Source organism: Phaenicophaeus curvirostris, chromosome 17 (assembly GCF_032191515.1).
Source record: "Phaenicophaeus curvirostris isolate KB17595 chromosome 17, BPBGC_Pcur_1.0, whole genome shotgun sequence".
NCBI classification, from domain to species: domain Eukaryota; kingdom Metazoa; phylum Chordata; class Aves; order Cuculiformes; family Cuculidae; genus Phaenicophaeus; species Phaenicophaeus curvirostris.
Window position 1 is genome coordinate 2,847,497 of NC_091408.1, and position 114,280 is coordinate 2,961,776.

At 50.3% G+C, this 114,280-nt stretch overlaps 6 protein-coding genes and 1 long non-coding RNA gene across 10 annotated transcripts; 5 read left to right on the plus strand and 2 right to left on the minus strand.

Moving 5' to 3' along the window:
- Nucleotides 1-3,672: 3,672 nt before the first annotated feature.
- Nucleotides 3,673-60,367, plus strand: CORO1C (coronin 1C). Of its 2 annotated transcripts, none has more exons than XM_069870994.1 (11): nt 3,673-5,564; nt 32,084-32,283; nt 43,572-43,694; nt 51,180-51,309; nt 52,703-52,884; nt 53,459-53,578; nt 54,207-54,311; nt 55,469-55,614; nt 56,733-56,790; nt 56,882-57,127; nt 57,615-60,367. In XM_069870994.1, exons 1-11 carry the CDS (start codon nt 4,175-4,177, stop codon nt 57,732-57,734), a joined length of 2,820 nt encoding a protein of 939 aa, XP_069727095.1. In that variant the 5' UTR covers nt 3,673-4,174; the 3' UTR covers nt 57,735-60,367. The 2 variants fall into 2 exon arrangements, with proteins under 2 accessions (XP_069727095.1, XP_069727096.1); XM_069870995.1 differs by lacking the exon at nt 3,673-5,564 and adding an exon at nt 13,078-13,166.
- Nucleotides 60,368-61,522: 1,155 nt separating this feature from the next.
- On the plus strand, nt 61,523-64,226 carry SELPLG (selectin P ligand). The gene is made up of 2 exons (XM_069870998.1): nt 61,523-61,966; nt 62,845-64,226. The coding sequence occupies exons 1-2, from the start codon at nt 61,909-61,911 to the stop codon at nt 64,083-64,085; spliced, it is 1,299 nt and encodes a 432-aa protein (XP_069727099.1). The 5' UTR covers nt 61,523-61,908; the 3' UTR covers nt 64,086-64,226.
- An 803-nt stretch (nt 64,227-65,029) lies between these two features.
- LOC138728030 (uncharacterized) lies at nt 65,030-66,484 on the plus strand. Its single transcript, XR_011338655.1, has 3 exons — nt 65,030-65,127; nt 65,274-66,188; nt 66,316-66,484. It is a non-coding gene; the product is annotated as an uncharacterized lncRNA (long non-coding RNA).
- Nucleotides 66,485-69,140: 2,656 nt separating this feature from the next.
- Nucleotides 69,141-73,077, plus strand: TMEM119 (transmembrane protein 119). The gene is made up of 2 exons (XM_069870999.1): nt 69,141-69,255; nt 71,619-73,077. The coding sequence occupies exon 2, from the start codon at nt 71,645-71,647 to the stop codon at nt 72,395-72,397; it is 753 nt and encodes a 250-aa protein (XP_069727100.1). The 5' UTR covers nt 69,141-69,255; nt 71,619-71,644; the 3' UTR covers nt 72,398-73,077.
- Nucleotides 73,078-74,461: 1,384 nt separating this feature from the next.
- On the minus strand, nt 74,462-77,233 carry ISCU (iron-sulfur cluster assembly enzyme). Of its 2 annotated transcripts, none has more exons than XM_069870970.1 (5): nt 77,134-77,233; nt 76,943-77,056; nt 76,252-76,362; nt 75,407-75,485; nt 74,462-75,018 (listed from the first exon to the last, which is right to left on the minus strand). In XM_069870970.1, exons 1-5 carry the CDS (start codon nt 77,215-77,217, stop codon nt 74,921-74,923), a joined length of 486 nt encoding a protein of 161 aa, XP_069727071.1. In that variant the 5' UTR covers nt 77,218-77,233; the 3' UTR covers nt 74,462-74,920. The 2 variants fall into 2 exon arrangements, with proteins under 2 accessions (XP_069727071.1, XP_069727070.1); XM_069870969.1 differs by having other exon boundaries at nt 76,943-77,086; nt 77,161-77,232.
- Nucleotides 77,234-77,777: 544 nt separating this feature from the next.
- SART3 (spliceosome associated factor 3, U4/U6 recycling protein) lies at nt 77,778-92,965 on the plus strand. 2 transcript variants are annotated; one of them, XM_069870992.1, is made up of 19 exons: nt 77,778-77,991; nt 78,979-79,105; nt 79,957-80,061; nt 81,196-81,380; nt 82,026-82,131; nt 82,872-82,996; nt 83,439-83,594; nt 83,775-83,913; nt 84,283-84,390; nt 84,793-84,870; nt 85,068-85,126; nt 86,268-86,377; nt 86,647-86,759; nt 87,169-87,245; nt 87,620-87,788; nt 88,551-89,011; nt 89,713-89,865; nt 91,240-91,427; nt 91,923-92,965. In XM_069870992.1, the coding sequence occupies exons 1-19, from the start codon at nt 77,809-77,811 to the stop codon at nt 92,101-92,103; spliced, it is 2,823 nt and encodes a 940-aa protein (XP_069727093.1). In that variant the 5' UTR covers nt 77,778-77,808; the 3' UTR covers nt 92,104-92,965. The 2 variants fall into 2 exon arrangements, with proteins under 2 accessions (XP_069727093.1, XP_069727094.1); XM_069870993.1 differs by having other exon boundaries at nt 88,554-89,011.
- A 1,134-nt stretch (nt 92,966-94,099) lies between these two features.
- FICD (FIC domain protein adenylyltransferase) lies at nt 94,100-99,270 on the minus strand. Its single transcript, XM_069870997.1, has 4 exons — nt 99,249-99,270; nt 98,384-98,528; nt 97,904-98,245; nt 94,100-96,648 (listed from the first exon to the last, which is right to left on the minus strand). Exons 2-4 carry the CDS (start codon nt 98,421-98,423, stop codon nt 95,573-95,575), a joined length of 1,458 nt encoding a protein of 485 aa, XP_069727098.1. The 5' UTR covers nt 98,424-98,528; nt 99,249-99,270; the 3' UTR covers nt 94,100-95,572.
- Nucleotides 99,271-114,280: the final 15,010 nt, after the last annotated feature.

Consider the following 114,280-nt stretch of genomic DNA (forward strand, 5'->3'; position numbering starts at 1 on the left):
GGAATAAATATTTTCCTGTGAGTGTGAGGAGGCCCTGGCCCAGGTTGCCCAGAGCTGTGGTGGCTGCCCCATCCCTGGAGGGGTTCAAGGGCAGGTTGGATGGGGCTTGGAGCCCCTGATCCAGTGGGAGGGACTCAGGCACAGGCAGCAGTTCATCAGGTGAGAGAATTAGCTTCAAATTATGCGGGACAGAGCCCTGGGCCCCCTGAGGTGGGCTTGGGAGGGGTTTGATCATCTTACACCTGAGAAGATCTCCGGTGGACATGTGGCTCTTCCTCCAGACACAGGACCTGGGTGCTGAACTGGTTGGCCGCTGCGTGGGCGGGTACCCACAGTGGCACCTGCAGCGATGGGAGCTGAACTGGGCATCTAACACAGAGCAGGGCTCATGTCCCATCCCCTGATGAGGGGACAGAGATCCTAGCCGAGTCATCCCAGCACGAAGCGCTTGGCTTTGCTTCAAGACCTTCTGTGAGTTGCCCAGACAATCATACAGGATGACAGGTGAAGGAAAACAGTGAGAGCAAGTGCGTGCGTGCAGCTTTTACACCCTGGGGGTTAATCTCTCCAGCACTGAGCCACAGCGGAGCTGGGAGCTCTTTGCTTAGCTGGGAACCCCAGAGGCTCCTGCATACAAGAGCTCTGATGTGAGGGGACAACAGCATCCTCGCTGTAGCACATGATGAGGTCCTGCCTGTCCCTTAGCCCACCCCACTCTTGGGGTCAGATATTTGCTGTTAGCTCACTTCATTCATGCTTCCCTTGGCTGATTCGCAAGAGACCACTCCCTGCTCATCTTGGCTTCTCAAGGATGGAGATCTCCTCACCGTGGCCGAGGTTTGCACCTCAAGAGTTGACGTAAGAACTTATACATAAGAGGCACCAAAGACTGTGTGATGGCCTGAGGGTGCCCTGCGACAGCCGGTGAGTTTGTGTCTTGTTTTGTTCTTGTTATGATTAGAAATTTGGTTCTTTACAGCGCGGTTCTTGTTGTGGCCGAATGTTACATCCTGTTGTGATGTTGCTATGGCAAAGCCAGGCAACATCTGGAGCAACACAAGTTCTCTCCAGCCACCGTCAGAGGGATTATTTATAGCCTTGCTGGTGAAAATAGATGCTGAAGCTTGAAGCCTTCATGGGAGGCTGGTGGCAGGTGCCCTCCTGGTTGGTCCCCAGGGTGGTGGGGAGCTCCCAGGGTCCAGCCAGACCCCTTGGCTCAGTGGAGGAGCCAGCGAGTGGTACTGAGCAGCGATCAGAAAGGGGCAGATCTCCTTGAGGATCCTCTGACTCAGTTCTTTGCCTGTGATGGAAGAGGATGGTTTCCTGCAAGCACTTCCCAGTTTCGTGTTGGGGATGGGCTGATGAGATCTTTCAACAATGTTGTTGGAGGGCAAGGTTTAGGTAGGTGAATGAGGTGATTTTAGTGAGCAAAGTGATGCAAATGGAGAAGCCACGAGAAGGGCGTAAAGGGCTGCTGCTGCTCTTCACCACCAGCAGCCCAGCGCAGCAATGAGGAGAAGCTGCTGCTCCAGCTGCTCACAGCCCTGGGATGATGTCTCTGTGCCTTTTTACACTGTGTGAAGGCTGGAGAGCCACAGTGACCTCTGAAGAGGTAGAAAAATAAATGTTTTCCTAAGCAGAAGCTGAAAGTCAGCATTGCTGATGTGAGATCAGCTGGTTCCTGCAGTGGATGGAGGGGTCGTGGGGCCCCCTGTCTATCCAGCCATTGCAAATGTGCTGCTGTTTGGGGCTCCCGCCGTGGCAGGTCCTCTGTGTGTGCACACACCTGCATTTTGCATCAACAGAAACATCTCTGCCGCTTCGTCCGGGGGAGATGCTCTGCTGGGGAGCAGCTCATGAGCCAGTTGGGTTTGCTCCAGCCTTAGCCCTTGCCCTGGCCGTTGCATATTCCCTAAAAGTCTCTTCCTCTCTGCTTTGAAGGATGGGGCAGCAGCGGCGATGTTGCAGCAGCTGCCATTTCCTTTTATGCAGACGGTTCAGGAGCAGAAACTGCGTTGCTCCCGCTGTGTCAGACTTTCCTGGGTCAGACGGAGCAGCTCACAGGAAAGCAGTGCAAACCAAGGTCCACAGACCCAGCTGCGCATCATCCTCACCAGCCCTGGGCTCTGCAGTCTGCATGAAGGACAAGACAAAAAGGCTGAGCTGGGATCTCCAAATCAATTTTGTGAGAAGCCTACAACGTGTTTGACTTCGGCATTGGCTCAGGTGGAAAAAACCCCAAATTATTGATCAGGTCATTGTGCCAACGTTAAGTGTGTCTGAGCCTGGTGAGTTTAACCCATGGAGAAGTGACTGGGCTTTAAAATCCATCCCTTGTGTGACTGCCAGCAATATTTTGCTGCAGTGTTTCACTACCTGGGAGGATTTGTGCTGCGAGGTCCCCTGCCATGGCTGGAGTCAGCAGGGATGCTCAGGAGCCCGGCCACCAGCCCTGAGCCTGCTGGAAAGCGGTTGTGTTTGGTTTGGGCAGCCTCAGTAGGGATTATAAACCTTCCAGTGGTAACAAATGGTGTTTTGTCTCACTGCAGAGCTGCTCTGCAATGTGCATTGATAAAAAACTGTCCCTGCGAGTGGGCCTGGCTGCCTCCCGGGCTGATAAGGGCTGGGATAAACGTCATCCTTTGCTTCTTCCCCTCGGAGGTGGCTCGTGGAGCAGGGGACGAGGTGGTGGCGTGAGAGACTGTGGTCCAGACATCACTCACACAGCCCATGGGAGCATTTGCCATGCTCAGAGGGCTGACGGAGTCCCTGGGGACTCCAGATGAGGCCCCAGCAGCATTTTCCAGCCCCACGGAGTGTCAGCAGGATGGCTTTAACCTGGGGCTGGTGGGCAGGTAGCTGGGGGCTCTTTGCAAACTCTTCAGGCTGACTTTGGGGTAAATAAGCCTCCGCTGGGATGCATCTCCGGGCACTGCAGAGGTGCCCGTGCAGGCTGTGCTGCTGCCTGCGACTCTTTAGGGACTGTCTAGGTGTTTTCCCGCATCATGCCTCGGGATGCTTCGATCTTGGACGGCAGGCACCTCATGCACCATAAAAGGCAAAGCGCTGGGGAAGAGCTGCTGAGTGGGAGCTGTGGCGGGCGCCGCGGCTCGCTGCAATGCCAAGCATCCCGGCTGTGTATAAATGGATTAGAGCCCTCCAGCTCTCCTGCTCCCCCTCCTTCCAAAAAGTTTACAGGAGCCCGTTTGGCAGAATAATAATCCAAAGGGAGGAACTTTCTGCTCAGAGGGTTGTTTAGAGAAATGCCCAGAGTGTTAATAGGGATTTTTGATGTTATGTTTTGGAGCCTCCTAAGGGAAAGTCGTTTCTGAGGCTGCTGTCAGGCTTCTTGTTTATCTCGGGTATATTTTTTAATGTTACGGCAATTCCCTTAGCAACAACATATTCCCGTAGATCGTTCCAGCCGATCCATCTCTGTGCAGGCGGAATCTCTCCCCGAAACGCTGGGACGCAGACCAAGGCTGCCCTCCGCTTCCAAGGAAGGAGCGCTGGGGAGACGCTCGGTGTCCGCTGGGCGCAGGGGAGGCAGGGAGGGGGGCCAGGGGCACGGATGCGGGTTTCCAAGCTCCCCGTGGAACCCACGGAGGAGCTGACGGAGGCGATCCTGCCCAGGCGAGCTGCAGCAGATGACCTGGCAGTAAATCAGTCTGGAAGCAGCGAGATCGGAGGGAAGCCAGGGAGAGGTGCTGCACGGGACTGTAGGGAGTTGCTTGTGCAGCAGGTTGGGGAAAAGAGGAGAGTCCCTGAAGAACGATGCAGATGCGTAGCGAGTCCTGCCTCTAAAGTGCCATGGACCAGTGAATTAGAGGCTGGGAAGTGCTTTTACAGTTACTCAGGTGGGATATATTTGGGTAGGGACCAGCGTAGCATCAAGTCTGACAGCTGTTGTGTCGGGAGAGAGCCTCCTGCCCTGCCGCAGAGGATGGGCTCCATCGCGCCAACGTGCATTTTCATCTCTGCTGGCCATGAGGCTAAAAAACGCCGATTCACATGACCCAGGCACGGAGGCTTCCAAACTGCCTCCGTCTCTCCCAGTAGTGGAGGAAGGAGAAGGCGGTGCTGAAAGTCTGCCGAGACCCAAGGTGGGAAGAAACCTTACTGGCCACTTTGGAAGCATTTTGGACCAGGAATTACGGTGACCGAGCTCCCGGCCATGGAAGCCTCCACCTGGCAGTACTGTGGATATTTACAGGATGAGACAAGTAAGGCGAGGGGGAGAGACTGCGCTGCTTCCCGGGGAACCTCCGCAGGGACGTACGAGGATTGTACTCTGCGCCAGGAGGGCCTGGGGCACAGGCGGGAGAGGAGGGACCTTCCTGACCCTGGGAGTGACACGCAAGCCCCTGCCAAGAAATCCGAGATGCGGAGCAGTGGGCAGAGAGGGCAGCGGGGGCTGGCAGGGGACCTGGGCTTGGAAGACCATCCCATGTGGAAAGGGAGCAGGAGCAGGGAGGAGGGAGAAGCCCCTCCGAAGGTGTACGAAATGGAGGTGGGGCACGGGCGAGCGGGCACGGGCAGGACGGTGAAGCCGGTGGTGTACAGGCTGGAGGAGAGCGAGTACAGGCGCTTGATTGAAGAAGCAGAAGCAGAACCTGAAGAGGAATGGGAGGCGGCAGAGTACAAGGTGCCTGCGATGCAGGAGAGCTGCCCAGGTGATGGGAAGGCGGCAAGTCCGAGCCTAAGCAGGCTCAATGCTTTCCAAGGAGTCCTGAGGAGGCAGTTAAGCCGTTCGGACTCTGAAAGCAGTGCAGAGAACAGGCAAGTGAATAAACTGACCCTGAACTCTCCCTCGGAGGGAAACAAGCCGAGTGTCCCCATCAGGTCAGATAGCTTTGAGCGAAATGCCATGCTCATGGATTACATTTTGCAAAGCAAACAGGAGGCAACAACATCTGTTTCCTACGTCCCCAGAGAGAGCAGCAAGGCAGCTGAAAGCTTCAGGCAGACAGCAAGCTTTGTCCCCCAGCCCGACGGCGCTCCGGACCTTTGCCAGAATGGCCAGACTGGCGAGGAGGATCCGGCCAGGAAGCCCGAGCCAGACAAGCAGGTAGTGAAGAGCCTCGAGAGAACGGTCTCTGCGGTTGCAAATTATGCTTCGGTGGCTAGAGACACTGGAAAGCTTTCGAGACAGAGCAGCATCCAGCTCCTTGAGAGCATGGAATGGCTCGGAGGTGAAGCAGATGCAGGGATACTCGACTCCTACAACCCAAAAAAGACCCCCCCGGTCCCTCCTGTCAGGTCCCACAGCAAAGAGAGCCTGGCTTTGAGTATGAGCAAGACGGTGGCAATGACGGAGGCGCTGCTGGAGCCCCGCGGCGACGCGGCGAAGCCTGCCAAGGAGCAGTGGGCAGCTGCAGGAGCAGAGCAGCTAACTGGAGGCAGGACTGCGGGAGGAGGGGGCCCAGAGGAGCCCGAGCGGAAGGGGAGGAAGAGTCAGGAGGATGAGAAAGTGCTTAAAGTTGCCGACGCCAAGAAAACCTTCGAAAAGCCCAAGCCGGCGGAGGGGAAGGCAGCAACGCCACCGCCCAGCGTTGCCAGAAAAGGTGAGGTGTGAGGGCTGGCTGGCTCTGCCGCGCGCTGCGGGGGCCAGGGAGGATCAGAGCTGCAGCTGAGGGTTGGGTGGGGAAGGGAGGTGGAAACACGGCAGTCGTGAGGCTTTTCGGAAAATACCTGCCTTGTCATAGCCAAGCAACAGACGGGATGCGCTCAGGGCACGTCGAGGTCATAACGAGGCAGGACCTAAACCAGGGGTTGACTCACATCCACCAGCAGCCCAGTGAAAGTACTTCTTGCAGTGGCACTGTTTTGTGAGAAAGGGGCTTGCTTTCTAAGGCTCTCCTGAATTTAAATAAGTATAATATCCAGTGCTCTTATGCTGTTTTTCATGACTAGATCAGCACAGAAGTGCCCATCTGATGCTTCTTCCCACTGTCGCGTGTGTGTATTTGCCTCTCCTGGCACTGGGTGAGCCAGGATCATTTTATTTTAGGTATGGCTAAGAGGCAAGATTTCCCTTAGGTTCCTTTTCTCCCGCACTGTGACTTGACTGAATAAGGCTTTGGGGAGAATGACATCAGCTTGGAAACCCTTCCACTGAAAAACTGTGGATAAACGAACTTTGTTGGAATGTTATTGGTAAAAGAGCAGTTATGCAGAAATAGGGAGAGATTAGAAATGAGTGTTTGTTTGGAAGTTTGGGTCCTGCGAGGACATATAAGACCCACGCTGGTTAACTTGCATCTTCTGTTCAGTGACAATCTGTGACTGTGGATTTCCTTATAAGGGAAAATAAATGTGTTAAGGCACAGGAAATCTCTGCCAGCTTTGAACCGAATAGCAGGTTTAATTAAAAAATAGGTGTGATTCTCCCGCTGTGCTTGGTACATTGTGCTGTCAATCGCTCTCATTCACAGAAGTCGTGAAACCAGGTCAGAATCTGAACATTGCCACGGAGTTTGTGTGTGTGTCAGTGATAACAAAAAGCCTGCAGCGATGATAAATAGATCCTGTCCTCTCAGGAAGCAGCCGGGGACACATTCTCACGATGTAAAGAAATAGGGTTGTGAAATATTTGTCACCGCAAACTGTCTGAAAAACTCAGGCTCCGCAGATGAAGCAGTGTTAGTGCTGGCATTATCAGGGTGTCTGCATCGATGTAGCCTCTCTACTCCTCCTCTAGTGGGAGATTTGTCTGATTAAACGGTACAGCTGATATGGTGTGTGTTCATCAGGCAGATCAGAGGGAGGGATGCTTTCAGCAGCAGCGAGGCAGGCATCCTTCGGGGGGAACCGAAGGAGCAGGTGGATGCCATAGGTGATCTGACAGCAGAAGCAGGGCTAGAAGGGGCTACAAGAAATCCCGTTCGATCCCTAAGGCAATACTGGCTACGGCTAAATCACTCGCCAGATGTTTACCTACTTGTTCTTCAGAAGAAGTAGGGAGGGGAGGGTCAAGACAGTCTATTTCAGTGCAGAACTGTGAAAATATTGCAATAAAGAAGAGCAGGAAGAGCTCGTTTTGCCATATCCGTGACATAGTCTGTTTTCTCTTTTTAAATCTATTTCTGAGCACGTATCCTCCCAAATCTCACACCGTCTAACTGAACACAAACGCCTCACGTATCTTTAGCATCACACAATTCCTTTCTTATACCTCTGATTTTTGCAGCACCTTCAGTCCAACTTAATCCTAGACAGCAGGGAAAGAAACAGAACAAGATGTGAAAAGGATTCAGAACGTGTTGAATAATGAGAATGAGACTAGGAGATGTGATAATTGTAACGCGGAGTGCTCCAGGATAGCCAAACCTCACGTTACTGCTCGCTGCTCCAAGCCCCTGCTCATTATGTGGTGCCTGGCTGGGTTTTTTCTGCTATCCAGAATGATAGGAAGTGTCGATCCCGGGATATTCACCTTGTAAATAAAATACAGCTTGCTTTTTTCATTTCTTTTTGTGTTCTGCTTTCTTGTCTCTCTCTTCCTAGTTAATCATCTGGTGTAGCGGAGATAGCAACAAAGAAAATCCCATCTGTTGCAACTAATTGCTTCCTTTTTATTTGGTGTCCAGACATTTTAATTAGGTAGTGGGACCACCTCCCCTTTGTCACAAATGTGGGAAAACAGAAGGAAAAAGGTATTTCACGATCCTGTACAATGATGGAGAAGAAAAATAGAGGAGGAAATAGACTAGTTTGAAATTAATTTAGAGATTTCCTTGTGCCATAAAAGCTGTGGAAGAACATATTCCTATAGACGAGTTGGTAGGGGTGTGCATGGAGTGATAGATGTGCTTTATGAAATGTATTTTAAATCATTAATAACAATAGCATGAATTATTAACAGCCATCCTGACCTAATGTGCACTTATTATCCCTTGTCAGTCTCCAGCAGCTTCCATCCACACCAAGTGATGTCAGTGCGAGTGCTCACTTGCCGCAGTGGATTTTCATTCTCCTTTGGGGAGGGGGCTTGGGATTGAATCCATTTTACTGGATCTGGAAGTAGCGCAGGGACTCGTTCGCTGTCATGCAGAGAGGCAGGGCAGACCCGGGAATAAAACTAAAGGATGCTGACTCCTAACCCTCTGCTTTGATCCACATGTTCCTCTTTCCTCCTTGGCCACATGCTCGGATACACTCTCAGACACTTCTCCCTTCCTGGCTGTTCTATTAACAATCTGATTGAACATATTGCTCTCCTTATCTTCATTCCGTAATTCTACAGCTCCCCTTTCTGGCCAAGGATTGAATAAGGCCAAACCGAATGGATTTTGCTCTTCCTCTCTCTCCATTTTTGCTGGATCTGGGGAACAGATCAGCATAGGGTGACACTTCCCTGGGCAGCACACGGAATCCCATCCAAGAAAAGAATTGATCGGCTGTAATCCAGAGCTGTTAGGTAGTGGCTCTTGGTGCAATTCTGTCTTGGCAGCTGCTCAACATTTGATGAACATTGAAATGTCCCTTAAAGACCAGGCTTGTAAGAATTTAAAAGAGCTCTCCTCACCATTCCATATGTGCCAACAGACATCGAGAAAACAAGGCACAAAGACTAAATCTAATCTTACTCCATGCACAGAAAAGGGATTGGTTTGGGTTTTGTTTTTTTTTCTCTGCAATCAGTTCAGACTTCCCTGCATTAAAAAAGCACTGCATTCCAGAAACGTTAAATGAAATGTAAGATCACGTCATGGATTTCAGTGGGAGCAGCGATGCTCAGTCTCGTCCTTGTGTATCTAAACCAGGAGAGAGATAGAGGAAGACATAAAAACATGCAACTTGTAGGGAGGAGAACCTAGTGCTTCCAATATAATACTAAAATACCCAAAGGCTTCTAGAAATAGAGGTAAATATTGGACACAACTGTCTTTCAAAAGTTGTATAATTTGGATATATGCAAAACCGAGGTCTCAAACACAAAATGTCATGTCCAGCATATTTTGCATGACTTAGAAGTTAAGCTGCAAAATAACAGGACTTTAAATTGCTGAGCTCTCTAAACCCTCCATAAGCTGTTTTTCCTTCATTCAGAATATATTTAGCAATGAGGATTTAAGCAAATTGAAATGTTCGAGACAAAGTCATCCCTCAAATGACTTTACTGGTTCTGAATGACTGGGTTTGCTCTCCATCTAAGATTGCTCAGAGACTCCAAGCCAAGTGGTATAAAATCAGCTGGTGGCCAAAGAAGCCATCAACATTTATCATAGAAAGAAGAGCCTCAGGTGTTTGCAGCTGTCCCTGGCCTGAGCACTGCTCAGATCCTAGCAAAGTCCTCCAGCAAACAGCGTGATTTCCTTGAAGGTTACCTCTTAATGTCTTATATGTCTTAGAATCAAGGAACGGTTTGGGTTGTAAGGGACCTTAAATCCCATCCAGTTCCATCCCTGCCATGGGCAGGGACACCTCCCACTGGATCAGGGGCTCCAAGCAGATGGCAAGAAACTGTGCTCTAGACTTTACAAACAACCCTTTTCCCTTTTGCTGCTTCCTTCTTTACCTTTTCTAACTTATAACACCTCCCTGGCAAGGAAGGCTGTGGGGCACACCAAGCACATTGCTTCTAAGGCAGGTCGAGATCATCACAGGAGCAAACCAGCGTGATTTATTGCAGTGATGGAATTGATGCATATTTGCAAGCAAGCTAAATTTAGCTGCTGACATAAGTTTCAGAGGTGGAGTCTGCAGACACGGTGCTGTTTCCGTATAAAGGCTGTGAGATAGACTGCAGCAATCGTGCATCGATGTAGCAGAGGGTAAAGTATGTGGGATGGATAAAGCTGGTGAAATGTGGTTTTTGAATATGCTCTGAGTCTTTTCAGCAAAATTTAATAATCAGGAGTGTTGTTGCTGATAAAATGGAGGGACAAACTTTGTTGTGTGGTTCCCTGTAGCTCCAAGAATTTGGTAATAGGATATTTTCCTTCACAAAAATTACAATTTGTGACATATTGTGACAAGCTGTTGGGTTTACATCACTCTGGCTATAACTGAAGTACTGTTTGTTAGGATGATTTTCTTTGGCTGAAGTGATGAAGATTATTGTTTACAGGGGAACCAAAGAGCACGTGTAAAACCTCAGCCATTCCTTCTGTCATTGCCTTACTGTCGTGGGCAGGTATAGTTGGACTTGAAGATCTCAAAGGTCTTTTCCCACAGAATGATTCTATGATTCTATGACTTCAGCCTGAAATTCTTGTCATTTCTTCATCACCTTGCACAGTGAGCTGTTGTGGTCTAAATGATTCATTAATCCAGGTCAGGATGTGAGAGATCTTTGGAGCATTTCCATCCAAATGCTTAAGGCAACGCTAGCAAAAATTCAACAGGTATTTTTCTGAGTCCAACTTAGTGACTCTTCCAATGCTGTGCCAGGCAAGCTGTGCTGCAGAAGTATCCACCCCTGCAACAACCTTGTGAACCAGGTGGTGGTTTTGGAGAGGATTAGGTTTTGATCAGGTTCCTCAGGGCATATTTCACTTTCAGTCTTCTGTGCATCACTCTCTTCTTAGATGGATGCCAAAAATATTCCTTGGTTTCTCTTCCAAGCTGTTGGGTAGCGCTGGGTGCCTGGTTTTTTTCAGGCCATGGTAAAGCATTGCCTGGTGCATGATTAAAATATCATCTCCAGCTTGGCCACTGTTTTGAGCTAGAAGGAGCTATACATACACATATTTTTAAGTACCCTTTTAGATGCTTGCATTAATAATTCTCTATAAAGCTTTGAGGCACAGGTTTGAGACTCCTAATTAATTAATGGCTCTGGACTGGCAGTCAAGACACTCAGCTCTATCACTGACTCATTGTGTGACCTTCAGCGAGTCACGTACCTACCTGGAAAATATGAATCACAACCTAAACCCACTAAACTACAGATTACCTGCAGGTCTGCTCCCAGGCTGCCAAACTGCTTTTGTTTTCTTCTTTTTTAGCTTTAATGAGATTGTTTGAAGGAGGAGGGTGGAGAGTAAGCGTGCTGGGCTGGCTTTCAGAAGGAAGGTATTAATTTCACAGTAATTGGTGCCGCGGGCAGTGCATGGCAGGGATGCGGGCGTGCAACCCTGATTTTTGGGTGTATAATGTTTTTATCAAGGTGCTGCTCAGTGCATAAGAGAGACTTCTCTGCCTACTGAATCAGTGCTTAAAGGAGTGTCAAAGTTTAACAAATGTTGGATACCATTTGTTTGTTTAATTTGTAGCTACTGTGGCATCTGATGTTGCCATCAGCTGTAATCAGTCAGACCAGCCAGACCATGACAAATTCATCTCTGCCAGGCTCCCTGCATGTTTTCACACCCAGCTATCACTCAGCAGGAGGTAGTTCACAGCCCCATCACAGTTTCGTGGGGGAAGAGGAGGGTTCTCAGCTCAGCTCACCACCGACACATGCACTTCTCCAAATTCAAAAGGACTATAAAGGGAGTTACGGGTGTGTCACTCCCCTGAAAACTGAGGCCCCTTAAGCACCTAACCACGTGTGAATGAATTTGCAGATATCAGCCAAAACGTATAAGGAAGCTACAGTGGCTTTTGGTTTTGGCCATGTATGGTAAACCCTGAGCGATGTGCTCCAGCATCTTGCATCCGCTCTTCAAGTTCCCCGGAGGAACAGAAACATGCGGTCTTTGAGAGTGTCGTTACCTTGTGTGCCTGGAGGTATTTGCTGCACAGGTTCTCACCGTCTTACTGCGCACTGTATTAATGACTGTTACTGTGTTAATAACTTTTCTTTGAACAGTGGTGATGATGACACAACCATAGAATGGTTTGGGATGGATGGGACCTCAAAGCCCATCCAGTTCCACCCCTGCCATGGGCAGGGACACCCCCCACTGGATCAGGGGCTTCAAGCCCCATCCAGCCTGGCCTTGAACCCCTCCAGGGATGGGGCAGCCACCCCTGCTCTGGGCAACCTGGGCCAGGGCCTCCCCACCCTCACAGCAAAACATTTCTGCCTAAAATCTCATCTCAATCTCCCCTCTTTCAGCTTCAACCCGTTCCCTCTCCTCCTATCCCTGCCCTCCCTGATCCAGAGCCCCTCCCAAGCTTTCCTGGAGACCCTTTCAGCACTGGAAGCTGCTCTGAGGTCTCCTCGCAGCCTTCTCTTCTCCAGGCTGAACAACCCCAACTCTCTCAGCCTGGCCTCATATAGGAGATGCTCCAGCCCTCAGATCATCTCTGTAGCCTCCTCTGGCCTCGCTCCAACAGCTCCATCTCCCTCCTGTGCCAAGAGCTCCAGAACTGAATGCCAAAACCCTCTTCACACCGCCAAAAGCCAGCAGCCCCCAGAGCAGCTGTACTTCTAGTGCAACGGGGAGAAAGGCTGGTTTCAGGCTACCGTCCTGCTCTTCTCATTTAGCTGTGATTTTTCACCAGGGGCTTCAGGTCTCCTTTTCACAGGGAGCTGGGCTCTTCTCCCGAGGGACAGGGGACAGGACGAGAGGGAATGGCCTCAAGCTCCACCAGGGGAGGTTCAGGCTGGACATTAGGAAAAAATCTTCATGGAAAGGGTCGTTGGACACTGGAACAGGGAGGGGGTTGAGTCACCTTCCCTGGAGGGGTTTAAGGGACGGGTGGATGAGGCGCTGAGGGACATGGGTTAGTGTTTGATGGGAATGGTTGGACTCAATGATCTTTTCCAACCTACATCCACCAGGTTGTACCCTCCCAAGGGCTTGCAATCTTCATTTTTTGCTCAATTCCCCTCGCTCTCAGCGAGGGGAGAGACAGACCCTCCCCACCACCCTTGAGGGCAACGGGGACCATGATGAGGAGCAGCTCAGCCCCCTCACGGCGGGCGGGGCGAGGGGGCGCGCGCCCATTGGCTGAGAGAGCTGTCAATCATAACGAGGGGGCGTGGCTTCAACGTCCCGCTCCGTGCGCGGCGCCCGCAGGGCAGGGGGCGTGGCTAAGGGGGAATTCTGCGCTGCCATTGGCTGAGCGCGCTGTCACTCAACGCTGCGGGGCGGGCGATAGGCTCCGCCCTCCTTGGCCACGCCCACCGCGTGGGCGTGGCCAAGGAGGGCGGAGCCTATCGCCCGCCCCTCAGCGCTTCAGTCGGGCGGCGGCGGCGGAGGAGGAGGAGGCGGCGGCGGCGGCTCCGCCGGGCAGGGGAGCGAACGCGGGGGAGGCTGCTCGGGATCGCGGTGCGCGGGGCTTCGGGGGACCCGGGAGGCGGGAGGAGGAAGGGAACCGACCGACCCACCCTGCTGGATCCTTGCGAGGAGGCTGGAGGCTTCACCCCCGCTTCCCTCCTTATTAGGCAGCGCCCGCATCCGGATCGCGGGGTGCGGGGTGGAGCGGGGGGGGGGGTAGCCTTTCCAGCCACCTCAGGCTGCCTTTAAACCCCATCCACCTGGTTTATCCGAGCGATGCAGCGAGAAAAAAGGATGTTCTTTTGTTCAGCATCGTTTTTTTGGTGTTTTTTTCACCCCCTCACCCGTTTTTTATCCCCCCCCCCTTATTTCTTTCGCTCGCCGATGCCGCCCCCGGAGCTCTGCCAGCCGGTGCCGCTGCAGAGGACAAAAGATAACCGGTTTTAGGGGTTTATTTTCGTCCCTTTCCGCTGGTGGTGGCTGGGTTGGTGTCACGCTGTAATTAATGATGCTAATGAGGCCGGTCGGAGATGTGCAAGGCTGGGTGACGGGTCCCTGGGCTTTGCTTTCCTCCCCAGAAAGCCAAATTGATTTAAAAAACGGGTGGATGAAGCGCTTAGGCAGATGGTTTCATAAAAATTTGGTGGATGAAGAGCTTAGGGAGTTGGTTTCATATAAAATGGGTGGATGAAGAGCTTAGGGAGATGGTTTTGTAGCGGACAGGTGCGGTTGGGCTTGATAGAATCATAGAATCACAGAATCACCAGGTTGGAAAAGACCCATCGGATCGTTGAGTCCAACCATTTCCATCAAACGCTAAACCATGTCCCTCAGCACCTCATCCACCCGTCCCTTAAACACGTCCAGGGAAGGTGACTTGATCTCAAAGGTTCTTTTCCAACCTAGAGATTGTGTGATTCTATGAATAGTTTGGGTTGGAAGGGACCTCTGCAACCCCTGATGTCAGAATTCCGAATGGGAAGGTTTCCGCTTCTCCGTGCTCTGTGACAGCAGGTGACAGTGCACGGAAAGGCAGGGACACAAACGCTGGAGCGTGGTCGCCAGGCTGGACAATGCGATGCTGGAAGTGGACAATGCGATGCTGGAAGTGGACAATGCGATGCTGGGGCTGGACAATGTGGTGGTGGGACTGGACAATACGATGCTGGGGCTGCACAGGAGACAGGTTTTAACAACGGAATAAAGGGAGCGAGAGCCGACTGGAAACAAAAGTAAAACTGATTGATGCAGTTTTATTGTTAAGGATAAGTGATATGCATTGGTGTTTTAATAGCTAGAGTTTCAGTGCTGTAAAGGTTGGTTTGAGCACATCTGAGTGAGTTGGGGTTGTTCAGCCTGGAGAAGAGAAGGCTGCAGGGAGACCTCAGAGCAGCTTCCAGTGCTGAAAGGGGCTGCAGGAAAGCTGGGGAGGGGCTCTGGATCAGGGAGGGCAGGGATGGGACGAGAGGGAACGGGTTGCAGCTGAAAGAGGGGAGATTGAGATGAGATTTTAGGCAGAAGTGTTTTGCTGTGAGGGCGGGGAGGCCCTGGCCCAGGTTGCCCAGAGCAGGGGTGGCTGCCCCATCCCTGGAGGGGTTCAAGGGCAGGTTGGATGAGGCTTGGAGCCCCTGATCCAGCGGGTGGTGTCCCTGCCCATGGCAGGGGTGGGACTGGATGGGCTGTGAGGTCCCTTCCAACCCAAACCATTCAGTCTGTTCATGCAGATGTGTGTGTGGATTAGTATAATCAGACTGAAGATGTTAGAAAAATGAAAGAGGGACATCTTGAACATACTAGGCTGTTTTTTCAGTTCACTGAGAGTGATTCTGGTTTAATTCTGGGCCGGGCTATATCCACATTACCTGGCATTATGCTCTTTCTCTGTGGTACCACATGCAGGAGAGAAGCTCTGTGCCTGCTGGAAGTGTGGGAAAATGGTGTGAACTGGCACAGTCCATCCTGCAAGAAGCGTGTTCGTGTGTGCTGAGTGTGCGAAGGGCAGAGGAAACAGCAGGGATCTTGTGCGTGTGAGGCAGGAGAGGATATATTCGTTTTTCGTTTGAATAACAAGCATTGAATCATCTTTTCTGCTCAAAGGGAAAAACAGATGGCTGGGGACTCACCAAGATGTTTTATTCCAGTTAATTTCGTGTTTGCAAAGACTGTGTACACAAAGGTAGAAGATCAAATACTGTTGTGATAAAAGTCAGTGCATGTTTATTTTGTGTATACATTTCTTTCAGTGTTTTCAGTAGCCTTAGAGAGACCTGACGCACTCAGGTACCTGTCAGAGAGCATCGGCTTTGTGTTTGGTTTAATATAGCACCTCATAATAGTAATTTTTCAATGGTCACTTGTAGCCTTTTATACAGATTGCCTTAATCAGCGTTTGTGTGTCTCTGTGTTCTCTGTTGGCATTGCTCTGTCTTCTAGCGAGCTGCCTTTTCAAACATCATTGGATTTTTTCAAGTTAAATCTTCATGCTTATTGCATCTGTCACTTCTGGGATGCACTCCAAGCGAAAGGCAGAGATTCAGTTTAATGGCAATGAGAAGGAATGCACAGAAGGGTAAAATATCAGTTTTCCTGAGTGATGCAGCAAATGACGCTGAGAGATCTGCCCTCAGTAACTGTTCCATGCATCATGTTCAGGATTGATATTAGACTTTAACGACTGCTTCATAAAACGGCTCATTAAAGCACAACATTGCCTTGTGATGGGAAAAGAATTTGTTATTGGTTTTAATTTGGCTATCGATTCCGAGGAATACGACTTGGATGCCAGCTTCCTATTTTGAAGACATGAGCAAAACACTTCCTGGCCTGAGCGTGCAGCTGGGTGAGGTCATGGCGCGCCACTCCCAGGGCTAGGAATGTCCTTTCAGGCAAACTCACAGCCGCATTTTCACTTCACTTTTAAAGTACCGGTTTGTTTGTTTTGATTTTGCTTTACTAAAGCTTTTGTGATAATCTCAGCCCTTCTCTGAGGATGCGTTGGAACAGAAACTCACTGAGGATTTGAAGCGCCCCAGTTTAAGCGTTTACAGGGCACGTGAACAGGAATGAAATGTCTGTATTCTCTTCAAGTTCTGTCCTTGTAGTCTCCTGCACCGAATATTTTTGGTCTGCTTGTATTCTGGTTGTTAACTCTGAAAGCAGTCTGATTAGAAACTGCTTACAGCTTTGGCTACAGCCACCCTGGATATGTAGCCACCTGTGAAAACCCAGATTGTTGGTGGCTTCAGGCTGGCAGGATGCGAACTGGTCTTTCTTTCTCTCAATATGCAGGTGTTGCTGGTGTTGCTGGGATGAATGTCACGGCAAAACTAAGGAGAAAATGTTTAGACGAGCTGAAGTGGCACGGGAAACCTGGCAGTGATTATTCTGGATGTGCTGAGTTGCCAGTATAGTGGGGAATCAAGTTACGGAGCCCGTTCCTTCTCTTTGCTGTTTGGATTGCTTTGTTCTAGTTGTCCCGTTGTGAGTGATTATACTAAAAATGGATTATCTGTTTCTTTTTGAGGTTATAATCATTCCATCATAATTATATGTGTTTTTAGATGACGGCATTAGGTACGTAAAATACCAGGGAGCTACTCAGCTTCTTGGAAGTGCAGCAAGGAGCCCGCGAGGTCCCACCAGCAGGGCTGGTGTTGCGCTGGAGGATTCTCTGATGGTTCTCAGAGGAGCAAATCATCCTGAGAGGTTCCTCATTGAATAGAGGAAATGTGTTGTGTCACCAGCCCCGAGCTGTATGTGCGCCTGTAGGGGTTTGTGCAGTGAATACAAATCTGAGCAGAATTAGTGGCTGGATGTGGAGGTAACAACGTAGCTATAAAGTAGAAGGTCACTGTTGGGCAAATGGATAATTTCACTTTACAGCTCTCCCATGCCAATAAGATGCATGTAATCTCTTTTCAGTGGGCATCTTCATCAAAAGTCACAAAGTCCTCTTGCAATGGAAGAGGCTTTTTGGGACGGAATACCATAAAAGCTGTAAAATCCTGCTCTGTAGGGCAGGAACTTGACAGAGAAATGATGAAAATGGTACCTGCTGCTGCCTCTTAAGGGAAAAAAATATCAGTTGTTCTTTCGGAGGCCGCCAACCTGCTGATGTTCTCACGGTGCCTTCTGATCTATGAGGTCTTTGTGGTTTGGAGGTTCTGAAGTAAAGCATGGACTAACTGACCATTTTTCCTCTTTGCTTTTCTTCTGAGTTAGATACCGAGGTGGAATTTTTTCCGAGTTAGATACCACCTGCATTAGAGAAAGGACAATAGCATTTCTTCAACACTATCAGTCTCTTTCTTTAACATTATTTGCTTGGTCTTAATCCAGATTTTGTGGATGATAACAATAAATGATATATAATGTGCTTTTTGCAGTGAGCATGCAATGACTCTTGAGGTCTGGCTCTCGGTGGGAGAAGCTGGATGTGGTTGGATCAGTTATAGCGACTCTGACATTGAGCAGGGCCTCTCGATCTATCATAATTAGGTTTTCCTTGTTTTCCCTTTTAATAATTGAATTTGAAAAAGCAGTGGAAATAAAACAGTGGTGGGATCTGACTTAAAATGATTAAGGATCAGCCTGATGTGGTCACAGCTTTCATCTGGAGTATTGCTGAGCCACGCTTATGGCCAAGTCCTCCCTTTAGGAAGGGTGATGGTTTCTTTGTGGATCTCCAAGTCTTGGCCAGCCACAGCATCTCTGTGTAGTCTGTGGATGGGCAAGCACATCTATAATCTAGGTATAGTCTTTGCAGCTGAATATTAAGGTAACCGTTTCTGCAGTCTTATCAAATATTCCTGAGCAGGTTTCTGCAAAAGTAAATGGGGATAGTGTGCCTCAAACTGCACCATATTTGCATCCATCTGTGCATATTGGGCACTGGCAGAGGCTGCCCAGGACAGTGGTGGAGTCACCATCTCTGGAGGCATTTAAAAGACAGGTAGATGAGGTGCTCAGGGATCTAGTTTGGTAGTGGACAGATACGGTTGGACTCAATCTCAAAGCTCTTTTCTAACGTAGTGATTCTGTGATTCTAGGGAATACATTTCACCTGCAATTCCTGGTGGAAGGAGTCCCTGGAAAATGGGCTTCAACCCACTCTGGTTGGAGTATTTAGAAATGTGGGAATTTCCCCTCCCTCTCCCTCCACTCCCCGAGTTCTGCATAGAGTTGCCATAGAGACTGGGTTCTGGAGTCCTTGAAAATCCATTGTTTCTCTGGCAGAAATGTCTAAACCTGCTGGACTGAAACACCACACTTGGAAGCATCCCCTTCCAGTGCCACTCTGGCCGGGACTTGACATCCTGCCCTACTGCACATTTCGGTATCAGACATGCATCAAGCACAGTCAGACGAACCGATAATGGGTATAATTAGCACCACCAGGGATTAGCAGGCAATAACAAATTTAAGCCAGAGTAAGCACCGTGTCCCCTGGGAGCTGGGCAAACTGGCAGCGCTGGGCAGATGATCACTCGATATGGAAGAAAGTCATCAGCAAAGGCTGGAGGGCAAGGCTCTAGTATTACCTCTTGAAATTGCCTTTTTTTTCCCCTCACTCCTTTCAATTTAAATACATAAAAACCTCGCAATTTGTTAGTTCATGCTGGAATTGTGAGCACCCAACTGACTTAGAGTATATGGTTGGCATTTACTTGGCATTTTTTATCACACCCTGGCTAGTCAGCGTTACAGTTGCTGCTTGCAGTTACCCCAGCGAAACAGGCTGATACCCTTGCTTCCAAATTGGAAATGCAAGGTTAACTGTTCTGCTGGGGTACAAGGCTGGAGCCCCTTTCAGTGCTGGAAGCTACTCTAAGGTCTTCCCGCAGAACCAGAACTTCTCCAGGCTGAACAACCCCAACTCTCAACCTGTCCTCGAATGGGAGGTGCTCCAGCCCTTGGATCATCTGCTTTTCAATGGATAATTTCTTACTGCAGTACTGCTATTAATTATACTGCATGTTGGAGTTTGGAGTAAATAGGCACAAAACTGTGTTGTTCAGAACAGGAGGTGGATTATATGTTTTTCTTTTTTGGTTTTCAGTGAATATATATTTTTTTAGGTTTATTTTAATTTTTGGATCTGCTGAGATCGGTTTGCAAGGCAGAAAAAAAATCCCAAGCCAGCTTCGACATGAGCTGCCAGACATACTTCAGCAATACACCAGTCTGCTTTAGCACAGCGTGAAGTGTAGGCATGAAACACTTGTAGCTGAGTGTCCTTGTGCCTTCCAGTATCGTTTTTCCATCCACTGTCGTTTTCTGGAGCAATTTGTTTGAAGTTGTGTGTGATGTTTGATGATGCTGTGGTTTGAAGGTGGGCTACCCCGCTCTGTCCTGTTTCACCGTGCTTTGGGTGCCCGTGTGTTATCTCCGTACCCGTCACTTTGCCCCCTGATGTTTCTTTAGGGGGGTAAAGGTTATCTTTTTGTGCTCTATATGCATTGATCTTCTGCTCTACTAGGAGGAATTCTTAAGCACTATGAAAGATCACATAAAAACCAGCTGGTGCTTATCTCGGTGTAATGCAGCCTGTTGTTTTGGCTGGTCTCCTCCTGAAGTGCTTTAAATGCCAGAGGGACTCTCTGAGGGCTGAAAGTGTGGGCTGCACGTGCAGTAACATGACTGTCAAGCTGACAGGTAAGTAAAGCTTAAAGGTCATCCAGCACAGGCTGTAATTCTTCATGCCTGTTACAAAAAACAAGTTCCCCAGCTGAGAGCAGCCAGCTAGCGGGCTCCTTCCCAAACCATCAGTGTATGTTGGGGTACGATTCTCCTTGGTTTTCCTTCTTGCATCTGAAGTATTTCTTCATAGCGCAGCAGGGATGTTTATTAAAGCTGCTTACTAAGCTAAATACACTTCCCTAGGTCAACTTGCTTCTTAGTGCCTGCCTAGAGAGGTGAGAAAGGTGCTCGGTGCTGCATTCGGGGTCTGACACCACCTCGCTGCCCTCTCGGCTACGGCATGCGGTGGCCCAAAACGGAGCAGCGACAAGGAACATCTGTAGGACAGAGGAAATGTGTTTGAACTTGGAACCCTCAGCTAAAACAGATGTTTGAGGGGCTGTAATTGGTACCACAAAATAGGGATTTAAAATCAGGTTAACAGATTGAACTGTCTGGATTTGAGTTTTAGCCTCCCCGTGTCCCTTCCTCCCTCCCCGTCCTGATTTCAAATTGCACGGTACGGAAACGGGACAGAATGACAATGGTACTCTTGGAATTATAGGCTGCTTGGCCAGAAGAGCTGGCAGGATAGCGAATGGAAATCTGGAGAAATACACACCAGTTCCAACTGTGAGCTTTGAGATTCATTTTGCAGCTTATTTATACAGCATTAAAATCTGAAACGCATTTGTGTTGTCCAGCCTGAGCCTTCTGGATGAGGCTTTGAGCAACCTGATCCAGTGGGAGGTGTCCCTGCCCATGGCAGGGGGATTGGAACTGGATGGGCTTTGAGGTCCCTTCCAACCCAAACCTTTTCATGTTTCCATGCCAAATATGTTGTCTTGTCTTTGACAATTGACTGTGGTTGGTTTTATTTTGAGGACATCAAAAGCAGTGCCTCATCTGTTGGATGGGTGTTAATGAGCAGCTAGAGAAGTTGGAGTTGATAAGCTGGGCTATGATTTAGCTAGTTTGGGTGTAAGTGTTTCTGAGGGAATGCTAGATAAGCCCATTGTTACTTTTCGGAGTAGAGCATCTCCTTTCAAAGTTGCAGTGTGATGGACCACGCTGGTCTGTGCTGTAACTCCAGCCTAAACATGATGACTCTATGATTTTATGATATTGTCCATGTCTCTGGTCCATCATGTTTGTCATTACAGGGCTGGAAACACCGCTAGAGCGGTGCACGGCTGCAGTGCTGCTCCAGTTTAGTGCTTTTGTGGTATCTTGCCAGCTGTGGCTCTGAACTTGCCACAGGGCATGTGCTCACCTTGGTCTTCCAAGGTGTTAGCTTGTTCCTTTGGGGCTTGTCAGTCTGTGCCATTACTCCTGGCTGTCTCACTCCTCTCTGATTGCATCCCCCAAGGCAGTGGTGTCTCTCGGCAGTTCTGGATGTTGTGCTCCGTCCGGCAGCCCAGTGGAGCCTTTGTGGTCAGGCAGGGCCATCTGGAGAATGCTGCATCCTCGCTTGGTCAGTCTGACTCACACTTGGCTGGTTTGTTCCTGAGCCTCGGTTGTGCTGATCTGTTCTTTCTGCTTTATTTTGAAGCTGTGAGGAATTTGTGTCCCAGCTAACTTGGTGTTTTTAGCAGAGGGCTCTCTCTGAGGGTCTTGGTTCCCTGGTGGTGGCTCTCAAGCTGTAGTGCTCTTGAAGAACTGGGACCTGCGACTTTTTAGCTACAAGACCGTTTATCTCCTTAAAACATCTTTAACATTTATAGTGTCTTCCTGTGGGTACCATGGCATGTTGTAGTTGAGAAATAGAAAAGAGTTTATCAAGTCCTTCAGAGATTTCTCCCTTTGATAAATTTTGTCTTTTTTTTTTTTTAAGGTATGAGCCAGTTAAGTGTAAGTTTCCAATAATGTCTTAGAGCCACTGGATTTTAACAGGAAATGTGCTTACCTTAGAAAATACCATGTTAATCAAATTCCCTTCACATCTGCACCTCTTCTTGACTTTTGTAGAATGGGAAATCATAGAATCATGGAATGGTTTGGGTTGGAAAGGACCTTAAAGCCCATCCAGTTGCACCCCCTGCCGTGGGCAGGGACACCTCCCACTGGATCAGGGGCTCCAAGCCCCATCCAACCTGGCCTTGAACCCCTCCAGGGATGGGGCAGCCACCTGGGCCAGAAATCCTGCACGTGTTGCACTTTCTGTGCTTTAGGCTCCCTGGGTACTGCTGTCTCTTTGGCTTCTAGCATAAGTTCATCACCTAAGAGGTCAGGCTACATCCTGTATCAGGAGAAGAGTTTCAGGTCTAGTGGCTACCAGTGAGCTCCTTTACCACACACACAAAGACTTACGTCTGCCATTTATTTCATTTGGACACGTTTGATTGCTTCAAGTTGTAGAGAAAATACCTTTTTTTTTTTTTCCTGCTGTTAGCAATGTGTCATATTAGAAAAAAGCACTTTTGCCACAGCTAGTTAGCTGGGAAAGGTGAGAAATTAATGAAGCTGTGGTGGGGAAAGAGCTCTTTCTCTGTTTGTAACCACCTTCCCTGGCTGATACTAAGCTTTTGCTCAAAACGAGGTTAAAAAATAAAAAAGCTTGTGCTGTGTGTCAGGAATATGGTCAGGAAGAGGCTTGCGTGTAACCTTCAAGAGAGCAGAAGAATTCAGCAAATTGGGGTAGCAGCTCTGAACAGATTGATACTTTCTCGTTAGCTCGGTCACACTGATAAGAGAACTAGGTCAGCTCTGTGGAGAAAGCATTTTATCTGCATACTTCTCTTGACTGGAATCCTGGCGCTGGGCTGTTATAACAAGCTTGCTGACTTGCAGCTCTGCCCAGAGGGTTGTGCTCTCAGTCTCCTATTTTCCTGGGGGTCACAGTGTGGTCTGAAGCCCTGGTGCTTTCCTCTCTGCAGCATATGCTGCTTTTACTGGGGGATGATGCTGTCAGTCCCTAGGGGTGTAAGTAGCATCTTCCATCAGCTGGTGTAATGTCTCTGACTGGAGTTCACAGGGCTGTTGATCAGCTCTGGAAGTGCATTGCTCAGCCTCTTGGCAGTGGATGAGGGTGCGGTGTGCAAAGAAGCATCTCTGGTGTTTATTCCAGTGGAGAAAGTGGAGGAGAATGAAGGCTCTTGGAGGGGAGCATATGAAAGGCTGTGACCTTCTGTGGTGAGCTCCTGGAGCAGCGGTGTCTACAGGAGGGAGTCTGGCTCCTCCAGTGCGAGGTTTCCCTTTCCTTACCCAGAAAAGCTCATCTGGTGCCCACCAACTGTGTAACTCACTCTTTAGTGGCAGCAAAAGCAGGAGCTGAAGTGCAGATGCACTTGGGTGTCAGGGATGCTTAAAATACAGGTACCCTAGTCCTCTCCTCCCTGTATATTCTCTAAGTTATTTGCCTCTATGAGGTTTTGTCCTGGGTTGCAATGCTCTTTCTGTGAGCATGGTGATGCCCTGGCCCGAGTTGCCCAGAGCAGTGGCGGCTGCCCCATCCCTGGAGGTGTTCGAGGCTGGGTTGATGGGGTTTAGAGCAATCTGATCCAGGGGGAGGTGTCCCTGCCCATGGCAGAGGGTGGAACTGGATGGGCTTTAGGGTTGCTTCCAACCCAAACCATTCCATGATTCTGTATTATAACGGTTTAAGTGTGATTGTTTCAGGGCACAGCTCTGAAAAGCAGGATCATATCAAGTATTCCACAGATTAGAACCAACACCTTGCACTTTGTCCAGAACAGAAATTTCAGCTTATTTCAAGTTTGGGTTGTGTTACGTTTTTGAATTCGCTGGGCTCCCCAGTTGAGATATAATCAAATTCCCTAGTAGTCTGTGGTTTAGGTTCCCATCCCAAAATAGAATCCCGCCAGCGGTAGAACAGCTGGAAATTTCAGTATTAAGTTCATATTCCAGCTTTTTGTCTTTAAAATGAAGTGAAATCAGATGGCAGGGTCTTGCTCAACCTAGACTAAAGTAACCAGAGACTGAAAATAATCTGTGCAAAAATATGATGTATTTTGGAATTGTGACCATCTGTAGTAGTGTTCGCCCTGGGTTTAAATAACTCTGAACAGCTGAAAACAAAAATTCTGTCAGCAATGGACTGAATATGGATTGATTTGAAATGGTAAACCTGAGAGGGAAGAGCATTATGGTTAAAAGTAGAGGATGGCATCAAGGTATTTGTGGTTGTTCCCTTTTTTCTGCCATGTGAAGTCGCAGGGTGAGTTGAAATTTTTGTGGCCATGTGATTTTCTTTTTTTTCTCCCCCCTTTCCTTGCCCAAGTATTGCAAGACTTAATCTCATGAGACTGAGTTCATTGATTCCCTTCGTACTTCAGAGAGGGGGATGAAGGCTTCGCTGGTGGCATACTGGTTCACCACTGGCAGTGGTGGTAATTTACTGCTCCTGTGCTCTAATGCCCCTGGAATCACCACAGGACGTGTGCTGAGCTTGGTCTTCTGTTGGTTGGGTTGTTCCTTTGGGGATTGTCAGTCTGCGCTCATCTGGTTTCAAAGGATGAGTGGTCTTCACCATCCTTGCTATCTGCATGGCTCAACTGGTGGAGCCGGCAGCAAACGCTTGCCTGCTTGCTTCCCCCACGGATGTGTCTCACTTTCCTTCCTCTGCCCAAGGTGTGCTCAAAAACGCTGTCCTTAAAATGATCCGGCAGATGTTTCTTCTAGATGAGTGAGTCTTCTTGGACGTTCCTAAGCTGCTGTCCTGTGCAGTATGGTAAAGCTGTAAATTATTTATGTGCAAAACGTGTGCAAGTAGACAAGGCAGTGTCTGCCCATGGGCACACTCGTGTGTGTTTGTGCTGGTGTGCAACACGCTGTGTACATGCATGGGTTACAGAGAACCCGCGGAGGTTGCACAACCAAGTGCTCTGAAGTTAAGAAATGCCAGAAGTGAGCGATTAGGAAATAACCTGGGTAATATCTGTTCCCCTTTTCACATGCAGTGGTTAGCCCACTCCCCGCTCCACCAGCCCCTTGCTCTGTTGGGGATGCAGTGGTGGCCACAGCGGTGGGATGGAGTCCTCCTTGCCATGTGGAGGAGGAGGTGTGATGCGATGGTGGTCTCTTCAGGGCCTTGAAACCTCTGAATGCTTATATCCTCTGTTCCATATGCAGCTTTTTACCTTATCTACCATATGATGTTCAAAGTGCTCTGAAAAGTGAATTACTGGATTCCTGTTGGGCTTTTTTCTGGTGCTTATCTCCATGATGGCCAACTGTTCCACAGATGTGGCTCAGCCCTGCTGTGAGGGTGTTTTTTCCATGCTGGGGACACTTAAGCCTTAGATTGAAACATCCATGGCCTGACTGTTGGCTTCGGATTATAACATACTTTCTATTTTTTATAGGAAGTTTTCAGCTCTGAGCACTCCTCCCTTTCGCAGATGAGGCTTAAGCATCTCAGGTGTTCAGGAAGGCCTTGGGCTGCACAGTCAGTGCATCCATATTTGAGGAACCTCTGGGCTTCCCCTGCATCCGGCACTTGGGCTATGGGCTGTCCCATGTTGTGGTTTCACCGGTGGGACTGTCATAGAATCATAGAGCCATTAAGGTTGGGAAAGACCTCTAAGCTCATGCAGTCCAACCATCAGCCCAGCCGCACCGTGCCTGCCAAACCATGTCCCAAAGTACCATGACTACGCTGTTTCTGAACCTCTCCAGGGATGGAGACTCCACCACTGCCCAGGGCAGCCTCTGTCAGTGCCCAAGAACCCTTTTTGTAAATAATTTTTTCCTAACATCCAATCTAAACCTCCCCTGGCTCAACTTGAAGCCATTTCCTCTCATCCTATCCCTTGTCACTTGATTGAAGAGACCAACACCCACCTTGCTCCAACCTCCTTTCAGGGAGCTGCAGAGAGCGATGAGGTTGTCCCGCAGCCTCCTCTTCTCCAGGCCTAAAAAACCCAGGTCCCTCAGCTGCTCTTCGTCCCCTCCTCCCCTCTCCCTGCCAGACCCTGCACCATGACAAATGGGGCAGTGCCCCCGACGTTAATCATCATTCATAACTGATGCTGGTGGCATTGCCTGTATGCTATCTTGATCTTTTTTACCTCCTTACCAGCTTCTCATTTGTTAATAGTTATGAGACTGTACATTTCTTCCAAAGCTGCCGTTGAAGTGGATGCACCTCTTCAGTAAGGCTTTAATTCTGAGTTTAGGGACTCACCATCAACAGCTTCAACTTCTCCTGATGCTTTTGACTTAGAGCAGAGCCTTTCCAGTCCCAAGTATCGCTCGTTTATAAGCGTTGTTCTCCCTATCCAGTGGATTTGTATCTCCTCACCCCTCTTTTACAGTACCCTGGCGGCTGCCTGTGAATTGAGCTAGCCTTTTATTTCCAATGTCTGTCTTTCCAGAAGGGATCACAATCACATGAGCTGAGCAGGATTTTGCCATAAGTGGGGGGTTTTCCTGTAAGTGTTCCCTAGCAGGATGCGTTTCCTCTTGCATAAGCAGGCTGAAAACCCTCCGAAGCCACAGAAATACAGCTGTTGGATTCCTGAGACAGATAAACCCTTTATAAACAGGAAAATGGGCAAACTCATGGTAACTCTTGTGACACATCATGATGGGAGATCAGAAAGACATGGAATGAAAAGTATCCCTGTGCAAGCATGCTGACGGCATCCTGCATTTCTAAGGTCCATTTAGATGCTGACAGAAAGGCCAGCGGCTGAGCTGTACGGTGGGCACAGACAGCGGGTAATGAAGTTCAGTGTTTGGTGAAATTCAGCTGGAAGTCACTTGACATTTGAGGGGTAAAAAGAAGAGTTGTGAGGGCTCTTTCCTGCGTCCCCACCAGGATGTGTAAGATGCTGTGTGTCATGGAGCGGGATCCAGGAGATCAGCGCAGTCGTAGATCTGTCAGCACTTCTATTGTAGTGGCCTTTGCAGGGTGTCGAATGCTTCTGTTATAATTTTGCTGAGGGCTGTAACTCTGGCACCATTTAAACTCCTTTCAGCTCCCAGTCGTGAGGTTTTAAATCCTCCAAATTTGTACTTTATAAAAACAGAAAGAAAATATTTCCTGTCTAGCAAGTGTATGGAGATTGTTCCGGCTCCTTAGCTAAGATTTAACAGTGCAGACAATGATCTAATTAGGCTTCCTTTTTTTAAAACTCAGACTCCAAGTCTGCTTCCAAAGAGTAAATCCCTAGCACTACCCCGCTGACCATGGATGTGCTTTCGTGCCCGCTCGGGTATTTCCAAAGGCGCTTTGCAAAGGTCCCAGGTCATTTTTGCATGGATGACGGAAGCGGAGTCAGCCTTTCCTTATGGTGAGTCACCTTCAACGTTGGTGTCTTGCTGGATAATGCCAGAGGCCGCCCAGAGCAGGGGTGGCTGCCCCATCCCCAGAGGTGTTCAAGGCCAGGATGGATGGGGCTTGGAGCTCCTGATCCAGTGGGAGGTGTCCCTGGGTGGGACTGGATGGGTTTTGAGGTCCCTTCCAATGCAAACCATTCTGTGATTATAAGTACCCAACATGGGAGCTCCTGCCTGCACTGCCTGCTCCTCATGGCCCTGCACAGAGAACCTTTGGCAACCAAATTCTGCTGTGGTTTTCTTGCAGATGGTGGAGGAGGGGAGACCCTTTGCGCTGCGAAACAAATGCGGATGCTGAATGCTCTTCACGTTTTAACTAGAGGTTGGGGTAGGGTGAAGATGACTTTTTTTTGGTGCTCAGATCAAGCTCACCCCGTTTTGGTTTTCACCTGCTGGTTTTCATTGGTGTGCTCAAAGATCCCCACTGGCTGCTCTTTATAACCAGAGCCTGCAGTTTCCTTCCCCCCGCTTCTCTCTGGAGAGCAGCCAGATCAAAATGGCTGTGATCCAACGCCAAGAATCACTCCCTTTGCTATGGAAATGAGGGCTTGGAGGCTGCTCACCATGTGTTCATCAGAGAGTTCCTGCTGAGCATTGGGAGCTGTAGGTGGGGAAGAGGGCAGTGAAGGTGTGCTTGAGCGGATCCGCTTGGAACAAATCAGGATATTTTTCGATATATCTGATTCTTTGCATTTTTTAAATAATCCTTTATAGAAAACCAAAGAGTTACCCTTTACATTAAATGGTGAGGATGAAGGAAATAAAGGAGTAACATTTCACCATACGATAGTGTGTTTCCCTTCCATTAGAGCAAAATGGGTAGGAGACCTCCCAGTATCTGATATTTGAGATAAGCACATTTTTTTGTGGTGATTTGGTATCGATCAAGCGAGGGAAAGATACAATTATCCAAGCTATACATATAATCCTTCTTCTTAGCTATCATATCCACGTCCCCGGCACTAAAGCAGATGTAATTGCCAAACCCCTGGGTAAATGATATGTTGACACCAGGCAATTTGCTGCGCGTTAACTCAGCAAGGGAAGTTAAAAACCTTCGCTTTACCTTCTTCTAAACCATCAGATTTTAATCTTGATGCACAGCGGGATGGGAACATTGCCAGTGGGTGAACCAGCATGAAAACTGACTGCACAAAGCAGAGGACTTTTCCCTCTTCCTGGATGAGTTACACACCCGTGTAGGGGTTTGCTGCAAAAAGCCCTGCGAGGTGTGGTTGCAGAAGGAAAAGGGCTGAGTGGTTTGCACGCTTCCTGTGGTGTTGCAGCACGTTGGGCTTTGCAAGAACATCCCTGCTTCTTCAGGGTGGCCTGGTGTCACCTCACGTGCTGGAGGTGGCTGGGAGGGTGGAGGAGATGCTGCTCTTGCACGGTGCTGGCTGCAGGACTTGGTAGAACCAAAGCTGTGGCTGCAGAAGTCTGGGCAGCAGCGCCCAGGCAGCGTATGGCTGGGAGGAGCTCTCTCGCGATGGAAATGTCTGACAGGTTGCTGAATGAGTCTGCAAAATAAATTAGTAACTGGGTGTGGAACTGCATTTTTTTAGGATGTATCTTAATTGGGCCTCAGGCAGCTTGATAATACTGCATTTCTTGTCTGTCGGAGACCTTTGAGTTGAAACTCACCTTTTCTTTGTGCGTGATTCAGTGGGGCTTGGCTGGGATCGTGCTCTGAGTGTGCCTAGGGAACGGGGTAGCCTTGAATGGAGCTGTGCTCCTGCCTCTTCCACTCTTCCTGTTGAGGAAGGCCACGCGTGCATCCCTGGGGAGCCTGCCCGGCTGCCTGCGCTAGCAGGACTCCACCTCTGGGCACCACGGGCCATCTGCTTCGGCACAGCTTCTCCCATCCATTTTGGATAACTTCATCTCTTCCTCTGCCTGAAAACAAATCAAAACCCCTGCATCACACTGCGGGCAGAGCAGTTGTATTTCCCCCCTCAAAATGGGTGATCACCTGCTAGATGATTCATTATCCATCCTGCGTGTGTAATGGTTTGCTCCCAATATTTCATGGTCCCACTCTGTGAAAGGCACCGTCTGCCCTGTGGCTTCAGCTCCTCCATCCGGTTATAGAGCCGAGCATGAGCTCTCAGGGTGTTGCTGTGCATTAGGGGCATAAGAACTGGATTTTGCACTCGTACCTGCTGGGTCCAGCTGGGGAGCAGTTCCTGGTTTATGACTTCCCATTGCACTGGGTGTGTTCAGCGTGGAGCAGGCCTTTTGTTTGTGTTGTAGGTGAAAGAGTTGGCAGAAAATGCATTATGCAATTCTATTAACTGATGTTAAGTACAGGGGAAGCCTAAGTTCATCTATAATAGGACAGTAATCGGCAATAATTTATATATAGCTTTTTTCACGTGGACACATTTAACACCCTAAGCATTCATCAAATTTTGCATTTTAAACCTACGCCTGTTTTTTCCTTGAACAGTGCGAGTTCTTAATAAAATTGTGTTTGTGGCACTCTCTAGCTTTGAAATGACAGTGTGGATACGGGAGATTGAAGAGCCCATCAGTATAGAAATGGTACCGTGAGAAACTGCAGGGATCAGCCACCCAGTCGCTGGGGCTGGAAATCAGTGCAGAGCATTTCATGCCTGTGGCAGCCGCTCTGGGGAGTTGAGGTGGCCAAAAGCTGTTGCCAGCTGGTTGGGTCAGTTGAAGGGAGTCAGGGACCTCCACCCCACACTGGGGGACATACGTCCCCATCACAAAAATGACCCTGTAATGGGTGCATTTGTTATCGGTGTCTGCAGAGCAGCTGATGAGGCTTCTCCCTCAGCAGGTGACCCTCCAGCTCTGCTCTTACCCTGTGACACCGATGGCACTGCCACCTCGGCAGCAACTGCCCAGCCTGGAGACAGAGCCACCGTGGCGATGGCCAGTGCCAGCTCCCAAATGCTTCAGCTGGGTGCGCTCAGGGGGAGCTGGTAGAAAACAAACACTTCGATTCTTTTTCCTTATCTACCCCGAAACTGGAGCATTTCACTCTAGAGCTGTCTGTTACGTTAATGTAACATTTTTCTCGTCTCTGAACATATTCCATGACTGCTTCCTTCCTAGCTCTGATGAGCGCTTTCCTCTTGTTATTCAGCTTTTTGCTGCTGTTAATTTTCTGTTTAACCTCCAAGAGTACAAAACGGTGATCATGCTGAAGTCTCTTTTCTGCTGTGCCTTCATGCAAAGCCTTTGCAGTTCGACAGCTACACACCCTTTTATCACTTTTCCTGCAGACAGCCTGTGCGGAGGGAGCTGTGCTTGGAGGCTTTCACTCAAGAGCATCAGCCTAGCGGGTCTGGAGCAAGAAGCTCCATGAAGCTGAGCCATTTTTCCCAGCCTCTGCATGTGCTTGGGGACTTACTGGGATGCAGGACAGGAGGCGGACCCTGCTTATTTTCATTTTTTATATATATATTTTTTTGCTTTCCCTAGAGAGCAGAGCAGAAATATTTTTCTCATATGCAAAAGCAAGATGCTATATGGAGGCTCCTCATTCTCCTGCAAGACCTGACTGAGGGAGAAACGTCTTGCATCATAGAATCATAGAACAATTTGTGTTGGAAGGAACCGTGAAGATCATCTAGTCCAGCCTCTGTGCAGTGAGCAGGGACACCTTCCACTGGATCAGGTTGCTCAGAGCCCCATCCAACCTGGCCTTGAATGTTTCCAGGGATGGGGCAGCCACCAGTTCCCTGGGCAACTTGTGCCAATGTTTTACCACCCTCAGTGAAAAGATTTTCTTCCTAGTATCTAGTCTAAACTTCTTCTCTTTTAGTTTAAAACCACCATCCCTTGTCCTATTAGTACAGGCTCTCCTAAGAAATTTTTCTCCATCTTTCTTATCAGCCTCCTTTAAGTACTGAAAGGCTGCAATAAGATCTCTTCAGAGAGCCTTCTCTTCTCCAAGCTGAAAAACCCAACTCTCAGCCTCTCTTCACAGGGGAGATGTTCCAGGCCTTTGATCACTTTTGTGGTCCCCTCTGGACTCGCTCCAACAGATCCATGTCCTTCCTGTGCTGAGGACTCCAGAGCTGGATGCAAGGTTCTAGGCGAGGTCTCACCTGAGCAGAGTAGAGGGGCAGAATCTGCTCCCTTGCCCTGCTGTCCATGCTTCTTGTGATGCGGCCCAGGATACGGTTGGCATCTTGTACATGGGAAAAGTCCTTTCCAGATGCGAGGGCTCCACAGGTTGGATACACAGAGGGCAGTACCATCACTTGCTTCCAGGGTTGGCATTCACATGTGGTGTTGCGTCCTTGTCTTCTTCCAGGGCTTCAGGGATGCTGTGTTCTGCCCATGTCTTCTTCCAGGGCTTGGATGTTGGAATTTTCCACCCCAGTCCCTTTCCCTCTCTTTTAACACGAGCCTTCTTGAACATGATTTTTTTCCAAGAGAAGGAAAAGTACTACAGACACTAAGTTAATTGGAGTCATTAGGTTGTTTCCATTACTTCTTTCTGCCTAGGAAGCCAATTTTATTATTTTTTTAGTGAGATTTTGGAGTTAGAAGAAAGAAATGGAAGCCAGAGAACATGTGGAACCACTTCACAGGAACACCGGATTTTGAGAGCTTGCATTTTTATTTACATCTTTTGGACCCCGTCTGACTTGAAAGTAAACAAGTTCTATCCAACACCAGATTTATCCCTGAAAGTATGTGGAGACTTGTCTAAAAACTGCCTTTAGGATTAGGAACTTCCTTTACTTCACATTTACAATGGGAAAACTTATGCTTAACTGGTGAATTCCTTCTGTACAACACCCTTGGAAGTGCAGTTCAGTTGTGTTTGGTACAAAACAGCATGAAACTTTATTTAGAATTAAAAAAAAAAGCAAAACTGGCTGAGAACTTGGGTCTAAAGCAGGATGGAGGAATAGTAGGTGAAACTCTATTTCTGTGGGGTGATGGTACAGATGAGAAGGTCCTTGCACCTGTAACTGATCTCCTTCTCTCAATGTTCCTCTTCTCTGCAGACACAATGAGGCGAGTGGTACGACAGAGCAAATTTCGGCACGTCTTTGGCCAAGCGGTGAAAAACGACCAGTGTTACGACGACATCCGCGTCTCCCGCGTGACTTGGGATAGCTCCTTTTGCGCAGTAAACCCCCGATTCGTTGCTATCATTGTAGATGCCAGCGGCGGCGGAGCGTTCCTGGTGCTGCCTCTGCACAAGGTAAGTGTTTTTTGGAAGATTCTCGCTGTTATGTGCTTGGCTCTCTTGCCATTTTGGTACTCGGTTATGGGTAACGCGCAGGCTGTGGAGCCCGGGCTGTGTTGTGACAAAGGCTGCTCGGCAGCGCTGTGTAAGAATCCATTTAATGCCTCTGTAATCAGCGTGATGCTTCCCGTACATTAAACACAGTAAATAAGTGGTTTGCTGGACTAATCTGAGCCAGTTCCTTACGGCAGAAGTTTCCACATAGAATCATGCCCCTAATGAAGCCTCTTTGTTGATGATAGCAGCGGTCAGGTTTTTGCAGTGGTCAGGTTTTTCCACTGTCAGGGTGCAGCTTTTAGAGCTCTGTGAGCATCGCTTCCTTCAGGAATGCTCCCAAGCCAAACCCCCCTGGCAGCCTGGGATCAGATGGATGCAAAGGAGTGAGCTGGCTCCGAGAAGGGCATTTCCATAGACTTGGTGGCCCTGGCATCCCAGCTGGGCCAGGCTGCTGCCGGCCCCTTTAATCTTTAATCTTCCAGTGAGCCCGTATATACACTCTACCTCTTTTCCTTATACTTTGAATTTACTTTAGAATCCCAGGGGTGTGCTTTGCAAAACACACACAAGAGGTAGGTTCCTCTCCATCAGCCATGAAAACTGCTGGATCAAAGGTTTGGAGAGGGGGTGAAAAGATGGATACAGGAGCCTTCCTGGGCATCTCTTACAGTGCTATGATATAAAAGTACACAAATCGTAGAATCATAGAAGGGTTGGGGTTGGAGGGGACCATGAAGGTCATCCAGTCCAACCCCCGTGCAGAAGCAGGGGCATCTTCAGCTCCATCAGGTTGCTCAGAGCCCCATCCAAGCTGGCCTTGAACTTTTCCAGAGATGGGCTATCCACCACCTCTCTGGACAACCCATGCCCATGCCTCACCACCCTCAGCGTGAAAAATGTCCTCTTAGTATCTAGTATAAAACTCTTCTCTTTTAGTCTAAAACCATTACCCCTTGTCTTGTTGCTACAGACCCTGCTAAAAAGTTTTTCTCCATCTTCCTTATCAGCCTCCTTTAAATACTGAAAGGCTGAAATAAGGTCTCCTCAGAGCCTTCTCTTCTCCAAGCTGAACAACCTCAACTCTTCCAGCCTCTCTTCACAGGGGAGATGTTCCAACCCTCTGCTCATTTTTGTGGCCCCCTCTGGACTTGCTCCAACAGATCCATGTCCTTCCTGTGCTGAGGACTCCAGAGCTGGATGCAGGGCTCTCCGTATGGTCTCACCAGAACAGAGTAGATGGGCAGAATCTCTAGGAGCAGTGCCTCAGACTGATATAAATTCCTGTCACCCCCTGGTACTGCATGGAAAAAATGACAGAGCATCTTTCGTCCACCCTTTATGGAGAGCGGTGCTCTCATCTCCATTTCTGATGCTCCACCAGCAACTTCCCTTTCCCTTAACTACACACTTAAAATGTCCTCAGGCTGTCATCAGCCGTGTCCTTTTTTTTCTCACTCAGCTGTTTATCTCTAGAAATAGTGACCAGAATTGAACACAGCATCCCACATGGCGATGTGCTACAGGAGCAGAGCAGCGAGTTCTCACTGGTGCTAAGCACAGCAAGCCAAGCCCCTACCCTGCTTAAGTAGGTCTCCATCTCCATTTTGCTCATCTTCTGAACAGCCCTTCTTTGCAAGCATTCTGGTTTGTGCTCATCCCTGGGCCACATGTCCTGCTCTTGCCCAAGCCATGCACAATGGCACAGATCTTGATTAGAAATCCCTTGCTCAACACAGTGCACGGTTGCGCTTGGGGTTGCATCACAGCACAATCAAATGCTGGTGGCAGGAGATATGCACCCTTCTTTCTCCTCCTAATATTTTCTCTGACCCCGGCAGGAATTCCCACTAATTCCGAGTGCATTCCTTTGCATTTTTAAGTGATATCTTACATTTGCAGGGGTTTTTTATGTGTGTCTATTTATTCCTCCTGCCTTCCTCTGTACTTGCCATTGCCTTTGTGCCCTCAGCGATGTTCCTGACTTGTCTAACACAGCTACTTAATTAATATTCAGATATAATGAGGTTTCCTGCGAGGCCGGAGCAGCTCCATTCCTGAACCCCCCAGCCTGACCCGTTCTTTTGCAATACACCGCGTTGTTGGCGTTGCTCTACCCAGTTCCTGTGTTCCTCATTTACTTTTATAGCCCTGGCTGATGAAATTGTTCCTTCAGTTCCTTCAGCACCCGAATATTTTGAGTCCCTGGAGCAGAGGAATTCAGAGTCCCTACTGCAGGATCCTCCCTGTTGTATTCAGGGGGTGGAAAAAGGGTCAATTTTAAACTAAGGGTTTGGCACGATGTTAAAATTGAGCCCTAACCACACACTTGCTGCTGCCGGAATCCACAGGAAAAATGTCCATCCGATAACTTAAAGGCATTGTGACCGCTGGAGCCCAGCGTGGTGCGGGTCACTCTGAATTCCTGCTCATGTGGCTTGGCCATCTGCAACCCTATGCTTCAAAGAGCCCAAATCAGCCCCAAAAGGGATTTTTCCCCTGATTTTAAGTGCCTTTACCTTCCTTTTAAATGCCTTTTCCTACTTTTAAGTACCCTTTTCCTCTTTTAAGTGCCATTTTCCTCCTTTTACATGCCCATTTTCCTCCTTTTAAGTGTCTTATATTCCTTTTAAATGTCCTTTTCCTCCTTTTACATGCCCTTTTCCTCCTTTTAAGTGTCTTTTCCACCTTTTAAATGCCCTTTCCCTCCTTTTACATGCCCTTTTCCTCCTTTTAAGTGTCTTTTATTCCTTTTAAACGTCCTTTCCCTCCTTCTACATGCCTTTTCCATCTTTCAAATGCCCTTTTCCTCCTTTTAAGTGCCTTTTATTCCTTTTAAATGCCCTTTTCCTCCTTTTACATGCCTTTTCCTCCTTTCAAATGCCCTTTCCCTCCTTTTACACGCCCTTTTCCTCGTTTTAAGTGTCTTTTATTCCTTTTACACGCCCTTTCCCTCCTTCTACATGCCTTTTCCTCCTTTCAAATGCCTTTTCCCTCCTCTTACATGCCCTTTTCCTCCTTTTAAGTGCCTTTTCCCCCCTTTCACATGCCTTTTCCTCCTTTTAAATGCCTTTTCCCTCCCTTTAAGTGCCTTTTACATGCCCTTTTCCCTCCTTTTAAATCCCTTTTCGCTTCCCCGGTCTGGGATCGCTGCCCTCGCCCGTGTGGGGGTCTGTCTGGGTGCTTTGAGGTGGGGGGGGGGGGGGGGGAGGAGGGAGCGGCCCCGCCCTCCCCGCTCCCTCAGCGCGCGCGCGCCCGCTCCCTCCGCAGCGGCACTGCGGCGGCCGCGGCTTTTTACCATATATGGTCATGGCAGCGCTCGCGGCCGCCGGCCGCCGGCGCGCTGATTGGCGGGGGCGGGGACGCGGCGCGGCAAGTGCGCGGCGCTTAACCCCTGCGCTGCCGCGGCCCCGCGCTGCGCCCCCTCAGGGAGCCCCTGGGGATGGCGTGGGGGTGCGAGGAGCCTGGGGGCTGCATCCTCCATCCCCGAGGGCTCCCTGCATCCTCCCTCCCCACTGAGTCCTTGCATCCTCCATCCCCAAGGGCTCCTCGCGGTCTCCATCCACCTTGGTTTCCTCCATCCCTCTTGGCTCCCCGCGTCCTCCATCCCTCTTGGCTCCCCGCATCCTCCATCCACAGGGGCTCCCCGCATCCTCCATCCCCGCATCCTCCATCCCCGCATCCTCCATCCCCGCATCCTCCATCCCCGCATCCTCCATCCCCGCATCCTCCATCCCCGCATCCTCCATCCCCGCATCCTCCATCCCCGCATCCTCCATCCCCGCATCCTCCATCCCCGCATCCTCCATCCCCCTCGATTCCTCGCATCCTCCATCCCCCTCGATTCCTCGCATCCTCCATCCCCCTCGATTCCTCGCATCCTCCATCCCCCTCGATTCCTCGCATCCTCCATCCCCCTCGATTCCTCGCATCCTCCATCCCCCTCGATTCCTCGCATCCTCCATCCCCCTCGATTCCTCGCATCCTCCATCCCCCTCGATTCCTCGCATCCTCCATCCCCCTCGATTCCTCGCATCCTCCATCCCCCTCGATTCCTCGCATCCTCCATCCCCCTCGATTCCTCGCATCCTCCATCCCCCTCGATTCCTCGCATCCTCCATCCCCCTCGATTCCTCGCATCCTCCATCCCCCTCGATTCCTCGCATCCTCCATCCCCCTCGATTCCTCGCATCCTCCATCCCCCTCGATTCCTCGCATCCTCCATCCCCCTCGATTCCTCGCATCCTCCATCCCCCTCGATTCCTCGCATCCTCCATCCCCCTCGATTCCTCGCATCCTCCATCCCCCTCGATTCCTCGCATCCTCCATCCCTCTTGGCTCCCTGCGTCCTCCATCCCTCTTGGCTCCCTGCGTCCTCCATCCCTCTTGGCTCCCTGTATCCTCCATCCCTCTTGGCTCCCTGTATACTCCATCCCTCTTTGCTCCGTGCATCCTCCCTTCCCCTTGATTCCTCACATCCTCCATCCCTCTTGGCTCCCTGCATCCTCCATCCCTCTTGGCTCCCAGCACCCTCCAGCCCCCGAGGCTTCACGCAGAGCCCAGTCTGAAGCAGCAGCAGGGGCTGGTGCAGCCGAGCTGCTTTTTCTGGCTGTGGAAATGCTTTGTCTGAGCTTCCTGTTTTCTTGCATGCACATGTGCAGGGGCTTTGCCAGGAACTCGCCATTCCCATGCTCCAGCGAGAGCCACAGCCACCGTCTGACTTGCTGAAAATTGCAATTCCCACAGGTTGCTTGGTCTGCAGAGAGGTGGCCTCCGTTAGAACGAACCATGTATTTTTAAAAAGCTGGATTTTACAGCGTGTGGATGATAAGAGGCAAGCTAATCCGTACACACCAGGGAAAACCACTGGAAACCTGCCTGTTTATTCTGGACTGGATGACTGGAACAGAGCAGAGCGTCAGTGCAAAATATTGCTGTTAAACTGGAAGCTTGCAGGCTTTTAGAGCTGGTTATCTTTGAGCCTTATTCCAGGCAAAATAGTGGGTGCACAGGGAGGGAACCCCAAGGTAAAGCTCTTCCATCCTGTGATGCATCCTTGCTGGTGGGCAAGTGCTGCTGGATGTGATGGAGATCATCCCCAGCGTGGTGGGGAGTTAAGGGAGAGTCAGGCAGGTAAGGGACAAGCAATTCTCCTGATTACATTCATGATCCGAGGACTGGAGCAGCTCCCACCCAAGGACAGGCTGAGAGAGTTGGGGTTCTTCAGCCTGGAGAAGAGGAGGCTCCAAGGAGACCTTAGAGCAGCTTCCAGTGCTGAAAGGGGCTCTAGGAAAGCTGGGGAGGGGCTCTTGATCAGAGAGTGCAGGGATAGGATGAGAGAGAATGGTTTGAAGCTGAAAGAGGGGAGATTGAGGTGAGATCTTAGGGAGAAATGGTTTCCTGTGAGGTTATCCTTAGCACATGGATCAGGTGTTAGGTCTACATTACAGCAGAGCTGGATACAAGTTTCTTTTTCTCTAGGAAAATCTTTGCAGTTTGTATCGGCAAAGAATAACACTGCTGCAAATGGTTTGTTTTGTTTGAGTTGCTCTAGAAAGATGTCTTCAGCTGAAAGTTGTGTTACATAAAACCTTTAGAAGAGGCTTATTCAGTCCTCTTTGGATCTGCCTGTTATTATAGTTTCCATCTGTGTGCCTGACTCCTTTCACATCGGCAGCGTTCCTATAGGAGCTGTGATCAGCCCTGAGAGGCAATTAGCACGTGGGTGAGTGAGCGCACACCTCAGGAATTATCTCCTTGAAAGAATATGTTGTTCTGCAGGTGACATGCCTTCGTGCTCAACCACAGCGTATGTAAATTGTTAATTAGCTGTGCCAGGGTATGCAGGGAAGTGATGGCTGCCCCATCCCTGGAAGTGTTCAAGGCCAGGTTGGATGGGGCTTGGAGCGATGTGATCCAGTGGGAGATGTCCCTGCTTTAAGATTCCTTCCAATCCAACCCATTCTATGATTTTTTCCAGTGTAAAACATCCTGCAGTTGCACCCAGCTCTGATCTCCCTGTTCTCCGATGAGCTGCAAGTGCTTGGTGCAACCCATGAGATCCCTCGGCTCTTCAGCTCCTCTTCCAGCAGTGTGAGACGATCCTCACCGCTGCTGCCTGCTCCACCCAGCTACCCACACGCCTGAAACACTCCAAACTGTGCCTCGAGCTGCCATCCCAAATCTGCTGGGGCCGTGTGGTGCCGTGGTTTTTAAAGCCCTGCTCTGTTGGCTTTGTGCAGGATTCCTGTCTGTCACCACGGTTTTCTTCCCTCGTCTTTGTGCATCCATTTAGGTCTGGGCTCTCCGGAACAAGGACCTTTGTCTCCGTTCTGTAGCAGCCTGTAATGCCTACTGTAATGTCACAGCCCCGCAGCTGTCGAGGTGATAAAACAGGAGCTGAGGAAGATTTGGAGGGCACAAGCTGTGTTCGCAGCGGTCTGGTTTGAAAGCAGAATGTAGTTATCAATGCCTGAAAGTCTCGTCTTGCATGGCGTTACAGTAGAGCTTTGGGGAGTGACACTTTTCATAATCTCCTGAATTAGTTATGGATGCCTCGACTGGTTTGCGGGGTGACTAATGGCTGTTTGTCACGGTCACGAGAGCAGAGCAAAGCACTTTCCTTACATCCTACTGCTATGGTTTCTCCCAGCTGCCTCCTGCTGCTGCAACCAGAGGTGGAGTCGTGGTGGCCAGAGCACAATGAGCTTCACTCGATTGGGTTTAGTGAAACTGGAGTTTGTTGTAAGGACAGTTTAGCTAAGAAAGATGCAGTTTAGCTAAGGAGAAAGGAATATTTTCTCAAACATAGAAAAGGTGCTTGTTGGGTTGCGTTTCAGACTTTGCGGTTGTGACCTGATTTCCTTCCTCAAACTTCTGTGAAGTGAGGGTGGGGGAACTGCTGTTGCTTGTGCAACTCGATGCCACTTCCCTATTTTCAGTGGTGATTTTAATGAGTGCAGCCATGGGTTGGGGGAAGCAGCTGTTCTCTGGGATATTTTTACCATAATCCATGAGCTGTTTCCTCCAACCAATTGCCCTTTTCTGGCAGAGAAGCCATTGTAAGACAGTCAGTTCATAAAGCTCCCACTTTTAAAACAGTTTACCTGTGATGCTTCTCTGACCCTTCTGGATTTAATAACAATTTTTCTTCTCATCTGTCATTTTTCTTCCTTTCACTTCAGTTTTGCAGTCTTCAACTCGAGGAAGACTTAGATCTGTTGGAGCGAGTCTGGGGGAGGCCACGGAGATGATCCAAGGGCTGGAGCACCTCTCGTATGAGGACAGGCTGAAGAGAAGGCTGCGAGGAGACCTTAGAGCAGCTTCCAGCACTGAAAGGGGCTCCAGGAAAGCTGGGGAGGGGTTTTTGATCAGGAAGGGCAGGGATAGGACGATGGGGAATGGTTTTAAGCTGAAAGAGGGAGATTGAGATGAGATTTTAGGAATAAATATTTTCCTGTGAGTGTGAGGAGGCCCTGGCCCAGGTTGCCCAGAGCAGGGGTGGCTGCCCCATCCCTGGAGGGGTTCAAGGCCAGGTTGGATGGGGCTTGGAGCTCCTGATCCAGTGGGAGGTGTCCTAGCTCATGGCAATGGGGTTGGAACTGGATGGCCTTTAAGGTCCCTTCCACCCAACCATTCCATAATTCTCTGATTTTTCCTCATCTGAGATGCACGAAAGCCCAATGTGAATTAATTTGGTAAGGTCAGCTTCCAGCCTATTAATGGACCTGAATATTGAGTGAGCTTCTAGTAAACACTATCCAGCATATTAGTAGTAAACTTCAAATTCACCTTTTTGGCTAACTTTTTATGAAATGCAACTCTGCGTTTCAACAGTTGTTACTGTGATGTGTTGCTCAACCGGACTCCTAATGGATTATGAGAAGGATTTAATTTCTTGAAGTCGTACCGAGTTAATTTTAAGCTGTGTGTCAGCACTTGAGATTTATTTTAAATCCTTAACTAATTAAAGTATTACATTTTAAAAATGAATAAAGAAATGCCCAAACCTGGGAGTGTCACACGAGTGTGAAAATGCACCCATTTGGCAGCAAAGTCACAAACTTCGCGGTGTTCTCGAGGCAGAAGTGGTTTTTTTACAAGGAATTGTGTTTAGAGAGGTTGAGTTTGGTGATTTTACAGGCTGGCTGGTGTTTTAATACTATACTGCAGGTTTTCTGGTCTTTCCCTTTTGGCAAAGCCCCCTAAATATTGGTTTTAAAGCTCTCGTGTGCACAGCTAATCCTGCACGATGCCGGGAATACACGTCCCCTGCTCTGGAGAGGGAAATGCTGCTGGGAGGAGGAAGCTTGCGGTGTAGCCTGTGCAGATGGTATTTACAAAAGTGGCTTAGAGAGGTGGTAAAGCAACACATTTGAGTTAAACCCAGCTCGTTTCGTACCCAGCTGGGTGGTTGAGGGGATGATGTGCTGGGTCAGGCCGTAGGGTGGTGACGTGTCCTCTGACAGCACCCCTCTCATCCCCTTTGAAGAGTTGCACCTTCTAACAGAAGTGATTTTACAGTGGAGCAGATGAAGTGCATTTAGAAGCTTGCCGAGGAGAGGTCTTGCTCTTTGTTGTGTGTTCAGGAAAGCACCGTTATTTCCTTTGCCCTGCAAGGACAGGTTTGTGTCTCTGACCACAGATCAACAGCTTCTCTGAGACTGGCTGGACTGCTGGCTGAACTGCAGCTTCAAACGGCACTGCAGCCTTTTACAGTCACCCCTTCTTTCCCCCTACACCCTTGTTTATTCTCATTTTGCTGTTTTGACACTACTCTTTGAGCAGCTGGGTTGGCCCTTCCGTGCAGCAGTGCCATGCCCAGTCGTGGATGTTGATACTGCTGGGCTGTGCGTCTCTCCTCACGTTGTCTTCTGCCAGGACCCAGGGAGTGATGTGTTTGTAAGCAATGTGACATCTCCTCCTTTGTGCTCCGATTGCTTGAGTTTATAATTTTTTGTAAGTAAATGTGATCGAAGTTGCTGCATCTCCCACTCTGCTTCCAAATAACATCTCATTGTCCCTATCCTTACTCTGTTCTCTTGTTAGAAATGGCTTTTGTACGTCACTGTCTCCATCCAGGCAGGGAAAGGGTACACTTTACAGATGATGCTAACCTTTAACATGGGGCAAAGATATTTCTGTTCAGTTTGGTTTAACTTCCCCTTTGTACATCTGCAATTTCCTCTTGATTCAGATGACTCTGCTCTGAGAGATGTGTGATGATGTCCTTGTCCAAAACAGCTCTGGTGCATCCATCTCAAGTTCCTCAACTTGGTGACAAGACTGAGCTTTATTCTTGCTTGGTAACTAGACTGAGCTTTATTCTTGCTTGGTAACAAGACTGAGCTTTACTCCAGCTTGTTGTTTCTGCTGAGGATGGGGACTCTTCTCCCTGGAAGCCCATCTCTGCGCTGGTCCCTTCTTTTTGGCATTGAGAGCTTCCTCTTACCACAGGCTCACATGGAGCTGCTGTTGCCTCGTTTTCCTCAGAGCTCTCCAAATGCTGCCGTTTATGAGCTAATGGAGATACAAGATAGCTGGTTTAAAAAATGAGCTCTGTTTTAGGTGATCAAAAGCAGGCGGCGGGGCTGCTGGTCCCTGCGGTCAGCCGGCTGCCACAGGCAGTTGGCTGCTGCTGCTCCTGCTGCTCAGGTTCATCCTGATCAAAACAGAAAGGTGAAGTTTGGGGTTTAATTTGTTCAAATGGATTTTTTTTTTTCCTCCTTGCAGTAATAAATTACTATAAAAACCCTAAACTGAACTGACAAGCGCCTGTGCGGCCTGCAAATCATTATCATGGGCTCCTCGTAGAGGATTGCTCGGAGCAGGAAGAGGGACTCACTGACATCACACAGTATTAATCTTATTTTTCTTTTGGTTTAGGTCTATATTTGTATTTAGCCTGTAATGTGACTGCTGAAATACCTTCATGTGCATACGCTCTGCATGGTTCTTTTTTAATTAGGTAAATTAAAATGGATGAACTATACATGTCAGTTGAGTGTATTAATTTTTTAAATCCTATTTCACATTATGGCATCCAAGAGGGATTACACAAGCTTTAATTTTTGAATGTCTGGTTTATGGCTTTTCATCTACAACATTTTCACTTTTAATAATTCCAGAAGCATTTGAATCACTGTGATAGTCTTTTTTTTGAAGGCTAAATTAGACCGTTTAGGAAATAGTGGTTGTTTTTGTAACCTATTCTGTTTGAATCTATATCCTGTTTTGTTGCTAGTAGAGATCTTCAGGTCAGTAGCCTTCAACAGCCAGTATCCAGCATTATTCTGGTCCTTTGTACATAAGACAGCGTTGAATAGGAAAAGCTTTCCGCATGGAGCTGGGTCGGAGGCGTATATTAAGGGATGTAACCTCCGAGGTCGAGGAATGTTATCACCGAATGGCAGGAGTGAAATGCCAGCCATTTCTTCTGCGTGTTTAACCACGAAAGAAGACGACCCCGTCCCAGACCTTTCCCTGCTGCCTCTCTTCTCCTATCACTTGTGAAATTCCCTGGAAGAAAAAGCCCTTGGAGCGGACCTGAGTTCTGGTCCTGAAAGCGCAGGAGTCTTCTGCTCCCCCTGCCACAACTGTTATGTGTCTTTATTATGTTAAATGTTGCTTTCTGTGTGTGCAAGGCTTGACCAAGAGAGATAACGATGATTAACTGGATTGATTTTAATTCCCTTTCACATCGAGGAAGTTGGGGAATTAGGTGCATCAGCAGGTTTTGAGGGGTCAGATGCATAAGGTTGCTATGAGGCTCCATCTGCAAAATGTAGACCCAGTTGGCAAAGTTGGTGTCTTTGCAACGACTGCATTGGCATCACTGGATTTGTCACAGTTCAAGTGGAGCATCTCATTAGCTTCTTTTCTTAGAAAGTTTATCTGTGTAGGAAGCTTGGCAGGAAGCTCGTGGCCTTGGTCCTCCAGGCGTGGAGAGGCAGGTATGGATCAGGGAGGGTTGCTGTGGCAGTCTGTCTCGACAGTATTTGTTCCTGAAAACAGTATTTTACTCTGCACAACCGTGTCCTACAAACTTGCCATGTAAGCAAAATGCTTCAGTACTGAAGAAGAGTCTCTCATTCATTTCCTCTGCTGATACAGGAGATGATTCAAATTTCATTGAATTGTGGATACTGAAAGAGTTAATGTAGAATTAGGAAGCCTCATCCTCTGCTCTGTGAGGTGTGCTCTGTGCTGTCTGTGTATTACAGCTTTTTTTTCTTGTTTTCCCTCTTCAGACAGGCAGAATTGACAAGTCCTACCCAACGGTGTGTGGCCACACGGGACCAGTGCTGGACATAGATTGGTGTCCTCATAATGACCAGGTCATCGCCAGTGGCTCTGAGGACTGCACCGTCATGGTAAGTGGATTTAATTTCTCTTACGTTTGCTTTACACTCAGAATGCTGCTGCACGAGACACTTGTATTTCTAAAGACACCTCCTGTACTGATGCCGAGGGCAGAGTCCTTGCTGATATGAGGGTGGTCGTGGGTGTTCTGCAGATCACGTTTGGTCTCGGCTTAGGAAATAATGATGCCTTGGCTGCAGGACCTAGTGAAAAATTGGAGCGGGAGCGAGCTTTATTACTTGCATAACAGCAGAATGTGGACTCATAACTAGTGCTTTCTTCTTAACCTTCTGTTGGAAGAGGTGCAACCTTGAGCTTCTGAGAAGAATCTCTTCAATATTTTGAGTAACGGGCTTGGCGTATGTCTTCCTGCCTTTGTATTCGGTTGCTCTTCCATTTCTTCTTCCCCTGGGGATTTGGCTGATGTTTGAGAAGAGCAAAGTGAAGAAGGAGTGCCAGTCAGTGGTGAGGTTTTTTGATTTGTAGTGCTTTGCAGAAGGCTGAGATGGTTCCTTACCTCAGATGTCCTAATGGAGGTAGTGGGGTTTGTTGTGAAGAGGTGGCAATTGGAGGGGAACCAGCCTGTGAGATTTCAGAATTGCTTCAGGCTTTGATTTAAAGGTGACACTTCATTTTTTTCCAATATATACAGCTTGTGAGTGGGTGTCAAGAGGGCCTTTTTTGATAAATAAATAAAAAATAATCCAAATTCTGCACCTGCCAACCTTGATCCTGAGGCCTATGTTACCTCAGTCAGAGCCCATTGAACAATAGCCGACCTTGCTCCATGATGGATGTGGAATCCCATGTATGCAAACACAGCAGAAGAAGTGAAAGAAAATCCTTGTAAGATGAAATAATGCCAAATAACTTCAGTGATCTTTGGCCATATTTAGAAATGCTGTAGGCTGAATGTTATATTGAAATCTTATTATAGATCATGTCAGATAAATTCCTTTGCTTCTGTTCATCGTTAAAATGTTTGGGAGGGGATTCATCCCAAGAGGCTTATCTTGGGACAGCTCTTGCCTGTGATCTCTCAGTCTTGGAAGCCGAAGCATGTTAACAAATGTACTATATTTAATATTAAACAAAACAACGAGCTTCTGTGTTTGTAACGTTCACTACTGGGCCAGAACTAAGCTTTGAAGGATGCAGGAATTTTCCTCCAGAAACCAGGGTCCAGAAGGGCTGCGAGTCAGAAGAAACGGTTTCTGAAACGTGAGCATCAACAAAAGCAGGCGACGTGAAGGTCCATGAAGCAACATAAGTCTCTAATCCAAGTGCAATGAGAAGTATGTTGTGAGGCTCCAGAGGGATTGAATTATGTAGAAAAACCAACAGTGTTCAATTACAAGTTGTCCAAATGCTCCTAATGAAGCCACAAACTGACTGTGAGAGTCTGAGCCTCCAACTGCACAAACAAGCTTTGTGGGGTGGGAGTTTGTGGTGTGTTGTCTGCTTGGCAGTTGCTGCTCATCCGCCCCAACTCTCTCAGCCTGTCCTCATCTGGGAGGTGCTGCAGCCCTCGGATCATCTCCATGGCCTCCTGTGGACTCCCTCTAACAAATCCATGTCTTTCCTGTGTTGAAATGATGTGTCCCAGATGACTTGGGACACTTGTTAACTGGGCTGGACAGAGCTGGAGTATGTAAAGAACAACCCTGGCCTGGCCTGTTTGGAAACAAACTGGATGAGCTAATGAGCCTTCCCATTTTTAATTGTTTTTCTGTTCTGGCACCAATAGTTTAGCATCCTGTTTTCTTTGATTTTCTTCAGTAAAGGTTTTGGTATCCTGCTTCCTGAGCAGCCTGTCGCTGCATAAGCTCATCTTACTTTAAAGGATGTGCGGTTGCCCATCAGCACTGAACTCTTTATTAGCCTACATGAAATGAGAAAAAAATGATGCAGTAGAGGATATCACGTGGCTTTCTGCAGAAGTGCCAGCTGCTTTTAAAAAACTACCTTCTGCTTTTAAAGACTGTCTGTGCCTTGGCAGTCAAGGGTTTAGGATCTTACCCTCTGCCACAACAGATCTCATCAGCGTCAACTGGACAAGTATTGAGGGAGGGAGCGTAGCCATGAGATGCTATCTAACCATCATCTCTGAGATGAATAGATCTGATTCCCTGCAGCCTTATCTCTGAACTGTCTGCAACCTTTGTGGTGGTGCACAAGGAAGGCTCGCTTGGCCCTTTCAGAAGCTAAAAGCATTGTAAAATGTCAGATTTATAGAAGGTGGAAACACCCTGTGAGCTGCATATAAACCATGAGCAGGTGTTGTATTTGAGATATTAGAGTAGGGGTTGAACTAAGGGATAGGGAAGGATCTTTGTCAATACTGCTGGGCTTTGTAGCTGGGACAGCTTGAGAGGTTTAACTCTGTGCGGCTGTATTGAGATGTTCTGATGAAATGCACTTGCTAGGTGTGATCTGACTGCTTCAGGTGATACACCTATTCATTTTCAATTCCTGAAGGGCCTACAAGAAAGCTGAGGAGGGACTGTTTACAAAGGCTAGTAGTGATGGGACAAAGAGCAGTGGGTATAAACTGGAGAGGGGCAGAGTTAGCCTAGACATAAGGACGAATTTCTTCACGATCAGAGTGGTGAGACACTGGAACAGGTTGCCCAGGTGGGTTGTGGCTGCCCCATCCCTGGAGGTGTTCAAGGCCAGGTTGGATGGGGCTTGGGCAGCCTGATCCAGAGGGAGGTGATGCATTCATAAATGATGTGGACATAGGAAAGAAAAAGATGGTTGGGGACAATATATAAGTCAGCTCTCCCTTATCAGACCTTAGTGTGGGTCAGTGGATAAAAGCATCTCACTGAAACCAGCAGAGGAAAAAGTAGAATGGACTCCTCCAAAACACCTCCTGCTTTCTTCTCTGGTGGAGCGTAGGCTTGTGGAGGAGCGGATGCTCTTCCTTCATCCCACGCTGGGTATTCCTTGGACACGCGTTGGCCCCTGTCCCCTCCTGCCCTTGCCAGTTGGAGTGCAAAGCCAACAGATTCCTTTTGAGTTGGCAAATGCGACTCGCTTGAAGTGGTTTGAGACATAAAGAAACACTTGTAGTCTGCAAGGGTTTCAGTATTTCCTCTTTATGCCTTGTTCTCCAGAATGTGGCCCATTTCATGTGTCCAGTGTAGCACGAGAGCCCTAAGCAGAGCAGCCCCATTTCCTTGCTGAATTTCTTTCCTCTTGCAGAAGAGTGGGATGGGGAGTCCCCATCTCCTCCACTCCAAATTGCTTTCAGAAGGACCTCCTTTAAAACACGCAGATACCTTCTGTAGTGTTCTCTACGAAGAATGATTTTCTTGTGCCAACAAATGAGGAATTACTTAAATATTCGTGCTTGATGTTCTGCTGAATGACTGTAATGCACTGCAGGGCTTTTAATTCAGCTGGAAAGCGTTTGATTCTAGAAAGGCTTTAGATGGTATCAGATGGCCTTTCTCAGGTATGGAAAAATTGCTTCATCAGAAGGTGAATACTAATGAGTTTGCGTGTAATGGCCAGACTTGAGTTCTTTTGATGGAGAAAATTGCTTCAGTAATTAAACCAGAGCCTTTGCAGTGACTGGGATACCAATCCAATCACAGACAGTTAAGACGTGGTACCAGGACAGGATGAACGAGGACTGGTTTGCTGTGGGGAGGGTCTTGCATCTAAGAAAAACGGATGCATAAAGCGCCTTTTCCTACAGTGATATGAGAGTAGGGGTGTGAGAAAACCCAGGGCTCAAAATCGTTTGTTTCCTCACATAATGTGGATGTAGGAATTGGTGTTGTTTCTAGAATTTGACTTACTCTCCTCTGCAGGTCGGTGCAGAGCCAGAATTTTGATTTTCTGTAAAGGGTATTTAAAAAGTGCAAGAAAAGTTTGCTTGATTGTCTTCCTCACACACTGTTTGTACATAAGGTCGCCCTCCTGCTCTTCCTCTGAGACCCAAACCTCTCCACCCCGCTGTGACTTCACTTCCTCCATCACAAACAAACCAGCCACGGTAACTTAAAAGAAACCCACAAAACTGAAATAAACCCCAACAACCCGAAACAACTGGGGGAGCTCAGAAGCTGTTACTGATACCCAGGTAATCTTGCACTATTCCAAGGTTTCCTTTTTGTCCCCCTGTGGAGTCCTGCAGGCTGGGTCCTGCATCCAAAGTGAAAGTTCCTTTCTTTGCCCCGCACATCCGATCCCATCCCACGCAGAGGGCAGGCACCCCTCCCCATGCAGGAATGAGTGGGCCAGGGCGCTGGGGAGCACACCCCGACCTTTCACACTCCTAGCTGCTTTTTGCAATCCCAGGCAGGATTATTAGGTCAATAGTTTCTGTAACCTGCAGGGGATTACACTGGTCTGCAGCTGCTGTAAACTATAGGGGCTTTCCCTGGGAGAAAAAAAAGTCTGCCTGTCCTCCAGAGAATTTTAAAAACTCCTTTTCATTGTTTTTTCTGCCTCTTATTCCTCCCTTTCCTCTCCCACCCTCTGTGCTCGCTGGCTTATGTTTAAACTTGGAGGTTTTTGGCATGCAAGACACTTTATTATGAAGTTGTGCTTGCAGAGGAGATCCCTGCACCATTCCCAGCTGGAGAACAGGAACGGGAATCGCTGGGACCCCATCCCTTTGCTCTGGCTGCCCCTCGGCAGGGAGCAAGGTTGGCTGCAGCTGCAGGTAGAGAAGCTGCTCCGCCCCGGCTGCTGTCCCTGTGTGGCTTTTCTACAGGTCGCGCTTGGCTGAGAAGTTCATGCTGCTGTTTTTGTGAATAAATTCCATTTTCAAAGCCTCCTTCACAAAGCGGGAGGCTGAGTGAGTTGAGGCAAGCCAATTTATCACACCACTTCTCTCAGGGGCAGAAATGGCTGTGTTCATCAAGGCTTGTGTTTTTAAGGGCTCTTCAAGACTCTGGAATAACCAGATGTCTGGCTTCCTGCTTAATCCTCAGTGTAACACCAGCTTACATAGGCCAGTCTTGACTGTCACGACCTTTTCATCTAGTGGAGAAGTGGGTTTGGTGTTTTATCTGTTTCTCATCCCCACATCAACTGTCCCCCAGCATCTGCCTGCCAGGTGGAGCTGTCAAACCCAAGCTGCTCGTGTGGAGCACCCTCTACTCCTGCTCTGCTGGGCGTCTCCTGGCTCTCCTGCATGGCCTCTTCTGCTGGCGACTCCCAGCTCTCATGTTCTCTTTCCAACTTTCTCACTGGTTTGGGTAATACTGGTTTCCTGCAGGGTTGGATCAGTCCTTACAGCTCTGAGGAGCCGGAGGTGATCCAGCGGAGAGACCCACGTGCAGTCGTGATGTGAAGTGGAGGTACCAGTTTTAGCAGACTAGCATTAAAGTTCCCCTGGCAGCAGATGCGTTCGCTTCTGTCAGGTTATTGTTCCCTGGCTGGTAAGAAGAAAGCTGCTTCTATAAAACTGCTGTGTGGCCAGCAGGGTGAGGAAGGGGATTCTGCCCCACTGCTCTGCTCTGGTGAGGCTCCACCTGGGGTCCTGCATCCAGTTCTGGAGCTCTCAGCACAGGAAGGAGATGGAGCTGTTGGAGCGGGACCAGTGGAGACCGTGGAGATGATTCGAGGGCTCTGGAGCATCTCCTGTATGAGGCCAGGCTGAGAGAGTCAGGGTTGTTCAGCCTGGAGAAGGCTGCGGGGAGACCTTAGAGCAGCTTCCAGTGCTGAAAGGGGCTCAAGGCAAGCTGGGGAGGGGCTCTGGATCAGGGAGGGCAGGGTTAAATATTTTGCTGTGAGGGAGGGGAGGCCCTGGCCCAGGTTGCCCAGCGCAGGGGCGGCTGCCCCATCCCTGGAAGGCCAGGTTGGATGGGGCTTGGAGCCCCTGATCCAGTGAGAGGTGTCCCTGCCCATGGCTTGAGGTGGGACTGGATGCGCTTTAAGATCCCTTCCAACCCAACCCATCTATGATTCTGTGATTCTATAAAAATTGATGGCTTTCTAACCCTGTTTTATCGTGTAATGAGCAGGTGAAGTGACTCCTTGCAGTTGGTGAAGCGTGTGGTGTTTCAGCACAGCCCTCCAAGAACTCGCTGTGGCTGCAGCCACTCGCAAAGCTGGTGTCGAGTTGGCAGTGAGCAGGACGACATCCTGCTTCTCCCAGCTGAACAGCTCCAGTTTGCAACCCAGCTTTTAAAACTTGATTGCTGGTTAAAGTCTTGGTTGGTTGTTGCTAGCGCTGTTCCATCAGGCAGGAAGATTTTCAGCCCTTGGAGAGAAATTGCCTATGAGATTGTGCGCCGATTGCAGGTCATTCCTCCCGGAATGCTGAGAATACCAAGAGGGATGGCATTGAGAGCTGTGTCAGTGAGAAGTGAAATCATTTTAGGGTTATTTAGAGGTTGAGCTGGTATGTGCTGGGAGTTTTTGCATCTCAGCAGGGTTGATTTCAGCAGCAGCCAGCCCTGTGAGAAGGGAGAAACTGGGATTAGTGCAAAAATCCATGTCACCCTCACGCATGTCTGTCTGCCTGGCTTCCGAAATCCGCTCTGGGCTTGCATCTGCTGGCTCTGACAGCTTGCTTGGGCACCGTGGGCAGGGTCTGGCAAGCCCTGTTCCCTAACTCCAGGAAATCAAACAATGGGAGATGCAGGAACTGTGCTCTAATGCTGCCACCTATCTATAGGCAGCTATAATTGCTCACTGATGAGCCCTCTATTTAAGTTTTTACTACCCTAAATGTAGGTCAAATTCAGTTCAAAGATGATTCTCCAATGCTGAATTGCAGGAATAGTTTTGGTAGGGCTGATCCTGCCCTGGGGCATGGGGTGATGGGCTTGGTCTCTCCCATTCCTAGTCCCTGCCAGTTGCAGAAGCTGCCTCCTTCAGTGCATAAGCCTTTGACTCTTCAGCTGAAATTCCAGTGTTCTGTGATGCTCGGGGGTCTGTTCCTCCTCCTGGAAGTGCTTGTAGCAGGATTGTGTAACCGAGCAGGCAAGGAGCAGACAGGTGGTTTTTGCTGCATTCCTGCAATGCCAACTCAGGCTACTTCAGCCTCTGCCAGGACCAGGCTGCTCTGAAAGAAGGCCCTAAATGTAATAGGAAAATTAATTGCTAGCATTTCTAAAGAAATGAAAAATCAGTGCCGGTATAGCTGCAGCATTGTTCCTCCAAGGGACAAGCATGATTTGAAAAGACAGCAGCTTGTTCAGGTGGAATTCGAGGTGCAAGGTGGTTTGAATCCATCTCAGGCAGCGCCTGGCACAGATGGATCTCTGGACACAGCGATAACGGGGCATTGTCAGAGTAAGTAGCCAGCGGTTCTGTGCTGGCAGTGTGAGGTAGGAAGGATGTTACACACAGATCGGCCAAAGGTTTATTGGTAGCTGGGAATAATTCCCTCCCCATTTCGCTCTTCCTGTTTATATCGAGAAGTGACAACTCAGACTTCTGCCGCGGAGCAGGGTGCAGGAAGCAAACAGGTAACGTGCTCTTCAAAGAGGATGGCCCTTGGCTAACCATCTTTCCTTTCCCCTTTCCAGGTGTGGCAGATTCCCGAGAACGGGCTCACCCTGTCCCTGACAGAGCCGGTGGTGGTGTTAGAAGGCCATTCCAAGAGAGTCGGCATTGTGGCTTGGCATCCCACAGCACGCAACGTGCTGCTCAGTGCAGGTACGGTGTCTCAGCTTTGCTTGCCCATCAGGTATTTTGGAGAAGAGCTTGTTGACTCCTTCTCTTTCTTTCCTCTCCCAGCTGCTTAGGGGCAGTGAATCTCAAGATAATGGCAGTGAACACCAGGGCATGTGGGTCACAGCCCCCTCCTTATCTTGGCCTTTCATTACCTTCAGTTGGCAGGGGTGAGAACCAAGAGATTGTCTGGAGGCATGAATTACAGTAGTAAAATTCTTCCGGACGTTATTTGACCTGCAGGTTTTATCCACTGATAACTATGTGCATCTGCATTCTCCTCATCCCTGTGTTTATATACTTTTATAAAAGGCCCAACTGTTTCTCCTTCTCGCTGATCCCTTCGAAGTATCCCAGAGCCCGGCTGTTCCTCCCACATGCTTCCATTTTCAAAACTGTTTGCTTGACTGTATGTTCTGTGCAGCGAGATCCTTCTGACCGCTGTAAAACAGTCACATCATTATGGAAATGAAATGGAGAAGTCATATCCATTAGCACGATCTGAGGCTTTCATAGCGTGACCTTTCGGTTGGAGCCCAGTAAAAGGAGTAAATCCTTTCAGCTGGGCTGTCAGATGAACTGGTGTTTTCTGGGGTTAAAAATACCTCCCAAGGTACCAGTTTGATCTGGTTTCTCCAAAAACGTCCGACTTGCAGATCTTGTGGCAGGCAATGTGATGAAACCCAGTGTGAGAATGTGCAAAAGGAGGAGGTTGTTCTTTCACAGCTTCCTCAGGCTCAAGCATCAAGATGTGTGTGTCCAGGCACTCTGGCCAGGATTACTCCTGAGAAACACAGAGGAGAGGGGATGCTGCCAGATCACTGCAGTCTCCAGGATTCTTCGTCCTTTTGCTCTCTGGTCCTTGAACAAAACCACTTGCCTGATGGTTGTAGTCCTTGTGAAACTCAGCTTTTGCTGCCTGCCATTCTTCTTTTCCCATTGTTCTGCTCTTTCTCCTGCTGTCACTTCCCTGTTCTCCATCCGTTACTCTTTCTGCCACCAATCTCTCTGACTTGAGAAGGCAGAAAGAGTAACAGTGACACGGATTGGCTGGGATGGTGACCATGTGCGGGAGCAGGGATCAGATGCTACTACATAAACATCCTCTGGGGCAGTTACAGCACTCAGAGAACAGGCTTGGTGCTTTCAGGGGAGGAACTTCATGCCCTCTCTGTCTGCTTCATCCCTGCTCTGGGCCTCTGTTTGAATTGAGGATGTGGTACCTGGGGCTCCGCGTACACGATGATGCACAGAACGTGTTCAGATCAGCATCTGAAGCTTTGGAGCTGCAGCAGATTTTATCCCTTGTTCCCTGCTGCGGCTTTTTTCCTACTGTATAAACCAGAGTTGTGACTTTAGCCCTTATTTTCTCTTCTAGGTTGTGATAATGCAATCATCATCTGGAATGTGGGGACAGGTGAAGCCCTTATAAACTTGGATGACATGCACGTGGATATGATTTACAATGTGAGCTGGAATCGCAACGGCAGCCTCATCTGTACAGCTTCCAAAGACAAAAAAGTTCGAGTTATTGACCCCAGGAAACAAGAAATCATTGCTGTAAGTTTAATTAAAGAAGCAACTGGGTTTCACTCCAGCAGAGAGTTATCAGGAGCGCATTGAGAAAGAACATTTTTTTCCTTTATACCATGTTTAGTCATGTTTTTCAAAATGAGGGAAAAATTACAGAAGGGATGGTAGTGGCTGAAGGATTTGTCTGGGTTTATTGGGATTAGTGTTTGAACTAGGATTTTAGGGCTCAGTTTTAAAACCTGCAGGAGTGTAATTCCACATCTAATCCTTTTGTATAATTACAGTTCCAAAGTTGTGTATGCAAAGCGGAGATTTAGCAGCCTGCATATGTGTCGCAGCTTGCGAAGAAGTCTTCCCTCAGCTTTGCAAGGGTCTGATAGGCAAAGCTGAAATGAGCCAGGAACGACCACTTCTTTGGTAGTTTAGTGATTGATTTTTTTCCCCCAAGCATAGGGCAAAGATAGCTGGATGTTGCTCCGTGTAGTCAGCATCCTGCATGGAGCAGTGCGTCGTGCCCGGGATTCCGTGCAACCGGAAGAGCAGCCCCCACCAGGTGGGCTTCCTATTCCTTACTAGAAGCTAATCTGTAAATCTCTTTCAGGAGAAAGACAAAGCCCACGAGGGAGCCCGACCCATGCGAGCCATTTTCCTTGCTGATGGAAACATCTTCACAACTGGCTTCAGCCGCATGAGCGAACGGCAGCTTGCCCTCTGGAATCCCGTAGGTTCCTGTCCCGTTACTACTTTCTGTTGTAACGTCTGTGGAATTACGAGCCCAGACCTGCAGTCACCCACTAGTTTCTTAGTTCATGTACTTGACCGTGTTCCCTCTTCCACCCACTGCCCACTTCCGCGCGGGCTTCTCATGCCAGAAGGTGTTGCTGTTATTTAGATGGTCGCTCAGTAAAGGAAATGAGTTCTATTGTACCAATCTCTGCCTCCCCAAGAGCAAAGATGAAGCTGGGACCTGAACATTTGAGGTGTCTGAGATGATGTACACAGCGAGCCGAGTGGCTGCGTGAAGGTCGCTTAGTTCTATACGTTATATCTGCAGAGCAGCTCAGCAGCAATCCCATCACCCTGGCACAAGACACCCGCTATGTGACTATGTCACATCTCTCCCTCAACTTTGTGAATTGTCTTGGGTCCTGCTTTTATTGCATTTTGTGATCAGAATGTCCTTGGGAATGAGTAATATTTACTGCATTTGTTATGGTAACACACAGATCCTTCAGGGTGGTGAAGACGCCACCAAGTGTTCCACTAGCTACAAATTAATAATTCAGATGCTGCGTTAACATGGGCTTTTCCATTTCTTTTTAACATCATTGCTGTTTTTCTCTTTCCAGAAAAACATGGAGGAGCCAATAGCCCTTCATGAGATGGATACCAGCAACGGGGTCCTGCTGCCATTCTACGATCCAGATACCAACATAATTTACTTGTGTGGCAAGGTAAAAGGAGGCTTTTGGATTGACAGGGCTTGTTGAGGGGCACACTCCTGTTGAGTGAAAGATACCTGTGAAATGACTCCCCTTGTGTCTTTATAAATGAAAAATCAGCACTGCTGCGATGGTCATGGCTGCAGAAATTGGGCTGCTCTGAAGTTGGTTTGGTCCTCACTCTTCTGGACCATCCAGAGAGGCTGTGAAGTTTACCCTGTGGAGGTCTGTCTGTAACTGGGTGTTTCTTTGAGGTGGATTTGCTTAGACAAAGCTGCTCCTCATGTAACAAGTCTGTTACCATCATCAGAACATAACTTGTTGGTGTTGACCCAAACTATTGTATGTTAGTGTGGGAGGAAGGGACATTTCAGATGTCATCCTTTTTGTGCTTGAAGATAATGGAGCATGTGGCAACACTTACTGTAATTTTGTGGGGTTAAATAATAGAGAAATGGCATCACATGCTCCTTTCTAAAAGCAATTTGTAGGCCTTAAGTGCTCTAAAGTGCCTGCTTCTGATGCCGCAGCTTTGGACCATGTACAAATAGGAGCTAAAACCAAGATAAATGAGTAATTACAAAGGAGGATCCGTAGAACTACATTCAAGCATCCCATCTTTATAGACAGCTAATGAGAAATACATGTTTTATATCTGCGGCTTCTTCTGTTGTTCCAGAGAGGCTAGCATAGGAGAATCGCCTGGAATCAAAGAGAAACTGGTTTCTAGTCTTTCTGCCTGGTTGTGGCAGAACGTGTAGTTTTTTCACAGAGGAGGTGTGGAAGTTGACACCCCCAGTCTTCAAGCAGGAGCTCAGGTCACTGTACCGCGGTGTTTCGACAGACAGCACTGAGAAACAGTTCAGTGACTGTAGTTGGGTGACAGCAGGGATCTGCTGCTGCTGTGTGGATGGCGAGAACGCAGCTGGGTGCTCTCTGAGAGCGGCTGCTGTGAGCAGCCCGGGATGAGACATAGTCAACTGGGAAGCAAGGGAAGATACAGCTTGAAAAAAAAAATAGCTATAAGCAAGCCGAGTGCTCCTCTGTGATGGCATTCCTGGAAGGAAAGGCTGAGGCTGAAGAGTGAGGCTGGTGGCTGCCTTGCAGGCAGGCACGGGGAGCGCTGGCTGCTCCGGGCTCTGGAATGATCCTCATTTCCTTTCTCGCAGGGCGACAGCAGCATCCGCTACTTTGAGATCACGGACGAATCCCCCTACGTTCACTACCTCAACACCTTCAGCAGCAAAGAGCCGCAGAGGGGCATGGGGTTCATGCCAAAGAGGGGCCTCGATGTGAACAAGTGCGAGATTGCCAGGTAAGGAAGAGGGGCTGTCGGGGTGGGTCGTGGCATAGCGAGACACCCTGGCATGAGTTCAGTCCCTCAGAAATGGGGAGTTCTGCTGCTGGACCCCGCTGTTGGAAAGACCTTTCTGTAGTGTTTGTTGGGACTTGTGACGTGAAGTGATGCTTGTAGTGGGCATAGCATGATATAACCTCAAAATATGCTGGGGCTTAGGCTGAGTCTGTTAGAAATGAGTGAGGGATCTTTAGCAGAATGCATTGTCTGCAGAAAACTGAGCATCAAGTTAGTTACAGCCTACACTGTCAAAGTATGAGTGATGAACTTCTGGTGCCTGATACCAGTCTGCAGCTTGTACACAGCAAGTGGCTTGGAAGCTGGTTTCAGGAATTTAGAGAGTAATTAAAGGAGAAATGCAGTGACCAAAGTGCAGCTTTGATTCAGAAAACATGGCAAAGGAAGAAGGCACCTCAGGAAAGGTGGTTTATATCACTGCAATGGCTCCTGGCACACCACTGGTAGGGAATGTGATGGATGTTGCTGCTGAAGCCTTTAGATGCTCCTTCAATTATTAATGAAAGCAGGAGCCCCTGAAAGGGAGCAGGGCCTGCACTTGCTTGGAGCACATGAATATTCCAGCATCAGTGCCTGGAGAAGAGAAGGCTGCGGGGAGACCTTACAGCAGCTTCCAGTGCTGAAAGGAGCTCCTGATGTTGGAGTTGTGGCACTGGCCCGAAGCAGGACTGCTAGGGGTGACAGGAGTGTGGAGACTCGTGTGAGCAGTGAGCGGGCTGCCTGGTGCGTAGCTGTAAGTCACTGCTGTGGTGCTGATCTCGACGCTCTGAGCCGGGGCTGAGCCTTGCTGACAGCCCCTCCTGCCCAGGGTGTGACCCAAACCATTCAGTGATTCTGTGAAGTCCCCTGGTACCTAAGAGGGGAGCTCTGCACGCACCCAGGTGGTTTCCTTCAGCCCTTCCAAGTCCTAACGCAGCCGAGCTGTGACTTCAGGGTTGCTCATGTTCCATCTGCTCTGTCTCCCGTTACGCCGCTGTGCAGGAGCGGCAGAACCGAGGCCTCCTTTGCACATCTTGGCTGTCCTTGCATCTCTCACACCTTTTCTTTCTCTGTGAAAGGTTCTTCAAGCTTCACGAGAGGAAGTGCGAGCCCATCATCATGACGGTTCCTCGAAAGGTGAGCACTACCTCCTGGTTACATGGCTTGAAGCCAGCCTGTGCCTTCCAGCTCCAAACCATTTGACTGATTCATTTCTTCTGTCTTGCAGTCGGACCTCTTCCAGGATGACCTGTACCCTGATACAGCTGGTCCAGAAGCAGCTCTGGAAGCAGAGGAGTGGTTTGAGGGGAAGAATGCTGATCCCCTTCTCATCTCCTTGAAGCACGGGTACATTCCAGGCAAGAACAGGGATCTGAAGGTGGTCAAGAAGAACATACTGGACAACAAGCCTGCCGCAAACAAGAAAAGTGATCTCATAAATGCTCCAAAGAAAGCAGCTGATGCCTCAAACACTGTGAGTAAATTCACAAGCCTTTGGGGGTAGTGGCTTGAAATGTGATTACCAGGGCTCTACATCTTCAGAAGTTGTCATAGCAAAGCTCAAGCATATCTGGTTGGTGTTCAAGGCCAGGTTGGATGGGGCTTTGAGCAACCTGGTCCGGTGTAAGGTGTCCCTGGCCATGGCAGGGGGGTTGGAACTGAATGATTTTTAAGGTTCCTTCCAGCCCAAACCATTCTGTGATTCTACGAAGCGATGGCTCTCGGTCAAGTAGGTCCTTACACGCTGTTAAAAGAGCAGATATGGGCTCAGTATGTCCTTCAGACTTGCACTGCTGCCTCTGCAAGTGCTGGTTCATTCCCTGAGCATCACAAACCACCCTGGGCACACTTACAGCTTGTGAAAATCCCATTCCAAGGAGCCCCTTGCTTTGAAAGCTCCCGCCTGCAGAGCGTGTCCTGCCAGCTCTCCTAACCGATACACCTGTTGTCTTGTCTTCCAGCAAAACGAAGCCAAATTGGATGAGATTTTGAAAGAGCTGAAATCTATAAAAGACACGATCACCAACCAAGACGAGCGCATTTCCAAGCTGGAGCAGCAGATGGCAAAGATCGCGGACTGAGCAGGGCGAGCGCTGGCCCCGCTGCCAGCCCAGGCACATTCCAGTTCCCCAGTTCGGCAAGCAGCAGCGTGCAGCATTCCAGTACGAGCTTTCCTGTTCTCCTAAATTCACGTCAACGAGAGACGATGATTAAAAGCCAAGCTTTTTAGTGAAAGATTTTTTTTTTCCTGATGTTTTAATGAATTTCTGTGACTGTGTCAAACAAGTCAAAAAGAATAAGTGCTACTTTTACAGTCTTTTTTTTTTTTCCCTCCAGATGTTATGAATTCTTGAAAACAAATCCATTCTGACTTTCAATGTTGTGCCCAAATATCTTTTTCTAGATGTAGGGACCAATGCCACATTTGTTCTTAACCATTTTTTAAAGTTGCCAAAAAACCACAACAAAAAAAAAGTTGCTTTTTATTTTTCTGATTTGCCACTTTGCAGTATTTGTGTTTGGAATGGAAAGGGACAGCACTGTGTGTGTGTGCGTGTGTGTGCGCGCGTGGTGGGTGTTTATACTGTGCAGAGAACAAAACCGAAGCTATTTTGTACAAATCTTCCATTTCGAACAATCAGAGCGGTTTCCTTCGCGGTGTGACCGAGGCTGCTGCTGGGACCCCTCCGAGATCGTCCAAGCTGCCTTTCCTGCCTCCCCAACCCATTGTCTGACAGTTTCAAAACAGAAAATAGTTCTGAATGAGGCGATTCATGCCATAAAAAGCCTCTTCTCCTTTTACACCCTGCAGAAGGTTTAAACTCGCATCGTGTTTACCCTTTTACAACGGTCCCATGGTTTGGATTCTTCTGCCCATGTCCAGATGGGGATGTTTGATTTGCCTGTTGTTTTATTTTAAGGCAGAATATGGCTTTTTTTACATTTATCCATGGAGTGCAAGAAACGTTTTGATGTTTCTCCATGGCCTACAGAGTTCAAGGTTTGCTCTGGGAGCCGTGGGACCCCGGTGGTCACCAGGGTCTCCGGGGTGTCCCCTCCAACCCTGCGCCTCGCTGTAAATACTCATTCAGAGCTGCTCCACCGCGCCCCTTGGCTTCAAGAAGCTTTAAAAACCTTGTGAGCTTGCAATTCTCTGCCCCCTCGTGTTAGTGCTGGTGGTAGAAATTCAGACTCTGCTTCCAAAGCAGTGTTAGCTGTCGATAGGTGACTTTATCATCATGGTTCTTCAGAAACAAAATTCCAGTGTTATTTTTTTATAGTCTTTTTTTGCCTCTCTCCATCATTCCGGTCTCCCCACGCTGTAAAACTCTGCAGGAAATTCCTTGTTCCGGGATCAGATGAGTGACCTCCATCCCCTGCCCTCCCTGCGCTCCCAGGCCAGAGGGACTGGGGAGGGTGGTTTCCATCCCAGTTTGGAGAACTGGTTTCTCACATGATCCTCCGGGAGAGACCCTGTGAGCATTCCGGGCTCCCGAGCTCCTTGTGGAATTCCTTAGATGCCTCAGCTTGGCAGAGCCTCGCTAGGGTGGAGTCTCCCTTGTGAGGGGGTGTCTGGATTAGGGATGGGACCCTCCTCCAGGCTGTGTCCCCGGGTCCTGGCTGCCCCAGCTGGCTGGGCCAGGCTGGATTGGTGCTTCCCAGCCCCCCAACTCCTTCGGTGCCAGGGCACTGGGATCCAGGTCAAATCCAAAGGCGGGTAGAGGCTGTCAGGGGTCCACTAGCTGTGGGTTGAGGAGCCTCCCTACCCTTCCCAACTGGGAATCGGTCCCTCACTGCATCCCCACGTGTGTGCATGTTTGCTTGGGAGCTGCCACACCAGGGCAGCCTCCCTCTGCCCAGGGCAGCGCGTCCCTTCGTCTGGGCTGAAGTCATCTTTTTATTATTATTTTCCCATTAGGTTAGCTAGAAATCTTCAAATTCTCCATTTTCTCCGGTGTTTGCATGTTCAGAACTTACACCTTAAGGATTCTCTGTTCTGGAGGGGATGTGTGTGCGGGAAGGTGGAACCGCAGTGCCGGGAGAGCCAAGTGACGTAGCTGGAGAGGCTGGGAACGGGACAGGAAAAGCCAGAGGATGTGTTATACTTGCATAGCATGAAAGCTTCATAAAAAAGTGGGTTTTCTTTGTTTTAAGTGGCAAGCGCAGCAGGAGGGATGAGCATCCCCTGCCCTGTGACCGCTGATGCTGGATTCACAGTCCAAACGCTCCGGGTTATTTGAATGTTTGGTGCTGTTTTGTATTGCAGTAAATGGCTGAGATGATGTGTATTTTAATTATAATTTTATTTTGAAGACAAACCCAAGCGGAATGCTCCCCCAAACGGTGATCTCTGTGTTGATTTGTATGTGTGACTTCAGGGTTGTGTGCTTGGGGACCTTTTGTTGTTTTGAATTGGAGGGACATAAGTTTTCTGAGACGCTGGATTGCAATGCCCAGAGATCGAGGTGTGGTAGACGGTCCAGGAGGGCGGAGGAAAGGCCGCCCTGGTTCTTAGTTTATAGCCTGTATTTTATTTAAATGAACTGATGCCTAGCCAGGCTCAACCGGAGTCAGTGCCTGAAGCTTTTTGTAGCCGTGATATCCCAGAAGAGAACCAGCGAAATCCTGAAAGATGCGCTCTTATAGAGCGGCCATAGTATCTGTCCAAATATTTGCTTCCATTTTCAAAAGATAAAAAGTCATTGATTATAAACTTCCTCTGGTTTGCTTTTTCTTTGACTCCCTGCGTCCTGCACCTCTTAGCACCCGCGCTTCAGGTTTTATCGATAACCAGGTTGTTAAGCCATAGCATCACCCTTACCCACAGTGATAGAAACACACAGGGTTGTGGTTGAGAGGATTCTGTGCTCTGGGACCCCTCTGCTCTGTCCCCAGAGAGCCAGGGCCCGTCCCCAAGGTCACACGTGGACTTGCTTCCCCTGCACGTGAACCCACGAGCTTGGTCGGATGTGGGACTCGATGGGATGGATGAGCTGAGGGGTCCCAGGGTAGCCAGGACTGGCGTGTCGTGGTCTCTGGGAGGAGCAGCACCAGCTGGACGCTGCCTTGGGGCTGGGGGGCTTCTTCTGCTCTTCCCTACCTGAAATCTGCTTCGAAGGTACAGGAAACGCCGCGGTGGGAAAGAAAGCCCAGCTGGGAAATGGCATCACTGTCCCAGCCCAAGTTTGAGAGCCTCTCCAGGGCCGCAGGAGAGCGTTTCAGCTGCCTCCAGTACATCCCAGTGCCAAAGGCTGGGGATGGGACGGGGATGCTCTCAGAGAGGTGATGCTCCCTGGCCCCCACGCATGCCCTGGACCAGTCCCAGGGGCTGTTCATCCCTCTGCCCCGCAGTGGCAGCTCCTGCAGACCCGAGCCCTATTTTCTCTGCGTGTTTTCCCAGGAGTGATCCTCTTCCAGCCCCCGTGGCCAGGAGATAAGGAGAAGGGATGGGGTGAGTCCAGCCTGCAGCAGGGAGGAGGGTTCACGATGCTGCCAGGGGCAGGAAAGCGGGGGCGCTGGGGCTGTGTACGGCCCTGAGCGGCAGCCGCAGGGTGTTTGCTGCGGATGTGCTCTTGCAGCACCCTTCCTGCGGCTGCACCTCCCGCCTGCTGCCGTGACGGGGCTTGCGGTCGGGGTTGGGTATTTTGGTGCTGCTGCAGCGCGATGCAACGGGGCCAGGATGCCACCCAGCAGCCCCCAAGGGCTCCTCAGCAGCCGCCTGGCGACGTGGGTGCCAAAAGAAGGACCCTGATGTGAGGGCTCCGCAAACGCATTGAGCCAGGCCCTCGTCCTCCTCCTCTTTGCATGTGGAGGCTGCTTCCCAGCTCCCTCCCGGGGCGCCACGGCCTGACCCGCGGCGCGTTGGTGCCCGCGGGGTGCCTGGGGGTGGCAGCTCTGGCACCAGGTTTGCCGTCACTTCTGCTTTCGGGGCGGCGCGAGCCCTGGCGCGCGGCTCAGCGGAGCTGCTGGTGGAGCCCAGCTGGCCGGGAGGCTCCCCCAGGGCCCCCAGCTCGGCGAGGAGGGGCACGAGGTCCCTTTTTAGGGGGCATCGCACCTTCCGTCTGTCCGTCCTCGCCGGCAGGTGGGCGCAGCCCGCGGCCCTCGCTGGCCCCACTCCTGGCGTGACGTCCTTCCAGGCTCTCTGAAACCACAACCTCTCTTCCGCGCCCGCCTTCCCTTCCCCACCGAGCGGGAGGTGCAGGCGGAGGGCGACCCGCGACGCCCCTCGATTGCAACGGTTGCCCGGCCCTGGGGATGCTCTCGTGCCCCGGAGCTGGTGCCGCTGAGCCCTGGCTGGTGTCCCCCAGCAGAGGTGAGCCTGGTGCGGGGTGCTGGGCTGGGGCTCAGCCCCAGGGGTGCTGCGGGTGCAAAGGGGATGTTTGGGGTTCCCCTCGGGGCACGCAGGAGTCCCCAGGGCAGGCCACGCTCCGTGTGGTGCTGGTCCCTGGAGTGCTGAGGAGGAAGGCGGCTGCTTGGAGGATGTAGGAGCCTCCTGGGGATGCTCAGCGCCGGGGGGGCATTGGTTGGTGTTCGAATGCTGTTGGGTGCAAGGGTCACGGGGAGCTTGTTGGCCTCCACCCACCGAGGCCGTCGCAGGGGTGGGTATCGCTGAGCGACAGATGTTAACAGGAGGGGGGTTTGGGGTGGGTTTGCTTCTCCTCCTGCTCCAGCACACACGAACAGGTGCTTGGTGGCCTCAGCCCACCAGCCCTGCTGGCGGAGGGGGAGGACAGGCAGACCCGGGGGTCGGTTGAGATGTGTCCAACATTGCCGCGGTTTCAATTCTCCATGGGGAGTCATCCAGCAACCGCTGGTCCCCCAGCAGCCATCTCCATCGCTGCTCGTTTCCCATTTCCAGTCACTCAACTTCCTTTTCAAAGCGTTCTTCTCCAGCGGAGCCACCGGGGCTGAGCTCCCACAGGTGGAGGCAGCTCAGCTCCGCTGGCCACGGCTGGAGGAGGTTGGTTTTCCCATCTTCCAGGGCTCCAAACCGCAGGGTTCCTCTCTGGGAGGGGAGGAGGATGCTTTGCTCACATGCCGTCTCTCCTTGGAGCCATCTCCAGCCTGGACGGTGGAGCTCAGCATCCTCTCACAGGGACCACGACCTCGGTTTCATAGAATCATAGAACAACCAGGTTGGAAAAGACCCACCGGCTCACCGAGTCACCTGCCCCTCTATTCCCCCTGCAGGTCCCATGGCGCCAGGCTGGGCGGTGCTGGTGCTGGTGCTGAGCGCCCTGGGGGCGCGCGGGGCTGTGCCGCCCCCGGAGCCGGGGCAGGACCGCGGGCTGCAGTGGGTCTGGGGGGTGGCTGGGGAGGTGCAGGATGAGCCCCTGCCGCCCTCGACCCGCAGGAAGCGGGATGAGAGCGAGCAGCAGCCCCGTGCCACCGCGGTGCCCAGCAGCGATGACGTCCACTCCCCCGCGCCCGACCTGCTGGGCTCGGTGCCACCACCAGCCCCCGGCACCACCACCAGCCCTCAGCGAGAGCTTGCGGTGCCCACCACAGCCAATCCCTGGGATGAGACTGATGGACCTGAGCTGCTCCCAAGCACGACACCACCACCTACCACCAACACCAGCCTCCAGCGAGAGCTTGCGGTGCCGACCACAGCCGATCCCCTGGATGAGACTGATGCCCCTGACCTGCTTCTAAGCACAACACCACCACCTACCACCAACGCCATCCTGCACCGAGCACGTGTGGCTCCAACCACAGCCGATCCCCTGGATGAGACTGATGCCCCTGACCTGCTTCTAAGCACAACACCACCACCTGCCACCAACACCATCCTGCACCGAGCACGTGTGGCTCCAACCACAGCCAATCCCCTGGATGAGACCGATGTCCCCGACCTGCTGCCGAGCTCTCCGACACCACTGGAGCCTGGCACACAGGCAGCACCCCAAAACAACGTCACCACCATCCCCATCCAGCTCCTGTCGCTTGCTGAGGAGGGGACGGCGACCGGCAGCATGGACAGCAGCTCCTCTGTGGGGCCACGCTCGGCGACCCCTGCAGCGTTCGGCTCCACCACCACAGCTTCCAAGGAAATCAAGAAATCTGGAGCTTCCCCAGCGCCGACTCCTTCATCCCCATGGGACACGACGCCCAGAGGAACGGCGGGGCCGCCCTGGGACCCCAGCAGGCTGATGGGCAAGTGCCTGCTGGCCATCCTGCTGCTGGCGCTGGTGGCCGCCACCTTCATGGTGTGCACGGGGGTGCTGGGCGCGCGGCTGTGGCGGCGGGCGCGGACGGCTCGGCGCCAGCTCGGCCACACCGAGATGGTCTGCATCTCCTCGCTGGTGCCCGACGGCGAGGCGGCCGCCAACGGCCCCAGAGCCCGGCGGCTCAAACCGCTGCTCGACGGAGGCTCCGAGTTTGACGGTGACAACCTGACTCTCAGCAGCTTCCTGCCGGAGCACTCCTGAGCCCAGGGCACGGCCGCGCGGGGCAGGGCGACCCGCCTGCTCTTGGATCCCTGTTTTATCCTGGACTGGTGTGGTGGGAGATGCTTTCCCCCTGGAGCGAGCTCAGCCCACGAGGCCAACCCCATTAAAGTGTTCCTTGGACATGGTGGGCTCCCAAGTGTTTCTTGGACACCCTGGAGCGAATCCAGAGAAGAGCAACGAAGCTGGGGAAGGGGATGGAGAACAAGTCCTACAAGGAGTAGCTGGGGGTGTTTAGCCTGGAGAAGAGGAGGCTGAGGGGAGACCTCATTGCTCTCTCCAACTACCTGAAAGGAGGTTGTGGAGAGGAGGGAGCTGGGCTCTTCTCCCAAGGGACAGGGGACAGGACGAGAGGGAATGGCCTCAAGCTCCACCAGGGCAGAACATTAGGAAAAAAATTTTCATGGAAAGGGTGATTGGTCCCTGGCAGAGGCTGCCCAGGGAGGGGGTTGAGTCCCCACCCATGGAGGGGTTTAAAAGACAGGTGGACGAGGTGCTGAGGGACATGGTTTAGTGGTTGACAGGAATGGTTGGACTCGATGATCCTAGAGACCTTTTCCAACCGAGTGGTTCTGTGTGGTTCTGTGACCATTCCTGGTGATTCGGTGCCCACCAGCCCCCGGCTCCCTCCCCGCTCCGCTGCCTGCCCACATCCCCCTGCTGAAATTTCACTTCTCCCTCCTCCTCCCCCAGCAGGAGACGCGATGCCCTGGGCAGGGGGAGCAGAAACGAAACCCGCGGCCACCCCTGAGGTGCCACCAGACCCTGGAGGGCTGAGAACCGCATCCCCTGGGGCCCCGTCCCCGCGTGGGGCTCGGCCTCGTGCGTGGGAGCGGAAAGGGTGGTGGTGCCGGGGCGGAAACGCTGAGGAGGGGATGAGGACAGGCGTGCTCGTGGCGTAACGTGTTCCTGCCCTGCGGTCGCCCACCGCGAGGTGAGGAGACGCCTCCAAGACAATCCCCACACGCTGAGGGGGTCGTGAGCGCTGCCGCTGCGCCCAGAGCTCATCCCCAGCGAGCAAACGGTGGGTTTGAGCTCTCGGTCTCGTAGGGTGGTGTTGGCCAAGGCTGTGGCTGGGCTGGGAGCGACAAGGAGATCAAAGCCATGAGCGACCACCGAGGGTCCTCCAGGTGAAGGGGGTTCTCAGGTGCCACCTTACCCGCTGTGCAGATGTCAGCGTCCCTCAAGCCACCAGCTCTACCCACACGTGTGGATCCACGGGAGCCTCCTGAGTCGTCCCTGGACTGTCCTTGCCCTGCTGGGCTCGAGGTCCCTGTGTTCCCATCCCTGCCCCAGCCAGGCTCTGCCTCCTTATCTCCCCACCACCATGCCTCCTCTGGTTCCTCGCCCTCAGGTTCAGCGTCTCCACCTCTTCATCTCCCTCCCTGCCCCACCAGGATCAACATCCCCATCTCTCCATCTCCCCTTCCCTGCCAGGTTTGGCATCTCCATCTCCCCATCCCTGTCCCACCAGGCTCGGCACCCCCATCCCCACGTCCCCATCCCCGCGGCACCAGGCTGTTTACGCCACCCTCGATGTTTGCAGCACAAATTCATCAGCGAAGCGTTACAGACTCTGCTTGAGGCATCGCTGTGCCACCCTGGCCCCGAGCTGAGCCACCTGGAAAGCCACTTTCAGAGGTGACCGTCCCACACGGGTGCTGGCAGCGCAGCAGCTCACCTGCACCCCAGCCCCCCTGGCCCCAACGCCTGTTTACGTTCACACTGCGCTTCAGATATTTTCCATCCGGGGCCGAGCAGCCTCCCCAGCCCGCTCCCTCCTGCAGATGTAAATGTTTATGGGTGACTCAGCACGGGTGAGGGGAACTGCAGCCCTCAGCAGTGCCCGGTCCCTGGGCTCCTGGGTGCTGCCACCCTGCTCTGCCCCCACCGTGTCCCCACGCCGTCACAGACCGGGTGACAAAAAGCAGCTGCAGGATTTTGTGGCTCAACCGTGATGGGCACCAAGGTTGATGTGTCTCAGGGATGGGAGCCGCGGGGACCACTGTCACTCCCAGCCCCACTTTCATCTCAGATGCTCCCATCATCCTGTGGCAGCTCATCCAGCCTCTGCCCCTGGTCCAGGTGAGGATGGGGCTGGCGAGTCCTGAGAATGTGGGTGGGTGCAGCTGGAGAAATTTCTCCTGCTCTCACCCAGTCCCACCCCTGGTGCTCTGGAGCAGGAGCCTAGCAAGGATAAACTTCTTTCCAGTCGGAGCTAGAGCCAGCTGCCAGCAGCCAGGAATCGCCCTATTTGGCATAGTCAGCAGGTCCTGTCCAGCTGCCATCTCCCAGCTCACGGCAGAGGAATCCGCAGGAGCCGGTGCAGTGTCACTGCAGGATCCTCGGGGCTCTGGGGGGGTCACCGGGCTGTGGGTGGCACAGGGCTCTGCATGATGGGCTGCGTGTGATGCTGTGCATGATGCTGTGCACGGGCTGTGCGTGATCGTAGAATCACCAGGTTGGAAAAGACCCACTGGATCATCGAGTCCAACCATCCCCATCAATCACTAACCCATGTCCCTCAGCACCTCGTCCACCCGTCCCTTAAACCCCTCCAGGGAAGGGGACTCAACCCCCTCCCTGGGCAGCCTCGGACAGGGACCAATGACCCTTTCCATAAAAAATCTTTTCCTTATGTTCAGCCTAAACCTCCCCTGGCGGAGCTTGAGGCCATTCCCTCTCGCCCTGTCCCCTGTCACTTGGGAGAAGAGCCCAGCTCCCTCCTCTCCACAACCTCCTTTCAGGTAGTTGTAGAGAGCAATGAGGTCTCCCCTCAGCCTCCTCTTCTCCAGGCTGAACACCCCCAGCTCTCTCAGCCGCTCCTCATGTGTGATATTGTGCAGGATGCTGGGCACGGGCTGCGTGTGATGCTGTGCACATCGTGGTCCAGCTCCGCAGGATCAGTCCTCCCCGGGCTATTTCGCTGGCACAGCAAAGCACAGCCCAGAGGAGCAAATTACAAGCAGAGCAAGGCTGAAATGTCTCAAATTGCAGGTTACCTCGGGCTGGCTGTGCCGGGGAGACAAGGCCTGCGGGTCCTCCACGTTCCAGCTGCCCCAAATTACAAAGCGGGCCCTGGGCGGCACAGCCCTGCCCGGCACCGAGGGGCTGAGCCTCCCCAGCCACAGGCTAAAACAGCATCGTAATGGGTGGTGTGCGCTGGCCCCACGCCCCCCACCACCCCGGGGAGAGCCCAGGGACGGGACCCCGGGTGGGAGCTGTGGGGAACATGGGTGGGGAGGGATGGGGACAATGGACAGGGAAGCATGGGGACCATGGGCAGGGAGGGATGGGGATGCTGGACCAGGAGGGATGGGGATGCTGGATCAGGAGGGGTGGGGATGCTGGACCAGGAGGGATGGGGATGCTGGACCAGGAGGGATGGGGATGCTGGGCCAGGAGGGATGGGGATGCTGGGCCAGGAGGGATGGGGATGCTGGGCCAGGAGGGATGGGGATGCTGGGCCAGGAGGGATGGGGATGCTGGACCAGGAGGGATGGGGAGCCCGGACAAAAAGGATGGAAATTCTAGTCAAGGAGTGATGGGGATCTTGGCTGGGGTGGGTGGGGATTCCTGGACAAGAAGGATGAGGATGCTGGTGAAGGAGCGATGGAGGCCCTGTCCAGGATGGGATGGGGACCCTCGACAAGAAGGGATGGGGATGCTGGCCAAGAAGCAACAGGGACTCTGGAGAGGATGAGATGAGGACCCTGGCCAAGGAGGGATGAGGAACCTGCCCAGGGAGCTGTGAGGACCTTGGCCAAGGAGGAATGAAGACCCTGGCTGGGAAAGGCACGTGGGAGGCAATCGCAGCCCCATCCCGGCTGAGCTACAGCAGCGAGTCTGGATGCCGCTGGCTCTCCTCCAGGCTTGGCTCGGCAGCACGGCCACCCTCACCTTTCGCCCTTTCCCCTCTAAGATTTCAGCTCTGATCTCTTAAGGCCGGGAAAAGCCACCCCAGCAGCTGCGCGGAGCCACCAGCTGCAGCCAGACGGACAGACCCGTTATTTCTAGGAGCCACGACTACATTTCGCGACGCCAGGAGAAACCCAAACGGCACCAGTTCCTCTCCGGCTTCCTGGTGCCGGTGGCGATGGGGACAGGCACCCTCACCCCCAGCCCCACAGTGGTTATGGTCCCCGAATGCCGGTGATGGCTTTTTGGGGGAGATTCTGTGTCCCCAGGGAGGCGCGGGGGCGAATAGCGAGAGGATGAGGTCACGTCGCAAGGGCTGCAGCCTCTTGAGCAACTTCATCCCTGGCGGAGGGGATGGAGGGGGTGGGCAGAGCGATGCCAGGTGATGTCCCTGGAGGCTGCACCGAACATCAGCCTTGGAGCCCCAGGGGTGGATTCTGCACCCCAGGGCACAGGAGACCACGCGGGAGCATTTCCAGGCTGGGGTGCTATGAAGTGGTCTCCTGAAATCAAGACCAAGGGGATCTCAAGACCTCCAGTGGTACCAAGACACAGACCCCATGCCCTCCCTGGTCCCTGGGCACCGCGTGGCCTCGGTGGCCGTGCCCCACCGGCTCCTGGCCGTGCCCCGCTGGGTTTGCAGGGTTTGCAGGGCTCGGCACAGGGGGTGCAGCCCCTGGTTGGGGTGCTGAGGCCCAGGCACGCAGCGAAAGGCACTTGGGTAGGAGCAGCTCCCAGCAGGTGCCAGCATTTTTGGGGTGCCAGCACTCCCAGCCCACCAGGGCAGCTCAGCCACTTGGCCACAGATGGAGTTTTACCTCTGTCCTCATGGGCAAAGCCACCCTTACGCCAAACCTCCTTGGGGACCCCCTTCCCCACCTGCACCCCAGAAATCATCCCCTCCCAGCCACGCTGCTGGGGTGAAGGGGGCGCGGGGGCTGCAGAGCAAAAAGCTGGGAAGCTCCCCCAGCCCCCAGCTGGATTTCAGCTGGGAGGGGACTGGGGGCCGCCTGCCCCTCGCCGGCCTCCCACGCTCCCTCCCCAAACCAGCCCTAATGAGAACAAGCTGGTCCTGGGCTGAAACGCAGGAGGAGGAGAAGGAGGAGGAGGAGAAGGAGGAGAAGGAGGAGGCTTCATCCCAGCCAGCAGCAGAAAGGGGTGCAAGAAGGCGAGGCGAGAGGGAAAGACCCCATCCTCGCGGCTCCCTCGTGCCAACGCGGCGGCTGCGGGCAAGGTGAGGATCCCGTTGGCAGCTCCAGCCTGCCCCTAATTTTTTGGGGTGGCTTCCCCACGGCTGGGGCTGCTGCGGTGAGGGCAGAGCACGGTCCCCATGGCAGAACGTGGGATGGAGGTGAACGTGGGATGGAGGTGAACGTGGGATGGAGGTGGCCGTGCAGCCGGGTGCCCACGCACGGTTCTGGGGATGCTGCATCTGGACAACATCAAAATTGTGACTTCCCTGAGCATTTTGGGGAGCAGGGTTCGCCCGCATGCGACTGAGCCAGAGCAGGGGACGCGCACTGGGTCTGGGGGTGGGGAAGGATGGATGGTGGTGGCTGTGAGGACGAGCCCTTCGCTTGGCACTGATTTGGGCTTCACTCAGCCCCTCCATGACCGCGGCTGCTCGTTGACCCCACTAACAATGAATTAATGCCTTCGTCTTCCCATCACGGTTGAGGGACCCCTCTCTGCAGCGGAGGTGGTGGAAGGGAAGCACGATGGGTCTCGTCCTGACCCCCCAAAACCCCTCATCCTGGTGAGATGCCTGTGGTGAGGCGGAAGGTTGAGGGTCCGGGGGCGCCTCCTGCCTCTGCCGCCGCCGTTTGTTTGCTCTAATTTAATGTAAACCAGATTTTGCAGCTGGGAAGGAGCGTGAAAGCCAAACCCTGCTCCCGGAGTCCTGCCTGGTTTGCAGCGCTGCTGGGTCGGGTTTGTCTGGGGGGAAACGGGAGGTGGGTTGGGATGTGGGGGGCCCGAGGTTGGGGGAGTTATCACAGGGGGTTCCTGACGATGGACAAGCTCCACCAGGGGAGGTTCAGGCTGAACATTAGGAAAAAATTTTTCATGGAAAGGGTCGTTGGTCCCTGTCAGAGGCTGCCCAGGGAGGGGGTTGAGTCCCCTTCCCTGGAGGGGTTTAAGGGACGGGTGGACGAGGCGCTGAGGGACATGGGTTAGTGATTGATGGGAATGGTTGGACTCGATGATCCAGTGGGTCTTTTCCACTCTAGTGATTCTATCATTCTATGGCTTGGGGAGCTGATTCATGAGACTTCCCTGCGGGGCCATGTGGAGGGGGAGAGCTCTGGCGATGGTGTTATGGGGCGAAACATCCTGCTGTCCCTCTGGAACTCACCACGACGCACCGGGACAGCCACAACCCGCTCACAAACCCCGTGTGCGTGCGGAGCCTGGATGGGTCTTACCTCGGCTCATCATTTTGAGCTGCGTGCCGGGATGAGAACGGCTCATCCCACGTCCTACCACACCGCAGCATGGCGAGGGGACAGAGCTGGCCTTCACCCTTCACCGGGGATGCTTGGGCTCCCGGAATCCGCAGGACTCCCTGTTCACTGCACCCCAGCTCCAAGGCTGCCCCTTTTCCAAGGCTCTGGGGAGCCCTCAGCCCAGTCCCCGCACCGCTCGGCCACCGCAGCGGCGCTGGGGTGAAATCCTGCCCCAAATCTATTTTTAGCCGTGCTCAAGCTGGGAATCATTTGTAACGGTCTGCGCCGGGATGAGCGGTTGGGAAATGCCGCTCGTGCCGGGGGGCTGGCCCCTTTGCAGCGCCGCCTGTGTCAAAGTTTCCACTGGAAACCTCAAGGTTTAAGGAATTTTCTGATCAGCCAAATGACCGCTGTCTGAAGCCGGTTCTTGGCAGCGGCCCCGGTCCCCTCGCCGCGCGCACACAGCGTCCCCCAGGCTTAAGCAACCCGATTCAGCTGGTTTCCATCTATTTTTTGCAGCGCCTCATTGCAAAACAAACACAGACCCTTGCTCGGCGTCAGGGTGAGGAAATTGGAGCCGCGTTTTACTTTTCTTAAGGAAACTCGGCCGAGTGAATAAAAGGAGAGCCCAACCCTGCTTCGACGCTTGTGCTTGTCCCTCTGTGTCGGAGCCACACGAAGGGTGGTGGAGCTTGAGGCCATTCCCTCTCGTCCTGTCCCCTGTCCCTTGGGAGAAGAGCCCAGCTCCCTCCTCTCCACAACCTCCTTTCAGGGAGTTGTAGAGAGCAATGAGGTCTCCCCTCAGCCTCCTCTTCTCCAGGCTAAACACCCCCAGCTCTCTCAGCTGCTCCTCTTGTTCTCCAGCCCCCTCACCAGCTTCGTTGCTCTTCTCTGGACTCGCCCCAGAGCCTCAACATCCTTCTTGTGGGGAGGGGCCCAGAACTGACCCCAGGATTCGAGGAGCGGTCTCACCAGTGCCGAGTACAGATGGAGAAGACCCTCCCTGGCCCTGCTGGCCACTGAAGTCCAGGAAGATACGTCCACAGCCTTTCCCTCATCCAGTAGTCTAGTCACTTTATCATAGAAGGCGATCAGGTTTGTTTGGCGAGACCTGCCTTTCATAAACCTTTTCCCTCTCCTCTGCATCCCGCAGGCCGCCGCGCTCGAGCCCTGGGGGAGATGGCGATGCGGGCAGCGACGGGCGCCTGGCTGGTGCTGCTGCTGGTGCTGCTGGTGTCCCCGGCGCAGTTGGCGGCGCCCCGGCGTGCGGCGGTGCTGCCCGATGGCGGGGGCAGCGGTGACGGCGAGGAGGTCTCGGCCACGCCGCCCGTCCACCGCGTGACGCCAAGGACCGGCCCGACAGTGGCGGACGCGACGGGGACCACGGTGACCAACAGCTCGGCGCCGGGCAGCGTGCTGGACAGGCTGGTGGACTTCTTCAAGGAGTACATGCTGCTGGCGGTGGTGGTGGGCTCGCTGGCCTTCGTCCTCCTCTTCATCATCTGTGCCGCGGTCATCGTCCGGCAGAAGCACAAGGCATCTGCCTACTATCCCTCCTCCTTCCCCAAGAAGAAGTACGTGGATGAGCAGGATAAGGCGGGAGGGGGCTGGGCGTTCAGCGAGGTGCCCGAGAAAGCCCCCGACCCCGGCGCTGAGGAGCCCCTCGACAGCAGACGGCAGCTGCAGGCAGACATCCTCGCCGCAGCCCAGAACCTCAAATCGCCCCACAAGACACCGCTGGCCAACGGGGCCCCGGGGGAGGAGAAATCCCCCCTAGAGGAAAAGGAGGAGGAAGGGAGCAAAAAGTCGGGTGATGAACACCCCGCCGAGCCCCCTCCCCAAAACCCGGGTGCTGAGGAAGAGGCGGGTGCAACAGGAGCTGGGGGGGACGGGGTCTCTGATGCGCCTCAGGGTGGCACCCAGGCCATCTAGGGCAGGAACCAGGTCCTGGGCGAGCCCAGGGAGCTGCCAGCCCTGACACACGCGATGGACACGGGTGTTTGTTGCTCTATACGTACCTACGTGGCGGCTCGAGGAAGCCCTGAAAAAGATCCCTCCCTGTTCCCCACTACTCGCCCCTGGGGCCCTCCGACTGCTGCACCCTCGGGACGCTGCGGCGACACCCCGTTTTTCTAGCAGATGCTGGTTTTTGGCAGTGCTGGAGAACCATCAGCCCCATCGCTGCCCAAAGGGTTCGTCCCACCCCAAAGCACCGGGCGGGTGCCCCCCTCTCGGCTCCAGCTCTGCCCCCAGCGCTGTGCCAGGCAGCCCTCGCCCATGGCCACGCTGCCAGCTTTCTCCCAAATGTAATTTTACTAATTAGTGGTCTGGGAGCTGCGTCCTCTGGGCATTGGGAGGGCCCTGCAGCTGGGGGGCTGTGCAGCCGTCCCTCCTCCGTGGGGAGCAGGACACGGGCTGGCTTTGCTGAGCGCCCTGACCACCAGGGAGAGGAGATAGGGTGACCTTGGCCACCTAAGGGGAGAAGGGAAGAGGACTCAGTGGCAAGGACCCGTCCTTTCATTTTTCTGACCTGAGGGCAGCCCAGAGCCCAGCTGGACTTTCCCCTTGTTTTCTTAACCTCTTCAGCTAATAATAAAGACATTTCCTACGCAGATCTCCTCTCCTGTGTATTTCTGCAGCTTGCATGGTGGCCGAGGCGCAGTCCCCATACGGTTTGCTCCCCCATCCTTCAGGGCCCTCCCAGCGTCGTGTGTTGGGGTGCAGTCAGTTTTGTCTCTGGCCCTGCCGGCCCGGCTGTGCTTCAGGGGGAAGGTTACCGTGCAGGCAAACCCCGGGGAGCCAGGGACGCGCTTATCATCCACAAAATCTGCATGGTAATGCTATTTCTGGGAATCTTTTATCTCTCGCCCTGCAGCCGAGGGTGGGGAGGCTGCAGCGCTGTGGCACCAACACCCCCTCCTATCGCTGTGACCTCACGTGTTGTCCCAGCCACGGACATGCAGAGATGTGCCCTCGCGTCCCTCCATCGGAACAATCTTTCCCCCTCGGGAGAGCGTGTTGGCTTTTATCTCCCCCTTCCATTTTGTCAAAGGGCTTCCCTGCTTTTTGGGAAACCACGGGTCTCTTCCCAAGGAGTGAGGCACATTCCTTGCCTCTGGAGGGTGGCAGGCAGCTGGGGCCACGTAGGGTGGTGCTGAGCAGAGGGACCACAAGAACAGTCTTGTGAGTGACAAACCACAGCAGCTACACGTGGCCTGCTCTGCATCCAAAACCAGCTGCGGACAGACGCATCAGAACGAGCGATTTATATTTAAACGTGGGTTTTAATGGCTTTAAAACACCCTTCGTATGAAAAAGGCAAGTTTTCATGGGTGGTTTAAAAACTTAGGAACAGGCAAAGCTTTCAAATGCATTTTCTGTTTGGTTTGGAAATCTACAGGAATGTTTCCCTGAAAAAGAGAAACCACGAGAAGGCACAAGGAGCAGCGGGCAAGCGGGGCCACATCACTGTAAAGCATTTAACTTCCAAACACTGGTGTGCGCCCGGCTCTGTGGACTTAGTTAATACTCCGTGTGTGAATCCTTGAGTGGATGAACACCACCCACGCTCTCCCCACCACACACTCCTCTGGCAAAGCCACCTGAGCCACACAGTGGAACCGCATCCCGCAGGAGAACAGACCCATCCCTGCTTCCCTGGGAGCTCCCCCTCACCTCCGAAATCCAGCCACGCTATTCCCCTCCCTCCAGGGTTCAAACCCGGGAGCGTATCTCCTCTAACAGAGTACTTGGCCACTCCAAGGGTTCAATTCTTACAAAAGACACCCCAAAATTAAGACTGTTCCTCTAACGGGAGCTTCAAGAAGCACAGCTGGGACAGGACGCAGGCAGAAGCTGGCCCCGCGGATCTCTGCACGCTCCTCCTCGCCTCCCACCAGCGCCTTGTTAGTGCCCTCTGGTGCCTCCCGAAGCGCCTCAGCACCAAGAAAGAAGGAAGCGCCGCACAGATTGCGAAACAAAACTCCGACACAGCTGCAGTTTGCGGGCAGGAGCTCTGCCCCCTGTTTGTATACTGCACTGATACACAGACCCATCTGCAGTTCTTACACAAACATTAAGAGCAAGGCAAACTTTCCCACTAAAATCTGTAAAATATTAGGCAAAACTATACAACTTCCAAAAAAGTGCAGCCCTTCCAGTACCGGAACAGTAGGATTTTCTCTCCATAGAGAAGCCATCGAGTTCTCTGCAGCTGAGCAGTCTTCTTCGCTCCAACATTTCAGACATAGTTGTACCAGGACACAGGCTGCTAGAATACCCACATCCCAGTTGTTTAAGCACTACAAGAGTGGCTGAACACACAGGAACAGTGACACATTGTGCGTACGTTGTGCGTATCTTACAGCTTCATTTCGTAGTGCGCAGGATCTTACTAACAGCTAGAATAATTGCACTGCAAATTTAAGTGGAATGAGAACAAGCCTCACAGTCTGTTTAGGCATTGTTTGCTTTCTTCTCTGACTCTTCTTTGTTTGGATCCTGCTTCAATTTGTAATCAGCCAAGGCAGCCCTGATGGCGTCTTCAGCCAACACTACAAACAAAACAAGTATTACAAGGTCAAGAAAAAGTTGTTTACAACGAAAGTCACTGTGAAGAAAAAAATGAGCAGCCAGCAGCAGTGACCACCACTGCAGACAGGATCTGAGTCTGAGAGCTCGGCTGGCACCTAGGAAGTAGCGTGTCAGAATCTGAACGCTCCTTGTCAGCTTGTTGAGCTACAGAATCCAAAACATGACAGAGATCTGAAAATAACCCTGAAATCTGAGAATAAGCAACTTTCTCTTGTGGGCCAAGGTTAGCTGTTCCTTGTACACAAACATTATTTGAAAACAACATTCAGAAGTATCTGCACCATTCACAGAAGTCTCCCTCTCAAATAGGAGTTTGTATTTGGACTTCCCCCGTGTTTCTTTACTTACTGGAGCAGTGCAGTTTGACTGGAGGAAGGCAGAGTTCTTTAGCAATATCCGTGTTCTTGATTTTCAACGCTTCGTCAACCTAAAACGCAATCAGTGTGCAGTCACTGGTCACGTGAGGTTCAATGTGGCTGCAAAGACATCTGCTCTAGGAGAGCTTTAACGCTCCACAGCCAACAGAACCCACGTGGAAGAACATCTTGAGTACGAGGGGCAGTGAAGGAATTAAGGGATATTTTGGACTGAGCAGTGGCAGGAATGAATCTCACCTTTGGCGAGGCCACGGCAAATGTTACCCAGAGAAGTTGTGGTTACCTCCTTCCTGGAGGTTTTCAAGGCCAGGTTGGATGGGGCTTGGAGCCCCTGATCGCGGGTGAGGTGTCCCTGCCCATGGCAGGAGGTTGGAATAGGACCAGCTTGAAGGTTCCTTACAACCCAAACCATTCTATGATACCAGTGTTACAAAACAACACTGCGGGGATTGTTTCATGCTCACTTTTGATCAAATTATAGAAAGGTATTTCTTGTCTGACACAAAAAGACGGATAAATAATACAAACACTCCATAGGTAAACCTTCTTTCAGAACTCACGTTCAGCACCTTGTTGTTTTCTGCATAAGACACAAAGGACCTCCCTGTAGATTCCAAGAATGGGAGTTCTTGGAAAAGGCAATTATTGCTCTGGAAGTCAGACCTCTAACAGTGCAAACAGTCGCCGTACTACAGTATAAACTACAAGTCACTACTGGGATTCCCAGGCCCCCACTTTACAAAAGGCAACACAAGCAGGTCTTGTGCTCTGAAGCCTTTCCATGATGTCACCTCTGATTCCGGCGGGGACCCTTACCGTTTTCCCTTTGACCCACTCCGTTGCCAGTGAACTTGATGCAATCGCTGACCCGCAGCCAAATGTTTTGAAACGGGCATCAACAATCCTGCCATTCTCATCCACTTCCACCTGGAAAGAATGTTAGCGGCAGCACTTTAGCGGCCAGCTCGGCTCAGCCAGGGTCCCCAGAGCCAGCCCTCAGGTCCAGGCAGGGCCCTGGGGAGCAGGATAGGGCCTGCCCTCCAAGAGCTACCCTGAGACCCAGACAGGGTCCTGGGGAGCAGGACAGGCCCTGCACCCTCAGAGCCACCCCTGAGGCCTAAGCAGGATCCTGGGGAGTGGGACAGGGATCTTCCCTCCCAAAGACACCCCTGAGGTCCAAGCAGGGCCTTGGGGAGTGAGACAGGGCCCTGCCCTCCCAGAGCCACCCTAAGACCCAGGCAGAATTCTAAGGAGTAACGGGGACCTGCACCCTCACAGTCACCGCTCAAGCCCAGGCATGGTCCTGAGGTGTGGGACAGGGCCTCAAGCCCCAGAGCCACCCCTGAGGTCTAGGCAGGGCCCTGGGGAGGGGGACAGTCCCTGCCCGGATCCCCATGGAAATGATGGAAGACCATCCTGCACCCCTGAGAGGACGGGGAGCGGATTGGGCCCCTGCAGCAGCCGCAGGCCACCCCCTCCCGCGGTGCCAGCGGGTAACCAAGGTCACCTGCAGCTTCATGACATCTCCGCAGGCCGGGGCGCCCACCAGGCCGGTGCCAACGTTCTTGGCGTTGCGGTCGAGGGAGCCGACGTTGCGCGGGTTCTCGTAGTGATCCACCACCTGCCAGGGCACCGCGTTAACACCCACCGCCTCTCCGAGGCCCGGCCCACCCCTCACACAGCCCTCTGCCCCCTCACCTTCTTGTGGTAGCCCAGCCTGGCCACCTCCCCGCCGCGCCCGGGCCGCAGCAGCGCCGCCCCCGCCGCCCTCAGCGCCGCCATCTTGAGACTGAGAGGGGCGGGCACCCACGCCCTCCCTTTATAGACTCGGTCGGCGAGGCCACGCCCCCAAACCAGCCCAGCCAATCACAGGCCACTCTCCTTCCGTGACCACGCCCTTTTCCGGCCTCGGCCTCCGCGCCCACGTTTTAGCTCCGAGCGGGCGCTCAGGAAGCGAGCGCTGAGGGCCGCCTGCGGGAAAGCACCCGTGCTGTGGCTCAAATGATCAATAAACGTTATTTCCCATCACGACGCCGTTTACCGCGACACCCGCGCATGTGCGCGCCGCAGCAGCCACACTCACTATGGCGGGAGGGCGCCGCGGACCTCCTCGGAGGCCCTTTGGCCGGGTAGGACCCCAGGTGCCCGCAGCGCCGCCTGTGTCGCGGCCGGGATAACATAGGGCTTGGCCCCGGCGGCGCTCATCGCAGCGCGGTCCCGGTACGCGGAGTAGCTCGGAAATCTTCGGGGGATTCATATTGCCTCGTCTCGCTGTGCTTACCCGTCGGGATTTGGCGGCAGCGGGACAGGCGCCGCGCGGGGCAGACCCCGCGGGCGGTGGAGCGCGGCTGGCTGCGAGGGGAGCTGCATAAGATGGCGGCGGCGGGAGCCGAGGCGGCTGCGGTGGCGGAGGAGGCGGACGAGAAGAAGCGGCTACCGGAGGACGACCCCGAGTCGGGGGGCGACTCGGAGGATGAAGGCGACTCGGACTCGTCTGGTGACGGCGAGGATGAGGAAAAAGAGAACGAAGCCGAGATCCAGCGGCTGGAGGAGCAGGTGGGGTCCCGGCCCTGGCCCAGGGGCCGCGGGGAGGGCCCGGCCCGGGGAACCGGGGCCTGCGTGGGGAAGGGCTCCGCTCCCTCACCCCGGGGGAACCGGGGTCTTCCCAGCGGGATAGCGCGAGGAGAGCCCGGCCTTGGCGGGGACCGTGGCTGCGGTGCAGGTCGGTGCTGGGAATCGACGAGACGCGGATGTTTGGGGTTGGAAATATAAATTGGGCTTTTTGAGGTGCCTAGGGGCAGCGTGTAGTCGTCATCAACCCTTCCGTCTTTATTATCTCTTTAGTGTTTTCTAATTGCCTTGGAAACAATTAAAACGCATTTGGTTCTATAGAATTCCTAGGTTGGAAAAGACTTCTGAGATCATCAAGCCAAACCGTACCAGTCCATTACTAAACCATAGCCTTGAGCATCTCATCTACCTGCCTTTTAAGCCTCTTTAGGCACGGTGACTCCACTGCTTCCCTGAGCAGCCTCTGCCAGTGCTTGGGAAGCCTTTCAATGAAAATACTTTTTTCTAATGTCTAACCTGAATCTGCCGTGGCAAATTTGAGGCTATTCTCTCTCGTCTCATCACCTATCACTTGGGAGAAGATGAATTGTAGGGGACAGTTTTCTTCCTGTTGTGCTCCCGGGTCTGCATCTGCAGCCCATAGCTGCTGTACTGTTCTGCTCTCTTTCACGGTGCTGAGCAGTGACCTTTAGAGCCGTAGGCTAAGCTCTAAGTTTAACTTCAAAGCTCTGTTAAACTTGGAAATTTATTTTATAAATATCTTTTTGTGACCTGAAAGCATCGTGGAAGCAATATCGGAGTTTGGTGTGACTTTGTGCAGGAAGGTCGGTGTTGTCTTTGCTATAGGAACACACAGTGAGACTTGTGTGCCCCAGAAGACAGCATCGCATTCTGTTCTGATAAATGTTTTATGATTTCTTCACGTTTATTGCTTAGTAGTGCTTTTTTAAAAGAATTGGTTTTGTTTTAAAGCTTTCCATCAACGCATTTGACTATAACTGCCACTTGGATCTGATAAAGCTGCTGCGCCAGGAGGGAGAATTGATAAAGCTCAGAAGAGCTCGCCAGAAGATGAGTGAACTCTTTCCACTCACCGAAGGTACAGAGCATCTCCTGCTTGTGTTGCAGCCTTAAGCACCATCTGTGTAAAATACCGTTGTGTCAGTAGTGAATCTGTGCCAGGCCTCAACATTAATCCAGAGAAGCCTCAAAGAACAGGCTTGGGTCTTTTTAAGCTCTGAATTCTGCTGCTGTTTATGGCCAGCATTGAGCTCGGCCTCTGGCAGGCGCAGAGTTGCGAGCCTGTTGTGAGAATTTGAGTTCTTTCCACTTGCACCTGTGCTGTTGTGTCCTGTCCTCTGCCAGGGCTGCTGTGGTGGGGTGGGACTGGTGTGGGGGTGTGTTTTATGTGCCCAGCTATTCCAGCCTCTCATCTGTAAGTCTGTTAGCTGCGGGAGTCGCTGCCAGGACACGACCTGGAGCTGGAAGACAGGCCTATGTTTGCTTGTGTTGCTGTAGGGCTGGTAACAACAGCACTAAAACGGCTCTGGTCCTTTGGTCAGTAAATGTAACTCAAATTTTGTAGGCAAGCAGCAAAAAGTATGGTGTTGGTGGAAGTGGCAGGTAGCCCATGAAGTGGGTGTTCTGTTTTTACTCGTAACACAAAGACAATGTAGATATTGCAGAGGCTTTTCCACCTGTGTGCTTTTTAGCCTTGGTAAGGGAAGGTTTCCTTTGATGCCTTGCAGCCTCTAAAGCCTTTTGCTATTTCTTATAAAGGAGGGAGGAAAGGTGTCCCTCTTTTCTTTTAAATGAATTGTGAGTGGTTGTGGAGGCTAAAAGTGCCTCCCCATTTTTAAGTCTGTTAGTAAAAACGTTCATAAAAATTCAACAAGTGGATTTAACTTATTCTTTCTGCACATTGATGTGTTCTAAATCTCTTCCTTTCAGAGATTTGGCTGGACTGGTTGAAGGATGAGATAAAAATGGCTTCTGAAAGCTCTGAGCGAGAAAAAGTTTATGAACTGTTTGAGAGAGCTGTGAAAGACTACATCTGTGAGTTGTTGATACATGCTATATGATATGTTGCATTTCTTCCGGATTATGGCTTTGTTTTTCTAGGAATGTTTCTTCCTTAAGTTGTAATACAGAAATTGGATCGAAAATATTGATGCAATGTGATCCTCAGTTTTTCTGAAGCATTGGAGCTAAAGGCAATTCAAAGGCAATGCTTTTACTATTGAGTCTTTAAGACCTTTTAGATAAAGGTTGTAAAAAGCTTTAAATGCATATATTTCACTTCTCTAATCTCTACAAGCAGCAGGAATTGTGCTCTGCTAGGGAATGCTTTCTCTGTTACCTACTATGCTCTTTCTTTGAGGAAAGTGAATGCTTTTAAAAAGGCTTATTTCTCCTCCCAGCTTCTGTGTTGGTTTAGCACTGTCTCTACTGCCATTTCCACTATGGCACAGCCTTTGAGAACATTATTAATGTCTGTGAGGCAGCTTTCTTGAAGCCCTGTGAAGAAGGTAACCCTGATTGTGCTGCGATTCCAGGCTCTGATTGTGTTTGTTGCAAGTGAAAAGAAGAAAGTATGTGGTGTCTTGCCTTTTCATTTCTCAGGAGCTGCTTGCAGCCATAGCTTAAAACTTTTTGCTTAAAGCACCAGGTAACTCTGTGCTCTTTGAGCCTTTTGGTGAGGTGCTGAAAACACAAAGCCTGAAGGAGGAGAGAGAGCTTGGTAGCACTGAGGCAAATCCCTTGCAGAAATTGTATGCACAATGTCACGTTACAGCAGCAGTGTAGCCAGCCTCCCAGAATGGTGGTGACCCTTGAGGAAGGAATGGAAAGATGAGGAGCTAAGAGGGAGTATCCTCTGTATCCGCTGGATGGAATGCGCTTAAGATTGGGAAAGACTTCTTCCAGAGCCTGAGATGTGCAGTGTAACATCCCCTGTCTCTTCTGGACATCCCTGGACCTAATTTGCTCAGATGCTGCTCTTTCAGGAGACAATTGCAGCGGCTGGTACTGAACCAAACAGAATAAAATATTTGATTTCTTCTTTACTGCATTGGATGGTAAAGAAAATGGTCATGTGTTGATCTGTCTGTGGATGTTTGGGAAGCAGAGAGATGCCTTTTTTTTATTTTTTAGGGGATGAGGTCAATTGTTTCTTATATCTTTGTTTAGGTCCTGAAATTTGGTTGGAATACGCCCAGTATTCCATTGGTGGCATTGGTCAGGAAGGAGGAATTGAGAAGGTTCGCTCAATATTTGAGAGAGCGTTAACTGCGGTGGGACTGCACGTGACAAAAGGCACAGCATTATGGGAGGCGTACCGTGAGTTTGAGAACGCCATCCTGGAGACGGCGCAGGTAAGGCCGCTCTCCTGGGCTCTGGTAAGAAAGAAGTGGTGGTTTAGTTTCTGAAGTCATCTTGTGCTGCTCCCTCATCAGTTGCTTCCGAGAGAAGCGTCTGTAGTGTCACACAGTTGTTTCTCTTCAAAAAACATTCTGTGTATTTAGTTGATAGAGTAATGAATTATTTGATCATAAAATCTCATATCTAGAAGCAGAATTTCACTCTGCAGGAGTGGGATGGTGTTGAAACTAGATGGTCTTCAAATGTCCCTTCCAACCCAAAGGAGTAACAGGAGAAGATCCTCTCATTCACAAACAGAAAAAGCTGGAAGTTTTAAATCATCTGTGCACACACCAGGGATTTATTTAAAAGCTATTTGGCAGCCCAGTAGGGTCGTGAAATGGCGCAATCGCATGTAGGTTACTTTTTTTTTTCCTCAGGTTATCATTTCCTTTCAGTGAGGAATGCTTTTCATGTTCACCCAGCTTTTGAGTCTAGCAGTTCCCAAGTTTTAGCTTTCAGAGCAGTGACCTGTGTCTGTCCTTCAAGGATCATGTAGTCCTTTGGAGCCCAGACTCCCAGCCCGTGAACAATACCCTCTCGTGTTCATCAGCTGAGGCTGGAGGGAACCGATTAAATTTCAGTCCTTTTGTTTGTAGCCAGCTCCTGGCAGCGTTCCATCGCCTGAGCAGCAGCAGATGCTCTGCAGTCAGCTCGAGAAGATCCACACGCTGTTCCGGCGCCAGCTGGGGATCCCGCTGTTAGGTAAGAGTCGGTGCACTTGGAGAGATGGCTTGGATGAGCTGTGTTGTGGTGATCCAGGCCTTAGTCGTGATGATTCTTTTAGGAGAGCCCCACAAATTGTGGCTGTACTATTTGTGAATTCTTTATTCAATGAAACTTGCGTTTCCTAGGGCCTCTTGAATGATGCACAGATCCCTTTTGTTAGAAATATTCTTAGTCATTGAAGCTTGGTTTATCTGTTTCTTCAGGACGTAATTTGAAGCTATTTAAAGTACAAGTGATGAACACAAAATGTGACCATTGCAAACTATGAATTCAGCTGTGATGATCATTACATAAGAACCCTGGTTGGTAGGGAACAGTACATGCTGACAGCTGGATTGTTAAGGTTCTGCCATATCTGCTTAATTCTTTTAACTTGAGTCCCTTTTCTTGTGACTTTGCTTATAGGGGAAAGTTAAACACAGTGCTTTGACTTCTTCAGTTTCATATTGTAAGGATTTGTGTTGGTCTTTCTTCTTTAAGGCCTTGGGAAAATCTTACTGCTTTGGTTTTATCAGTCAAAATAAATAGCTTTAATAGTACTTGTTGTAGTGGACTTTATAAGACGAAGTTTCTGAACCTTATAAGCGCTTGGTAGCGGGACAGTTAAGATCTAAAGGTGTAAACAGAAATACAAATGTGTTAGAATCAAATACAGGTTGGATGTTGATCATTTAGTGGATTAAGTTATTGATGGGGTTTCCTGTCTGTTTTAATAGATATGGAGGCTTCGTATGCTGAGTATGAGGAATGGTCAGAAGAACCGATACCAGAAACAGTAATAAAGAATTACAAAAAAGCTTTACAGCAACTGGAAAAGTATAAACCATATGAAGAGGCACTGGTAATGCTGTTACTTACATCTTGCTTTAAAACTAAGAGTTAATTGCTTTGGGGTGATTTTTTTTTTTTCTAAGCTGTATTTTTTTCTAGTCAGAGATAAAGCAGCTGTGTATTGGTCAAGAACTCTTCTAGTTGTGAGAAATGTGAGATGGAAAACCTCACAACTGGGTGTACTGGGAACTATTGAATCCATTGACCATGTCATGGCACCCTGAGGTGCATATGAGTGCTTTCTCCATTTCTTCCAGCGTGGATGAGCCTATTGGGCTAAGGGGAGTAAAATGTAGAGATCTGAATGACTTCAAAACCAGAGTGGTGTTTGGAGAAATGTGAAAATCAAAAGCTGCTGTTATCTAGAGGCCAAGCTCTTGTGTGAAATTTTGCCCATTTGATTTGTGCTTTGTTCAGGAGATTTTAGTTTTCTGTATCTGTTTGTTTTATAGCTGAGTGCCGAAACACCGAAGCTAGCAGAATATCAAGCTTACATTGATTTTGAAATGAAAGCAGGTGATCCAGCTCGGATTCAGTTGATCTATGAGAGGGCATTGGCTGAGAACTGCCTTGTGCCAGATCTTTGGGCACGCTACAATCAGTACTTGGTAAGGAGAAAAAACCCAATAGATATTTTCGGTTCAATTTTCTTAACTTTTTTTGTCTTAGTGGCTAGTAAATGAACAACCAATAAGTTCTACCTCAGTCCTGTCCCTTAGTAAGCTGGTGTTTGTCCCAGAGCGTCTCTCTGCCAAGCAGTAATTGAAGACTTTGTGTGATTATTTCAGGACCGGCAGCTGAAAGTGAAAGAGTTGGTCTTGTCTGCTCATGACCGTGCTGTTAGGAACTGTCCCTGGACGGTTGGGCTGTGGATTAGGTATCTTTTGGCGATGGAGAGGCATAGAGTTGATCACGGCATTATTTCTGGTAAAGAAAGACCATCTCGGCAAAACTCCGAATAACGTGTGACGAATGGTGACTTGTAGGATGCTGTAGGATTTGTTTTCATCCAGTCTTAAAGCTGATGAAATGTACAGTAACATCTAGAGCAAAGCTGCTTTTGTTGAGCAGCTTCAGTTTGGAGCAAGATGAACTTTGCATGCACGTTACTGAGTTAAAGTAGCTTTTACGTTCACTTCCTAAACCAATTCACCATGTGAAGGATTTCTTGTACTTTCCTATCTTCTTAGTAATGTAAGGTGCATGTACTTTTGTCTGTAATCTGTAGCTTGCTAACTTGTCCATATTTGAAAGCTAAATATATTTGTGGGTGTTTTTCCCTCAATTTCCCTGCAGAAATGTTTGAAAAAGCTCTGAATGCAGGTTTTATTCAGGCAACAGACTATGTAGAAATCTGGCAGGCGTATCTTGACTACCTGAGAAGAAGAGTGGATTTTACACAAGGTAGATATGATATATATGTGCGAATAAGTATTTAAACTGTTCTCTGTGTACCTCTCTGAAACTGCAGTATTAATTTAAAAAAAAACCCAAAACAATAGTTCCTTATCTTTCACAAAAATTACTTCTGGCCAGTTAGTGGCTGTAAGATACATGAACTTAGTTGGTTTAAAGCAGCTCCTTGCTAACAGAACAGATTGCGCTGTTGCAAACATGTCCTGCCTTATATTTTAGGTACTTGATGGGTATATTTATGATGTGTGTAGTGAGTTTTACTGAAGTAATAAATTTTGGCTGCCCCTACCACCCAGTAAAGTCATTGTGGGTGTAGGGAAGACGTTTTAGTGAATGGGAGGTGAAAATGAAACCGTTGTTTATTAAGGCAGTTCTTTCTTTCTTCTAAAGACTCGAGTAAAGAGCTGGAAGAGCTGCGGTCTGCATTTGCACGTGCTGTGGAGTATCTAAAACAAGAAGTAGAAGAGCGTAAGTTAAATCATCCAGTATGTTGTTTTCTCTTGTTGTCGTAAGACCAGTTCTTCACACAATGTTTAAGTTCTTTAAGTGTCTCAAATGTTGTAAGGAAGCTACGGATAAATATTTTGCCTGCAGTGTAGAACATGTTTAATAAACACTTTATTTCCAAGACCTGTTCACAAACAGTACTTTATTTTAATTCCCAGGATTCAGTGAAAGTGGAGATCCGTCCTGCACCATCATGCAGAACTGGGCAAGAGTTGAGGTGATGTTTCTATCTGGTGTTTTTAAATGGCTAGATGAGAGGGAATTGATCGTTTTAACATTCGAAGCACAGAATTAAATACTCTTGTACTTTGACATTTTGTCTGGGTGACTTCAATGTCAGTCTTTACTTCTAAGTAAATCTATCTTTTTCCCATCCTGTGTCCGGACTGGTCAGGTATATAGTGTGGCTTGAGGCTTGAAGCACGAATCCTAGGGAAGAAACAGTGTTATTTTTGAGAGAGCTGTCAGGATTGTTAGCGTGTTTATACTGCTGTGACTGCAGTGTGACACAGGTGTGTGAATAACTTGGTTAGCAGTGTAGCCACAGGGGCTTGGAACTGAACACTAAGTCCATAAACTGCCTTGAATCCTGCCTAATTTAGTGCTGCCTACACTACCGAGCTTCAAACTAGTACAGATATCAATTTACCGGTGCAGGTGCTGCCTGCAAGTAGATATTTTATTTTCCTTCCTTTGCCACAGGCTCATACGAATCTCGATAAATCACATTGCATTTGTGCTGTCACTTCTCTGGGCATAACACGCAGCATGGATTGCCAAAGTCTTGGGCATTGTAATCTTCCCAAACAGTGTGGGCCTGAGTCTGAATTAATTACTTACACTCTAATTACTTTCTGTCCACATAGTGGAGGAAGAAAGTAGGTACATCCAGGTGTGATTCAGCTAAGGCAGTTCTAATAAGTCAGCTGTCTGTGTACTCGTGTACCTCTGCAGTTAGGTTGGGTAAAACCCACTTGGGTGTCTTAATCCCTTTCCTGATCGCTTCTCTTACATGGAGAACTGGTTTTGTGTTTAAGTGCTTGATTAGGTACGTTCATGAATAATGACAAAAGTTAAAATTCAGATGCAACTACCTAATCTTTTTGTGATGACCAAAATGAACTGTATGTTGGAGCCAGAAACTGAGATTAATGTAAGAGGAGGGCAGGGAAGCGTTATCCAGTAGGATTGCATTGGGTGTTCACTCCAGCCGCTCTGAGGAGCGACCTAGGTATCTCTTTGGGTCTGTGGGCATCATCTGTTGTGGTTTCTAGTTTGAAGAGCTGGGGGAGGCAGGAGGAAAGTCATGTTGGACAAATAATCCTAAACTATAATGAGTAACTTGGATGCCGTTTCAGGCCCGGTTGTGTAACAACATGCAGAAAGCCAGAGAGCTCTGGGACAATATTATGACAAAAGGAAATGCCAAATATGCTAACATGTGGCTGGAGTATTACAACCTAGAAAGGTAAGAGCTACGCTGGCTGGAAGAGGTAATTCACTTCTCGGTTTCCTCGTGTGAAAGACAAGACTTAGATGCTTAGTATGGATGTACTTCATACAGGTTTATAACGTGCTGCTGAGGCTCTTGCAGCACCTCTGCCATGTATTTCAGAAGCATTACAGTGACAGGGTGTAGCACAAGGTTGCTGGGGAAGGAGGGAAAACATTTGCATGCTGTTGTGTAACCTTGATGTGGAGTTTCGGCTCCTCGCTGCTATGGTTTCCCTGCTGCAGAGCTCACGGTGATACTCAGCACTGCAGGAAGGCCTTGCATCGAGCGGTGCAGTGCACGAGCGACTATCCAGAGCATGTCTGCGAGGTGCTGCTCACACTGGAGAGAATAGAAGGTAACTAACTGTACACAGTCTCATCTTACCCAGTCTAGTTAGTGTACACTGATTCAGAGTGAATTTTGATCTAGCATTTTGTCTCTGCTGAGGGCTTATTTTCTTTTGATTACTGTAGCACCCAAGCAGCTCTATTTTTATTCCTTTCTGGTCTACCTTTGAGCCTGCAGAAACTGATTGGGTTTTTCCAAGCTTTTTAGAAGTGTTCTATTATAAATGAGATGTTTCTCCTCTGCTTAGTTTCTGTTTTCTTTTAAAGCCTACTCATTGTATTTAGAATGTTAATATGTAACAGTTAGTATTAAGAGTGAGTTCCATGCACTCGCTGACTTTTATTTTTCCAGAATTGTGTTTACAAATTATGGGAAAGCTAAATACAAGGCTTTTTTTTTTTGCCTATATCCTTTAGGAACATTGGAAGACTGGGATGCAGCAGTTCAAAAAACAGAAAACAGATTGGCTCGAGTCAGTGAACAAAGAGCAAAGGTCAGAACTCTGAAAACTAAGCAGTTTATAGGAAATTCCTGTCTTGAGGTTATGCTTGTCTGAATGTCAGATTTCTAATGTTGGTTCCCATAGATAAGCCTGTGTTATCTTTAAAACCTCAGAACTGTTGATTTTAGTTTAAAATGGTTTTTGGTGCTTTTTCTTTCACTGTTTGACCCTTGGATGGATACCAGTGTAAAGTGCACTCCAGGAAAGTTCTTGGAGCAAACAATCGAAATGTGCTTTAAATGATAATCCCCTTAGCACTGTTTAATGTAGCCTACGAGAAATCTCTCTTAAGTTCAGTTTATAGAAAATAGATGGTAAGAATGCTCTGCAGTCACTAGTAAAAAAATAATCTCGAATGCTTGTAGGCTGCTGAGAAAGAAGCTGCTCTGGCAAAGCAGGAGGAGGAGAAGGCTGAACAACGAAAGCAGGCTCGGGCAGAAAAGAAAGCTTCCAAAAAGGCTAAAAAAACCAGGCCTGGAGACAAGCGCAAAGCAGATGATGACGATGAGGGTGAATGGGGACAAGAAGAAGGAGGTAAAAAATTAAAACTTCAGACTTCTGGCAACAGGGTTATTGGTTGCCTCCTTTTGGCTAGAGGCACATGAGGGAGGGACATCACTGATGTCCTAAGAGCTGCTGTCCTTTCAGGGTCTCTTTCTCATAGGAAGTCTTCAATGTGGTAATGAAATGAAAGCAAGACTAAATGTTTTTTTGACAAACAGATGTGTATGGTTATAAAAACTAGAGGGATTTTTTTTAGGTTTTTCTTGATTCAGAGAAATATTGTGAGGTTTTGGGTTGCTTTTTTATTTTGTTATGAAGTTAATTATTTTCCTTACATATCAAATGATGCCAAGGTGTGTGTTTGAATGAGGCTATTCAGTGTTGTAGCAGCCTGTGGGAAGGTGGTAACAGAACGCTTGTAATAGATTGCTGCCCCTGAGAGTTTTCAGAGCTTTTAGGTGTTTGTGTTTCTTCCAAAGGAAAAAAAAACATCCCTTAAAAAGAGAACATGAATCAGTAGCTGTAACTGACAGAAAAAAGGGAAAAATATCCCTGTTGCTTTCATCTAAATACTTGCTGCCTTGGTCAGATCTGTTGTTACTCATTCTTAAAAACTGAAGAGAGGTTTTTTCTGTCTTTTAAAACCTCTTATTATATTTGTGGTTTCATGTGCTCTCTCTAAACTCCATAGTGGTCATGAAGGACAGCGTAATTTCCTCAGTGGATGAAATGATGTTATTCTTTCTAATAAAGAATATTCTTTCTAATAATTCTTTCCATTTCGTTGGTCAGCAGAGCAGCCCAGCAAGAGACACAAGGGAGATGGAGATGGAGATGGTGATGGTGTGCTTTTTGAAGACATGGAGGTAGAAACGGGGCTGTTTGGAAGAAGTGGACCTGAAAAGCCAGATCACCCAGCAAACCAAAAGGAAAAGGCATCTACCAGTCGAAAAGACATCCCCAAAGTTTTACATGACAGCAGTAAAGATAATGTCACCGTCTTTGTCAGCAACCTTTCCTACAACATGACAGATCCTGAGGGGAAACTGAAAGAGCTCTTTGAGAGCTGTGGGGAGGTAGCAGAAATCCGTCCAGTATTCAGCAACAAGGGTGCTTTCCGGGGGTACTGCTACGTAGAATTCAAAGAAGAAAAATCTGCTCTCCAAGCTCTTGGCTTGGATCGTAAAGTCGTGGAGGGAAGACCAATGTTTGTTTCTCCATGTGTTGACAAGAACAAGAATCCGAACTTTAAGGTAAACTTTTATAATAAGATTGAACAGTGGGACTGCATTGGAAAGCTAGGAGAGTGTCTTGCTTCCAGAGGGCTTGATTCTATTCGTGTTGTGCTGGTTTGGAATGGTGATGTTATGTCTTGGCAGCAAAACTGTTTTCTGGGAGTTCTTGCATTTTATGTTACTTTGCTCTAAACCAGGATTGACATTTGCAGATTTCTGCAAACCTTGAGAAAGCCAATCTGAGCAGCTCGTTAATGGTGTGAGGTACTCAGATTCCTGCTTGAGCATCTCCATCTGTAAAGTGCTTTTTTGGCTGAGTCATACAGCTGTGGGCGTTTGTTACACAACCCTCTGGTTCTTGTTAATGACCTGTACTGGATACCAGTTGTATAATCAGTGGGTTTCTGCATTGCGAAGTTATTGTACAGGAAAACTTAATGGTTCAGATAGTGACAACTGAGCAAGGAGACGTTATTGATGGCCCTTCTGTTGTGAAGGAGACATAGGCGTTTAGAAGTGTCTCAGTCTTTAGAACTGCTTGCAAATCCTTAGTGTATGCCTGTAAGTTTATATGCAAATACCTTTCAAGATACTGCTTTTGTCTTGAAAGCGTGTTTACATCACGCAAAGTGCTCTGATAAACTTTTGGAGGCGTAATAGCTTGAAATCCTTGAGTCTTGGACTGGTTTTGGTATCTAACCACCCTTTAATTTCTTCAGGTGTTCAGGTATAGCACTACCCTGGAGAAACATAAACTGTTTATATCTGGTTTGCCATTTTCCTGCACTAAGGAAGAGCTGGAAGATGTGTGTAAAGCCCATGGAAATGTGAAAGACATCCGTCTGGTCACCAACCGAGCTGGAAAACCCAAGGTAGGAATCTTTAATGCATTTGTAATTTCAAGAAATCCTTCAAAAAGAAGCTTTTCATGAGGTTTGGATACAAAAAGAAAGCTTTGCATTTTAGAAGTTGCCAACCTGGATTTGCTTTAAAACTTGTAGAGGTGCTTGGATTCATGTGGCCCAGCATGCCTTTGTGCCAACAAATAAGAGATAGGAGGGGAGGAAATTTTCCAAAATACTCCTTAAGTTGCACAAGAAAGTGTGATATAAATGAGAGGGAGGGGAAGATGTTTACAGCACTTTCAGTATAGTACAAATAGGCGGTAGCAAGTCTGTGAAGAATATTTGTTTCTAAAATAACTAAGTTGGGTTCACCTGGAATAACTGATTCCCCTCCTTCCTCTCTTCATTTTCTTGAGCCTATTGTTTTAAACACCTGCTGCAATTGTAGATGGGCCAGTGAGAAATAAGCCACCTCTCTGACAAGGCTCGTTATTTCCATCCTGGAATAAATGACTCCTTGTTAAATAAGAGACTCTAAACTAGCTGCTACTGTGCCAAGATTCTACCTGGCACCTCTAACCGGTGCCATCCTGCTGATGAATGTCATTTAGAAGCCTAACAATAACAGAACAGAGAGGTGGTGCCTCCCAGTTCGTACGCTCGATATAGGAGCCGCTGTAGCAGATACTGGGGTTGTCCTGTTGTCCATTTGCTGGAAATAAGACCCCATTCCTGAAGGTGCACCTGCAGCTTTTAGCAGCTGGTTACTGGTGTGGTTAGCAGCTGTTACTTCATGAAGTCCATGCGGATTCTTTTCCCATAAAGAGCACTTTTGTCACCAGTCCCTGTTCTCAGGCCAGCAATGCCAGTTGTCTCAGCGACGGTGCTTGTCAGTTCTGTTAGAGCTGCTTTGCTCCTTAACACAATGACCCTCTGTTAGCAGAGTTGATTCCTGAAGTACGAGTTGTAGCTTAGTGAAGAATCACTGGAGAGTTTGTGTGGGTCTTTCCATTCTAGTTCAATAGATTGATTTATCTTTTCTTCTACTATGAATGCAAATCTGTCCAATACCAGATTCATCTTGAATGTGTGGATAATATACTAGTGAAGACTTGCCAGTGATGTGGTACTTTATATTTACTTTACTAGGATCTTGGTTTTCTTATTTATATTTAATATTTCTTCCCCAAACTAGGAAATTGTGAATGAGAGTTGAGAAATGCAGGTTGAAGATTTGTGTAGAGAAGAGTTGTTTTAGCTAAAGAATACTGAGACTTTTAGCCATGTTTAGGTCTGCTTTCTGTATAGTTTTCTTGCCAGCTGGCCAGATCATTAGCAAAAGCTGTCACGCAGAGGAGGAAGCACTAAAAATAATATGGGTTACCCCCTTTCCTTATTTAGGGCCTGGCCTATGTGGAATATGAAAATGAAGCTCAGGCCTCGCAGGCTGTGCTGAAAATGGATGGGCTGACAGTTAAGGAACACGTCATCAAGGTGGCGATCAGTAACCCCCCTCTCCGAAAGGTGCCGGACAAGACTGAGGCTGGCAAAGCCTCGCCGTTTGCGGTACCACGGCAGGTTTATGGAGCGTAAGTATCAGTGAGGGACACTGCTTGGCAATGCTTAAAATAAAAACGGGGTTTCTGTATACAGTAAAATATAGGAATCTCATCTAGAATATGAGAGAATGCTTCAAAGGTGCTGAACCACACAAATTAGAGTTGCTGGATTGAAGAATTCCACATCTTTCCAGTGTTCACAGCGAGTGTTAAGGTTGTTCTTTCATCTTCTGGGGTGCTCCTGCTGCTTGGCGTTGCTTTGGCGTTGTGTTTTTCATGCCCTGCAGATAAACGTGGAGCTTTTGGTTTCTGGGGACTGCTGGGCTGTTGTTTTCTGCCAGGACTTGTGTCCTGTTTCAAAGGGCACCCATTGAAAGCTTTGCACTAATTACTGAAACAAATGACAGGAGTGATATTTAAATGTGTGTTCCTTATAGTGAACAAAGTCCTCTTTGCTTCCCTGAGATAAAACATGATACCCAGCGAGCACTGGGATGTTTTTAAATGTTACTTTCTGCTCTCCAGGCGAGGGAAGGGAAGGACCCAGCTTTCAATGATGCCTCGTGCATTACAACGCCAGAGTAATCCTGTGGCTAAGGCCGAGAATGGGATGGTCCAGAACTCACCAGCAACTTCATCCGAACCCCCGGAGGAGCCTAAAAAGATGTCCAATGCTGACTTTGCCAAGATGCTACTGAAAAAGTGAGCAAAAAGTCTGCAGTCAGCGGGTCTGGTAAAATGTGAAATGCCTTTATGGAAGCCATGTTGTGTCCTTATGCTAGCAAGGAGAGAATGCCAGTCACAATCATGTGTAAATACTGCTCTGGACTACTGCATTCATAGAGATCAGTGTAGGGTGGTACAAATCCAGGTTTTCTTCCTCTGTTTCTAAGAGCAAAGGGTTGTACTATGTTCTGGTCAAACAGCGTTCTATGATTCCTCATATTGAGGGTAACGAAGGGGGAAATATTTCCTGTACAGGTTGGATGCCACATAGAGTTTTATGAATACTTTACAAATATTTCTCTTTCATTAATGAACGAGACGCGGTGTGAAAGCCTAGCGATAACCTTGTCAAGCTCCACTGGTCGGTTCAGATTGTGATTGCAGTCATTCTCTCTGACAACGAACCCATTTTACACCCAAACACCTCCACACAAGGACATTCATCTCCTTCCATTAAGAGTTAAATGGCAAACGCTAGTAACCTCACCACAATGGCCTATTTTAGTATTGGGAGAGTTTCTATACATCTGTGTGTATATGTATATACACAAATATACATATATATGTATCCAGTTAATGTTCTGTTCGAGTTGACTTGTTTTTTATATTGTGTATTTGTAAAAGACATTCGGATTATTTTTAAGTGTCATGAGGTAACACTTGGATCTGGTAATTTTTGTTTCCCATAAAAGCTGTACATGCTGTTGCTAAGGACCACTTGGTTTTTTTTGTTGTTTTTGCTAGCTAGCTCATGCGTCCCTTTCAGGTGGTTTCTGTATGGTTTTGTACAACTGTGAAGTGCAAGCTGATGTTTCTTAGTTTATTAAACTCAAGTTCTCAAAGGTTTTCTATAAATACTGTTGCTTTTGTTTAAATGTGGGTGTTGGAATTGCACTTATCCTATGGCAGCTGGAAATACTGATGTACCTCGCCTCTCGAGTGCACTGATGTCCAGTGTCACTTGCATACCTGTAAGTAGCTCATTCCATCTAGTATGAATATCTTGAAACCACTTTAGAAATTGCCTCAGCCTCTGAAATAATCTGGTACGTGACCTTGGGTAGAAATACTTCTTGTCTGACTTAAACTGCTGCAAACTCTGGAATTTGGCACAGGTGGGGCTGAATGTGAGGGGGCCCTGGTACCATGTTCATTTGTGTGTCACAGGCACTGCTGCCAATAAACACTTCTCAGTGCTGACATCCTGTGCTGACGTGGCTTTACTTTGATGGAGGAGTCTGCTCTCTAGCTTTGAACCATCTAACAGTGGCAGTTGTGGTGATACGGCAAGGGACCAAGCTCTGCCGGTGCCCGTTCACAGCACGGAACGCAGCCTCTTCTGTGCCAGGGCTGGCCTTCCACTATTGTACTGGTGATACGGTGGGACTGTACCTCAAAATCAGCTTAGGAACATCCTAGTAGCGCTTTAGTATGAAGCTTCAGTTTGTGTGTGCAGTTGGACGCTTCCTTACCCTGATGCGGCACTAGTGATGATTTGGATTCCTTTGGCTGTTGGGATGAGAGTTGCTGGTTGAGAGCCCCCTGCTACACCTCGTGTCGCAGGACAGTTGTAAGCGGCTGAGGGAGCTGGGCTGTGTGTGCTGTGTAACAGCTGATGGAAACTGCTGCTCCACAAACACGGCTCTAATAATTTCTTGACGTACTGCACAGAAAAGTGTTTTGAGAACAGCCTATGCCCTCAAGTTGTGCCAGGGCAGGTTCACATTAAGTATTGAAAAGGTTTCTTCGCTCAAAGGGTTTTCAAGCACTGGTACAGGCTGCTAGAGAAGTGATGAAGTCCCCAACCCTGAGGTGTTTAAAAGATGGGTCAATGAGGTGTCAGGGGTATGGTTTAGTAGTGGACAGCTATGGTTGGGCTCAATCTTAAAGTTCTTTTCTAACCAGATGATTCTATTCCAAACCACGACTTTAATATTAAAATAGTTTATTAATCTGTTACTAAAATAACCCCACCCCCCCACAGCGATCTAAAGTGCAGACTTTATTTACGCTCACCTTGCACTACAAAAATACGCATGCTTTGTAAGCACAGAACAACCCTCATTTATTGTTTCCTTTCGCTATCAGCAGCTGTCAGTACATAAGCACGGAGCGGTGCTGCAGGATAGAGAACTCCTAGTCTTGTCCTATTGCTTGCTTGTATGAAGTGTCATTACTACCTTGCAGGTAAGAGAGTTAGAAAGAAAAACTTAACACTGGCCTAGGACAATGTAAGGGCTTACACTGTTTTGCAAATGGTTTAAGCTTAACACCACTCTTTTCTGAACTTTGGAGGTGTTGGGATGCATTATGCTGTTGGGAAGGGGTGGAGGGAGCTATTCTGTGTTAGGTTGTGGGTGCTTTCACCTTAAAGCAAAGATAAAGTACGCTGCTTAGCAACTTCCAGGTACTATACTGACTGCTGCTGCAGCACAAAGAGACCTCGTGTGGTTCCTGACACATTTATCAGAGTAATAATGTGACCTGGTCATTAACTGTGCAGGGTTTGGCACACTCGCTTCATGCATTCTAACCAAATTGGCACGACTGATAAAGGTTGGCCTGGTTATGTCTTGCCTTTCTGCCCACAGTGATGCAGAAGCTCTTTCAAAACACTGAACTGAAATGTAGGCAGCTCGCTGCGTTTGCCCAGGGCTCCTGCTTGATGAGGTGGAGTCTGAGGCAGAGCCTTGGAGCACTAAGCAGTCCTGTGTACCAAAAGCACCTCACAGCTCAGTGAAAACAGAGAGATTTCCTCTCTTGTTCCAGCCACATCATCTGTAATCTTAAACCAAGTACTTCCCCGTAGTTGTATGAGACCTGCCTTAGGAAAGGCAACTGAAAGTAAACATGCAAAGTGCTACTGAAAACAGAAATGGGAGGGGAGAGATGACTTCACTAGGAGTTTCACCTCTTTCTGGCTCAGTACTGGCTATGACTAACAGGAAAGTCTGATTAACATAGCTAGGAGAGTGCTGTTCCTGCTAAGGTTCTGGTTTTTAGGTTTCTTTGAACAACAGGGAAGAAGAGGTAACACAAATGCAACCACCTCTGCTAAGATGCTGTCTTGCCTAGCAGTTCCTGAGAAGGTAAGACAATGCAGTGACTGACAGGTGAAGAGCTGTGATTGAAGCAGCTTCTCAAAACCTAATTTTAAGGAGAAATTAAATTCTATTTCAGGTTGTTGAGCTCCTCTGACACCTCTCCCTGTCTCCTCCCCCAGTAGCACAAGCAAGTTAATAGTGCACACTCACCATCAACAGTTCACATTTCAGCTTGGCATAATGTATATAAATAAATTATATTAATTTAATCAAATGTAAGACACTTTAAGTAAATGAAATGCTGAAGAGTGACACCTCCTGTCAAGTTATTTCCCAGCAGGAATACTGAGTGGCTTGGCATTCTGTTTTCCCACACATTCATTGGCTTCTGGACATCCACAACCCTCAAGTCTTGACGGGGATAGTTTGTTTGTATCCAGCCGTGCTGCCGTCTGCTTCAGGTAAGCCCACGGAGTATTCTGTGGTGGCGATGAGCAACATGTCCAGAGTCGTCTCAGTACACTTGGCAATAAAGCGTATGAAAGGCCTCACGTCGCCCTCGTTGGCTACTTCCAAGACGTGGTAATACTCGGCGCGTTGCTCCTTACGGATTGTGATCGGGGGGTACCCTGCCTGCATCAGTATGAGGTTCATCAAGAGGCGCGAGGTCCTTCCGTTGCCATCTACAAAGGGATGGATGTAAACCAACTTGTAGTGGGCTAAGGCGGCAAATTCCACAGGGTGCAAGCTCATGGCATCTTCCGAGTTAATCCACTGCACAAACTCCTGCATCTGTTTCTCGACATCCTGGGGATGGGGTGGGATGTGATGTCCTACAAACACCTGAGTAGCCCTGAACCGCCCTGCTTCTACGGGGTCGGTGTAGCCCAGCACTCTCCGGTGTATCTCCAGGATATCAGTGATGGTCACGGAGCCTATCCGTGATACCAATGTGGTGTTGACGTATTTCAAAGCTGCGTGCATGCCGATCACCTCGTTCTGCTCCACTAAGCTTTTTCCGGGAACGGCGTATCTGGTCTCAATGATGTGTCTTATTTCTGACAGCGTCAGGGTGTTCCCTTCAATAGCAACCGTGTGGTAGATGTGGTGATAATAGGACTCCTCCATCACTCGGCGAAGGGCAGAATTGCCTTTCGGGATCGCCATCACTTTTTTCACCTTGCTGTCAATGATGCTAAAATACCTCTGATCTATTTCCTCAACTAAAGGCAGTGTCCGGGCCCGATTGATCAAGGCCTTCTCGTTGCAGGGAGAAATGGTTAGTGCTTTGGAGTACAAGTAGTCGGCTTGAAGAATGTCTTTTTCCTCCTCTGAAAAGATACCAAATTCATTCAGGGCATCCACATAATCAGGGTCCATTTTGAGGGCGTACACGAAGAGTTTGTGGGCTTTCTCCCGCTTTCCTTGGCGCTTCATTTCGAGGGCTTGATTCAGTGCTGCTTTGGCTTCTAACTTCACTTCTGAAATGCAACAATAATGATTAGGTAACAGGGTAGCGAGTTCTACTGAAATCTGCTGCAGACTGGCACTGTTCACCCATATAAAAGTTACATAAAGCCAGCCTGGAAGAACTGTAACACTGATCCTATATTCCAGCCTTTACCAGGTTACCAGCACAGGAGCTCAGGCCACGTTTACAGGCAGCAGAGCTGCTCCTGGCAGCGTGGTGAGGCAGGAGCTGGGAGCAGCAGCCTCAGGCTGGCCACAGGCGTGCAGCCATCCCAGCAAAACTCGCCTTGGCCCCCAGACTGCTTTGTGTGGGAGGACTCAGACTCCCGAGCACGTTCTCCTGGCAATAATGCCAGGTCTCTTGCCAGAAGCACAGCCTGCAGCTGCTAACGGCACTTCTCTCCGCTCTTTCACTGAGCTATCAAGCATCTCAGAGCAGCTTCCAGCACTGGAAGGGGCTCCAGATCTGGGAGTGCAGGGATAGGATGAGCGGGAACGGTTTGAAGGTGAAGGAGGGGAGATAGAGATGAGATCTTAGGCAGAAATGTTTTGCTGTGAGGGTGAGGAGGCCCTGGCCCAGGTTACCCAGAGCAGTGGTGGCTGCCCCATCCCTGGAGGGGTTCAAGGCCAGGTTGGATGGGGCTTGGAGCCCCTGATCCAGTGGGAGAGGTGTCCCTGCCCACGACAGGGGTGGAATTGGATGGGCTTTGATGTCCTTTCCAATCCAAACCATTCAATGATTCTGTGATCTTCCGAGGAATAACAGCTTCAGTGTGAACAAAGATACAGTGCTGGAATTGTACTGATTCCTTTGAATGTTTTCCCAATGAGTGTCCTGGCTGATAAAGGCAACGACCGTGGCCTGTCATGCCTGCTCTGTAACAGCCACGATTTTGGGGTTAGTGCCGTGTATCCCAGGTTACTCTGTATGGAAACACCACTCTCTATTCCAATTGCCTTAACAACTTACTAGTCCTGAAAGCATGAGGAAAAGCTTCTGAAAAGCAAAGCAGCGCTAAGAGAATGCCAGCGCATCGCCTTTGCCACACAGGCCGATGGAATGCAGTCGGGCTGCTGCCAGCAGCCTGCTGGCGATGACACGTCTGACCTCTGGAGCGTTTACGGCTGCTCGTAATTCACAGCTGGGCAGTGAGAGCTCATTATGGGTTACAGGACATCATCCAGGAGTGGGGCAGATCTCCAGATGTGGCTGTTATTACACAGCAACTGGGCTGTTCCCTTGCACCCACCTGAGGACACTCTTACCTGGGGCGGCTTTGCCTTTCAGCACCAGCAGCTCCAGCCCATTGGAGGCGATGCTCAGTCCGGTGGTTTGTCCTGTGTATCTGGTGACCCCAGAGGAGCCTGCACCCAGTTTACTTTTCAGGAAGGAGAGTCCTTTGAGCACTGCATGGCACGGGTCTTCCACAGCAGCCAGCGGGAGCAGGAGCATCACGAAGGAGCCCAGGAGCAGCACAAGCGCGGCCGTCCACCTGACGCGGGCCCACAGGGTTATCCATTTCAGCTCAGGATCTGTCGCCATAGACACGAGATTCATCCTGCTTCCAGCACAGAGATGAGGAACATTTCCTTTCCTGCAGCTCCCACCTGGGAACAGAAACAGCTTTAGCCGGAGCTCTGTGTCACAAGGCAGATGTGCTGCTGGGGACGCGGCACCTGAGTGAGTTCGAGCGTTCGTGCTCTGTGTTTCCGTCACCACTGCTAGGGGTTATCCCATGCACCCACCTTTCCCTGCCACCTCTAAGCACACCAGGGCAGCATGCATGCGGTATTCAGCATCACATAAATCCTTAGGGGTCTGCTATACATTAACGGGACACCAGCAGCACGAGAAGACGTTGATGCCCAGGAAAAGCACGGCCACTGGGCTCTGCAGGAAGAAGGAACACACTAATGGCTCCTCAGCCCTGTTTCCCCCACAGCTGGAGGCTCCAGCCTCCTGTGCATCCTCCTGCTGTGGGAATCTCCACCACAAACCCTTGTGACCTGCCCCCCCCCACTCTAGGACTCTCCCAGCTACCATTCAAGCTGGGGTCCCCCCTCCCCAGAGCTCCCCCAATCTGGGCTCCTACACCCCCACCTAAGGCCACAGCCCCCACCTTAGGCTGGGGACTCCCCCTCCCCAGAGCTCCCACCCCAGGTCCCTGCAGCCCGCCACCCCCACTGAGGACTAGGGGTTTCCTCACGCCCCCCTCCCCACCTCAGGACTCCCCTAGTCCCCTCCTCGAGCTATGGTGCCCCCTCCCCAGAACCCCCAGACCCCCCACAGACTGGGGTCCCCTCTCCCCAGAGCTCACCCCCCTTCCCAGAGCTCCCCCCCCACTGGGCTCCTATAGCCTCCCCCTCAGGCTGGGGTCCCCCCTCCCCAAAGCTCCCACCCCGGCTCCCTGCATCCCCCAGCTCGCCCCAAGCTGGGGTTCCCCCCACTTCAGGGCGCCCCCAGCCCCTCCTCAAGCTGTGGTTCCCCCCTCCCCGAAGCCCCCAGCTTCCCCCTCAGCCTGGGCCCCCCCCTCCCCAGAGCTCCCACCCCGGGTCCCTGCATCCCCCACCCTCCCAGGCTGGGGTCCCCCCTCCCCAGGGCTGCCCTCACCTCCCCTCCAGCCACGGGCCCCCCTCGCCTTTGCCGCGCCCGGCGCCGCCGCCGCCGGCTGCCGAAGCCCCGCCCCCCGCGGGCCCCGCGCGCCGCCATTGGCCGAGCCGCCCCCTTCCTCCTCTCCCATTGGCTCCCGCGGCGGATCCCTCCCCCTCACGCCCCGCCCCCTCCCTCCCCTCCAGTTCCTCTGGCGTCTTCCGGGTAGCGCCACGCCCCCGGCGCGCCAGCGGCTCGTGGAGGGCGACAATTGGTGCGCGCTCACGCCAATCACAGGGGCGCAGCCAATAAGACGCGCCCACCCGCTATATAAGGCCTAAGAGCCCGCCCTCCGGTTGCTAGGCGATGGCGGCGGTGTTGGGGGTGGCCGCCATCATCGTCCTCCAGCCTGAGGCTGCGTGGGCTTGGGGTGCAGCGCTGGGACATGGGCTGTGGGTGCTTCAAACCCCATCCAACCCGGCCTTCAACACCCCCAGGGATGGGGCAGCCTGGGCCAGGGCACCCCTACCCTCGCAGGAAACGTGTTTTCTTTCAAACAGTGTTTTTCCAGACACTTATATCTTGCGCTCGATGTGGTCTGTGCTGAACAGAGGGGTTTTTTTTCCTACCATCCCCTCTGTCTGCAGCCTTTCCCCGCCTCAAATGCAAGGTTGGGCAGAGCTGGAGCCAAAGCTTTGAATTAGCAAGAGGTTTGGCTGTTTCGCAGTTGATAATCATATTGAAATGAGTCCTTGGAAGGTAATAGAACATGCGTAACGTTTCTGGAAGTGTTTACACCCGTGTACGGGAGTGGGAAATAGATTTTGTCCCCAGCTCTTGTCTCGCTGCTCAGGACTTGTGGAGATCACTGCCTTGTATACCCAGGCCTGATAAAGGCTGCTTGCTTTTTAAAACTCCTAAACAAGCCTTAAAGAGTTTATTTGCCAGCGTTTTTGGTATCGCTGTCCCACACTCCCTGATCCAGAGCTCCTCCCCAGCTTTCCTGGAGCCCCTTTCGGCACTGGAAGCTGCTCTAAGGTGTCCCCGCAGCCTTCTCTTCTCCGGGCTGAACACCCCCAGCTCTCTCAGCCCGGCCTCGAATGGGAGATGCTTTCCAGCATGACATGCTGTCCATTGCAAAGCTTTGGACATAAGCCAGCTCTGAAATCCATCCTGACGTGTGGGGCACAAACGCAGTATTCTCTCCTCCTTGGAAGCTGTTCCTCACCTTGCGTTTCCCTCATAGCTGTTGGGAACACCAAGGGTCCCTTTTCTGAACAGTGGCCATACCTTTCACAGCTGCTGCTGCTTCAGTGGTCTCTGCATGGTGGGCTTCCAAGGGCTAGAATCATAGAATCATAGAATCACCAGGTTGGAAGAGACCCACCGGATCATCGAGTCCAACCATTCCTATCAAACACTAACCCATGTCCCTCAGCACCTCGTCCACCCGTCCCTTAAACCCCTCCAGGGAAGGGGACTCAACCCCCTCCCTGGGCAGCCTCTGCCAGGGCCCAGTGACCCTTTCTGTGAAAAGAAAAAGCCACCTTTGTGCCTGAATGATCAAGGAACACCCTGCCAGCACCTACGAGCATAGTAAGGATCATGCTGTCTGCACAGCATCCTGGTCCAGGTTAGCTTTGTGCTGCTCCTATTATGCTTTCCTTCCTCTACAAACAGCTCTAAACTAGACTGATGTTGTGTTACGTGGAGGTTTCCAGTGACTACCTTCCTTTTCTTGCTCATTGTCAGTGGGAAAGGCGGTAACCCCTCTCTCCGTGCTGGGGCTCTCGGATGTTTATTGATTTTACTGGGATTGACAAAAGCAGCTTGATGAACTCGGTTCAACCAGCATCCTTAAAAAGACACTGACAGCACCTCAGCTCTGAGACCGCTCGGCAGCAAATGGAGCCCAAGGCGATTCCTGCAGCACAAAATTACTGTGTCCTCCAGCCATTTGAAGCCTGCCAGAGCCCGTTAATGCTGAAAGATAAGTTTGGGGGATAATTAACATTTGAAGGATGAGCAAATCTATCTGCTCGTCTAGAGGAAGCTTTGACAGAAATGTGTATTTTCCTCAGTGCCAGTGATGTGCCACCCAAGCCTAATTATGGAATAATTATAGAGCGATGATGTATTTTCCTTTTAAAAACGGTGAGGGGCACATTTAGAATCTGTTCACCAATTAAATATAATCCAACAGAGAGAACAGAGATAGCCAGGAATGCCTGGCATCTCATCCTGGCTTTGATGCCTCTCAGTAGCCTTGGAGCGGTACTTTTTTGTGACTGCAGTGCTAGAGCCCAGTGATGCCACGCTGTCCTCGGGGACGCCAGCAGTACCGCTCATCCTTGGCATTTCCAGTTCTTCTGGGCCAGCTCAAGGGTTGCCATTGCCGCTACATCACACATCACAATTATTTATGATTTTTCAGGGGTAGTAAAGGGACATCCCAGTGTACAAAAGAGTCGGGCCATGAAACACTGGAGCTGTAGCCCTGGGTTGGCCCCCTGGTTCTTCCTGGCAGCTCTCGGTGTGGTTAGACGTTTACATGTCTGGTTGTGTCAAAGGGCTTTGATCTGGACCCGTAACCTCTAGAAGGAATTTGCATTTGGAACGGTGCCCTTGGTTATGGCATTGCAGAAGGATGCTGGATGCATTAGGGTTGTGTCACGGGAGAAAATGTTAAGTGGCTGGTTCTTATTAAATATTTGAGGCTGGATCTGGTGAACGAAGAAGCAGACGGGTCCCTGCAGCCGGCAGATGGCACTGACTCATTTTGCTGCTCCGCAGAAACCTCCCAGTGTGCTGCAGTCTCTCTCCTGGACCTTTATACCTTCTGCCTTTAGAGGCAGTGATCATGGAAAACATATTTTAGGGCTGAGTAAGGCTCTGGCTTCCTTTTGGAACTGTTTGTACTGGGATAAAAATTGCCTTTCTGTGCACTAAGAAGGTTTTGGGAATCTGCTGCTGCTGAGGTGTAACTGTGGCTGGTGGCACAGATCTTACATTTCTATGAAGCTCACACAGTGCTGTGGCTGTTAGGCTGATCCCTGTGATAATCTTAATGGACATGAATTTGGAAGGTGTGGTAAGGCAGAAACGTCAGTGTTGTTTCTTTCTGGCTTTCCTGGGGCACATGTTAAAGGGAAAAAACAAACTTTTCAAAAGGGAGGCCTTGTCTGCCCTCCCCTTCCAGCATCCAGTCCAGCCGTGCTGGAGGATGCTGCAGGGCCAGCATCCCAATGAGCCTTACCAGGGGTCTTTTTTCTTGTCCTGCCTAGCCTGGGTTTCATCTTTCATTTCCTGCACTCTTGGGCAGGGTTGTTGGGGCTTGCTGGAGACTGGTTGCCCTTGAGTTATTAGGTTAAACGGAGGCAATGAGGAGGCAGTGATCTGCTCGAAGAGCATCGTTTGGGAAGGGCTCCTTGTCTGTATGAGGGTCTTGTTGTCAGGAGAAACTACTGGATGTGGAGACATAATTGCATATTGAAGTGTGGGATTTTAATCAATGAACAGATGGGCAAGTAAGAGATCAAATGCCTGGCAGTAAAGCTGTCACCCAGGTCAAAGCAAGGTTGTAATGAAAAACGGTTTTGACATTCTGGGCTGCACTGTTTGCAAGGCAAATGGAAACCACGTCCCGGATCCAAGTGCAAGACCAAAGGGATTTTTAATTAAAGAGAAAATACAAGGGTAAGCAGAAACCAAGAGCTGGATTGCACTGTGGTGATTACTTCTAGCTGCAAACCAAAGATGGTGAGTGAGGGGGTTTAAGGCTAAGCGAGTGATTTAAAGCTGTTGGTACAAACATTGAGAAGCACAAACAGAGGACTGAATGGAGAGCTGAAAACAAAGCTCTGAGAGGGTGTAGAACAGAGAGCTTTGTTGTCTCTCTTAACAAATAATGAGGAATGAGCTTCTCAGACAGATTGGTTTTCGGCACTGGGAATAAATGGACAAAAGGAGAACTTTCAAAGCAATACAGCTGAGCACAACGTTGTTTCAGCTAAGCTGGGACAGAGCTGTTCTAACATCAGACCAGTAAGCTTGTTTCAACCAGGAGGTTCCAAGCAAAGCCACTCTGCAGTGTCTGGATATAATGAGGAATGCAATTTAGAGGAAAGAAGGGAATAAGGAGTCCCATTTGTGTGGAAGAAAAGCTCTTTCATTATTGCACTTGTGGTCAGCACAGTTTTCCAATCAGCCGTGCATCGCTGCTGGTTTGAAGATCTGGAAGGGCGTAGGGCACAGAAATAACCATCCAAAGGGAGCAGCAAATGCTGCTGGGCTGGCACTGTCCCCAGGCAGGGACAGAGGTGGAAATGGCAACACTTGGGGTGTCTCCCTCTTCTAGGACTTGTGAAGAGTTTTCAGGCATGGTTCTGGGAGCGGGGGAGAACAGGGAGCAAACCTGAGAACTCTTGGGGGAAAAAGCAACATATTTTGTGGGAGGGAATGCTTTTTCTCATGACAGTTCCTGTTCATGCTGGCTGTCCTGCCTTAGATTAAGAAACGTCATCTTTATGGAACTTGAGAGCTTTAAGAAAGCCACAGTCATACATGATGCCAAGGCCGAAGATGATGTTTCTCTGGGACCTCAGTCTGTTCCTACCACTGAGCCTCATTAGGGACTTCTCGGCCCTTTATTCAAACTCTGTGGCACCCCTGCCTCGGAGGGGACCTGGGAGAGGGGCAAAGCAAGTGGCTGCATGCTCGTTTCCAGCTTGTATTTGAAGCTGAGGTGGAAACGCTGACTCTTATTATAGAGTCATTTTGGACTAACTGCCACATATACTTGACTAATGTGACTCTGTGCCAGGCAATCTGGAAATATATTAAACCTGTGAGCTACTGCAGTGATGATTTGCATGTCAATAACGGACGGGAAATTGCCTCCCCCAGTCTCCTCTCTGGGGTTTGATCCTGTGAAATGCCAGGTACCCCCAGCTCCAGTCCATTTAATTGATGGCAGGAGGCAGTGGAGACCTCCTGGGATCACAAGAGGTGCTGGGGTAGCTCTGCTAATCTCTTGCTTTTCCCTCCCTGCTCGTCTGGCTGAGTGAGGGGCGAGGGGGCGGGGGGATTCAGCTAAAAACGCACAAACCCAATGCCTGTTAAGAGGGATTAAGCATCAAAGTGAGTGTGGGTTAGGTGAGTGTTCTGGCTGTCCTGGCACGCTCCACAGAGCTTAGTCACTCTCTGAGTGAATAGCGGGAAGCTCGCTTAGGACACGGCACAAGGATGAACAGCTTCCCGATAGCCACGCAAGGGTGAACACAACCTCCTGATCCTTTCCAGGTGTCACAGGAGTGGTCAGATCAGGGCAGAGCTCGCAAAGCTGCCTAGCAGAGAAGAGTGGAGAGCTGTCTGCACTGCAGCAGAGACCTCTCCTCCGCTGGAGATGCTCTTGCAAGATGCACCATTTAATAGTTAAAACTTTGCAAGACTTGCGGTCTCCAGGGCTTGTAATCTAGGACAAGGAGGGCTAAAACAGGCAAGAGGGTAGGTGTTTTGTAGGAGCAGATTACAAAAGGAGCTATTTTACCTTGTAAGATTCTCAGCTCGCCCCTGCTAAGACACTGACAGCTGTCAGAGCTTGGCAGAGGTCCCTGCAGAGATTTGGAAGGGCAAAGCAACAGTTTGTCAGACTTGGTGGTGACACTTCTCCTTGCTAGTGCAACAATGGGACGGACTTGGCTGAAGGTGGTCCTTCGTGTGATGGGGAGCAAGAGTTTGGCACCATCTGTGTGTGCCCAGGGAGATTTCGATGCCCTCGGCTGGAGGCAGCAGTGGCCTTAGGGGTCACGGGCACCATGCTGAGACTCTCTGTGCTCAGGGGTCCTGTCCTTGTCTTGGATGCCCTCAAACTCTTCCGTTCTTGGACTTCATTTAAGAAACTCACCTCGTTTAGATCTGGAAGGATCCTCATTACCCGTGCCATTGTTTTTTTCTCAGTGGTGTTCAGCTGCAGGAGGCTCTTGGCAGCAGGAGAGAGAAGCCAGCAATGCTGTCCAGCTGCAGGCGCTTCCTCACAAGCATCTGTCCTGCCCTGCCCACTGTGGCCTGGGAGACTGGGCTGCTCTTCAGCTGCCTGCCAGGGCCCTGGGTGCAGAACTGGGGGGCGGTGTGGGGACATTGGTTTGTGGGGGACACCACGGGCGGCTGCTGAACAGGGGGACATTTTTCTTTAAAGGTGCCAGGAGAGGGGATGATGCTTGGTGACCATGGCAACTGCAGCCAGCGCAGGGATGCTGGGGAGGCAGCGGTGTGTCCTGGCAGAGGTGCCGGGGGATGCTCGGGAGGCTGTGAGTGAGCCCTGTCCAGGCTGGGCTGCATGCTGGAGGCTAACAGGTCCTGGATCCGGGCTGATTTCCAACATTGCAGTCTTTTAATCAGTGCCGACTGGCTGTGATGGTCTCTGCTCAGCCAGGACTGCCCTGAGTTTGATAACAAGGATGCTCTCTAAGAGCTAGTTAAGTTCCTAAATGCCAGGACGAGAAGCAGGGGCTCTAGAGCAGAGTCCTTGGTAACTGCCTCTGTGGCTTTGCTTCTTTGTGGATCTAAGTTTCCAATGGCTCTCGGAGCCTGGGAGATTCAAATGACTCTTTATATGTGCTGATTGTTAAAAATACAAACCAAAGCTGGTGGATGATCCTTTGTAAATCACAAAGCATCTCTGGTCTATAACATTAACACAGAGATCTGATCTCAGGAACTTGCTCAGAGAGCATTCTTAGCACCCAAGCAATACAGGAGATGGAAGAAATGTATTTGCAAAGCAACCTGCGCTGGTCTCAGCTGAGCTCAGCCACTGACTTGAGAGTCCTCTTGGAAATATGGAGAAAGCACAAGTGTAATTTAAAGTTTTCCATGGTGCTCCGTTAATTTTTCTGCGTGCTGCTAGATAAAATGTGTCCTCTGAAATTCCTCCAAATTAAAACTTGGGCTCCCTTCTCCCTCCTGCCAGTACAGGTGCAGAGACCAGCAGTGTAACTCCATCTTTATCAGGTTCCTCCAGCGCTCTGCAAAACTCGGAGTTGTTAAACATTTCACTTTATACGGCTGGATTTAATTACTTTGGAGGTGGAATGTTAAATCTCCTCTGTTGGGCTTTATGGCTTTCAACAGGAAGAGGCTGAGCTGGAAATGGAGCCGCGTGTAAATCGCTCTCTGTTCTGGTATATAGGGCAAGCACCGCGAGCTGCTTTTGGAAGTGTTCAACGTTGTGTGGAAGCTCCTTGCTGTGCCGTACACATGCAGTTCTTCTCTGCCGATGCCAGCAGAGCCCCAGCACCACGCTGGGCTCGCCTCAGCTGTTCCTGAGCCCTGGCTGCTGGCTGCCTGTTCCCAAATGGGGGGATGCTGGGGTGGGATGTGGCACATTCCTGCTTGGGCTGAGTAAAGAGATAGGAAAAGCTGGGCGTGGTGTGCTGAGCGCCAGTGCTGGCTCCATTGAAGCCCTGTCCTGCAGGGCCTGGGTGCAGTTGTGCCATTGGAGCAGGACTAAGCTGCATCTTTCCCCGGGAATGCAATGCAGACACTGTGGAATAAATACAGTGCAGCCAGGGTGAGCGCCCACAGGCCTTGCCTGTCAGCTCAGGTGACTTATCTGAACCCATGTGCCATCTCAGCGGTGCAGACGCTTTTCTGATAAAGCACTGTTTTTGTTGTTTCTTGCCCCATAGCCAGCTTGTTGCCTACTTTCTGGGACTGGAATTTCACACCTGCAGCCCTCTGCATGCCACACCTTCCCTGCAGCTCCTCAGCAGGGATTGTCAGGCTGAGCTCAGACTCTCCGTGGCTTCCTCACCTGCCTTTCAGTCATCTCCAGAAGCTGCAGCTTCCCTCTGTGCTCTTTGTAGCTAATGATCAGCTACTGCCAGGTAAGCCTAAACCCCAGCCCACGGTGTTGGCTGCTGGATGCATTTCACAGCCTGAAAGTGTTGGCATATCCGTTGCTTTTGCGGGCTGGGCAGGCACGGAGCCCTCACAGAAAGCTGCGAGGTGCCTCCCTTTTCTCAGAGATCTGTCCATTTTGGATGCAATTATAAGATTGTCGTTTCTCCCAGACATGGCAAATGGCTTCAGGCAAGAGCTATGAGCTCTCTGGAATTACTTCAGTGGAGCTGATGCTTGCTGAATGTTTCAATAAATGGCCAATGCTGGCTCATAATTCAGTGCAGCTCCTCCAGGGACGGAGCCGTAGTTCGTCCAGCGGTGCTGCATGGCATAGCTCAGGATGAGTGCAAGCCAGGACGATGCTCTCTGCTTTGGTGGGGGTCAGCGTTCAAGGGCTTTTTACTCTAGAGGGAAACAGGAATGCTTCTCCTTGCTCTGCATTCATAGCCTCTTGGCTGATGGCACATTTGTGTCATCTCTACAAGGCTGCCAAGGAAGAGAGAAGCTTAAGGATGGAGGTGGCCCATTGCTGTCTCTCTGAGCTGCGGTCTGGGAAGATGCCTGGTGGCTGCCTGGTCTCTGCTCTGGGGGGGCTGGCTCGCTCATTAGTCTGGCTACCAAATTAGTGACAGTCAGATTGTGCAGAAAACACAAGCTCGCCCGGGAGTCCTTGGATGTCAGGAGTAAGTAGTAGCCTCGTCTTTTATAGCTACTTTATTTGCAGACATTTAATAGAGGCTCCTGCTGACATTTGGGTTATGTGCCTCGCCAGCCGTGGGCGTTAGGCTGGGCTGGCTTGCTAATAAATGGGCTTATGCAGAACCCAATCTTTGCTGCATTTTTGTTCTTGTTTAGTTATTACATTTAGTCTCTAGTGACTACAGAGCTGACAGCTGGTAAAGATTTGCATATGGCATGAAATTAAGTGAGTTCATTTTAATGTCTAATCTGTGCAAAGCTCAAATTTGGTTCCTAAAAGCTTTGCTTTGCCTTATCATTGCTGGCACATCTGCTTCATGCATTAGCCTTTGATTTCTATAAGTTTATTTTCCCTGTGTTTCCCCAGGATGAACAATTAGAGCAGATCTTTGCAATCGTTCTTAAATGCTTTAGCACCAGAGCTCAGGATCCTCTGGGACATGCAGCAAGCATTTTGCCCAGCCTTTTAGGAACATCCTTTGTGTTTCCAGCATGCCTTTCTGCTGGACTCTTCCCAGCAGTGGTCTGCTGTGAGAAGCCCCCAAGCCCTTGCTGCCACGACATGTTTTGTGCCATACTCGGGTTACACAACGCTAGGAGTAAATGGGCTCCTTCCAGCCAGCACCTCTTTGATCAGCTTCCCTCCAGTGGGCAAAAGTTAACTTCTAAGCCTTAGCGTGTCTTCAAAGCATGAAGCTGCCTTCAGAACTGGGCCGTGATATTTATTCCAGTTTCTCTTCAGTCTTTTCTTGTTCACTTCTTGTGCAAACGGATGAGAGGGGAACCAGCTGTGCCCAGCATGGGGTATGGCAGGGAAATTGCGCTTAGACCTTGTCTGCATTCAGGGAATACAGACACAAGTTCTCAGATGCGGGGAGCCCTGGAGTAGCAGGTCCTGCAGCTCGTAGCATTCCCTCTTCTCTGTCCCTGAGATCACAGCGTGCCCCGTCAGGGCTGGTTTGGGGCTCAGGGATAAGGCAGCAAGTGAGAGTGATGTAAGAGAGGCTGAAAGAGCACAGCAGCTGCCAATGCCGAACCAGTCACTTAGCCTGGAGGAGAGAAGACTCCAGGGAGACCTTAGAGCAGCTTCCAGTGCTGAAAGGGGCTCCAGGAAAGGTGGGGAGGGACTCTTGATCAGGGAGTGAAGGGATAGGATGAGGGGGAATGGTTTTTGGCTGAAAAAGAGGGATTGAAATGAGATCTTGGAAAGAAATAAGGGTGAAGAGGCACTGGCCTGGGCTGCCCCGAAAAATTGTGGCTGTGCCATCCCTAGAGGTGTCATTCAGGCATCAGCTAACCAGCTCCTTGGCACGTGTCTCCTTCACCTGCCTTTTCTGGTAGTGCAGGTGAAGCCCCGGGGTGGTGAAAGGACAGACTCTGGTCACACAGCCTTGAAGCTGTGTCAGAATTCAGCTGGTGTGGAGTGCTCTGCTGCAGCCCCAGCGGCCCCGCATGCCTCGGGTATGTGGTCTCTGCTTGAAAAGAGGCAGAACGCAGACACAAGGAGTGGATTTGACAAGAGCACAGTAGTCTCAGGTCTGTGTAATGAGCTGGAATTGTAAACCTTGTGAATCTAGCAATGAGAAAAGAGTAGAGTGCACTGCAGTTGTCACTATGGGAGGTCTGACCTTTCTGAGCTTGAAATTCAGGACTGAGAAAGCAAAATCCTAGCTTTTTGGCAAATGATACGAGTTTTCCTCCAGACCATCTGGAGTGGAGCTTGGGGTTGCTTTGGGGTTGGTTTGTTTTTTTTTTTAGCTTTAAAGTGTCTTATTTAGCAGGCAAGACAGCTAGAGGCTGGATAAGGAATCAGGCAAGAGCAGGAAAAGCAGCAGGCCTGCAGCTTGTGCACAGAAGCCAGTTACAAAGGCTGTGATGCTGCCGAACAGCCTCTTGCGAGGAGCCTAAGGGTTCCTGCCTGTTCTTCAGTGTCAGCAGGAAGCTCTGTCCTGTCCCTGCCATGCCTGGCCCTTGCAGGATGCCACCAAGCAGCCAGGTTTGCCTTTTGCTGACCGGAGTTTGCAGTCTCCATCATCCAGTGCTCGCTAGGGACTTGGGCTGTGAGCTCTGGCATCTACGTAGCACGTGGACAGGGCCAAAGGGAGGTGCTGGGGGAGCCACACATTGGCATCAGCGAAGGCTCAGGGCAGTGAGAGGTTGGTAAACCTTGCTTGTGGAGGGCGAGCAAGTTCTGTCAGATCTGGGATATGCCTTTGTCTCACCCAGGCTGCGGTGGGGTCGTGCACACCTCCTCCTTGCTGGTGTTTATTAGTGCTGTTGCTGGAAAGATCCTGGTGTAAATAAGGCTCTTGGTTCAGGCGGCTGCTGGGTTGAAAGAATCAGTTCACAAAATCATAGAATCGTTAAGGTAGGAAAAGACCTGTAATATCATCCAGTTAATTAAGTTGAACTGCGTGGAGGTGCGATATGGGTGCGAAAAGCTGTGGCAGAGAGCTGTAAATCCTGCTTTCTGCAGCGCTGGAGCTGCCTCTGCACTTGCTGCCTTCTTCCCTTCTCTGAAATCAAGCCCCTTCCCCAGCTCCTTCCCTTGTCCTTGCTTCTACTCTTCTTCAGGAGGAGAGGAGCTTGGCAGGGCAAGGATTGCAGAGCAGGAAAGCCGATAAATCGTTGCTGTATTTTGCATGAAGAAGCCCCATGGGGCTGTGAGCTCCCACCATGGGCAGCGCGGTGACCCCGATGCCACAGAACCAGCTGCCTGGCCATGCTGAGCATTGTCTGCTCCTTGCCTCATTCCAAAGAAACACTAATTTGCTAGGGGTAATTTATTTTGTAGTGGATTTCCTGCTTATGGGGGGCAGTAAAAGCAGAAGGGTTGATCTCAGTTGTGTTTGAAAGCAGCTTCCCTGTCAGGTTCTGCGCGTAACTGCCACTGCGGCTGGGTTCCCTCCTCCGCCACGATTGAACAAAACACACAAACAGCTCCTGGGTTAATGAGATTAAATGTATCCAATGGAACATCTCTCTTTGTCTGGAATCTGCTTCTTGTCCAGGCTGTATTTAAATCTGTGGTAGAAGACGTGAGGCTTTGCAAGTCCACCTCTCTGCGGGCACCATCTCTAAGTTTTGGTCTGAAGTGGGGTTGAAGTTTCCCCCTTGGGCTCATCAAAGCCTTCCACGATGCTGCGCTGTGCTGGCAGCCAGCTGATGGGCTGACCCTCCAAACCCTTGGAGCGCTGGCTGTAAGGCTGCTGGTACCTCCCTGTGGCAGCTGAATGGGAGGAGAGGGGATTTGAAATAAGCACAGCAGGGAAGAAAACCCCATGATCTAAAGCAAGCAAGTGAAATCTCATTTTCTCCTTGAGTTTCGGAGGGCTGAGCAGCGAACAAACAATTATTTCCCCCCGACTTTGCTAGGTAGGTCTATAATTCCTGAGTGACAGGGGACCAGTGCTCCGAAGGTGAGCTGCTGGCTGATGGATAACGGGTGACGGCAGGGCTGATGATGTGCTGGCACAGAGCGCTCCCACCACCTGCTGCATGGTAAATCAGCGTGGCAGGGACACACCTCCTTGGGGCTGCAGAGATGCCTCCATCCCTCATTCCTGGCACCCATCACGGCTTGCTGAGCCTTGGAGAGGCAGGCCGAGGTCTGGCAAGGTGGAAAGCAGTGATGCTGTGAAGCAATGCGTGGAAGGAGCAAGCGGTTCTGTGTTGTTTTCCCCCCCTTTGGTGCATAGAGTTATATGTACTGTAAAATTTGTTGTGTTATTGGAAATGGCATTTTGGCTGGGGTTTGTACCAGTGAGTACTGCTACATATAAATAAAAGACAATTGTTATTTCTTTCAAGCGTAGCTTTAATTTTCCTCTAATCCCATGGCACAGAAATTCAAATGTTGTTCTTTTGCGGGGAAAGAAGATGCTGTTTCTGCTGCCTCTCTCAGCAGTTGTTTTATAGAATTGGAGATAAAACTGAGTGATTCCATAAGCTTGCTAAGGGTGGGCAGGGGCCAGGTTGGGAGCAGGGCTGTGCCCTGAGCTCCCAGGGGACAGCAGTGCACTGCAGTCCAAAGGAATGGTTCCAGCTCTCTGTTGGAGCCAGCAGCAGCCTGTTGCAGTTTTAATTTCCTAGCAAAATCAGCAAAAGCCCCCCCACCCCCCCACCCCCAACTGGCTCTTTTCAGGTATTCTAGTGATGTTCAAGTCAATCCTCTGCCTAATTAGCTTGTAAATATTGCTGCAAGGTTTTTTTTCTCTGTTTAGGCCAAGCACACCACGTTAGACAGTAAGGGGAAGGAGAAACACATTATGCAAACCGTGAGGCAAAAGCATCTGTTTCCCTCTCTCCCGCTCCCAGCACAACCTGCCGCCTAAATGGAACAAAGACACAGCTCTGAAAAGCACCTCTTCTTGTTGGGAAAGAGAGAGATGCTTCAAGGTGTTGGTATCAAAGTTTCTCTGAAGCCCCATGCAGCTGGAGCATAAAATATGTTGGGAACCTTGGCAAAGGGTGAGAAAAGCACCCTCTGTGTTAGCAGGGGGGATGCCTGCTGGATCATAGAATGGTTTGGGTTGGAAAGGACCTTAAAGATCATCTAATTCTAACCTCCCTGGGATGGACAGGGACACCTCCCACTAGATCAGGCTGCCCAAGGTCCCATCCAACCTGGGATGGGGCAAAAATGCCCCAGAAGCTGCATCAGCCTTAGTAAAAGTGTTTGGTGGTTGCAGTCCAGCAGGAATTGGGAAGATGTCCCTGTATCAGCTGAGTTAGCTGTGACTGACAGTCCTGGAGAACAGAGCTGGGGTCCCCTGGGTGCTGCCCACCCACACGGAGCATCTCTCGCTGCTGCCCCTGCTTGTGCTTTTCACCGCGGAGCTGCTTCAAATGTGCTTGGCAGGGGAAAGCTCGGCAGGGCTGAGGCTGCGCCTGGAGATTGAGGCTGGAGAAATGCAATTTAGCACCGTAGCTTCTGATTAAAATGACTTCACAGGGTTGAGAGGGCACTGGCAGAGGCGAGCTGGCAGCGTTGTGTCCATGGGGCTGGCTGTGCTGGGGGCAGGTGGGGACGAAGAGTGGCCTCAGACTGCACTGGCCTCCCACGCTCCTGCCCCTTTCCCAACAAAGCCCTGAGTTTGGGCAGCTCTTGGCTTCTGGAGCCTTTGGAGAAGCTGTGGTATTTCTTGTTTTTAAGCTTAAAATAGCCTGGAATTGTCTCTTCATGTTTCCTGGAGTCTGCTTCTCTTTCCAAACCTAAGTGAGGGTCACTACGATGCAAGCAGGAATTAAAAGCTGTTGCAAGCCCCGCATTGAAGTCCATGTGTATTTTATGGTTCCGTGACAGCTAATGCAGGAGCTGTTCCCCTGATAAGCATTATTTTGGATGACAATAAAAGCCACGTCAGATCAAGGCTTTTGACGAGACTCATTTTATGGTGGTTATTAAAAGGCTGAAGTGAACTGCTTGGGGATGGGCCCCAGGGTGCATCAGTAAACAGAGAAAGCAGAGGATCAAATAAAATGAGCCATGTCTTGGGTCTCTGAAATCCATCTTTAGAAAGAGCTTGGCATTATTATTATTTTTCAGTCTAATGTTGTTTTCTGCCTAAGTAATGTCGGGGAAGTGTCTTGAATAGCTTCCTAATTTGCGAGGGTCCCAAAGGCATAACATTCGGAAGGAATTGGATTAACACTTATGAAAAATAAATTAGAGGCTGAGTGCTCGTTAGATGATTTTGAATTAATTTATTGATCTGAGGCTGGAGCGTCAGAAAATAGAGGGCAAAAATAACTGACGGCACTTTATCCCCAAACAGCCGCGATCCTTCTACTGAATAAACATGGGGATCAAGCAGCAGTTTTCTGGTGAGCGCTTTGATTTGAGGAGCTCCTCCAGCTGCATGGAGGGGCAGAGCTGCTGGGTTTGGGGCTCCCATGGACCCACCAGGGTGGGTGGAAAAGCCCAAGGGACTTCTCTGACTTTGTCAGCCTGTGATGGTCACGAGGAAGGGCAGGATGCTGCAGAGTGTTGTGTCCGGCTGTGTCACACACAGCAATAAATCTCCCTCCTGAGAATGCTGTCATCCCCCTTGGAGTCAGATGGCATGGAAGTTGGAGACAGGTTCTCCTTGGAGCTGCAGAGTGAAAAGCAGATGAGAGTAAGGAAAAAACCCTCTGTTGTGGTGGGGGATCACCCCTGGGATGAGGGCAACAGCGGTGGTGAAGTTCTGGACTACCTAGAGGACTGCCAGGCTGGCTCTGCATTTCCCATTCAATGTGATTTTCTCTTTAATTGCTGCTTTCTCACTCTGAATGAGCTGTGCCCTCTCTTGAGGTGCTCTTGGCCTATTGCGGACCTGCTGCAGTGAAATAAGTTTCAGTGAAAGCTGGAAACTTGGCAAACTTCTGCAGCATAAAGTGCAGCCGGTGTTTCTTTTTAAAGGCTGAAAGCAAATACATCCCAGGAACCGACAGTCCATTAAAAACAAAGA

What these genes read in the sequence shown, in the direction of transcription:
- CORO1C (XM_069870994.1), top strand. Translation starts at nt 4,175, where the DNA reads ATGGAAGCCTCCACCTGGCAGTACTGTGGATATTTACAGGATGAGACA. An exon ending in AGCTTGCCCTCTGGAATCCC is followed by an intron (nt 53,579 to 54,206) that starts GTAGGTTCCTGT and finishes TTCTCTTTCCAG; the next exon opens with AAAAACATGGAGGAGCCAAT. An exon ending in TAATTTACTTGTGTGGCAAG is followed by an intron (nt 54,312 to 55,468) that starts GTAAAAGGAGGC and finishes CCTTTCTCGCAG; the next exon opens with GGCGACAGCAGCATCCGCTA.
- SELPLG (XM_069870998.1), top strand. Translation starts at nt 61,909, where the DNA reads ATGCTCTCGTGCCCCGGAGCTGGTGCCGCTGAGCCCTGGCTGGTGTCC. An exon ending in GCTGGTGTCCCCCAGCAGAG is followed by an intron (nt 61,967 to 62,844) that starts GTGAGCCTGGTG and finishes TTCCCCCTGCAG; the next exon opens with GTCCCATGGCGCCAGGCTGG.
- TMEM119 (XM_069870999.1), top strand. Translation starts at nt 71,645, where the DNA reads ATGGCGATGCGGGCAGCGACGGGCGCCTGGCTGGTGCTGCTGCTGGTG.
- ISCU (XM_069870969.1), bottom strand. Translation starts at nt 77,217, where the DNA reads ATGGCGGCGCTGAGGGCGGCGGGGGCGGCGCTGCTGCGGCCCGGGCGC. An exon ending in GGCCCGGGCGCGGCGGGGAG is followed by an intron (nt 77,087 to 77,160) that starts GTGGCCAGGCTG and finishes GGCCTCGGAGAG; the next exon opens with GCGGTGGGTGTTAACGCGGT. An exon ending in AGTCAAACTGCACTGCTCCA is followed by an intron (nt 75,019 to 75,406) that starts GTAAGTAAAGAA and finishes TTTTGTTTGTAG; the next exon opens with TGTTGGCTGAAGACGCCATC.
- SART3 (XM_069870992.1), top strand. Translation starts at nt 77,809, where the DNA reads ATGGCGGCGGCGGGAGCCGAGGCGGCTGCGGTGGCGGAGGAGGCGGAC. An exon ending in AACCATATGAAGAGGCACTG is followed by an intron (nt 82,997 to 83,438) that starts GTAATGCTGTTA and finishes TTTGTTTTATAG; the next exon opens with CTGAGTGCCGAAACACCGAA. An exon ending in AAGAGTGGATTTTACACAAG is followed by an intron (nt 84,391 to 84,792) that starts GTAGATATGATA and finishes TTTCTTCTAAAG; the next exon opens with ACTCGAGTAAAGAGCTGGAA.
- FICD (XM_069870997.1), bottom strand. Translation starts at nt 98,423, where the DNA reads ATGCATGCTGCCCTGGTGTGCTTAGAGGTGGCAGGGAAAG. An exon ending in CTTAGAGGTGGCAGGGAAAG is followed by an intron (nt 98,246 to 98,383) that starts GTGGGTGCATGG and finishes TTCTGTTCCCAG; the next exon opens with GTGGGAGCTGCAGGAAAGGA. An exon ending in GAAAGGCAAAGCCGCCCCAG is followed by an intron (nt 96,649 to 97,903) that starts GTAAGAGTGTCC and finishes GTTGCATTTCAG; the next exon opens with AAGTGAAGTTAGAAGCCAAA.